The 144179-nt window shown below is 44.9% G+C and overlaps 2 protein-coding genes across 2 annotated transcripts in view; both read left to right on the top strand.

The window, feature by feature from the left end:
• Positions 1-26180: 26180 nt before the first annotated feature.
• IL17RD (interleukin 17 receptor D) lies at positions 26181-109926 on the top strand. The gene is given in 14 exon segments (XM_031952296.1): positions 26181-26645; positions 83186-83243; positions 86549-86674; positions 90970-91088; positions 91919-92039; positions 93898-93942; positions 94054-94205; positions 95271-95336; positions 97084-97138; positions 98853-98963; positions 101101-101285; positions 104149-104325; positions 104327-105047; positions 106097-109926. Coding segments are annotated over 14 exon segments (2175 nt in total). The 5' UTR covers positions 26181-26519; the 3' UTR covers positions 106210-109926.
• An 18672-nt stretch (positions 109927-128598) lies between these two features.
• The window catches only part of ARHGEF3 (Rho guanine nucleotide exchange factor 3), a 240683-nt gene continuing 225102 nt past the window's right edge, over positions 128599-144179 (top strand). Inside the window, exon 1 of the mRNA XM_031952275.1 lies at positions 128599-128651. The gene's annotated coding sequence lies outside the window, so the exon portion shown is untranslated. The remainder of the gene's footprint in view (positions 128652-144179) is intronic.

Genomic DNA, 144179 nt, shown 5'->3' with positions numbered 1-144179 from the left:
CTTGGAAGCCATCATCATTGTCAGACCCAAAACATAACCAACATCCTTGGAAAGCTTCAAGTGGACTTGATAAAGGAAAGGGACCAGTGGTCATTTCTCTGAAATTGTCCCAGCCAGGAAAGCAGAGTGATGGGGACAGCAAATTAAGCTTCCTCCAACTCCCTGGGACTCCCAGGAAGATGTGGCAAAGTAGTACCTGAGCCCCTCCTGCTCACCTGCCCTAATCCACAGCTTAACCCTGCTGTAGGCCATTCCAGACTATTGTGTGCTCTAAGACCCGGGACAAGGTTAACAAGCCCAGCTAATCAGCCTAATGCAGCCCAGAGAGGCTCCCTTACCTGTGAACTGCCTCTAGGCACTTAATTGCCTCCCTTAATGGAACTGGTGGCTCAGGAAGCCAGCCAGACAAAGCCAGTTACTGTACTGGTGGTCACGTCTCAGCTAATCAGTATCAACAACCACCCAGTGGTTCTGCCCCCCACCCTCACAGCCAGATCGAGGCTCCAGCTCCTATGGACACTTGGACACTGACTCAGCACCCTGCCCTTCTCAATGGGCTCCTAGCCCATCCTTGTCTAGAAGAGCTCTGAGTCTCATTCCAGGACCTTGCTACCTGACATGACACTCAAAAGGTATAATAGAAGAGGGCATCAAGACCAGAATTTCTCTTATACAGTGAACTCCCGGATAAGGTGAATCTGGCCCTCTGCTGCTTATCATCCGAGAGAATTGCCTAGAATGTTATTGTTTAGTTATATTCCATTCTTTTTGACCCCATTTGGGGTTTTCTTGGCAAAAATCCTGGAGTGATTCAGTATTTCCATCTCCCGCTCATTTTACAAATGAGGAAACTGAGGCAAACAGGATTAAGTTACTTGCCCTCTGGGCAAGTGTCCAAAGCCAATTTTGAACTAAGATCTTGTGCTCTACCCACTAGCTTCCTGTAATACAGAGAGGTTGCTAGGTTTGCTAAGCTCAGACAATTCTGCTGTGTTAGAAGCAGGTTTTGAACCCTGATCTTTGTGCCTCCGAGGATGGCTTTTTATCCATTATGACATGATGACCTCTGAGAAGAGGGAAGAAGGGAAGGAAGTAGAGGAGAAGGAAGAGGAGGAAGAAGAGAAGGAGGGGAAGAAGGAGGTGAAAAAGGAAGAGAGTTATTATTTCTATAGAGGATTGATATTTGCAAAGTATTTTGTATATATTAACTCATTTGATCTGCACAACAGCCAAAGGAAGTAGATCCTCATTATCCTTATGGTCCTTTTCGAGGACGAATGACAAGATTTTACAAATGAGGAAATTGAGGCTGAGAACCGCTATGTCCCTTGCCTAGAGTCACAAAGCTAGCTGGTGATAATCCAAGATTTGTAGGATTATAAAGGGAGTCTGAAACTCCAGAGAGAGGGTTTTTTTTCCAGCCATAAGAGAGAAAGAATAACAAAAGCATCCCCATCCCTCAGCATGACTGATGCTCTTAAATGTCTGAAGGATCTGAATTCAGGGTTTCTGAGGCACACTAGCCACTAAACCTCCCAGCTTTCTAGATACTAAACAGTTATAACTTTCAAGCCATATGGAAAGAAACGCTTTCCAAATGTATAGATTTCCCCCTTTAGACTATAAGCTCCTTGAGGACAGAGTCTTTTTTTTATGTGCATCCCTAGAGCTTAGCTCAGTGCCCGACACATAGTAGGGATTTAATAAATGTTATCTGAATTTAATTGAATTGAATATAAGATCCGTATTATTTTCATCATTCTGTCTGTTACTGGAGTTATGGATTCGTTCAGTGAGAATTCTGCAGAAATTTGAATATGTTGCAATAAGGGCAGGACAGTGACTTGGCTCAGGAGTATTTTTCTCTGAATCCCATTAAAATGAAGAGAGGGGAGAACAATTTATAAAATAATAATAATGGCAACATTATTGTAAAGACAAATAAATTTGAGATGCAATAATTCTTCTAAACAATGACTAACCACGATTCCGGAAGACTCATGACGAACCATGATGAACTACCATCCTTCAGATAGAGAGACGATGGACTCGGAGTTCAGACTGAGGTATACATTTTCACATATATGTGTGTATAAGGTATCCATGTGTACATATATATGTAGTTGTGTTTCTATATTTATATTTACATAGACATAGTGTGGGAATTAGTTTTGTGTGATTATATATGTGTGTGGTTATGACATATATACATATATATTTGTAATAGGGATTTGTTTGGGGGGGATTTTTGTTGTCTCAAAAAAAAAAAAAAAAGGGGGGGGGTTGAGAGTGGGAAGGAAAGAAGGTAAATCTTTGTAAAAAAAAAAAAAATTATGAGAGCTCCGTGATGGCAACAACAGTGATGATGTTGATGATGATACAGATTGTGTAAAGACATATTAGAAATTATGTACCACATCTAGGCAAATGGCTCAAATTTAACACCAAATAGCTAGCAACACAGGACTTCATAGCTAGAGCTATTTATCAAAACCTTGCTCACTTTAAAAACCCAACAGGTGGAAAGATCTCCCAAATGCAACAAATAACAGTGTTTTGGTCAAAGCATTGAATTGCTGCTCACAATCATGTGGACATTGACTCACTGTAACCTAAGAGCTGTGTTGCTGCTGTAGTTTTTAATGTGTTTTTTTATTTATTTTGTTTAATACTTCCTGATTACATAAACTTTTTAAGACTGATTTTTTTAATGTTGAGTTTATATTCCTAAGTCTGTATCCCAAAGAGATTTTTTTTAAAAAGCAGAGGGGTCTTATCTGCACACAAATTTTTATAGTAGTTCTGTCAATTGGGAAATGGCTGAACAAGTTATGATTGTGATGAAATATTATTTGTAGTATAAGAAATGATGAGCAGACTAATTTCAGAAAAACCTGGAAAGACTTATATGAATGGATGCAAAGTGAAGGGAGCAGAACCAGGAGAATCATTACACAGCAACAGCAATATTGTAAAAATGTGACTGAGTAAGCTATTCTCAATAATTCAACAACCCAAGACAATTCTAAAGAACTCATGGTGAAAAGTGTTGTCCTCTAGAGAAAGAACTGATAAAGTCTGAACCCAGATCAAAATATACCACTTTTCACTTTCTGTATTTTTGTCATGTTTCATCCCCCTCCTTGGGGTCTATGTCTTCTTTTACAACATGACTCATGTAATAATACATTTTGCATAACTGAACATGAATAGCCTATTTCAAATTGCATACTGTCTTAGGGAGTGAGGAAATGAAGGAGGAAGAGAAAAAAATTGGTACTCCAGATTTAAAAGAAATCAACAATTGTCTTTATGTGTAACTGGGAAAAATAAAATATTATTTTAAAATACTGAAAAAGTAAAATAAAATGTTGTTTGAAATTCTGCCCTTCAAAACTAGGGTTTTTAATAGATATTGTCATTTGAAATAGTTTGCAAATTGTGTGGGATAAAAGGCTTTCAAGATATAGAAAATGAACAGAAGATATCAGTCAGAGGATATCCGAAGATCTTTAGGTTATGAACATCAAATGTTGTAGGGAATAAGGGAAGATGGGCAAGTAAATGCACTGTCAGTAAACTGTTATGAAGTTGTTCAGTGATTCTGCCAAACAATTTAGAATTATATTGGAAAAGTCACAAAACTGTATGTGTCCTTTGATCCAGTGATACCCCTACAAACCATGGACCCCAAGAGAATCAAAAATGGAGAGAAGGGCCCTTTATTTAATTTCAGTTGATTTGGACTCTCAGGGACTTGGAGCTTCCCTCCAGCAGTGAAAATCTTAAACTTGCCTATGTTGTCTCAATTTCCTCAAGTGTACAATATAGATAATAATAGAACTTCTTCCTAGTTAGGTTATTCTGAAGATATAATGAGCAATTTGAAAAAACAAATAAAAAAACAAAAACCTAGCACAGTGTTTGGTACATAGTAAGTGAGTACAAATGTTCATTTCCTTCTTTCCATTAAAATTATAAATATTTTGAACAAAACAGGTTTGAGAACAGAGCCATATCGTATTCCACTGGAGACAACTCTCTAGATTGATTAATATTATCTCTCCAATGTTCTAGAGAACTTCCTTGATTTCTGCTGTCAATTAGAGCACTTGAACTTCCTATCTTTCTTCATTTGCCTTGGTCATGCATTCTCTGGATTTTGCTACCATACCCACTCTAGGTACTCCGCCCCCCCCCCCCCCCCCCCAGAATGGAAGCTCCATGAGGGCAAAGTTTCTCTTTCTTTTTTCTCATTTTTCAAACCAGTACATAGTAAATGTTTAATAATAAATACTCACTGATGACATCATTAACTCCTGCTTTCGTTTGAAGCTTTTCAGATGCAAAGAGTCTTACATGTGAATGCTGCATTGTCCTCTATGTATTGTTAATTCTTCAAAGACCACCCACTTTCAAACAGCAATGCCAATAGAAAATTTAGAGAGAGAGAGAGAGAGAGAGAGAGAGAGAGAGAGAGAGATGGATGAGGCTATTGAGGTTAGTGACTTGCCCAAGATCACACAGCCAGGAAGTGTTAAGTGTTTGAGGCCAAATTTGAACTCGGGTTCTCCTGACTTCAGGGTTGGTGCTCTATCCACTACACCAACTAGCAGCCTCAAGTTCATATTTTTTTTAAAAATGGACTTCTGTTTGGGGGGGAAAGTTTGAGGTCATTAAAGGATCCTTGGATTTCCTGAGAGTAAAGGAGCCTACTCAACTCTAGGCCTACTGTCCACATATCCTGCTGTCCAAGTATAAATGCAGATGGACAAACCCTGTGGGATATCCATCCAACTGCACGGCATGATCTGGGCCATAGATTTCTTTTTATTAATTTGGTTTTGTCTGGTGGAAGATTGGGTCAAGCCCTTTGGAGTAATCATGGATCTCTCTAACGGGGCTCTTCAGTGTGCTGGGACTTAATCAAGAAAACACTCAACGATCATTTATTAAACAGCTACTTGGTGCCAGGTGCTAGGGATACAAATACAAAAGCAAGGGGATGACATTCTGCTAAGGGGAGACAACATGTTCACAGATAAATAAAATAAAGAATGATCCCCGCCAATTCCACAGTTATTGCTGGTGCAGGGGAGGAACATGGATGAGGAATCGGCAAAGAAATCTTGATGGCACTTGAGAGCAGCTAGGATAGACCATGGGCCCTGGAGTCAGGAGGACCTAAGTTCAAATGTGCCCTCAGGCACTTACTAGCTGTGTGATCCTGCACAAGTCATTTAACTCCACTTTCCCCCAACAAACAAAGAGATGGCACTTGAGCCTTGAAGGGTGCTAGAATTTCAAAGTAGAGTAGGGAGAGAGATTATTCTAGATATGGTAAAGCACTCTGACACCTTTGCCCATAAAACCCCATGGATAGTACATGGAGTCATGGGGACCCTGAACAGCAACTTAGTGCAGGTCCTTAATAAGTGCTCCTTGATTTGCCTTTACTTGTCAAGTAGGCAAGAGATAGAATGTGGGATGCATGTGGGATCAGCAAGCTGGATAGTTTGACTGGAATTCAGAGCTTGTTCTGATTTTTCTCTTCCAACATGATTCATAAAGAAATGTGTATTAAAAAGTAAAATTAAATTTAAAAAAAGATTGTATCTATACACACCCCAGTTGAAAAAGGCTCTAACCACTCTTCTGCTGCTAAACAACCCAGAGCTTGTGCACCATGGGACCCGGTAGCAGCTTCGTGACTGCTATGACACACATTCCCACCTTCTGTTCTTCACAGTATCACTAAGTAGCCTGATTTGTAAGCTACCTCTAGGGATACCTTCCTTGGACTCTAAACCCCAATATGTGAGGACTATCAGCTACACCAATATGTCTATCATTCCGGTACTTTATCCTATATATCCAAATTCCATTTTTTTCAGCCAGATTTTTACTTTTCAAATCCTTTTCTTTTCTGAATTATTTGTCTTCGGTGATAATTGTGTTGACAACTCTACTTATGATTTGAAGGACATCATTTTTTTTTCTTCCATGATCTCATGCTACTGTATTTTGTGTAATTCAAACTGGTGGTGGTGGTGGTAGACAGACTATGAAGCACTCCTGTCTTCCTTTATTCCTTTCCCTGTCTCTATAAAGGAAGGAGAATGAGGCAGGAAGCCCAATGAGCAGCTAACAGTAGGCCCCACAGGAGATAAGGAGAGTCTGTAGCAGGGTGGAGGCAGGGCCAGAGAAGAGAAGAAGGCAGATTGGAGGGATGCTGGGAAAAAAATTCAGAAACTGATAAAAATTCAGAATTGACAAAACTTGCCAACAGCTTGGGTGTGGGGGTGAGTGAGCAGGGAGGCCACTAAGTGCACAGAGAACCAGGCCTAGAGTCAGGAAGACTTGACGCATGGTAACAAAGGAAGTGGGGTAGGGGGTTTGCTTGATGTTCTTTGAGATTTTGGCATTGAAGGAGCTGGGTGGGGATGGGGACATTGAGGAACGGAACAGGAGAATAGAAAAAATAACTTTGATTGAAAATAATAAAGGTCACACTGACAAATCATGGCATCCCCTCCTAGTTTCTGGGGGGGCAGCTGGATGAGGTAGAACAGAGAGAATCAGACCTGGGGCTAGGAAGACCAAAATTCAAATCCTGCCTCAGCTGTAGGACCCTCAGCGTCAGTTTCCTGATCTAGCAGGCAAGGATGTCTCACATACTTTGTGAGGATCAAATGAGATGATATTTGTAAAGTTCTTTGGAAACCTTAAACCGCAAATAAATGACATCATCCTCATCATTATCAGAATACTGAGATAGAAATATAATGGAGGGGAGGCATATGCTCCATGTCTTGGGGAGGAGGGAGGGAAGGGAAGGAGGAAGAAAAATTTGGAACACAAAGGCTTATAAAAACGAATGCTGAAAATGAGCTCTACATGTATTGGGGAAGACAAAATACTATTGAGAAAAAAAAATATGAAGGCAGGACCTTCTTTATAATTGTCTTTAGATCCTTAGCACCTCACACAGGACCTGGCACAAAGTACATGTTTAAAGCCTCTTAAATGGAAAGCAATGGTGGCTGCAGACCACAAGTTGAGCTCTGTAGCTCTAAATCTCCCTCTCTATCTCTGTGTGTCTGTCTCTCTCTTTTATTCTCTCTGTCTCTCTCCCTCTGTTTCTCTCTGTGTGTCTATCTCTGTCTCTATTTCTGTTTTTCTGTCAGTATCTGTCTCTCTGTTTTTCTGTCGGTCTCTGGCTATCTCTCTGTCTCTGTCTCTTCCTTTTTCTCAAGTTGAAATTCCTGTTTGTCACCTGTCTCTCCAGGAATGGCAGACCATCACCCAGCAGGATTTCTCGGGACAGTACCACCCAAGTAGGGCTTTTAAAAGAGGGGCCTTTGAAAGGCAGGGCTTGAGTTGCTAGGCTTCAAAAATGCAGGTTCTTGTCCTTAAAAGCAGTAGTTGACACTGGATACTGGGTATTTGCCTGAGGAATTAAAAATCACCCCCCAGCAGTCCTTTCTAGGCAAGGCTACCCCGGGGTCCTAGAAGGCCATGGGCCATCTCTGCACATCCTTATTTTCCTCATCTCAAGTGGACACATACTCACAGATATCATCAGTGGCTGACACCTTCGTTTGTCCAGTGGTAATGGTTCTCACTGAAGGCCTCTGGGTCTGTCTCCAGGCAAACTGATAAATTCAGCTCACCCCATTTTTAAGGAAAGCAGTTGTGTTTCTGCCTGAGTTTTCATTTCAGAGGCTCCATTTTCTTATCTGTTGTATACAGGGAGCTCCAAAAATCTTTGTTACCAAAACTTTAAAGTGCACTAAGACTTTTGGGACTCCCTATCCTTGAACCCTGACTTTAGAAAGTCAACAGCATTCCTATGTAAAGCCAAATAAGAAGAGGGTTTCTGTTTTTTAATTCTTTTTTTTTTTATTATAGTAACTTTTTATTGACAGAACCCATGCCAGGGTAAATTTTTTTTTTTTTTACAACATTATCCCTTGCACTCACTTCTGTTCCGATTTTTCCCTTCCTTCCCTCCACCCCTCCCCTAGATGGCAAGCAGTCCTATACATGTTGAATATGTCGCAGTATATCCTAGATACAATGTATGTGTGCAGATCCAAACAGTTTTCTTGTTGCACAGGGAGAATTGGATTCAGAAGGTAAAAATAACCCGGGAAGAAAAACAAAAATGCAAACAATTTACATTCATTTCCCAGTGTTTTTTCTTTGGGTGTAGCTGCTTCTGTTCATCATTGATCAACTGAAACTGAATTAGGTCTCTTTATCAAGGAAATCCACGTCCATCAGAATACATCCTCATACAGTATCATTGTTGATGTATATAATGATCTTTTGGTTCTGCTCATTTCGCTCAGCATCAGTTCATGTAAGTCTCTCCAAGCCTCTCTACATTCATCCTGTTGGTCATTTCTTCCAGAACCATAATATTCCATAACATTCATATACCACAATTTATTCAGCCATTCTCCAATTGATGGGCATCCATTCAGTTTCCAGCTTCTAGCCACTACAAACAGGGCTGCCACAAACATTCGTGCACATACAGGTCCCTTTCCCTTCTTTAGTATCTCCTTAGGGTATAAGCCCAGTAGAAACACTGCTGGATCAAAGGGTATGCACAGTTTGATAACTTTTGGGGCATAATTCCAAACTGCTCTCCAGAATGATTAGATTCGTTCACAGCTCCACCAACAAGGTATCAGTGTCCCAGTTTTCCCGCATCCCCTCCAACAATCATCATTATTTTTTCCTGTCATCTTAGCCAATCTGACAGGTGTGTAGTGGTATCTCAGAGTTGTCTTAATTTGCATTTCTCTGATTAATAGTGATTTGGAATACTCTTTCATATGAGTGGTAATGATTTCAATTTCATCATCTGAAAATTGTTCATATCCTTTGACCATTTGTCAAGTGGAGAATGGCTTTGTTTCTTATAAATTAGAGTCAGTTCTCTATATATTTTGGAAATGAGGCCTTTATCAGAACCTTTATCTGTTTTTTAATTCTCCACTGGATGATGTTTTTATTTTAAAAATTTTATTATCTTTCCCTCTTACTGTCCCTCTAATTGCTCAATAATTTTTATTTTATTTTATTTTTTTTGCTGAGGCAATTGGGGTTAAGTAGCTTGCCAACGGTCACACGGCTAGGAAGTGTTAAGTGTCGGAGACCAGATTTGAACTCAGATCCTCGACTTCAGGACTAGTGATCTATCTACTGCTCCACTTAGCAGAAGAAATACCAGGAAGGAAACTGTGTTAAGAAGTGAGGTAATCTGGTAAGGCTACCTATAAGAGGTGGCAGCTGAGTTTGTGATTCTAAGACCCAGAAATGAGAACCTCGAGGCACAGGGAGCAAGGTAGCCTGTACAGAGACAAGGGATGAGAGATAGTGGGTTGGGTTTTGGAAATGGTTTATCGGAAGTAGGAGAAAGAGTGTTGACCCATGCCTGGATCCTTGCCTCTACACTGTCTACAATCACTGGTGGGGATGAATTCTGTGGAGCCCTTGTGCTTGTGCAAGGACCCCACACATTTTGACCTTGGTGTGTTAGAAAAACTAGGGAAGACTCTGAGGGGGTAACTGAGGATGCAGCTCTCAGGGGCTTGTCATCCCCACCTAGGGAGGCCCTCTGATGTGCTCAGGATACAAAACTTCCAGCACTTTCTTTTTTTATGGCAATACCTTGTGTTTTTTAAAAAGCTTTTTATTTTCAAAACATATGCAGTTTTCAACATTCACTCTTGCCCTTGTGCTCCAAATTGTTTCTGTCTTCTATCCCCCTCACCCATCCCTTAAACAACAAGTAATGTTAATGAGGTAAACATGTGCATTTCTTCTTTACTTATTTCCACAATTATCTTGCCACACAAGAAAAATCAGATCAAAAGGGAAAAATTGAGAAAGAAAAAAAAAAACAAACAAATGACAAAACACAGCGAAAATGCTATGTTGGGATCCACACTCAGTCCACATGGTCTCTCTCTGGGAAGAGATGCTTTCTCCAACACAATCCATTGCAAATAGCCTGAATCCAGTTGGCCACATCCATCAGAACTGATCATCATATAGTCTTGTTGTTGCCGGGTACAATAATCTCCTGGTTCCGCTCGATTCACTCAGCATCAGTTCCTGGAAGTCTCTCTGGGCCTCTCTGAAATCCTCCTGCTGGTCATTTCTTACAGAACAGTAATATTCCATAACATTCGTATACCATAACTCATTCAGCCATTCTCCTACTGATGGGCCGTCACTCAGTCTCCAGTTTCCTATCACTACAAAGGGCTGCACAGACATTTTTGCACATGTGGGTCCCTTCCCCTCCTTTGGGATCTCTCTGGGATACAGGCCCAGTAGAGACACTGCTGGATCAAAGGGGATCCCAGTCTGATGCCCTTTGGGCTCCCAGAATTTCACCTCCAGCACTTTCTAACACAGCCCAAATCCCAGGCTGTTTCTTCTCGGGTCCCGGAGCTGCTCCGCTCAGGCACAAGGTAGATCCTCAATTTTTTGCCCCTTCCTCCTTCTAGCAATATCATGTGCAAGCGCACATGAGGCTCAGTTTAGGAAACCATGGCTTTTTCTTTGCTTCTTCAGACAGGCTTCACTTAAGAGATGCTCACGCCCTCTTGGGGTATGAAAAGCAATCGCCACAAAGTAGGTTTTTCAGTTCAGCTTTCCGGTGACTCCGATACCATGTTACCCTTGGGCTTCTGGGCCCTCAGGAGTCAATTAGAAATTATTAAGAGAATGATTTCAGCTCAAGATAAAGAAAATTGTGCTGTTGTTCACGACTCTATCTAAGGTTTTCTCAGCAAAGATTCCAGAGTCCTTTCCTTCTCTGGCTTGTTTTACAGATGAGGAAACTGAGGCAAGCAGGGTGAAGTGACTTCCTCAGGGTCACACATTTAGTGTGTCTGAGGTTGGATTTGAACTTGGTCTTCTTGACTGCAGATCTAGAGCTCTATTGATTCTACCATCCTAGCAATTAGTTTAAAAATAAATAAATGGGTTCATTTAAAGGAGGAGAAGGATGAGAAGGACAAGTTCTACTTGCCTTGGCTTTGAGCTCTTTGTGATAATAGTAACAGCTAGCAATTATATCAGTGATTTACAAAACACTGTCTATCCTACCTCATTTGGGTTTCATAACAACTTGTGAAGTAGTTACTATTTTTATCCCATTTTTTAAGATGAGGAAATTGAGGCTGGTAGAAAATGAAGCAGGATTCAAATTTGCTTCTTCCTGCTTCAACATTAGTGACCTCTGCTCCCTCCCCTCTGCCAGCTTCTGCGGCTCTGTTCCCTCCTGCTGCTCTGACCAGCCCTTCCTCATTTTCTTCCCTAGTTTGGTGTCTTCCTCTCCTTCTGTCCCTTATCCTTTAAGACTTCACCTTTAGTCTCTTCTGCCTCTGTTGTTTCCGCCTTGGCAAGCCATAACTATGGCTGACATTTATATGACACATGAGGTTTGCAAAGCACTTTACATATGACACTTTCCTGTGACACTCACTTTCCTGTGTCACTGGACACCATGTCAAAATGGGAGGGGGGAGGAGAATGAGGAAATATTATCCAGGGAAGATGAAAGAAAAACCAATTTCCAAATTTTGGAAAACTTTGAATAACAGCTCTGGCATCATCTGGGCAAGAACTTAGGGGAGCATTGAGTCTGACTCTGTAGAGGTGGTTTCCTTAAACCTATAGGGAGATTCAAAAGAGAAGGCAGCAGGGATGGGGGCCTGGCCAGCTCTTTTTGAGACTGTTTCAGTCACCTTGGGAGTCAGGCCTCTTTGGGCCATGATCTCGGCTGCAGCCACTCCTTCAGACTCTTTGGTGGCTCTCTGATCTGCCCTGCTTTGCAACTCCCTCTCTGGCTGAGCGTTAAAGCCCCCAAAGAGAGTCAGAAGTCTTTCTCTGAAGACCTTCAGATCATGCTGAAGGTTTCCTCGGTCTCCAGTGAGAAACTGATTTGCATCTAGACAGTGGGAGGAAAGCTGGGTTAGAATCTGAAGACATGGGTTTGAAACCCAGCTTTGCCCCTTATACTTGTTTGATCTTAACCAAAGGGGTCACGTCCCTGCGCTTTGTCTTCCAAAAACTGAGATTCTTTCCTGTTCCAAATCATGATCCTATGTCAAACCTTTGTCAAGAATAACAATAGCTGGCATTTGTAGAGTCTTTCAAGGTTTGCAAAGTAATTTACATAAGTCATCTTCTTTGATTTTACAACAACCTTGGGAGGTTGGTGTTTTTATTTCTATTTTATAGATGAGGAAACTGAGGACTAGAGTACTTTGCCCAGGGTCACACAGTGTCCAAGGCAGGATTTGGAGTGAGTCCTTTTTGACTCCAAATGCCTAAGATTATTTTCTTATCTCTCTCTTCTTGATTATTACAGCCAGATGTAAGGGTTCTTACCCTTCTCAAGTCCCTGATGTCACTCACCCATCCACCCCCAAGACAGACACACTCACACAGCTCATCCCTTCAAGGTCGCCACAAATCACCTTTTCTCAGTCATCTTCCTTTTGCTTTTTTTCCTGTTTCAACACTAATGACCTCTGCTCCCTCCTGGATCTCCTGCTGATCTGACCAGCCCTTTCTCATTTTCTTCCCTAGTTTGATGTCCTCCTCTCCTTCTGTCCCTTGTCCTTTAAGACTTCACCTTTAGTCTCTTCTGCTTCTGTCGTTTTCCCCTTGGCAAGCCATAACTATGGCTGACATTTATATGACACATGAGTTTTGCAAAGCACTCTACATAAAATTTGCCATTTGATCCTCCCTTAAGCTCACAGAGATTAGCCCCTTCTCTGTGATCACACAGCTAGTGAACTTTTGAGGTGTGATTTGAATACAGGACTTCTTGAATTATTGTATCATTTTGTAAGAGCAGACCGATTCCCATGATCCTCCTGTGACACTTCTTTAAGATCCACATTACAAAATCATATTAAGAGAAGTTTTTTTATTCTTAACTCCTTGGTTCCACCTGACTGAGGAAGTTCATCAGTCTTTCTTTAATTCTCCATTCCAAATAGCCCTGAAATCTTTTTTACATCATTCTTACTGAAGGCCTAATCATTTTCTGAGAAGACACTTGGGTCACAGTTTAAGAAGGATTCTAAGTCCCTGGAAAACGGATTAAGGAGGTAATCGGATCAAGCTGGGAACTGCTTAATTGAATTAAGGTCCTTATCTATCTTCATTCTTGAATGGGTTGATTAGGAGAAAGATTCTCCAGGATTTGTGGATATTTTCCATGACTATTAGTCTGTTAGATGAATCAAAACTGGTAGATAAATTTCCATCTGAGCTCCAGAACTGATAGATTTTACTGTGCAATTTTGTCCCCGGGAACACTGTCGATTATTACACACATACAAAAATGGCTTCTTTTAGCTTTTTCAGGGACAAGGGAACTCTGACCTTTAGAGAGATTTTTTCCTCTCTTTACAGAGATGCTGGAAATGAGGATAATGAAATGAACCTAATCTTTGGCAGACTTGGACCTCAAAGGAAGAATACTAAATATCTTGCATAGCATCACATTTATTTCATTTCTTCCACTCCTATGGTCTCAACCATCATCTCTAGTCAGAGATGCATAATATCCATCCCTTTTGTCTTCCCTGAGCTTCAAACGTGTATTTCTCATTGTCTGGTGGACAACCTACTCTTGTGCATTTGTCTGTTGCCTCAAACTTAGCTTGAACAAAATCAGGTCTCAGATGAGATATTAGCCAGATGATCCCAAAGGCACAAATGGGAATTCTAGGGTTGGAAAATTGGGGGACTTCTGACACCAGAGGGAAGAAGAGGATGGTTTAGAAGTTTTGAGAAAAAGGGCAATAAGGAAGCTTTGGGAGGATGGTCTCCATCTTGGAAAAATTTGAGGTCGAGTTCATCCACTGAAAGAGAAGGGAATGAGATGGAGTTTGGAGGAAAGGATGCGAAATAGCTGGGACCTTGAGGAGTGCGAGAGTAGAACAACCATTTGCAGTGGTGAGACCCATTTGAACTTGGCGTGAATCTGCAGCAGACTGAAGCAATATGGTTCAATATCTTCCTTGAGCAATTTCCAGTGACTTGGGCATTATAATGGGTAGAAGCTAGAAATCTGGGGTCAAGGGTGCTCAGTCATTTGTGCCCATTTCCTATTAATCAAATTGTTATCGGGAAATCTGGATTCTCAAAAGAAAGTGGAGGAATGATCCATTCTTGGCTTAAAATCCCTGATGAGTTTTCATTAATGTTTTGGTTCAACTGCTTCAGGCCTGAGATGAAGGGAGGGTGGGGAGCCAGTCCCCATGTGCTGGCTTCATTTTATCTAAGCCTGTAAAGTATCCTGGAAGCCTACATTAATGTAAAGGCATCCTTCCAGAGAATGTAAACAGAGCATATAAAGAATGGTTCATTCTCAAATCTCTTACACTTTTGAATCCTCTGCTTCCAGGGTGTCTGTCCATTCCCTATGAACAGACAATTCTCAGACAAAGAAATTGAAACTATTTCTAGCCATATGAAAAGATGCTCCAATGATTATTAGTCAGAGAAATGCAAATTAAGACAACTCAGAGAGACCACTGCAGACCTGTCAGATTGGCTAGAATGACAGGGAAAGATAATGCGCAATGTTGGAGGGGATGTGGGAAAACAGGGACACTGATACATTGTTGGTGGAATTGTGAATACATCCAGCCATTCTGGAGAGCAATTTGGATCTATGCTCAAAAATTTATCAAACTGTATGTATACCCTTTGATGCAGCAGTGTTCCTATTGGGCTTATATCCCAAAGAAATCTTAAAGAAGGGAAAGGGACCTGTATGTGCAAAAATGTTTGTGGCAGCCCTTTTTGTAGTGGCCAGAAACTGGAAATTGAGTGGACGCCTATCAATTGGAGATTGGCTGAATAAATTGCGGTATATGAAAATTATGGAATATTATTGTTCTGTAAGAAATGACCAGCAGGATGAATACAGAGAGGCCTGGAGAGACTTACACGAACTGATGCTGAGTGAAATGAGCAGGACCAGAAAATTATTATATACTTCAACAACAATACTATATGATGATCAATTCTGATGGACGTGGCTCTCTTCAGCAATGAGATGAACCAAATCGATTCCAACAGAGCAGTAATGAATAGAACCAGCTAAGCCCAGCTAAAGAACTCTGGGAGATGACTAAGAACCATTACATAGAATTCCCAATCCCTCTCTTTTTGTCCACCTGCATTTTTGATTTCCTTCACAGCTAAGTGTACACTATTTCAAAGTCTGATTCTTTTTATACAGCAAAATAACTGTTTGGATATGTATACCTATATTGTATTCAATTTATACTTGAACATATTTAACATGTATTGGTCAACCCCATCTAGGGGAGGGGTTGGGGGGAAAGGAGGGAAAAAATTGGAACAAAAGGTTTGGCAATTGTCAATGCTGTAAAATTACTCATGTATATAACTTGTAAATAAAAGCCTATAATAATAATAATAATTTTAAAAAACAATTGCCAAATAAAGAAAGAAAGAAAGGATCTTACCGGCTTCCACCAACCACACTGCTTTTGAATTTCTTTGGACTTCTCCACCATCCCCTCCTCTTCTTCTGTTCTCTCCTTCCCCTCTTCAACTTTTTTTGTATGTATGCCATCTTCTCCTTTAGAATATAATACAGAGAAAGGACTTTTTGGGCTTGTATTTATATCCCCAGCATTTAGCACAATGCCTCCCACGTGGTAAGCATTTAAATATTTATTGACTGACTAATTGAGAAGGAGAAGCAGCTGAGGCTCCAGATGAGTTACCAGTAGCAAAGCTGAAGCAATTTCCACGATGAAGAGATTCTCCAATGAACAGGTAATTATAATCACTGTCGGGTTATTGGGATTACAGACGCAAAACAAGGCAGAGTTTATCAGATATGACCAATTCATTGATTTGTTTTGTTTGACCATATTTGTTTGCTGTGATTGAGGAGTCTCTGTTTTTGACTGAGTAGTTTGGGAGTAAGAAAAAAGAGATAAGGATATTTCAAAGAAAGAAAGAAAGAGTGAATAAATGATTTTTAAAAGAAAAGAATCTATGGCAGAAATTTTAAAAAATTACACAAAGTTAGAAGGTAGAATATTCTGGGGAGCAAGATGATGAACAGGTCTTTAAAAGCCATTTTCTGTGAGTGACTCTGCCAGGAGGCTCCCCCCACCCTTGTGGTGGCCCTGGCCCTTTTTGGGCCAGTTTGTTTCCTTCTCTAAGTCGTGCTTCAGGTCTGTTTCCTGCAGGAGGGTTTCTGAGCAGCCAGGAAAAGCAATTTACATTCTTTTCTGTCCCATGTTATGTCTGTCTGCCTCTGCTCTAACAGGGGTCTCCCACTCCTAAAATCCAGCTGTTCAGCTTTTACAGACCTCGATGGAGACACCAGTTCCCTTATAGCCTCTGTTAGGCCAATCCACACGGCATTTTTGTAGTTTGTATTTTAGACAGTGGCAGCTTTCGTCTGCTTTCTAGTTTCTTGGCACATTTTCTGGAGGTGGAAGATTCCCTTCATCACACTTTTCCTTGTTTCCCCAGGCTGAGCCCAAAGACTTTGTTCTGTCAACCTTTTTGTAAGAAATATTTTTTAAAAATGAAATGTCCTCCACTCTTTTCCTTTTGTTCTTTTCCTATTCCTTCCCCTCCCATAGTATACATGAGTCTCAAGGTGAGAAGGGAGTAGACTTGGAAAGATTGATTGATTTAGGATTTTTCAGATGAGAAAGCCTCTTCCACTAATGCAGGTCAGAACCTTCTCCGCAATTTATAGGCTTAGTTGCCTAGAACTGAGGCAGTGACTTACCCAGGGTCATACACATCAGTAGCAAGACTTGAAACCATCTCTTCCCGGGATCGAGGCTGGAAATCTATTTACTACACCAGGAGCGAAAAGGTTGTAATTTTTATTTTTCATTTTTGTTTGGGGAGGGAGGGGGGAAATAGCAAAGGAAGAGATATTAGTCAAATTTATATAATGATTCCCAATTGGAAACCAAAGTCAGGTGAGATATGACTAAGTTCCTTTTTTAGTTTGTACCTGAAGGAGACCAGCAAAGGTTCGAAGGAATATATTGACTGAAGTATACACATATCTGGATTCAGCAGCTTCTTCACACTTCTGACAGAATTTAGGATCTAAATTTGCTCACTCTTAACCTTGATCCTAATTACATGGGAAAGCAGGATGCTCAGTGGTTGGAGCACTGCACATAAGTCAATAAGCCTGGGTTTCAAACCCCACTTTTGCCATTTACTAACTTTTTGATCTAGACAAGTAACTTAAATTTTAAACCTCAGTTTTCTTATCTATAAAATGGGAATGATAATAATAAGTACTACATGATATTTTTTTCTTTTTAAAATATATGCATAGAGTTTTCAACATTCACCCTTGCAAAACCTTGTGTTCCAAATTTTTTCTCCTTCCTTTCCCCCATCCCTTCCCTTAGAAGGCAAGTCATCCAACATATGTTAAAAAACTTATGCAATTCTTCCATACGTATTTCCACAATTTTCATGCTGCACAAGAAAAACTTCGTGATATCATTTTAAAGATGGTTCTCTCTTATATGGATGAGCCAGGTTCCTCAGATAGCTGCTGGCTATTTCTCCTCGGGTTCCTATGAGACTTGGGGTTCTTTAATTCTATTGGCTTGAGCCCCAATTTCAGTGAGTGATGTCCTAGGGAAAATAGGAAAGGAAAGGATCAAGTGCAGGAGGTACATGGGTAACTAGATGGAGAGGAGAGCAGGGGAAAGAATCAAGGTTAAAAATGTAGACTAGTCTGGGGAATATGGGGAGGGATAGAAGGTATCCAGGGTCCAAATATAAGTGTTAGCCTCAGCAAAAAGAATGGCCACAGAATACTTTGATTCTGGAAAAAGATATAGAAGGCACTTTTGGTCCATACCTCTGACCTCTAAAAAACTCACAGAGTTTAAAAAAAAGGGGGGGTCTTGTATCTAGGTTTTCCTAACATAAACGTCAACCCTCAATTCACTCTGCCAGGGATGTTACAAAATCATGATCAAGAAAAGTGTTCATAAAGACCCAGTTCACTGACTGGAGTTAGAAGGATGTGGATTCAAATTCTACCTCGATGAGATCTTCTCAGCTTCTTCATCTGTCACATAAAAGGAGCAGATGTCTGGCTTCCCTTCCAGCTGTACTCCAGGGATCCTATCTTTTTGCATTTTAAGAATTTTCCAAGAGAAGACATCCTGTCTAGTCTTTTTCCTTTCTTCTTCCAGAACTCAGCACCCATGCATTGGGGCACTAGCGCCCTCGTGTGGGGTCATGTGGCCGTAAGAACTGGCTCCCCACAGTGAGATGATTTGCCACTATACAAGATCAGGAGATGGAGTCCATCCTAGCCAGAGGTGAATGGCCAATTTTACTGATGTGATTGTATTTGTAAAGGCCTCGGAAGATAGGTATGTGAGGAAGAAAGCTTTCTCAATGTCCCCAAATGAATGGACATAATAATCCTTCAGTCAATTAATTTGGAAGAAGGCTTTGAAATCTGAGCATTATTGGAGAGACAAGTTTGAGGAGATTATGGAGTACAAGGATCTGGGTGCAAATCTGCCTCTGATATTTACTTCCTATTTGGCTTTGGGGAGGTAATTTCACACCCCCCCCCAAAAAAAAACCCTTGACCTTCAAATTTCTTTTTTTTTCTTTTCTTTTCTTTTTCTTTTTTTTTTTTTTTTTTTTTGCTGAGGCAGTTGGGGTTAAGTGAAACCTTCAAATTTCTTATCTGTAAAATAAAAAGTTGGATAAAGTGATGCTTGAAGGTCTGGGATTCCTGGTTCCTGTCCCTTCAACCACATTCCTCCACACCTAAAACATCCAGAGAACATTAACTTTCTGAGAACTTACAATCCTGGGGTTTAGAGGAGGAAGGGATCTCAGAGGCCATTGAGTCCATCACTTTCCTGGATTGGCCTTACCCCCACGTCTCCCCCAACAAGGTATCATTTCACTTGAGGAGCCCTCCAGAGGCAGCCATTCTGCTTCGGGACGGCCCTTTCCAACAGTAAACACATTTTACTCTTTGCAGTTTCCACCCTTTGCTTCTCATTCTGGCTTCTGAGACTACGTCAAACAATTCCTCGTTCATATAAAGCCTTTTGCGGTCATAATGACATCTCACAAGCCCACTCTGCTTTACACTTATTCTTATAAACTTATTAGACTAAACATCTCCAGTTCTTTTAACCGCTCCTTACAATACTTGTTCTCGAAAGTCTTTTCTTATCTAGGCTGCCTTCTCCAAACCCTGTCCAACTTGGCAACATCTTTGGTCAGCTCCTTATTTATGGACACTCAGCATCTCTCAGTGCAGCCTAACAGCCAATTAATCTTCTTGACTGTCTTGTTATACTCAATTTGTAGTCTACTAAGAACCTCAGATCTTTTTCAGATAAACTGTTGTCTAAACGTGAAGGGTGCTACAGTGATGGCTCAGGAGAGTTGGCTAAAGCATTTATAAGCGCTAGAATAAAATCCTAGCTCTGTCACTTTACTTCCCCTCTCTGAATCTCCTTTTTGTCCCTTGCAAAGTGAGGCACTTGGACTAGCTAACTCCCTTCCTGTTCCAAATCTATGATCCTGTGCCTTTTCTGAACTCATCTAAAAGACTCCAGATCTATCCCCACTAAATTTTGTGGGTGTGACTTGATGATTTGCTTGCTACCTTCATTATCATGAGTTTCATCTAAAATTCTGTATCCTCCTCTTCCTCCCTCCCTCCCTCCCAATTCACTTTGGTCACAATAGAAATAGGACTTATCAAGGACAAGGTGGGGGTAAAGCCAATATTGCACTGCTTTAATGTGACAGCTGAAGGGTGACCTCTGATATTGATGAGACCCTATACTTTGGTGTGACAGAAAGCAAAAATAAACACATCCGGGCCCCTCTCTGGAGTTCACACACAACTCTTTAGGCCCACAGTGGGTCTCAAAGTATGGTCTAGAGAATCTTGGGGATCTCTGAAACAGTTTTAGGTCTACAAATTCAAAAATAGTTTTTATTTCCAATATGGTAAATGTCTATAATTATAACCCAGATAAACAAAAATGCTTTGGAGAGATCCTCAATCATTTTTAATAGGATAAAGATACTGAAAACAAAAGTTTGAGAACCATTGCTTTAGGGATTTCTTTCTCTGGTATAAACACACCTGTCCTGCAGGTGGTGCTCTTGTGCAATCGATTCAATGCCTTGGTGAGAGGCACTCTGCTGGTTATTGGGAGATACAAGGGCCAAAATTCAAAGAGCAAAACTGAGTCTGAGATTATACCCTCAGGTGACTGGAAGCCCGGAAATGCCCTAAACAGAAACAGAGAGTTTGGGGAGAGAGCGGACAGGAGGAAAATACTAAGTTCTGTTTTACTTGAGTTGGGTTTAGGATACCTGGGAGCCATCCAGGGAGTGATAGCACATTTCTAGGCTTGAGGAGAGAGACTAAAATTGGCTGCAGAGCTTTGGGGGGCAAGTGGAGAGATTTAAATTTAGAGAAGCTGATGAGATCTCCAGAGAGAGTTTGTCTAGAGAGAAGCCTCAGGTCAGAAAGACTCGGCAAGAGGGAAAAAGAGCAACTGATGGATAATGAGCTAGGAAAGTGCTGCCCCTCTCCACCTGGATTCCCTAGAGGCACTTTATGTTCAACACATCCAAAATGAAAGTGCTTCTCCTTTCCCTAAACTTGGCCCTCCTCCTCATTCGCCTAGTTCTCTAAAGTGGGGCTTCTTAAACTTTTCCTACCTATGACCCTTTTTGTCCAAGAAATTTTTACTCAGCCTTTGGAATATAGGAATACAAATCAAACATTTGTTGATAATAAATCATAGTTTTGTGACCTGACATTCAGTTACTAAATGCTATTTAGGGTCACAACCCACAGTTTAAGAAGCTGGGCTGGAGAGCATAGGACCCTCCTTCTCAGATACTCCGGCCCACAACTTCTGCACAATTTTTGGATCTTTACAATCCCTCAAGTGCCACCATTTCCTAGAAGTAATCAATTGATAACCATTTATTAAGCCTCTATCATGTTTCAAGCACTGTGTTAAGTGCTGAGGATATAAAAAGAGATAAAAATAGTCCCTGACCTCAAGGAGCTTACAATCTAATGAAGGAGAGAGAATGCAAAGAAATATATACAAAGCAAGATATACAGGATAAATGGGAAATGATTAAGGGAAAGCACTGAAATTAAGAAGGCTTGATTGAAGATGGTTTCCTGGAGAAGGAGGGATTTTAGTTGGGACTTAAAGGAAGCCAGGAAGGTCAGTAGTTGGAAGAGAGAAGGGAATGTGCTCTGAGAATGGGAGGTAGCCAGAGAAAATGCCTTGAGTTGAGAGATGAAGGGTGTTGTATTCATGGAGCAGCCAGGAGACCAGTGTAGTTGAATGGAGGGATATGTTTTGGGGGAAATCTATTAGTAAACTAGAAGGGGAGGAGGAGGAGGCTGATTATGAAGGGCTCACAATGACAAAAATGGGACAGCAGAGCTTATTAAGTATGGGGTATTTATAGATGGGATTTGCATTTTAGGAAATGCCGAATGGAGAATGAATTGGAGTAGGGAGAGACTTGTGACAAGTAAAGGCACTATTGCAATAATCCAGGTAGGAGATGACCAGGGCTGGCACCAGAGTGCTAGTAGTGTCAGAGACGAGAAGGGGCATATCTACAGGAGGGGTCCTCAAACTATGGCCTGTGGGCCAGATACAGCAGCTGAGGACATTTATCTTACTAATAGTATCAAAATTAAATATATTGTGGAGCCAGGCTGGTTCCTAACTGTCCAGACTTCACCATTCCTCAGAAATAATCTGTTTCTGATCCCTCCATTTCTCCAGTTCCCTCCTCCTTCTGGGGAGTTCTTTCTGGAATCACCATTTTGAGGAAATGCTCTGGCCAGTCATTCTCTCCTTTGCTCCTCTTCTGGTTTTGTCCTTGACTTTCTGAACTTCTCTAACATGTGGGAACTTTCTCTTGCAGAGCCTCCAACTATTTTCAGCTCCCTTTTATGCATTGTTTTCCTCCTTTAGAATGCAAGATCCTTGAGGGAGGGGGACTTTTTTTTGCTTGTATTTGTATTGCCAAACACTTAAAAGAATGACTAGACTATAATTAGCATTGGTGCTTAATTAAGCACTTAATAAATGTTCTATACTTATAGTCTCTGTCTGAATGTCACTTTCTTTAGCTGCCACCTTCTCTCTCTAATTCTCTCATACTTTCTGTGTCTCTCTGTTTCTCTCTTTTTCTCTCTCTGTGTCTCTGTCTTTTTGTGTGTCTCTTTCTCTGTGTGTGTGTGTGTGTGTATGTGTGTGTCCGTCTGTCTACCTATCTCCTCTCCCCACGTTTCTTCCTACCCATTTCATAGGATCCTCTACTATCAGGAATCATTAGGACATCTATAGGAGGGAGAGTAACAAAGCAAGAAAAAGAGGCTAGAACCAGACTCGTCAATGAAAATATAAGTGTTGGTCATTCCTACTCAATTTGCTGCTGACAGATCTTGAAAAATGAGTATAAGATCCTATTCTCAGACTTTTGCAAATAAAAGAAACATTTTAAAGTAAAAGACTCAAATCCTTGGAGGATTTTGCTGGCTACATATATATGATAAAGGCAGGAATATGGTTAAGGAACAAGATGGATAATGACCTTACTATTTTTTTCTCAATTTGTTTTTACTTGAATGCATTTGCCTGATAACCCAAAAGATCTTGAGAGAGTGAGGTAAGCCATGGAGTGTAAGTCCCATAAAGACCTTTGTATTTGGGGAGAATTCAGCCTCCTGAAATTGGTGGAGAGGAGCGTATATTAAAGATTAGGAATTAAACAGACTTAAAGAGAATTTTCTAACCTTAAGTCAGATAGAGTTTTAGGACAGGTCCATTGATCCTGTTAACAAGATGAAGTAATTTTTTTAAAAGAAGACTATTTAGAGTCTGGAGAATTTAATTAGCTGACTGGCTAATTAGCTGACTTTGTTTCAAAAGAGCTTTTCCCAAGAGGAGAAAACTCTGGTTGCTGATACTTTTTGAAATAAAGAGAAAGCAATGGAGGTTTTCTTTCCTAGTCAGATGGTTGGGTACGTAGGAGCCAACTAAAGTGTTAAAATCTAGGTTTTGGGCTTTAAGCTAACAGATGTCAAAACCCACCTTTATAAAGAAGTAACACCTCAGTTGAGGATTCTAGCTGAGGCCATTAGGTGGCAACAGAAAGTGGGAGAACCAACCTAGCAGAGACCAGAAAAACAGAATGATGGCTAACAGAAACAACCCCCTCAGCAGAGGGTGGAAGCAGTAGCATGATATCAGCAGAGGACATCAGCAGCCTTGAAACATCAGAAGCATGAGTTGTGCACTGGTTTTGCACGGATCCTGTCTATACATGGTCCCTACTACAAGGTACTTTCCCCAAAGTACTTTAGCCACAAATGTTCCCTTCTGTCCACTTTCGTTGTGTATGCTACCCAAATGGAGTCACTATGGACAGCCACTTTTCTCAGTGAAGGTGTGTATATTTGTGGAAGAGTGTGCCCCCAAGTTTTTAGGAGTTTTGTCTATTACTGCTTTTCTTCTTCTCCTATTTTATTAAATACTGTAGTTTGAACTCTTTTGGAAATTTTTTGGGGGTAATTTTTACTAATTACCCAATTAGTAAAAGTAAACACATTGGAGGGAACTTACGAGTTATGATTTTGAGTATATATGGACCCCAGAATATTTTAGTCCTGGCATAGCTTTTCTGGGAGTCCCATGAAGAAAAGGGAGTTGTCTCAGGTATTAAATGTACAGCATTAATAAACTATATATATATATATATATATATATATATATATATATATAGGCAAAATAACACAAAGTAGGCTTCCTTCTCAACATCTACCATTGTTCATGAACATGGTTCCTCACTGTATTTGGTTTTCCTCAATGCCAAAATCCCTTCTGAGATTTCCCTCTTCATAACGGTAGCTGATTCAAGTTCAGAAAAGAGAGTAAATAGTTATCAGAAAATGAATGCAAAATTAATTGATAATTAGAGAAAGATTATTGACTATTGTCAAACCCTGCCTGTATATGTAAACCATGACTCTATTAGGATTTCTTCATAATACATCTGGATGAATAAACCTTTTGGTTTACTAACATTATGTCAGACTGATCCTTGCAGTTATATTGCTCCACAGTAGAACTCAATCCTTAGAATGAAGATTTCTGTTGTAACAGGGATCTATTATAATTAGAAGGACTGAAAAATAAATTTGCATGTGTCTATATCAACAGATTACTCTATTTCAAGGTAATGAACTGGTAATTGACTAAAATGCCATCTTACCATTTTCTTTTCTCCATATTTTTGTACTTCTTATTCTCCATTCTCTTTCACTGCTATTGACTCTAGTGAAAAGGACACAATCCAGTAAGGAATCTCGGAGAATCATAGAATTTAGAGTGGAAAAGACTCCAGACACCAGTAAATTTTACCTCTGCAGAGGAGGGCACTGAGGCTCAGGGAAGGGGAGTGATTTGCTTCAAATACCGATCCAGTTCTGGAACGTAAGAGCCGGCTGACTCGAAGACATTGATTGAGAATTGAGAGCCATGGAAGGTGACAGGAGAACAGGTGATCAATGTTTGAGGGAGAATGGAAACTCAGGCTTTTCTGACTTTAAGGCTATTTTAGCTTTCTTGTGTTCCAATATCTTAAAAGAGACCAGAATTTTCCAGAAGTGGGAGTGAGGTAGAGCTTGCAGACCCAGGAGTGAGATGGATCATTATTCTAACAGAAAGGAGAAAGCAGCCAGTGTGGCTGGAAGGAACCTGTGCTTAAAGGGAGTAGAGTGTGAGTAGTTTATATGTTTGTATTTATCCTAAGGATGATGGAGAATCAATGAAGCTTCTTAAGCAAAGGAGTGACACAAGGTCAGAACTTTTATGGTAGGCTTCTCCCCCCCCCCCAAGCTAGTGTCATTTTAGGTTGTCTTAGGAAAAGGCACAGTGAGAACCCATCATGAAGGCGTTTTCTATTTGATTCTAGGGGTCTCAAGGATCACAAGGAAGACCCGAATTCTTTCTACTCATGGAAAGTTTGTCCAGCACCTTGAAGGGATCAGGGGCAGGTCCCCTCGTAGAACCTGCCAATCGCACCCAGGTAGCCCCAAGGATGGCTCTTTCACTCTTTAAAGGACAATGGCATCTACATCAAGGGATGAAAAAAAAGGGAAAGGAGTTAAGGAATAAGAGAAAGGGAACAGAGCCGAGGTGTGAGGCTAGATTGAGTTTACCTCAATTCCCTGACAATCCACAAGCATTTACTAAATGACTATTTGCCAGGGATTGTGACCTCAGAGAAACAAGTCAAACGACTCCTGCCTTCGAGGAGCTTCCAATCTTGAGGGGGACAGGAAGCCCCTATGAGGGTACCTACAATCCAGGGAGAAACGTGATTATTTGGAGGTGGCGTCCGGCACGAGAGGCCGGCGCGCTGGAGGTGAGGATGCTGCTTTCGGAACAACGTCCCTTCCCACTGTTTGGTCCTCCTCGAAGGATCAACATCTCTGGGCCGGGTAAGAGCTGGGGCAGGATTTCCTTCCCGGGAACTGGAGGAAATTTGGGTTTCCTTCCCGGACACACTGCTCCAGAGGGCTCCGGGACGAACCCTAAGGCCCTGGCAAGAAGAGGCATTTAGGAGATGGAGGCCAAGGGGAGGCGGAGGCCGTGGAGCCCGGCGGCATCCCAGGGCGTTCGGGCAGCCTCAAGCCCTGCCTCCCTAAGATCCAGCCGCCGAGCCATTTACCGTGCCCCCCGCTGAGCCCCCCGCACATTCCGCGCTTCCCAGGCAGAACAAACCAGCCTAACTTTGGGGAGCACGTGGGGGTGGGGAGACAAGAGCGTCCCGGAGGGCTGGGAAAAGTCCCTTACTTTTTCCTTCTTGGTGCAGCTCAGGGTCCAGGAGGAAGGAGGAGGCTGGTGGAGGAGCCCCCTGGTCGGCGAGCCCGCCCCTCCCTGAAGCGCATGCTCTGAGCGTTCCTCTCCGACCCCACCCCCTTGTTCTCAACCCCTCCTCCTTACCCCCGACCCCTCCTCCTTTTCCCCCCAAACCTCTCCTTCTTTTCCCTCCCGCTGCCTCCGCCCCCGGCCCAGGTTGCCAGAGAAGCTCAGCAGCAGGAGGAGCAGGAGCAGGAGCAGCAGGAGGAGCAGGAGCAGGAGCAGGAGTCGCTGGGGAAAGCAGCCACCACAGCAGCCCCGGCACCGGCACCAGCACCGGCACCAGCACCGGCACCGACGGCGGCTCGGGCTCCGGCTCCGGCAGCGACCAGCAGAGCGCAGCGGCCCCGCAGCTGCAGCGCGCGGCCTGGGGGCCCGGCCCGGCCCGTCCCACCGGGCGGCGGACGCTGCGCTCGCCCGAGCTCTGGTTCTGCCCGCCCGGCTCCCGGGCCCGGCCCGCGCACCATGGCTCCCTGGCTGCAGCTCTGCTCTTTCCTCTTCACCGTCAACGCCTGCCTGAACGGCTCCCGGCTGGCCGTGGCCGCCGGGCCCGGCAGGAGAGGGTCGCCCGGGGACACCTGCGGCTGGAGGGTGAGTCCGCCAGCCGGCCGGGGCACGGCCGGGGAGCCAGGGGGCGGGGACGCAGAAGAGAGGGAAGGGAGGGAGCAAAGGACGGAGGACGCGAGGGACAGGGGAAAGAGGCGAGGGAGAGAGAAAGGAAGCAAAGAAGGGAGGACAGGAGAGGGGAAGGGAAGGAGAGAAAGGAGGTAAAACGGCACGGAAGGAAAGAAAGGAAGAAGGAAGGAAGATTGGAGGAAAGGAAGAAAGGATGGGGGAAATGAAGAAGGACGGACGCAGGGAGAAAGTTAGGAAGGCAGGGGAAAAGGAGAAAAGATGGAGAAGACGAAAAGTTAAGATGGAGGGAGGAAGGAAAGAGGGAGAAGTTAGGAAAGGGAGAAGAGGAAAAGTTAGGGAGGAAGGAGGCAGGGAAGGAGAAAGTTAGAAAGGAAGAAGGGCGAGTGAGAAGGGCCAAAAAGAAGGGAAGGAAACTGAGTGTGAGAGACGGGAAGGGCGCTGAGCTTTCCTGGAGTCCTTTTGTAGCTGGCCTCCTGCCAGGAGACCTGACCGGGGAGAACTGAGGCCGGAGTGGGCGAGGGGGGCGGAAGGGAGGATCGTGCTAGGATAGCGTGTGTGAGTATGTGTAAGTGTGTGTGTAAGTGTGAGTGTGTGTATGTGTGTGTGTGAGTGTGTGTGTGTGTGTGAGTGTGTGTATGTGTGTGAGTGTGTGTATGTGTGTGAGTGTGTGTATGTGTGTGAGTGTGTGTATGTGTGTGAGTGTGTGTATGTGTGTGAGTGTGTGTGTGTGTGTCCGTTTGTCCCTCCATTCTCCCCATCCCACCCTCCCCCCAAGGATCGATCGAGCCTGGCTGAACCGGGACAGGTGTGTGTGTGTGTGTGTGTGTGTGTGTGTGTGTGTGCGTGCACGCATGTGTGCTCCCGGCACACACTCTCCCCAGGTGTGGAGGAAGAGAAGAGGAGAAGGGGGACGAAGGAATGGGGTTTTCCCCGAGTTTCTCCGGCCTGCCCTCCCTCCCGGGCCCAAGCCCTTGCACCCCGGGGGGGGGGGGCGGCCGGGTCTTTGGGGGAGGGGGAGGAGGAAGGGGGGCGTCGGCGTCTGGGCACCTGGGCCAGCCCAGCCTCGGGCTCCCCGGGGGATGAAAGGGGCCGCCGGAAGCCTGAGGCTTTGTGCTGCTAATGAGGCGAGGCGGGCCTGCGGGGCGGGCGGCCGGGTCGGGGCTGGCGCGGAGGGGCGGGGAGGGAGAGGGGCGCCGTTTGCTCCCCGGCTCGGCCCCTTTTGTTTTTGTCCGAAGGGATCTCCCCGGGAAAGCCGCGGAGGCTGCGGGCTCCGGCCGCGCTCTCGTTTGTTTGGGCTCCGCGACCTTTTCTCGGAATGTTTTGGGGGAGCCTGGCTCTCCGACCATTCCCCTCCCTCCTGCCCCTCAGCCTCCCACCCCCCTCCTTCCCCGTTTGTTCCCCCGTCTCTTCTCCCCTCTCCCCCTCTCTTCCCATCTCTGCCGCGGACTTGGTTCCGGTCTGTGGCTCTTTAAAGCTGCGAAGTCTTTGCTCCTGCCCACCTGCAGCTCAGCTGGGGGTAGGGGTGGGGGTGGGAGGGGGGGCGGTCTGGGGCGGAATAATGAAACCCGAGGCTGCCGGAGAGTCTGGACCAGCGTTCTAGGCTTGGGAACCTTCCCCTTCCTCCCCGTCCTCCCCCTTTGTTCCGAACTCTCTCCCCCAGCTGCTTTCCGAGCAGGGTTTGACTCTCCCTGCCTGGACCAGTCATCTGGGGTTTCCCCGGGAGGCTGCCGGGCCTCCCGCTTCTGCCGCCGCCGCCGACCTCCTCCTGGCTCTTGGGACTCCTCCCTCCGGACCCCCCCTCCCTCCTCCCACTTTGCTGTTTTTAATTCTTAGAATCCTAGATTGAAAGCAGGAAGGATCCCCCGAGGCCCTTCAGCCCCAGCCTCTCGTTAGCTAGAGGGGGAAACTGAGGCTTCCAGAGGGTAGTGGATTGCTCAAAGCCACACGGAGAGAGGGTGACACCCGGAGGATTCCCCGGGCTTCTGAGCGTGAAAGCCGCTTTTTCTTTGACTGCCTTTACACGGCTGGATTTCTGTAAATGCCCTTTCTCCACTCGCCACCAGATTCCCCCCAAACAGAGCTTGTGTTCTTCCAAGCTGTCCTTGGTCCCAAGGTTGGGTCCCCCCACTTAGGGAATAAGTAGGGGACACCTTTTTCGTCCTGGGGGCTCACCAAGGGAGGCAGTTGCTGAGTTGGTTGATTTTCCAAGGTGGCTGCCCAGGAGGAGACAGCTTTGCTGGGGCGCAGGGCCCTGGTTTGCTCTCTCAGGGACTCTGAGGTGTGGTTCTTCCTTACTAGACCCTGGGAGAGGGACAGGATGGTTGAGATGATAATATCCCAGCCCTTGTGGGCTGGGGCTGCTGGGATGTGGGGTAGATGCTTTGGAGAGGTCCGAACTGAGTGAGAGGCTGCAGTTATGGAGAGCAGGCTGTGGAGAGGGAGGGTGCCCTTTAAATTAAGCTCCAAAGGTTGAGAAAAGAAGCAACTGCAGCATCCGGGATACTTTTCCTTCCTCATGCACAGGGGTGGGGGGGTGGGGGTGGGGAGTTCCTACTGTCCCTGGCTTCCCCCCTCTTTCTGTACCTTCATATTCTTCAACCTTACATTTCACCTTTAGCTGAAGTGCTCTCATAAATAACCTTTCCAAACTGATATGTCAGCAACATCAAGTGTACCCTCTGCCAAAACAAAAGGCCTATTGCCCAAATTAAAAAACAACCCCAAAGGCTCTTCGGGTAGGAGATGTTAGTGGGTCCCCCTAAAGTCTTCTCAGACTCATCGAGAATTGGCAGCTGGGTGGCGCCGTGGATACCAACTTTGAAGTCAGGAAAACCTGAATTCAAAACTGATCTCAGACACTTAATGAGTCCTAGCTGTGTGACCCTGGGCAAGTCACTTAACCCCAATTGCCTCAAGGGGGAAAAAAGAATTGACTTTCTCGTGACTCACAGTTCCATGATATTTTACAGTTTTTAAAACATTTCTTCGGAAAATGACTCATTTAGTGATGGCAGCACAAATGGTTCCTACTAAATGGTCTTAAATGGTTCTTAGTCACCAATGTGCAGGCCGGGAAATAAGGTGTAGAGGTGAAATCCATTCAGTATCAGTTAAGGACTTGCTAGATGCCAGGCATGTGTTGGGTGCAGGGGATACAAGTACAAAGAATGAAACGGTCCGAAAATCCAAAGAGTTTGTATTCTAATGGAAATGACTCAACCAGTAGCACTCAGCTAGTCCACATTAGAACTGGCACTAGAAGCCAGGTCTTTCTAACTCTTAAGTATAGTGTTATTATCACAGTAGAGGCAGCTGGACTCATCTTGGTGAGTTCAAATCCAGCCTCAGACACTTCTTAGCTTAGGACAAAATCACTTCATCCTGTTTGCCTCAGTTTCCTCATCTGTAAAACAAGCCGAAGAAGGAAATGGCATATCATGCCAGTTTTGCTAAGAAAATCTCAAACAGGGTCACAAAGGGTGCCTGGACAGGCCTGGAAGGAAAAGCCAGCATTTCAGGAGGCAGGGCGGTACAGTGATGGGTGTGGAACTCAGCATCCGCTGGCTCTACCGCTTAGCTAAGTATGTGCTCTTAGGCAAGCCTCTGGCCCTCTAAGGTCCTCCAATATTGAGCCAATATTTCCACATTTATTATGTTTTCCCTGCCAGTTGTCCCAGTCTCTGGTTTTATGGTTCTCTTGGCTTGGGGTCTCTTCCACAGTTCAGGACCTAATGGCTGATGGGTTATGACACCTCCCTGGGCCTCAAAAATCAGCAGAGTAGGGAATTGGAGGGAAGGAGGGACAAGAGAGACACCATCTTAGTAATGGGGTTTGGTGGGGGAAAATCAGGAGCAATCTGAAGTCCATCGGCAGCCTGGCAGACCCCCCAGCACTGAAAAGAGAAGTTTTAGGGGAGAGCCTCTCGCTCAAGGAGAGAACCCAGTGCTTAGCCCTAGGTTTGGCCCATAAAAAGCACTTAATGCTTTTCTTTCACTGGTTTGTTCTTGGACAGAGCAGCTTGGAGATAGGAGTGGGCCCGCCCTCAAGGGGAGATATTCCCAGCTTCTGGCTAAGATTCCCTTCTAGTCAATAGAGCTTATAATCCTTATGTTATAGTCGATATAATCAATAAAGATCACAGTCGGTGACCACTTATTAAGCATGTGTACTGGGCCAGGGACTGTGCTAAGAACTTTATACAACTTTATACATGAAAACAGGGCAGTGGAGGAAATTTCAGAGCTGAGAATGTGGGGATGATGCCTACCTGAACCTCCTATAAAATTGGGGGACTCCCCCGTCACCCCTTGAGTATAAAACCATGGCAAAAGTCTGTGAGCCACCTACATACACCTTTACTAGAAGTGTAAGGAAAGTGAGTAAGGAAACCCTCTAGAAGGTACCCTAACCTCTCCCTTTACTGGTATAAGGAAGGAGCATCAGAGAGGGGAAATGTGACTTATCCAGTGATTACGTATTAGGTACTTCTGGGCAACAATAACACACAAACCCATAAAATCCATACTATTGACATTTTATATCAATATTTCAATTTTATATCAAAATATATCATATTTTATATCAAAAATAATATCTTTTAATAAGATAGGAACAGTATGAATAAAGCAAATCTTATTTGCTCCATCCCTTTCTGATTTCTGCCTTCTGGGCTCTTGGAAGATTTTGTTGCTATTAATAATTGTTTGAATTCCTGCATTCAATAGGAGTATGGAATTTGGAACAAGAAGAACTGGGTTTAAATCCAGTTCTGGAGGCTACCGTGAGCCACATAGACCACCCCCACTTTCTATTCCACCTCAGTTTCCTCATCTGTTAAATGAATCCAATCTCCTTCAGAGCTCAACTCAAGTATGAAGTTCTTCCTGACCTCTTCCAGCTGCTGGTATCGCCCCCTCAGCATAACCCCGATTACCTCTGCTATTTATGTTGGAGATACTTGTAGAGAGGGTCCCAAAAAGTCTTAGTTCAATTTTAAGGGAGCTTAAAATTATTCTAAGACTTTTTGGACACCTTATAGGTGCACATGTTCTTCTTTAATATAATCTCTTTGAGGGTGAGAACTATTTTTATCCTTGTCTCCCCAGCACAGTGCTTGGTATACACTAGGCACTTATTAAATGCTCTTCAATTGCAAGAGAAAAGCTCAAAACAAGCGTTTTAGCACTTACAGTAATTTCCATGGAGGAGATGAGACTGTGTTCTCAAAAATCTCTACCATCAAAAAAAAAATTAAAAAAACAACTCCACCACTTCAATTCTGCTGATCTTAATAAAAGTGGACATGAATATTGTCCCTCAGGTCAGGCCATTTCCTCATTTGAGTGACACAAGAAACCTATGAGGGTGCTAGAATTGACCCTATTTTGCATAGGAAGAAATACAGATTAATAAATGGTGACTCAGTATGTCTCAGGTGAGATTTGCAAGCAGGGCTTTCCGATTCCAAATCCAACATGATCTGCTTCTCCAGGTTGTGTCTGTTATCACATTAAAAAAAAAAAAATCCTCATCAGAGATGATCTGGGCTGGCTTCCTCGCTTCTCTCTGCGTAACTTCTCCTCATTGATTTTCTGGAAAAATAATCCTGTGGGTAATAGCCCTACTAGCTTTATTTGCTAATAAAAGGAAGGTTCCTGTGTTTCTTTCTTGCTTTCTTTTTAAAATAAAGGTATAGTTGTAAAAAGCTTTACAAACAACCAAGTGAGCAGAGGATTTACCCTTGTTAAAAACAAGCGCCTTCCTGTGAAATGGGTTACAGTGGGTGACCTCAGAGGTCCTGCCCTGGTTGGCAATTCTGTGGGCTACATTGAGTTGAATTCTGGTAGGGTCACAAAAGCTGACCTCTCTTCCCCTGATGGTAAAAGCTACTGCCTTGTTTCTCCAGCTGGAGCAGGGGAGAGCTCTGTGAGTGGTCACACCCAGTAACCTTGTTTTGTGAACCAGTTTATTCAGCTCCACAGATATTTGTGGAGATCCTGTGTATGTGGACTGAGAAGAGATACAGAAATTCATATTTGGTTCTTGTCTGTTCTTGAGAAACTTAGCATTTGGATGAAGAGAGATTTATATGTAGATAGAACGTAACTGAGTGCAGAAATGGTTTGGATAGATAATCTAAGGCTTATGGGAAGTCAGAAAGAGAGGAAACTAGCACCGGGTGGCCGCAGCGAAGGGGAGCCAGAATGGGCTAGTGGAAGGAGTCAGAAGTTGGAAGGCAGGCTCTGCTATATATTTCTTGGTGATCTTGGGCAGAAGACTTCCCTTTTCTGGACCTTGATTTCCATATCTGTAAAATGAAGTAGTTGAGCTGCCCTCAGGAGGAAGTAACTTCCTGGTCACTGGAGGTGCCCCGGCTATGGCTGAATGGTCAGCTTGTCCAGGATGTTGTATGTTCAGCTGGAGGTTGGACTCGGCGGTCCCGGAGATCCCTTCCATATGTGGAGCCTGCGGCTTTAAAGCAGAGATGGGATAGATCATACCCAGTCTTCATTGCTCATAGCTTGCTTTCTGGAAAAGGAAGAATCCCACATTGCACATGACTCGTATTCTAGGTCCTTTGTAGGTATCATTAAAGGCAGATAAGTGCATCATAGTGGATAGAGCACTGGGCTTGGAATCAGGACGCCTCATCTTTCTGAGTTCAAATCTGGCCTCAGACACTTACTATCTGAGGGACCCTGGGCAAGTCACTTAAACCCCGTTTTCCTCAGTTTCCTCATCTATAAAATAAGCAGAAGGAAATAGCAAACCACTCCAGTATCTTTGATACAAATGGGCACATAAAGAGTCAGATATGAACAACAAAGGTATCATTATAATTTGTGGAGAGGGGGTAGCTAGGTGGGGCAGTGGGTAGAGCACTAGCCCTGAAGTCAGGAGGACCTGAGTTCAAATCTTACCTTAGACACTTAACACTTCCTAGCTGTGTGACCCTGGGCAAGTCACTTAGCCCCAATTGCCTTAAGGGAGAAAAGTTGTGGAGAGTTCATTAGCTTGCTTCATATTTTGAAATTATGTCTATCCCTTAAGGAGTCCTTCTGAATAAAAAGCAAGGTTCTCAGTGTCATCACTATTAGAGTGTTTCCATTGCCAAAGAATTAACATGAGCATAGAAGCAAATTAGACCTTAGAAGCATGTTTATGTGAACAACACCATAATGAGAAATGCTAGTCATTGTGAAAGCTGAACTTGGTTGGTTGGTTGTCCTTCGTTCCCAAAGAGGACCAGAATGTCATTACTGTGTTACAGCACAGCGTCACCCACTGTGGCTGATCAGACCAAGTGAACTCAAATGCTCTGCCCCAAGTTGGACCCAACTTGGGGGTGGAATTCTTCACTTTGCATCTGGCTACTTCAATTCTGCTTTGTTCTTAGAGCACAGGACTTTCTCTGATGACAGCATGGCATGCTGGGCCGTCCTGGGCCAGTGTCTCTCATGTCGTATAATCGATTCTAAAATTCTGAAGAGGTACCTTGAGAACATCCTTGTACTGCTTTTTCTGACCACCTTGTGAACGCTTGCCCTGTGTGAGTTCTCCATAAAATAATTTTTTGGCAAGTGTACATTTGGCCTTGGAACAATGTGGCCGGCCCAACATATATTTGCCCTTGGCACATGGTCGGCCCAATAGAGTTGCACACTCTGCAGTAAAGTTGGAATCCTTAGCAGTTGAGTTGGAGAAGAGACCTCAGTGGTTGGTGTCTCATCCTGCCAGGTGATCTTCAGAATTGTGTCATGTATCCCATCCCTACCCACTTAAGAAATAAAAATCTATAAAACAATCACTGAGGCATTGCTTAAATTTGTGGCTGATGCTTGCTTTCCCCTTCTATAGAATGTGAACCCTTCAGGGCAGAGACTGTTGAATTTTATTTTTCTTTTATCTTTGTATTGACTTTTCCAAAGTTGTAGAAGTAACTAGGATTTGAACTTGAATCCCATAGTCTTTCCATTATAGCATGTTGCAAATTCAGTGGGAATCAGCTGGAAAGCCTTGGATTATTTTCACTGTCTCCTCATCTACAACAGGTTCAGTCCCTGTCGTTTACAAGCAATGGCCTGTCTCCCAACCCTGAAAACAACCCTCATTTGATTCTTTTATTCCTGCTAACTTTCAGTGCTACATCTCTTCTTCCCTTTGTAGCTAAACTACATGCCTCCATCTTCTATTCTCAGGCTCTTCTTAGTCTGAAAGTTTGACTTCTGACTTTATTCCACCCAAACTGCTCTCTCCAATGTGTCCAACGACCTTTTCTCCATCCTCATTCTTCTCCACCTCTCTGCAGCCTTTGACATTATTGATCACTCTCCTTGCTATTCTCGTCTCTCTAGGTTTTCAGAACATCCCTCTCTGTCCTGGTTCTCCTCCCACCTCTCTCTGCTCCTTCTCTGTCTCCTTTGCTGGATCCTCCTCCAGGTCGTATCTCTAACCCTTGGTGTCTCCGAGAGCCCTGTCCTGGGCTCTTTTCTCTTTTCCCTCCCTCCCTCCCTCCCACTACTTCTCTTGGGGATCTCATAAGCACTCATGAATTTGACTCTCTCTATATTGATGATTCTCAAATCTATCTTTCCTGCCCCAGTCTCTCTACCAGCCTCTCAACCATCTTGAACTGGAAGTCCAGTAGACGTATTCAACTCAGTGTGCCCCAAACTCATGAGCTATCTCCTAAACTCTCTCTTCCTCCTCCCTGTAGAGTTCCCTGTAACTCTAGAGGTCATCGCCATCCTCCCAGTCCCTCAGGTGCACATTCTGGATTCCTCCATCTCACTCATACCCCCATTCATTCTCTTGCTGAAATCTATTATTTTCACGATCATAACATCTCTCAAATACACCCCTTCTCTCCTCCGACACTGCTACAGTGGGTACAGACCTTCATCACCTCAAACCTGGACTATTGCAGTAGCTGCCGGGGAGCTGCCTACCCCAACTCTTCCCCCCTCCACTTTATCCTCCATCCTGCCACTAAAAATGATTTTCCTAAAGTGTGTGCCTGACCATGTCACATCTTCTCCCCCTCATTAAACTTCAGTAGCTCTTTCTTACCTCCAGGATTAAAAAACCAAATGCTGCTTGGTATTCAGAGTCCTTCATATCCCAGCCCTCTCCTACCATTTCAATCACCTTACACTTTACTCCTTGATGGGTACTCTCCGATCCAGTGACCACTGGCCTCCCACAGAGGAGACACTCCATCTCAGCTCCAGGCGATTTCTTTGGCCATCGCCCAAGCCTGCACAGAGTTCCCTCTTCTGATCTGACTAATGACCTTCTTGGCTTCCTTTTAAGTTCCATCTTTAACTGGAAGCCTTCCCCGATTCCCTCTTAATTCGAGTGCCTTCCTTGTTCATTATTTCCTATATGTCCTACATAGAGCTCGCTTCATATGTATTTGTTTGCATATTGTCTCTCCACCCCCCCCCAGTAGATTGGAAACTTATCTTTTGCCTCTTTTTGGATCCTCAGCTCTTAGCACAGGGCTTGGCATATGGACAGTGCTTAATAAATGTTTTTTGATCGATTGGATGATGGAGCTGAAATAGGGCCAAAGATCATCTAATCCAATCCCTCCATTTTACAAATGAAGAAACTGAGTCCGAGTGAGGTTAAGTGGCTTGCCTGGGCTTACAAGGAATAGAATCAGGATTTGAATCCAATTCCTCCCCCACCCACCCTCATTACACTCTTTCCACTTCACCGTCCTAGGAAAAATAATTAAGCTAAAGATAGCCATCTTTTTGGTGAGATCCCAATTTCTCATTTGAAATCAAAAAATGCTTCTTTTTCATAGGTTGGGAACTAAGATGGCACTTTAAACAAAAACCAAGTTCCAGCTGGTTAAACTTTAGGGCACTTGATAAAAGTCTAGCCCAAGAATAGTGTCTTGGCCGGAGGCCCAGAGGAATTTTATTCAATTTTGAATTGGGTTTGTTTTCATTCACTGAAAGCTCATCTCTCTAGAGCAGACATTTGGTGCTTTGAGCCGGGTAAACAAGTGTTTTTGCCATGCTAGCTGCCAGCAGGCTGCCTGGTGTCCCCCCTCCTGGCCGGCTGTGAAAGCTGCCTCGGTGCCTCTGGGCACATTTCCAGGGCATGATTCTGCTCCATGCATTGACACTTTCCTGCTGGTCTTTCCCCTTTCAGCCACCATCCCAGTGGCCTTCTCCCCCTTCACCTTTTCCTAGCAGTCCCACTCTTTTTTCTTTGAAAAGCTCTGCAAAGGAGAGAAATTCCTAAGAGTCAGAATCCTAAAAAGAAGCCATTACTAGAGGCTTAGCCTTCTAGAGCCAGGGAGGGGCCTTGCAGCCCCTCTCTTTCAGCCCCTTTCCCACAGGAGTCCTTTCGGCTCCTTAACGTGAGGAGGTGAAGATTTTTATAGCTAGGAATTTGCCTGCAGATGCTTTTTTTTTTTTAACCTAATTCATTTTATTTAATTTTTAGTGGAATCATAGATCTAAGTCTCTATTGTCTGTCATTTTCCTGTCTCACCCAAACCTTTCCATATTGTATACCCAGGGCCCTGCTGCTGAGGCCAGTTTTATGACTGCTTCCTGGCCTTCCATCTCCCTCCTGCCCCTTGCATTGATGGGCTGATTACTGGCCATTTGGAAACTCTGGCAGTCTTGTTTTCTTTTTCTATTATTATTATTATAGCTTTTTATTTACAAGATATATGCCTGGGTAATTTTTCAGCCTTGATCCTTGCAAAACCTTCTGTTCCAACTTTTCCCCTCCTTCCCCCCACCCCCTTCCCTAGATGACAGGTAGTTCCATATGTTAAATCCACATGTTTAACATGTTAAACATGTTAAAACATGTTAAAATGTTAAAGTATATGTTAAATCCAGTATATCTCTATCTATCTACACACACACACACACACACACACACACAGAGAGAGAGAGAGAGAGAGAGAGAGAGAGAGAGAGAGAGAGAGTGAGAGTGTTATTTTGGCAGTCTTGTTTTTCAAGAACTACTGAGTGGACAGAGTTGCAGAGTCAGAAGGTCCAAAGACCCAGGCCAACAAACTCATCCCTGAGGAAGATCCATTACTGGGACACCAGCCACCTCCTGAGTCTACCCGTTGCGCTTTTGCAGAGTTAGCAAGTTTCCCCCTAATGTCCAGCCTAAGCCTGTGTTTCTGCAATTTCCATTCCTTGTTCCTGATATTGTCTCGGGGGCCAAGCAGAGCCAGTCCCATGACCCTCACAAGGCTGGGTTCTGGCTTTCTCCCCCAAACACCGTTTTAAAAAATCCACCTTAGTGAATCTTTCCGCCCTGAAAGTGTTGTCCTGAATTCCCTAAGGTTTAGCCTCGTGCTGTCAGCCTCTCTTTTTGCTAACCACAGATGGCTGAAGATCTTTTCAGTTTTAAGTCTCTCGTAAACTTTTAAGGGTCTCCTTTCCTAAACAAACAGTTGGGAGCAGTTGATCTGTTTCCGATGGGCCAGCTTTTCCATTTCTAGGGAGCTTAACTCGCCTGACCCGTTCGGATATTGTCTTCCTTGTGTTGTATTTATCTTGGCTTCCGTGTAAGTTTTGAATAGACTTGACATATTATTAAGTGACTGATGGCCCCTGTAACACATTGTCTCCTCTGGGGCAGGGTTGTCTTTGAAGTCCTACCCTGTAGGAAGTAAAGAGACTATTTGCTCTATTAAAATTCCTTGGTATTTCCTCTGTTTAACCACAGGCCACTTCCCCTCTGCCACTCTAAACACTGCAGGGACACTAACTGATTGAAAAGACACAAGCTCTGGAGTAGTCATAGCCTATTTAAAGAGAGCTTCTTTAGTGCAGTTTAAAGTTAGAGCGAGGGGACAAGTTAAAGTGAAGTGTCAATGTTTGGATGGGACTTGGGATCCTCCTCAAAATTCCCCTGCTGGACCATTGCACGTTGGAAATATAAAATATGGGCATGAAGATGTGTTTTTGTGGTAAAGGGATATGTAACCAAGCCAGTGCAATTTTTTTGTTTGGTGTTTTTTTCCCTCCTAACTATTTCTTTGAGCTCATTGAATTTCTATGAATAAAAACTTTCCCAAATGAGATTTTCTCACTTGGTTAGGAAGGGCTGAAATGTCATTTTCATAGAGTCAGCTTTGTTTACTTGTAAAATTCATCTGAAATTCAAGCTTCTTTCATTTCATGGAGTTCTGAGGTCTGTTTACTTGGACATTTCATCTGCTTATTATTACCTCTAGGATCCAGTTAGGAGAGCAGGTCTTTCTTACTTAAAGATTACTAAGAAAATCACAGACCAGATGATACTCTTTATCCTTCCCCAGGGTATGTTTTTTTAAATGCCCACAGATCAGAACACCAGGCAAGAAACTTCAAAAACATAATAACTAGGCTGAAACTGTAACCTCCAAACCCTTGCTTTGCTATTTTCTGGTGGGGGCCTGAACGAGTTAATGACTATAATTTCTTAAGGAGAAAGATTTTTTTAATGTTTTTGGACTACTGATGCGATGGATTAAAAAAAAAACAACAACGAAACTTGAATTTTAAAAAGTGGCTTCTTTTTTCTTAGCAATGCCAATTAATCTCATTCCTTGGTAAAGTTGGGGAAATGCAAAATTTAGCTAATTAAAGGTGCAACTTTTAAAGGGGGTACTTAATAGGTACCAGCTGTCTCTTCTAATAAATCATTTGAAAGATGGTAAAAAGAAAGGTTTGATGTAAATGCTTAATTCGCCTCTAAACCTGAAATTTCCTGGTACCTTTTTTTTCCCTGATTCATTAGACTAAATTAAAACTACATTTGCTGCTTATATCTCAGAAACCCAGTTTAATTTGAAATAATCTCAAGAGTTCAGAAATAGCCCTTCTATTTAACAGTTTAACAGCTGCTTTAAAACTCCCTTAAAAGTCTGAAGGAAAGGAGTCTAAGTGTTTTCAGTGAAGTTAGACAAAGTGTAACTTTTCTTTTTCCTTTTTTTTTTTTTTTTTTTTTTTTTTTTTTGTGCAGTGGCAGATAGTGTAGCAGAGAAGCCAAACCTCCTGCTGTTTCCCCTTAAAATTATAACATTGTTGATAAACTAATTAGAACTCACAGAACAATGTAATACTGGTGTATATGTGTTTAAGGGGACTCAAAAATTCTTCGCTTTAATTAAAATGTTTTGATTGATATTTACCTTTCATACTTAAAATGAATACCTGAAATGAATTCTTTTGAAACCACCCAGGATTAGAATTTAAATATAACCCCTTAAAAGTGAAAATGCATTTTACCCTTTCCCCCACCCCCAATCAGGCTTAAGCCTTTCTCCAGGTGTTGGGTGTTTGCACTTTATTTCTCCTTTGCATTAAAATTTTTTTAAAGGTGTAGCTCATTTCCATTAAGTTTCCAATCTGAAATGATGGGCCCCCTTTCCATTTTCAGTTTGTGAGAGTTTATTAGAATAAAAAGAGGATTTCCTTGAATGCTTCTGGAATGGAGAGTGGTATTTTATTTAAAAGGACCATATGGACTAGAAAGCATTTCCCCATGACTTTAATCTGTCCAGGTGATTCCTGGTCTCCTCCCCTGAACAATCCTCCCTTTATCCGAGGAAAATATTGTGCAATCAAGACCAAATGTTTAAACCAAAACAACCCAAAAGTCCAAACTAGATTTTCCTTTGCATTATGGCCAGATGCACTTCCTAGGCAGCATCCTCGTGGGACTGCCTGAAACTTTTCTCCGCCTCCTTTGAGGACAATGGGACGGAGGTCTTGAGAATCAGTGACACGTCTCCAAAGTGTGTTTCTCTAATAAACCAACATGTTTGCTTTAGGCTGAGGGAAGCCAGAGGCCCGGAAGTAAAGAACAACAACTGGCTTTTGTTTAGCAATTTAATGTTTGCAAAGGGCTTTTATCGTCACACAGATAAGCCCACCACAGCAGGGAGGTCGGAGCTATAGGGATTACCCCTCTCTGGACAGATGAGGAAATTTTGACTCTGAATAGATGGGTCACTTAGACAGAGAGTGAGGTTCAGAGGCTGCATCTGAAACCAGGTCTTCCTGCCTCAGTGGGTCATAGATGTAAGGAACCTAAGAAGACATTTAGTGGAAGAGATTAGAAAACAAAGGCACCTGGGATGACATGAATGAAGTAGGATTTGACCTCATATCTTCCGAACTCCAAATCCAACGTGCTCTCTACCATGCTGTTTCTCCAAATTTAAACTTATTCGTAGTATTTAGAAAACACCATGTTTTGGGCACCGAACTAATCACTAGGGATACAAAGAAAAGTAAAGCTTACCTTCCCTGCCCTCCAAGAGCTCTCATTCTCATGGGAGAGATAATGTGCAGTGGGCATATAAGATAGACAGAGTAGGGGAAAGGAAATCTCAGAAAGAAGGCCCTGGCGTTAAGAGGGAACAGAAAAGGCAAGGTGAAATTTTATCTGAGGTGAAAGAAGCACATTCTGGGTATGGGGTGGGGGAAAGTCATTCAGGGAAAAAAAAAATAAAAGACCTGATCCCTTGAGGGTTGTGTGCTCTCCGGCTGGAAGGGGGGCCCCATGAGGCCCTCTAGATGGACCCCCTCACTTCTAAGAGGCCCAAACCCAGACAGTAGGTAAGCATCAGTGGGAATCTGAACTGAAGTCTCTCTTTCTGCTGGGCCATGCCCAGGGGTCTTGTTTCAGCAAGGTCGCATGGACCACACATGGTATCATAGTTTATGCTAGAAGTCCCCAAGGATAAAAACAAACAAAACCCCAAACGGCCTTCCGAGCCTGGAGCCCCAGCCCTCTAGAAAGATCCAAGGCATCCATATTGAAAAATGCTATTGCCAGAGAGGCCCTGATCACTCATGAGTTTACAATTCATTTCAATAAACTTTTTTCCAAGTTATCCTGAAGTCTGGGGGAGACAGAAAGTTTGCTCAGACCCAGTGCTTGCTTCATGGCATTTACAAGTCAAGTGGGGGATGGGTTGGGTGGTGACACAAGACACAAAAAGCTTGACAAGCCTTGTCTTAAAGACCTCCCCGGAGAGGGAAGCTCCCCCCTCCCGAGGAGGGCAGTCCATCTCACTCTCTGGGCAGCTGGAATTGTTAGGAAGTTGTTTCCTGACATAAAACCCTAGCTTGCTGCTTGTCCTGCCCTCTGGGGCCAAATTGATCGACCCTAATCCCTTTTCCTTGAGAAGACGCTTCACATACTTCTAACCAGCTATGGGGGACACCCTTGAAACTTCTTTACTCCAGCTTCAACTCCCTCAGTTTCTTCAACCCATTCAAATGTGGTTTAGACTCAAGGTCCTTGGCTCACCCAACTTTTTGTTTGCTCCCAGCCCATCCAAGACCTTCCTAAAATAAGGCATCCTGAACTGAATGAAGAGCCTGCTTGAGTTCCAAGGATTGGAGGACTGTAGGTTGTGATAAACAGTTATACTTTATGTGACAGGCAATGGAGAGGGGCTGAAAAGTGTTGGAGTAGAGGAGTAAGTCAGTCCTTGCTTGTGTATTAGGAAGATTATGGGGTGATGTTAAAGAATAGACAACCTGGAACTGGGAAGTTAAAAATGGAAGGGACCTCGAAGGTCTGCCTAGTCCAACTTTGTCATGTTAATAATAAGGAAATCATAGCACAGAGAAATAGAGCCATTTAACCAAGATCTTGTAGCCAGTAAGTGTCGATTCAAATGCAAATTTTTTCATTTCAAATTTTGTTTCAAATCCCATGATCATTCCAAAGTCTTCTGTATGTTTTGAGTGGCTCTCCCCCAGAGAGTTAATGAACTTCTTTATTTTCAGTGGTAGGTCTCTTCTTTCTCCTGGTTTTTGTTAATAACAGAAAATGCTGTTTGTTGATTTTCATGAATTTATTCGGCATCCTGCTGTTGGAGTTAATTATTGACTAATTAGCAAAGAAGAGAGTAAAGATGAAAAAGATTGTAGACTTCATATTCTACCTTAGTTGTGTGACTTTGGACAGGTCACTTCTCTGTATGCCTCAGTTTATTCATCCATAAAATTAATACAGTGGCATCTATCTGACAAGGTTTCTGTGAAGATCAAATGAGATCATATATGGAAAGTGTGACATAAATATTAGGTGGAATATAAATTATTCATGGTGAAATGGGATAGTGATGAGATGCTGGGAGCCTAGATATTTGAGAGAGGGGGGAAAAAAGTTGACTCTAGGACTGTAGCCACACTGGGAATATGTTGTGGTCGTTAACGAAATGAAAGAAGTGGAAAGGAAGGGGAAATGATAAGGAAGGAAGGGGAGATGTTTGGGATGTGTTGAATTTTGAGGAGCTCTGACTCTCCAATGGAGATAGTCAGCAAACAGGTGGAAAGGAGTGGCTGGGATAAGTGATAGTTGTAGGTATAGGATTGGGGAGAAGACTATGGACAGAACTGGGGGGAAGGGGATGGGAGGAGAATCAATCATCATGGATTCATTAAATAGATGAATTCATGCACAGACTATATGCCAGGCACTGGGGAACATGAAATTCTCAAATAAAATAGCTTTTGTCCTTAAAGAACCTACTGGGAAAATTCAGTGGTTAGAAGGTAATAGGTAGAATGTAGGGGCACTGAAGGAACCTTCGGGAAGTTCTTCCCTCAACTATCCCTATTTCCTCCATTTTTATGCAGTCCACATCTCTGCCTCCCAAAGCCTCATTCTTCAAGAGGCCCATTCTCAGGAACTTGTAGCTGAGAGTAATCCATATTGTGCCTCAATTTCCCCATACCAAAGATCTGTTCTTCTCTTTATTTAGGATTCCTCCGTCCTCCACAATACCTTCCTCCCCGTCCCCTCTGTCCCCTCCCCAGCCTTCCACTGACAAGTGCTCTTCTTTCCTTCATCTCAATTTATCTTGTATGTACTTTTGTCTTTTCTTATGTTATCTCCCCTAATAGAATAGGAGCTTTTTGAAGGCAGGAACTAGTTCATTTGATCTTTGAATTCAGATCAGGGTCTGTAAATAATAAGTGCATAATAAATGCTTGCTGATTCGCTTGCAAGTTATTCTCTCAGCATCCCCAAGAGAATAAATTCCTTGAAGGCAGAGAATAAGTCATTTTTACCTCTTTATATCAGTGCCTTGAATGATACCTGGCCCAGAGGACCCTAATAAATGCTTATTGATTAATTAACTCATTCTGCTGCATATTATAATTATCCATGAAATATAATGCTGATACATTTCTCTCTTTTAGACCTTTAGCTCCTTGAGAGCAGCTTATATTTTATTTTCTCTTTCAATTTCAGGGCCTTGCATAGCGTAGTCCTTTAAATGTACGTTTCCATTGTTTCAAATTAATGACTAGGTTACAATCAGTGAAACTAGAATAATGACTTTGGCCTTATTCTGAAATCAGGAGCCCCTGGCCTGGAGATTTAGTGGCAGAGGGAGGGATGTGATGATGAAGATAGGAGAAGGTATTTTAAAAAATATTTAATATTTAACAATTCATTTAATATTATTTTGTTATTATATTTTTAATATTATTTAATATTAAATTTAATAATGATAATGCAAGAAAACAGCAAACAACTCCAGCTGCCTCTTAAAATATTAGAGTTATTGCTTAGATTTCTGAAAGTTAATACTCTGTGTGTGTGTATATGTGGGGGTGGGTGAAGGACTTGATGTTCCTCCAGGTCTCTGTTCTAATGGTTTCTGAGGGGTGTCATTGCTTCTTGGACTTCTCCACAGTGTACTTACAATGGAAAGAACGATGACTCTGAAGTGAGAGGACCTTATCTGTAGGACCTTTGAGGTACCTCAGTTTCCTTCTCTGTAAAGTGAGAGGCTTGGATCAGAGGGTGGCTGGGATCTCTTCCCAGCTCGGTTCTGTGATCCTGTAATCCTTACATTATATTTACTGCCAAGATCTATGAATATCAAGATGTAGACGGGTTCTGGGCAGTTTGCTGCTGTAACTAGGGATTCCTGACCCCGGGGAAATCCACTTATTGTTGTTTGAATAGAAATCAAGCAGCAGCTATTGGCGTTTCCTAATCACTAAAGTGGAAAGAGGACTATTGGAGACAACAGGGGTACGCAGAAAATCCTCAGCTAATTGAATATCTGAAATGAGTAAGATATGTGCATGTACCTTACCAGGGCACAGACTCCCCTCCCTTCCAGTGGGAATCCTTTGATTGGAAGGAAATGTGCCCCCATGTCTGTTGGCACCCTGATCCAAAGGTGCAGTCACCCTCCCCTGGTTACAGCTCGGTTATAGGTGACTGGTCTTTAAGTAGGAAACATAATTTTCGAAGGTAGACTGTGTTCCTTGAGCATCGATGTTCTTGATACTGATTTGTCAGATGGAAAAATAGTAGAACCATTGCCATGATTCACCTGAAAACAATTCGATCATTTTGGCCCAAGACTCATCTATTTTTTTTTTTTTTTTTTGAAGCAGCCAGGAGGTACAATGGATAAAGAACCAGATCTGGAGGCAGGAAGGCTCATTGTCCCAAGTTCAAATCTGGCCTCAGACACTTACTACCTATGGGACCCTGGGCCAGTCACCGCTCCCTGTTTGCCTCAGTTTCCTCATCTGTAAAATGAGCTGAAGAAGGAAACCTCAAACCATTCTATATCTTTGATAAGAGACCCCAAATGGGGTCACGAAGAGTTGGACGCTGCTGAAAAATGACTGAACGACAGCGTCATCTATTTCAGACATACAAACCAAGGATGGCCCCTAGCTTTGTTTCCTAGCCTGGGATTTGCCGGGGTGTGGGCCACGCAGGCATCCAGGCATCCGTTTGCTCAGCCAGCCTTGCTTGGACAACTTTGATTTTTAATTTCTCACCTCCCTGTGGGAGGAAGGAGATATTTCTGATCTGACTTGTGATCATATTCAGGTCCAACCAAGCAATCAGTGACTTCTCTGACTTTTTTGTAGAAGACTGTGGGAAAGGTCCTGGTTGGCTGACTATGAATTAATGAAAATCCTTAGAAGCTTCACTAAAGATAGCTCCTGTGGCTTAAAAAAAAACCCACAACAACAACAAAACTCTGACACACAAAAAAACCTGGTATTGCTTTTTTAATTGGAGAAGGGAGGTCATGGAGTTTTACAGAAATTAAGCAAAGAAAATGTAACATCTGGTTATGGTCTGCTGGTTTGTGCCTTTGTATAGAGGCAGGCTTTGGCGGTTCCCAGCCTCCAACATGCCCCAGGTGATCCAGGGTGCAAATCCCTTGTAAGGCTCTGTTCTGGCCTAGTATTAGACAGGCCAGATTTGGGGAGGTTGGGGGGCCAACTCCCATCGATTTTCCCTTAAGTAACTTTCTTTTTTATTCCTTTTTTAATAGCTCTGCATTTAAAAATTCATCCTCTCCCCCATCCTTTTTCCAGGTTTCTCAAAATTTACATTAAAAATTTGAAGTTTTTCAAGAGGAAGGAGAAGGGAATGGGGTTGAGGAAGGATGCTATTTTAAAGGTAATTTTAAAAAGATTGATATGGTAGCAGCCACCTGATCTTAGATCTTCAACACAGTCTCACTCCAGCTTTTTAAATACGGTATTTCTGCTGCAAGGGATTGTTCAGTGCATTTCTGTTGTAGAAGTCTCCATCCTAGGTAACAAACATCAGAGCAGTCTTTGTATTCATTAAAAGATGGCTTTTGTGCTTATTATTAACATGGAGCCCATCTAATCTTTCAGCATTATTTAGAGCCAGGCAATTTGTCCATTTAGTGTGTGTGTGTGTGTGTGTGTGTGTGTGTGTTGCTATTAATGGGCATTTTTTTTTTATTAAACCTTTTCTTTTTTTCTTATTGAAAGGCTTCAGAAAGTACAGCCTTGCATTAGAGCTGCCCTGCTGATCCCTAATCTCCTCTTTTAAAGATTATTCCAAAGTCCTTGGTACCTTCTAGAAATTAGGAGGAAATCAAGAATGCAGGGTTGTTCCAAACAGTTGTCAACTTTTCACCCTCTGGGGCTTGGAATGCAGTTCTGCCTGAACTCTTTATTGAACAGTGCCTTGTGTCTGTCCTCTGCCAGTGCTATGGCTGTAATCAAACATTTCTTTCCGATGAGCAAAAGTTTTTAGGACAGTAAAAGTCCTTCCCCTTGAATTAAAACAGGTCCACCCCCACCTTTCTGCTTCCTTGGCTCTGTCATTATTTATGAAATTAGTTGATTTTCCAGGAGCCTTTTCTAGTAGCCCTTTTATTAACTGAAGTGAGGTTGCTCTAGATTTCTGTCCTCTCTATCTTTTTTTTTTTTTTTTTGCAGGATTTAAATGCCTAGAAATAAAGTAAAATTAATGCTACTGATGGGGATGGGGGGAGGCGAAGGAGAGTAAGTTAAAATGTCAACAAGTGACAAGTTGTTATTCTTACACCACACCAGGCAAACCCGGGGAAACAAAGCCTCTTATCTTTTATTCATAAGTTAAGGGAAAATGCAAGTCCTTGGGGCTTAGGCTAGGGCAAGAGCTGCATTTGTAAAAAATAATTCCGGGACTGTGCCATTCACTCTTCAGTTCCTTTTTTGATCCGGGACCACTGGCCGTGAAATCTCACGCAGAGATTTCCTAGGGGGACTTTGAGCACCCCGAGAATGAACTGCAAAGACTCGACTTTTCTTTTTTCTTTTCTGGCACCAAATATATCGAGATTTTGATCCGCAGCCAGATAAGATGAGACCAGAAAGCATCTTCTATACTTCAGTCTTCTTCTAGTTTTGTGTGGATTTTGCTTCCTTGCAAGAATGCCGAATTGTCATTGTATGCAAATTTGACAGTGGCCACAGTGCCTGGAGACTTTCTGAGAAAGTGATAACTGGGCTGGAAGGTTTTGTTTGTTGATTCTCTTAAGGTGACCCTGTTTGAGTCACAGCAGAAAAAAAATAATCATTTCTATTAAGATCAGAGAGATGCCTGTTTTAGCAGCAGCTTTTATTTGAGGGGAAGGGGAAGAACTCTGACACTCCCTCCACAAGTATACACACTCTGCAGATTTCCACTAAGAGGGAGGTTCTCAAAGATGTGGTATGAATAGACTATATCTTTTGTTCAGTATTGGAGGATTAATTTGGGGCTTTTGCGTTTTGGTTGTAATTAAAGGAAGTCAAGCAGGGTTAGCTAAAGAAGCATGGAATTTGGTTTAGACTTCTAATCTTAACATTTGAATTTTGAAGGTCCCCCAGGCTTGCCACAATCCCAGCTTCCTGTATGTTTAACCAAACTTCCCATGAGCAGAAAAACCTGTGCTTGAGAAGGAGTCAAAGAAGTTTTTCCTTGGGACAAAAAAATCAAGCTCTTGGAGACAAATGATGAAACTTCTGTAGTGTTCTCTGGGAGGAAAAGTGCCTTGATTGCAAGGACTATTTTAAAGCAAAAGATGGTTTTGTTTTTTTCTCTTTTGCTATGATTTGATCAAAGCCCCCTAACCTGTGCCTCTGTTTTTGTTGCCCGTTGATGGTCTGTGGATAACATTACATTTTTTCAGCATGAAACTGAACACTCCAAATCCCTAAAGCAGTCTCAAATTTATGGTTAATAAAAGAATTTATTGTACTGGATGTCATCTGTTAGATCACTCTGGGAACAGAAACTGGCAGCGAGGGGACAGGAAATATTTTCATTTCAAATCACTTCAATCTTCTGGTCTGGGGCAAAAGTGTCTGATTTCAGGAAAGTCGCTGTGAGTAGCAAGGGGAACTCCTGAATGCATTTTTACCACATGAAGTGGCCATCTTAAATCAGTGAGTGAACTGATAGGGCCGAAGGGTCGTGATCTGTAAAGGACAAGCTTCGCCTGTCGATGTTGACCTCTCAGAGTTGGTTTTTCCCCAGAAATGTCAATGGGGCAGAAGTGGGGAACGATGGTGTGATATAGCCAAGGAAGTCTTGGACCAAACTCATCATCCTTCCTTACTTTCCAGGCAGCCCAGACTCTCCGAGATGACGTCCTCCTGAGTTCTGCCTTATTCTGAATTCCATTTTCAAAATGGAATTTGGGATGTTGCCCTAGGAAGGTATGAACCATGGGGGAAAAACATTACAAGCTTCTTTTTTTTTTAAGCTTCCAAAGCCTATTGTGAGAAATCTTCAAGTTCTAGCCAAAAGTCCCGAAAGTGGTGTGTCCTTTTTTAAAAAACCGAGATTAATAGTTGGTGTTTGTACAGAGCAGCTTAGTCGCTCAGTGCCCTTTGCATGTGTTACCTAGATTATCTTCATGACATGTCTTAAAGGGAAGGTATTATTTCTGCTGGGGTTATTTTTTCCCCCCCCAGATGAAGATACCATGGCTGAGGAGAGTCAGGGAAGATTAGAATACGCCACATGACTCAGAAGTGACTCTAGCTGCAAGAGTTCCCAGTCCTCTCTTTCTCTACTGGGATGCAACTTAAAGGGGACAATGTTGATGTGCGATAAAACAAAATGAAATGGAAAGACAAAAGAGAGCATAAGCACTGGAGGATTCCACTTGCCTTTCTAATTTGGGGGATGCACTGAAAGAAATCAAAGTGGTATATTTGCCTTGGCTTTTAAAAGGTGGGTCAGAATGGAACAGACCAAGAATAGGAGAGGTAGAGCCTTCTAGGTATGGGAAATGACACATAAGCATTAGCGTGCAGACTGGTCCAGTTTGGAAAAGAGAGTAACATGCAATCTAGCTGGAAGGATAGAGGAGTTCCAGATTGTAGGGGTTCCCGCTGCCAGATTTGGGGCTCCCAGTGCCAGATATAGGGGCTCCCAGTGCTAGATTTGGGGCTCCCAGTGCCAGATGTAGGGGTTCCCTCTGCCAGATTGTAGGGGTTCCCAGTGCCAGATGTAGGGGTTCCCAGTGCCAGATGTAGGGGCTCCCAGTGCCAGATTGTAGGGGTTCCCAGTGCCAGATTTGGGGCTCCCGGTGCCAGATGTAGGGGCTCCCAATGCCAGGCAAAGGACTTTGTACATCTGTCCCTAGGCAGGGAGGAATCCTAGATGATTTTCGAGTTGAAGTATGATGAGCCCGGATTATTGGGAAGGTTATTCATCACTTGAGGTGAGTGATAAGAGCAGATGACAGATCGTGCAGGGGTCTTTGAGGAGTGAGGAAGAGGGGAGGTATCCGGATGCTACAAGAGTGGCAGCTGCTTCTGAGTTCATCATTGAAAGGAAGGAGAGACAGAATGATTGAGGGGATGGTAGGGCAAGGGAGGGTTTGTGAGGATGGAAAAGACAGGTGTGTCTACAGTCGGCGTGGAATGAAGGATCCAGGACATTGGGAAAGATCAGAGTGATGGGTCGGGGTGGCGTCAGTCTGCCTGCAGTGATGAGAAAGGCTCAGGCACCCAAGCAGAGGGCAGGAGGTCTTTTGGATCCTTAATGAAGCGGTAACTACCGTGAAGGCAAGGACCAAGGCTTCTTTGTATCTCTGCCTGTAGCAGAGCTGAACAAATCACAGAGAATGTCCTGGCTAGATGTGGTTTGTCCTTCGTTCTGGAAGAGGATCTTGACATCAGGGAGGTGATGCTATGACCTGCAACTGAGTTGGGTTTGAGGGAGGGAAGGCTGGACAAGATCACCTCCCTCACTCTCTTCTCCAGAGTCATCTGGGTCCAGTGGCAAAATACATGATTCTGTGGCTCAGTGTGGAAAGAGCCCTGAATGTAGGGCCAGAAGCCAGTGTTCAGATCCCACCGAGCTCCTACTCGCTACCTGGATGACAGTACCTGGATGGCCCGAGTCTCCATCTTTGCACTCACTTTCCTCAGCTGTAATGTGGACCTCTCTGAGGTCTCTCCCACCATCACGAGTCTGGGAATTTGGCTGATGAGGTGCAAGGAGTATGCTTTAGTATAGACAGAATGAGAGTTTAAGGAACTCTCAGCTACCTTCCTTGAGTAGGTCTTAAAACCATGGTAGGAGTTGTGTTTGGTGAGGGTCATCTTGGCCATCCAGTTCAGAAGCATCCATATTCTTTCTCCTCACCTAGAGCATATAACAGATGATTGGGTCAAGAATTTAGAGCCAGAAGAAATCTAAAAGAGCATTGGATCTCATCTTTTTTTATTTGACAGAACAGGAAACCGAGGCAGACAAAGAAGCGAAATTGCCTGGTGTCACATAGCTGATCAGTCACTGAGGCTGGATTTGAACTCCAGGCCCAGTGTGGGTGATCCCATATTGCTGCTGCTAGCTTTACTTGCCAAGGCTGAGCCCCAGAAGTTCCCACCAGTCGGCTAGCAACGCTGTTTAATAGCTGTGCCGGATGCCAGGATGGACAGATCGTTTGTATGCTAGGCTAAGCCTGGAAAGGTCAGGTGATCAGTTTGGTGAAGCAGCCGGGGGATGGGGTAGAAGGAGAGGGGATTGTGGTACTCGGCTCTACCACCTTGGGCAGATCCTTCTTCATGTGATAAAAGAAGCTGGCTGGGACTGTTTCTCTAGGATTTTTTTTTTTGGTAACTCTATAGTAGAAAAACAACAATTAAGCCCCCATGTCTCATGTTATACATTGGACACATGACCTTTGTCTTGGCCCCATTTCAGATGTACTTAAACTTGTTTTTCCCAAGGATTTATATTCTCCTAAATGGCTTTGCTTTTCCACATGTATTATAAGTGTGAGCTCTAAGGGAAGAGAGCAGCATTTTATTGATGGAAGCCAAGTGGGGTTAGCCCCAGAGTGTGGGATGTGGATCTGGAGCTCGTGAGTACTTCTTCTCTAACATGTTTGCTAAATGGCCAACAGAGAAGAGTCTGCAGCAGGGGGCAGTCTGGGGGGGGGGGGCGTTCAGCTTCCCAGCCAAAGTTCTGGATGGAGAGAGCATCTGCATCCAGGACTATGAGGACTGAAAGTAGATCACAGAGTCTTTTCACCTTTGTTGTTATTGTTTCCTTAATTGTTTTTTCTTTCCTATTTTCCCCCTTTTTGATCTGACTTTTCTTGTGTAGAATGATAAATGTGGAAATACATTGGGAAGAATTGTATGTTGAACCTATAACTTGCTGGGGGGGTGCAAGGCGTGGAGGGGAGGGAGAAAAATTTGAAACACAAGGTTTTGCAAAGGTGAATGTTGAAAATTATCTTTGCATGTGTTTGGAAAATAAAAAAGCTATTGTTGTTCTTTTTTTAAATCAAGTTAATGGCTAGCCTTTGAAGAGGATGAGACTGTGGATCTTACCAGCAAAGGGAGTACCTCCCCTAGTACAAATAGCCACCTCTCTTTTTCTTCTCCTCTTGGACCACTCTTGACTATGCTTACCCATAATGATCCACAGCGGGGATACCTTGTACTGGGTGTAGTAGAAGAAAAACCTCATTAATATGTGGCAAGAGGAGAAAGCTCATCCTTATGTAGGCTTTTAAAAGACAGGCCGTCATCATTTTGGATTAAGGTCACTTTTTTTATTTTTATTTTTTGCTGAGGCAATTGGGGTTAAGTGACTTGCCCAGGGTCACACAGCTAGGAGGTGTTAAGTATCTGAGGCCAGATTTGAACTTGGGTCCTCCTGACTTCAGGGCTGATGCTCCATCCACTGCGCCCTGTTAGGTAACTTTTAAAGAAAAAATAATGTGAATTGTGAATTCTAAGCTGTTTATATTAATAGCAATCAGGGTAGAAACTGAGAGGCTATCTCATCTAAGCGACTCGGTTTACAAATAAGGAAACTGAGGCCTGCTGAGGTCAAGGGATCTGCTCAAAGTCTACACATGGCAAATGATGGAAATAAGATGGGACTTCAAGTGTTCTTAGAGTTGGGTTCAGTTGATTTAACAGACATTTACAAAGTAGCTCCTGTTAAGTGTAACAAAGGCAATGATCCTCTGTGTGTTGTCTCCCCGTATCAGAATGGAAGCTCCCTGAGGACGGGCACTGGGCCTGCTTTGTTTCTTTGTATCTCCGGCACAGCATAAATAAGGCTTGGCCCACAGTGAGTGCTTAGCAAGGGCTTTTTCATTCCTTCCAGAATCTTAGATTCTTTTGGAGGAAGGTCACACTCTACTGAGGGCAAAGTACCAGATAGGAAGTGATGGGGCTTGAGGGAGAGGCCATTTATGGCTCTTTGGAAAAGATGCTTTCAGAGAAATGTGGGAAGATTTGTATGAACGGGTGTGGAGGGAAGTGAGCAGAACAAGGGGAATGATTTGGTCGATAACAACAGTAATGTAAAAACCAGAAACGACTCTGAAAGACCCAGGACTTTGAGAACACAGTGACCGGCCACAATTCCAGAGGACTTCTAATGAAACCCGCTGTCTGCTCCCAGGTAGAAAGAGATGCACTCTGAGGACAGGTGGGGGCCTATTTTGTGGAGTCTGACCAATGCGAGCAATTGTTTTAAGAAGGTTTTGGTTTTCTTGCTTTTTCACTGGGGCAGGAGAGGAGGGGGAAGAGAGAGAAAATGGGTCTTATGAATGACCAATATGAGAAACTGTTTTCCTTGCTTATGTTTAGAAGATGGTTTTATTTTTCTCATTGGGGCAGGAAGGAGAGAAAATGGATCTTCATGAAAATAAAATTTAATATAAAACTTGTTCTCGGGAATTATTTGACAAAAGAGAGAACACTCTCACCTGGAAGAATCTGGAAAGGTTGCACATAGGAAATGCCATCTGAGCAGAGCCTGGGAAGAAAGGCAACTTTATAGGGAAATGGGCAGTCTGTACAAATGCATGGAGAGGAGAAACAATCTGCAGAGTCCAGTAGATCATCAATAGGCAACAGACATTATATATAGGGTGACTACTGTGTGCCTGGGGTTGTGCCTGAGTGTGGAGATAAAAAGAACAAGATAGTTTCTTCTCTAGGCCATTTTGGCTGGAATATAGGGCTCATGATACAATTCAGGAACTGTTCTGAAGGGACTAAGGATGCAAATTCAAAAGGGAATCAATACTTATCCTGAAAAGCTTACATCCTCCCCATAGACTCTTGGCAATTTGGGATAAGAGTTCAGGAGAGGGACAAGAACTGGATGGTACCATTTGGGAGCTTTCTAATGTAGAGGATCCCCAGAAGAAGGTAAATTTCCCAAGGGAGAGAGCAGAAGAAAAGAGACCCCAGTACAGAACTTTCAGCAGCACCATCTTTCATTGGATTGTGTTTTTTTCTCTTCTAATTTTCTATTCCCCCAATGAATTAACTATTTATGTGCTGGGTGTACAAATTTAAAAGTAAGGCAGTCCCTCTCTCTTTTTCTGTCTCTTTTGCTGAACATAGTTTCTGGCACAGAGTAGGTGCTTAATACATGTCTATTGATTGATTGCCTTCAAGGAGTTTACATCCTAATTGTAGCAATAATAACCCACCGAGGAGAAACCAAGTCAGGGAAGGAAATTTTAGTCTGTAGGGTCACAAGGATGGTGACTTGGTCCATGAGCAATTGATGGATGTGACTTTCTAGAACTGTCGTGCTCAAAGAAGAAGATGGAAAGGAGAGGGGCATATGTGGTAGGGCAGGATTGCCATTGTAGCTTTGTAGGGTTGGGGACTGGTTAAATAGAATGGGCTACGTGGGTTTTTCACCCACTGAGTCACCAATCACCGGTGGTCCAGAGTAAAGTTAGTTAATCCCCCCTGAGTTCAGAACATGCTTTCTGGAGTTCCATATCTTGACATAGTCCAAACTCAGACTAATCATTTTTTCCCCTTAAACTCCAAGGCATTCCTTTGGGCTAATCCACCAGAGTCTGTCCCGCCATTCTGGACTGGACTGTTGGGTCGGTTCCAACTTTTGTGCTGTGGCAAACAGAGCTGCTTTGTACATGCTGCATTGTGGGGAGTGTTATTTCCTCGGGGTGCATTCAGTGGAATTAACTGGAGCAAAGGGGATGCACACTGGGCAGCTCTCGTTACATGTGGACAAACTGCCCTCCAGAAAGATACCACCGGCACTGAGCAAATGGCGCGGCTTCCGCACGGCCCCGCCAGCTTGGGAATGTCTCATTCTTTTCTTAATTCAGTGGCTGGAGATATTCATGGGGGGTGGGGGGGAACCTGAAAGTTTTAATCTGCATTCACCGGATGGTTAGAGTGAGACTGGTAAGTTTTTTTCTACTTAACAGCATTTCTCTGAAAACACTCACATGAATAGATTTGTGACTTGTAATTGGCTCTGCAGCTGTACAGCTGCCTCCTTCTCAAGTGTCTGAGCGTGTTTTCAAAGCAGTTCTCCTAAATATTCTTCCCGTAATCCTATTTATGCCATGAGTGTGACTAGCAGGGCTTTTGTTCGGAGCCGGTGTAAAGGTAAACGTGGCTATCACCGAGGGTCTGCATGAAAAAGGCTTTGTTCTCCTGTATTTCCCAAGAGCCAAGATTTTATCCTCGTTATCAAAGAGGGAGGAGTACCCTCAGAGGTCACGTAGGATTCTGGAAGGGATCATTTAATAATCCAACTACTTTACAGATGAGGAAACTGAGGCTGGGGGAGCTTGATTGAGTTTGTCACACAAGTGGGATTTGAACTCATATGTTCCCATTACAGAGCCAGTAAGAGTGTTCTGTTCTCTGTATTATGCTTCCTCCCAGTATGTGATTATCCCTCTTCTCCCCCTCTAGTAATTATAATTATATTATATTGTATTAAATTTATAATTATTATTCACAGTAATAATAATGATGATAACAATAACAATAATAATAACTGAAATTTAATGGGCAGCTAGGGGATGCAGTAGATAGAAGAAGACTAGCCCTGGAATCAGGAGGATCTGAGTTCAAATACGACTTCAGACACATGACACTTATTAGCTGTGTGACCCTGGGCAAGTTTTTGATTTTGATTTCCTCACTAATACAAAAAAAGCAATAATAAAAGATGGGATTTAGATTTATAAAGAGTTTTCAACACTGTGTCTCAGTGGATTGTGGAAACCCCAGACATTTTAAGAAGGCTCCCTGAGCTTTATTCCCCTTGGCGGCCACTCTTCTTTTTCTTCTTCTTCTTCCTTCTTCCTTACCTTCTTCCTCCTTTCTTTTTACTTGCTTTTTATTTTCAAAATACATGCAAAGATACATTTTTTCTTTTTTGACCTTGTTTTCTTTTTCTTTTTTCATGATTATAACTTTTTACTTTCAAAATACATACAAAGATGATTTTCAACATTCACTCTTGCAAAACCTTGTTTTTAAATTTTTCTCCCTCCCTTCCCTCCGCCCTCTCTCCTAGACAGCAAGTAATTCAATGTAGATTAAATGTGCATTTCTTCCATACATCTTTCCACAATTATCATAATGTACAAGAAAAATCAGATCAAGGAGGGGAAAAAATGAGAGATTAAAAAAAAGCAAACAAATAACAACAAAAAGATGAATATACTATGTTGTGATCCACATTCAGTCCCCACGGCCTTCTTTCTGATTGCAGATGGCTCTCTCCATCATGTCTCTTGGAACTGGTGGCCATCCCTTTGGGAACTGACTTCTCTCTATTTAGCTGGAACTGGTCATAGCACATGACGTATCATTGGTGCTGATTCCAAGAAGTGTGGGCTAATAGGTAAAGTCATGGGCTTGGGGTTCAGGTGGACAAGTCACTGTATTCCCTGAACCTCAGTTTCCTTTTTCTATAAAATGAAGAGCTTGGGCTTGATGCCTTCTAAGGTTTCTTCCAGGTCTAAGGCTCTGATCCCATGATTAGAGCTTAGGAATCTTCCTGTTGGTCCCTCTGAGAGCAACATTTACAAAACATATGAAACGTGGGGCATCAGATAGGCTTTCTGGGAGTATCTCAAGGGCCTTTGTTTCTGCTGAAATGTTTTCAAAGTGGAAATAATTGGGACAAATTGAATTTGGGGGTAATTTAGTCTTTCAACCTTCTCCTCCCCCTTAAGCCAGTGCCACCCGAGAGTGGGGAAAGGGCTAATTCGGGTATCTCCAACCTTTATGTCATATTTATTTGGTACAAGGGCCCCATCCCGGTAGCCGTTGAGACACAATTGGAGAATTGTCATGTCCTTTTTCTGTCCACCCTCTCCCCACCTCCCACTGCTACCAGAGCTAGGGGAGATCTGGATGCTGCTCTTTCAACTCTAAGATTGTTGGTGAAAGAGGAGGAGGATGTGTTAGCTGGGTCGAGCCAATAACCTTTCTCCATTTTTAATAAAATGTTTCTCCCCTGTTATTCCCCAGTCCTCATATAAAAAATTCAGTCCGGGCTGAATTTCTAGCACATCTGGACACTCTTTTGCAGAGCTCTTATTCTGAATTCCCAGAAGAAGAGAGTTGTTGGCTCTTATCTTTAGGTAAAACATCTGAAATGATTGTTTCTGGCTTTAAGTGGTGCTTTTAAAAAAAAAGACATTTTAAGTAAAGTTTTCAAGGCATAATTCTGTGTTTTGTGTCACTCAGAGAAGACTAGTTGCTTTTCCTCATAGTCTTTTTTCGAAATTGTATTTCATTTTTAAAAGAGGTTTATTGTAGTGAATGTCATTCTACGTGTATTGCCACCCACCTACTAAATGTGCACTCTCCCCTTTTACCCCACAAAGGAAAACCACTCTGGGAAGCTAACCAATATGGCAGCTATCCATGCATGCACCATTCTGTAACGGTAGGCCCCCACATCTGAGCTGCCTTTCAGGTTGGCGGGACAACCCAATGCTTTGTGTGCTTATGATCGTTCATTTCTTACTTAATAGAGATCATGGGAGGGATTGCAGGATTGCAGAGTGCCCTGAATCGGTCTCCTTAGTGATTGTCTTTCCTTTTGAATTCAGGGAAGGTGGGAGGTGGAAGTTCAGGTTAGGTATCATCATGATGTTAGCCTGACTGGGTAGAATTGGCACTCATTAGAATTTAAGATGGACAGCTAGATAACACAGTGGATAGACTCGAGAAGGCTCTTCCTCCTGAGCTCACATCCAGCCTCAGACACTTACTAGTTTGGTTATCCTGGGCAAGTCGCTTCTCCCAATTTGCCTCAGTCACTCCATCTGTAAAATGAGCCAGAGAAGGAAATGGAAAACGATTTCACCATCTCTGCCAAGAAAAGGCCAGATTGGGCCCCAAAGACTTAGACGCAGCTAAAACAAATGGACGAGTACATGGGATGGTTTTTCATTGGGAGATTTGGGGATTTTAGATTATAGGATAAAAGGGTCTGATGAGCTGTAACCTCATCACCGGCAAACAGAACTCATTAAATGCCCACCTTAAAACATCTCTTTCAGACTTAGATTGTATGTCACATATGGCACCCATGGCATTTTCCACCAGGATTATTTATGGAGGAGAAGTCTCTTATGAAAGGGGCGGGAGGGTGAGTTTTGTAAGGGAATCAGGAGGGGGAGGCAGAGTGGAAGAGGGACTCTTGCTCCAAGTGCCCCTAGGGATAAAATGGGGGGTCACACTTCCTGAGGTCTTTACAGTTTGCTCTTCTTCTATTCTTTGCTCTTCATAACTCCAGGAGACAGGTTATCCCCCATTTTACACATAACTGCTAACTTGCCCAGGCCCTCCCAACTAAAAAGCATCCGAGACTGGATTTGAAGCAGCTATTCCTATTGCCGCATCCTTGGAGCCGTGCTCATTTTGTTGATTTTGACATTCCCTTCAACCTGGATTCAAATCTTGAAATTTGAACCCAGCTTTCATCCCTGTGTGTCCAGCTCTTTCCCCCATGTCCTGTTGCCTCTCACTTGATAACGGATTAATTCTGGGTCATCGTCCTTCCTCAGGAAACAAGATAAGATATTCAGAAACCATCTTTTAACCTTTCTGAACTTGGAGGCTGTTGTCTCGCTCTGTTTCCTTGCAGGCAGGACTTATATTCTGAGCTCTCAGGAAATCATCAAGAGTGGGGCTGGGTCCTTGGAGTGGCTGATTTGATAGGAATCAGGAGCAAATCCTTAAATTACAAAAAAGCAGCCACTCTTTGGTGTCCACCCCGGTTCTCCCTGCGCTATCTAGCAATAATTAGTTACTAAGCACTTTTTGTGGGCCAGTGACTGTACTAAGCATCCAGGATACAGGAAAAGCACAATTAGGGCCTTCCGGCAAGAGGCTTTCTTTCTAATGAGAGGGAACACCCGTACAGCTGTAGTGATGTGTGGAACTCAGAGAGTAGATATAATCTGAGGGAGGAAGGCACTGGTGGGTGTATGTGGGAGGGAGGGGCTGTTGGGGATATCTTAGAGGAAGCCAGAGGTGTGGAGTTAAGCATTCTAGACACAAGGGACATCCAGGGTGCGGATAAAGGACATTGTATGCCCTTTGATCCAGCAGTGTTACTACTGGGATTATATCCCAAAGAGATTATAAAGAAGGGAAAGGGACCTGTATGTGCACGAATGTTTGTGGCAGCCCTTTTTGTAGTGGCTAGAAACTGGAAACTGAATGGATGTCCATCAGTTGGAGAATGGCTGAATAAATTGTGGTATATGAAAATTATGGAATATTACTGTTCTGTAAGAAATGACCAACAGGATGATTTCAGAAAGGCCTGGAGAGACTTAAACGAACTGATGCTAAGTGAAATGAGCAGGACCAGGAGATCATTATATACTTCAACAACAATACTAGATGATGACTAGTCCTGATGGATCAGGCCATCCTCAGCAACAAGATCAACCAAATCATTTCTAATGGAGCAGTAATGAACTGAACTAACTATACCCAGAAAAAGAACTCTGGGAGATGACTAAAAACCATTACATTGAATTCCCAGTCCCTATATTTATGCACACCTGCATCTTTGATTTCCTTCACAAGCTAATTGTACAATAATTCAGAGTCTGATTCTTTTTGTACAGCAAAATAATGTTTTGGTCATGTATACTTATTGTGTATCTAAGTTATATTTTAATATATTTAACATCTACTGCATCCTGCCATTTAGGGGAGGGGGTGGGGGGGGTAAGAGGTGAAAAATTGGAACAAGAGGTTTGGCAATTGTTAATGCTGTAAAGTTACCCATGTATATATCCTGTAAATTAAAGGCTATTAAATAAAAAAAAAAAAAAAAAAAAAGGACATTGTATGCAATACAGTAAGAAGAGCAGAGTAACTGGAAATAAGCAGGGAGCAATAGGGTGACAGGGCCCGACGCACAGCTTCCCACCTTCCGGATGTCACATCGCTAGCTGTGGAGCTGGGAGTGGGGAGAGAGGAGGCTGTCAGAGCTGGTGATTGGAGCTACACTCAATAGTAACAGAGAAGTGCGGAAGAAGGTGGATTTGGGATTAAGGCTTTGGACAGACTGAGTTTGAGTTGCCAAGTTGGAAATGTCTGTCAGGACTGGGGCTCAAAAGAGAAAACAGGGTTACAAGTAGAGATTTAAAAGGCATTGGTAAAGAGATAATAATTAAACTCATAGGAAATGAGAATGTTTAGAGTAGAGGGATCAGAAAAGAATCTTGGGAAACCTCTTTAGGTGATTGGGTGATCAATCAATAAAGGAGATTTAGGAGAGATCAGACAGGTGATAGGAGAGAAAGAGAGAGCAAAGAGACAGGCAGAAAATGGGAGTAGACACACACACACACACACACACACACACAGACATACTATAGAGACGGAGAAAAAGAAAACCAGAGAAGGGGGAGGAGGAGAGAGAGATGCCATCCATTTAGTAAAGGCGTAACCATGAAGAAAGCTGCAGGAGCTTCCAAAGGTACATGTCATAAATGTCTAGGGCATTTGTGATTTTATAGTCATGTCGATTAGCCAAACTACTTTTTAATTCAAAAAGGGAAAAAGTCCAAGTTTTTTTTGGCACAGTCGGAATACCTTAATTTGTGGACTTGGGATTCAAATGGAAATCCTCTGGGTCTGAAATGTTCTTTCTATTGTATTATAGAAATCATTTAATATAAAAATATATTTATTATGGAAACTACATAATAGAAAAATGGAAAAATAGAAAGAGTAAATACTTCTCTAGAACAGGTTGATTTCAGAAAAGCCTGAAAAGACTTACATGAACTAATGCTGAGCGAAGTGGGCAAAACCAGAACACGGTAACAACAAAATTATGTGATGATCGACTGTGATGGACTTGGCTCTTGTCAACAATGTGGTGATTCAAGGCAATTGTAATAGACTCTGGATGAAAAATGCCATCTGCATCCAGAAGAGAAAACGGTGGAAACTGAATGGGGATCAAAGCATAGTGTTTTCACCTTTTTGTTGTTGTTTTTCTTGTGCTTTTTCCCTTTGGTTCTGATTTTTCTTTCCCAACATGACTCATATAAAAATAGGTTTAAAAGTGATTGTACATGTATAACCTAATCAGTTGGCTTGCTGTCTTGGGGAGAGGGGGAGAGGTAAGGGAGAGAGAGGGGAGGAATGGAACTCAAAATCTTACAAAATGAGCATTGAAAACCATGTTTCCTTGTAACTGGAAAAATAATGTATTGTTAAAATTAAAAAATTAAGAAATGCCCACCTAATCCAATTTAAACCTTGTGATTAAACCTTTACCTTTACCACATTCACTGTCCAAGGACTTGACTGGAGTCAGGAAATTAGCTTTCCCAGGAATCAAAGCTCCTAGGTTAAGGTCCAATTGGCTGCCTGTGTGATGTTGGGCCGAGCCTCTGAACCGATTGATCGGCTGCCTGAATAAGGACAGAGTTGGCCCAGATCACCTTGGATCCCAGTCTTGCCAAATCCCATGCTCCTAATTTGTCACCGGACTTCTCTCTGGACCTCTGAGAAGGGAGGAGCTTTGTCCGCATGCGCCTCCACGGCCCTAAGTCCCTTTTCCTTTTCTGCTGCTCCCATTGTAACTGGACGCCCGGTTCTCCCTTCCCCTTCTCTTCTCTGCCACGCTCCAGATGGGTTTTCTTATTCACAAGACTAACAAGAGGGTACAAGTTCAGAAATACTTGATGAGGGGAAGGTAATTAGGCAGGTTTATTTATTGGATACAAACAAAACAAAACAGAATGACTCAGCCTCTGCCCAACGGCATTAGGAGATTTACCTCATTCTGGTTTTCCAGTTGGCCCACAAAGGAGACCGTGCCTCAGGATCCCGAGATCTCCAAAGGGTATTGAGCCCAAATGAAGCCGGGTTTTCAAGGATCTACTTTGTGCCGAACCCTGGGGAGGTGGAGACAAAAAGGAAACACTCCTGCCTCCAAGGAGTTTACAGTTGAAGGAGGAAAAATATCCCTCATGTGAAGTAAAAGCCTGTACCCCCCCATACCTGGGGCACAGGAGGCTCCTGGTCCCTCGGCAAGACTATACAGAGTCATCTGGGGAGGGCAGCTGGAGGTTGGAGAGATGAAGCGGGGAAAACCAGAGGAGGATGTTGGGATAGGCCGGCTGCTGAGTGGCGAGGCTCAAACTGGGGACAGCCAAACGAGTAGAGGGCCGAGACAGGCAGAATGCAGGGGGTTGGGGAAGGGCCCTGGAGCCAATGGGGCATTTGAGCCATGGAGAGGAAGGGATTTTCAGAAGCAGAGATAAGGAATGTGTGGCTCAGTAAATACAAAATATATGCGGGGAAATACCAGATGGGCTCAGGAGGCACCAGCTGTGGGGAGGATGTGGAAAGGCTCCACCTATAAAATGATGACTTCCAGAGGAAGCCGGGGAGTTCTCTAACTCAGAGGTTAGGAGGAAGCCCATGGGCGGGAGGGGGCCGGGAGGGCTACAGAGCCTGGGCCAAGACATGCAGGTAGGAGGCATATGGGGAACAACAGGCACAAAAATCTAGCTAGAACTGGCTCATCCAAGTGTGTGTGCCTTGAAATCAGCCTGAAAAGATAGAGGGGCTGATTTGTGACAGGCTTTAAATGCCAGAGATATCAGTATTTGATTCAGGTGATGGCCAGCCAATGAGGCTCCTTCTTCAGTACAGGGCCAAGATTTATGTCCAGACTCCTTGTGAGCAGGGGGTCTGCTACCTACTTTCCAGGAATCCTTTCAGCTTTTCTCTTGTCTTTTCAGCACCTTTTCAAAGTATGAGTTTAACAAATCTGTTTCTCTTTCTCTCCCCCTTGCCTCTCTCTCTATCTCTCATATTCTCTCTTCTCCTATCCTTTCCCTCCCCATACTTTCAGTGTTTCTCTATGTGTGTGTGTGTCTCTGTCTCTGTCTGTGTGTGTGTCTTTTCCGTTCTCTCTCTCTCTCTCTCTCTCTTTCCCTCTCTCTCTCTCTTCCCCCCTTTCTATTTTCCTCTCTGTCCCTCCCTCTTTTTTCCCTCTCTCTCTGTCTCTGGGTGTGAGTGTCTTCCTCTCTCTCTCTCTCTCTCTCTCTCTGTCTCTTCCCCCCCTTTCAATCTTTTCCTCTCTGTCCCTCTTTTCTCTCTCTCTCTCTCTCTCTCTCTCTCTCTCTCTCTCTCTCTCCCCTTTCTCTTTTCCTGTCTCTCTTTTTTCCTCTCTGTCCCTCCCTCTTTTTTCCCTCTGTCTCTGGGTGTGTGTGTCTTTTCCTCTCTCTCTCTCTGTCCTCTCTCTTTCTGCCTCTTCCCCCTTTCTCTTTTCCTCTCTCTCTTTTTTCCCTCTCTGTCCCTCCCTTTTTTCCCTCTCTCTCCCCCTCTTTCTCCCTTCTTCTTTGCCCTTCTTTCCACACATACATGCCCATATGTATTTCAGTAAAGAGATAGAGTAAGATATGAATCCATACCTCCTTTCTGGGAAGCCTATGTTAGCTGTCCCACAGGGAACTATGGGAACTATATTACAAGATCTGAATTGATTTCCACCATTGTCTGCTTATTGTAAACCTTCATCCCCAGGAAGCCCGATAGCAGAGCAGGAGATATTTAATCTCTCTTGATGAGGCTGGGCTGGTGGCTCCCCTTGGCCCCCTTAAAACCTCCCTCAGCATCCCTCTTAATTAGAGAATGAAACTTGCTCTCACATCCCTCGGGTCATGCTGTGTGTCTCTTTGTGTACCTCTCGCCATGGCCTGAGCCTCTCATTTAGCGCTTTGCCCCCAGTCTGTGCCAGAAATTCGGGGGAGAACAAGGGCTCCCTCCAGCCCTGGGAACCCGGAGCATTGGAGCTCAAGTGTTAAGGCAGTGAAATTAGCCAGGACATTGGCATTTGTCTGGGCTCCTCCCCCCTCCCCGGCCCCGTTCCCCCTCCTCAACCTTCAGAATAACATTTTAGTTCTTCTAAGAAAGTAAAATACAACACAATACTTCCTGGCAAACATAGTATTTCCTGTTCTTTTTATGGACCCTAATTGGTGTGGCCATGTCCAAGGGAAAAAAAAAAGTCGATTCAACATGACATCACGGGAAATTTAGGAAAGAGGTCCTCTTAGATTTATTACTTAGCGTTTCAAGGGCAGGTTCTTGGCTTCCATCCAAGAGCCAGGAGACTCAAAAAAAAAATCTCAAATCTCGGGAGCATAAATGTTTGAGCAGATCCTTCTAATTGGGTAGTGTCATAAATGAAGCTGGGGGGGAAAATCCCCACTTTCGGAATGCTTCCAGCCCCAGATTTCCAATGGTCAGAAAAGGTTTTGGAGTTGGAAATAGTAAAAAGAGCTCTTTCCCCTTGTCTCGTCTTAGCTGCCCAAACTTTAGTGCAGCAGTGATTTCCAGGGTGGGGTACTTTTGGCTTGTTTTGGTTTCAGTGGTAATGGTTGATTGGTGAGTTATGGTGGGAGATGAACAGATTGTTCTGCTTTTTGTCCATTATTCAAGTATTTTTAAGCCCCTACTGTGGAACCCAGTTCAGTGCTTGGGGCTAGAGATACTTACTATATACCAAATGAATGCAATGACCTTGATGTTCTTAAGAACTTTCTTTGTACCAGAAAGTGGACAGAGAAGCTACATGGAGCCAAGTGCAGGAATTACCGCATTTTGGCCACAGATGTTTTTGTTTTCTTTTTTTAAAAAAATTAACCATTTTTTGGATGCCTTTTTCTGTTACCCTAGTTTGTGAATTCTCTTTCCACCCATCTCTTACCCAGCAAAGGTAAGGTACAGGGCCACTGAGCTATCATACGTAAGGATCCCTGACTATCCATACTGACCAAATGACGTTATCTACGTTCCATGCTGTTTTTATTTGTTTGGTTAATATTTCCCAAGTTTGGTCTGTGTGCTGGGTCTCATGTTTGACCCCTATGGTATAGAGAACTCCTAGAAGAGGAGGAGTCTCTACCAGCTGCAGTTGATCCCTCCCCTACAATATACAGTCTAGGGCTTTGAGAAGTTTAGTGTTTTAACCTGTCAACCATTATGAATCAGTGGCAGGACATGACTTGAAGGCAGGCTCGGTATCCATTATTCTTTTTTTTTTTTTAAATAGAGAAGTAATTTTATTTTTTTATTATATTGTAGCTTTTTATTTACAAGACATATGCATGGGTAATTTTTCAGCATTGACAATTGCAAAACCTTTTGTTCCAACTTTTCCCCTCCTTCCCCCATCCCCTCCCCGAGATGGCAGGTTGACCAATACATGTTAAATATGTTGAAGTATAAGTTAAAGTATCCATTATTCTACAAAACCTTTTTCAAAGTCAAGTGGGAAAGGGAAGTCAGGTAAGCAAAATCAACCAAGACACCAGCCTTATATATTGGGGTGTATAAGAATCCCCAAACATAGACACCCCCCCACTACCTTCGTAATGTAGGAAGATACATTTTCTTAGCTCCCCTTCAGGGCCAAGTTTCACTGTAATTTCCAGAGGACAGTTTCATTGAATTCTTTCCACATATGTTACTGAAGCTATTATGTATGCTATATAATTTTCCTGGTTCTGTCAACTTTCCTTTATATCAGTTCATCGAGATTTCCCCATACTTTTCTGCAGTCTGTATAATCATCATTTCTCATGGGACATCCATGGTCCACAGACAAATTTTAATTTGGGGATTCAAATGGAATGACTTTTTAAAACTTCAAATTATTTTATAAAAAAGTTCATTGACCATAATTGAGTTATTTTGCAACTCTTTACATTTAAATTAATTCACTTTGACTATTGAGCATCTTTTTTAGTCCATTCCTCCAAGTCTCCGTCACCATTTTGTGCATTCCTTCTCATTCACATTTCCCTTTGAGTGACCACAGTGAATGTGTTCCTTAGTTTATGGGTTTGCTCTTTGCAGATTTATTTGTATTTCTCAAAGTTGTTGGTCTTAATGGAATTATAGCATCCCATTATATTAATGTATTGTAATTTATTTAATTATAGCTAGATGGTTAAACTTTTATTAAATATTCACTGTATACCAGACACCTTGCAAGTACATACTGGGAATATAAATATAAGCAAAAACCAAATGATTATTAGCCATTTAGGTCATTTTCTGCCTCCCCCCCCCCCCCCCAGTTACCTATATCACCGATAGGAAAATCTTTGAACGGATCTTTTTTCGGTCTTGATAATGTTTTCAGTTATATTTTCAACTGTAGAATTGTTTTCATTCATTTTTCATTCATGTCTGACTCTTCATGATCCCATTTGGGGTCTTCTTGGCAAAGAGACTAAGTACTCTGATATTCCTTCCCAGCTCACAGATAATAAAAGTCAAATTCAGGAAAACGAGTCTTTCTGACTCCAGTCCCAGCTCTATCCTCTGTCTGATGGAACTGATGGAATCAAAGGCTATGATTGATTATTCTTACTGTTTTTATCTTGTGCCAGGAATTCTTCCAAGAAAGTCTCCACGCTTGCAATTCCACCAACAATGACTGAGTAGATCTACGTTGAGTGGCTTGTGATTTATTCTTTTTTTCAAATGATTAAATAGAGCAGGAACAGAAAAATGAACTTTCAATAATATTCATATTTATGCTGTGCCTAGTATGTGTCAGGCTCTTTGTGCACTTTGTTAATTAAGCACTTTGTACAAATATTATCTATTTGATCCTCAAGGCAATCCTGGGTGGTGGTTGCTATTATTAGCCCCATTTTACAGAGGAGGAGATTAAGGCAAATGAGGTGCCCATAGTGTTTGAGGCTGTATTTGAGCTGGTCCTGATTCCCAGCTGGGCACTTTCTTTTTTTCCTTCTCTCCTTTTCATTTCACTGCTTTCTCACATATACTGTCAGGGCCCCCGAGGCTCCTGAGTGTTCTAGTCTGCAGCTGACCACCCCTGGTGTCTGCCGAGAGCCATTCTGTGCAGGCAGGAGTGTCTCCCTCCCGGTGAAACAGCCTGGACCTGCTGACTTTCCACCTTATTCCCGATCAGCGCAGGAAGCGCGTCTGTCCCGGGTTTGGGTCGGGGAGGGAGAGGGGCCCTGGGCATCTCCTTGTGCCTGTGAACGTTCGAGGCCCCGAGACAAAAGGAAGTCCGGTGACCCGGCCGGGTCAGCAATCCGCTTACCCCCTGGTCAGACCTTATTGTGCTCAGGAAGTCAAACTGTTAGTGATGTTAGCGGGGCCACAAAGGCTTCCCGGGCTGGAGGAAGGGCCTAATTGACATGTCCGGCCTCCCAGACAAGCTGATACACGAGCTGGGGAGGGAGGCCGTGGGGGGCTGGGAACGCTAGGGGGGGGGGCGTCTGCCCTGGGAAGTGACACAGGTCACAGTTGGGACTCCCGCTGCCACCAAGGGCAAGGCCACAAGGCCAGATCCATCTTTCCAGAGCCCCGGGTTTTTGGTGAGCACGATGTCCAGCTCAGCTTGGCCACTAACCCGGAACTTTGGGGAGGGAAAGGCAGGGAAGCAGGAACCTTCCAGTCCTGCCTCCAGGATAGAGTCCCTTCTCTTGCCCAGCCTCAATTTCCCCTTGTGTAAGAATAACAGAAGTGCCCCACATCTAATGGAGGCACTTTGCAAACCTTACAAGGACCTGAGGTCCGGAGAGGTCTGAGGAGAACCAGGGATAGAAGTGGGGAAAGAGCCCTTCAGTCCCACCCTGCCATTTAACAGCTGAGGAAACTGAGTTCCAAAGGGCCCAAAGGAGCTAGAAGGTGTTCGGGGCCTCCCTTTTAGGGAGCAAGCTGCTGAGTCCCAGGGGCCAGTAGCAAACAACGGAGCTGGGATTTGAGCCCGATCCCCATGCTTACCGCACTGTTATCACCGGTCATATGTTCACTGCTTAGAGGACACCCCCATTCCCCCCAATTCTGTGCAGAAGTGGATGTGAAGGCTTCGAACCCTGTTGAGAAAGGGATGGGCAGAGGCTTGAATTTACACCTATCATGTTTAACATTTATTGGGTTACTTGCCATCTAGGGAGGGGATGGAGGGAAGGGGAGGAAGTTGGAGCACAAGGTTCCACAAGGGTCAGTGGTGAAAAATGATCCCTGCTTAGGTTTTGAAAAATAAAAAGCTTCAATTAAAGAAAAGGTCATGGCTACAAGTGACACAATCTCTGGGGAAACTGAGGCAGGGAAGGTTGTGGTCGTTAATGCTCTCCCGAGATGGCTGACCTGGCCCCAGCACAGGGACTGAGGGGCTGCCTGGAAATGAGAAGACTGGAACCCAGGGTCTCCAGGATCCCATGTGAAGCCGTTGCTGCATGGAGGGCTCTCCCAGGTGCTCCTGGAAAAGGAGACATTGTCCCAGCCCGAGCATCTAGAGCGCAGATGGCGTCAGAGGGAGAGGGATGGCCAGCCTCGGGCCCGTTCTCATTTCTGTCCTGGAACCACAGACCATCAAGACAGGAGGGGCCGGTGGTTAGTGGGGAAACTGAGGCTCAGGGAAGAGAGAGAGGCTTGTTCTCTAGCGCCAGAGTCGGCACCTCGTACTGCGCTAATAAACTTTTATACGTGACTTACATTATAAGTATAAAACTCTAATAAACTTTTAGATGCAACTTATGGAACACACACACACACACATAACTCTAAACCACACACACACACAGGTTAACAGCTAAGAAGGGAATTGTAGAAAGCATCTAGCCTAGCCCTGGCATTTTACAGGTGGGGAAACTGAGACCAAACAGCACTAAGTCACTTGTCCAGGCCCCGTGATGTGTCACAGAGCTGGAATCTGACCCAGCGGCTCACACTGGAAATGTGGGGCTAACTTTCTATTGGATTGTTTCTCTGGAGGGTCTCGAGTGTCTCTCCCTGTCTCGGTCTAGATTTGCCACAGGAGATAATTGACCTTCTAGCAATCTTAAGGGATTAGAGCAGAAACTCCTTGAGGGGAGGGGAAGCTTTCCCTTTTTGTCTTTGGCTCTCTCTGCCTAGCACATAGTAGGCACCTAATAAATGCTCGTCGTCCCAGATGGAGGTGCCTCTGTCTCCTGAAGGACGCCAGTGCTTTGGAGAGAAGGTCTAATGTTGGGCTAATTCTCCCCTGGATATTTTGGAGCACCGTGGAGCGGGGATCCTCGGACTGCGCCGTCCAGTGGGGGTCTGCTACCAGCGTCCATTTTGGTAACTCAGATTCATAAAATGCGCCCCTTTCACCTGCAGGATAGCTTTTGTGGGGGTGAGTTGGGTTGCCATGGTGACCTGGACCCCCCTTTCTCCTTCCCCCTCCCCCTCCCCCTGCACTTTTTCAGAGGCAGTTTGTGCTGTAAGGGCAGGATTCCAGATGTGATGCAGTCTCTGGATATCCTGTTCCGGGCCCTGCTTCACTGTGTTGGGAGTCAGAACAATCGGGCTCACCCTTCCCTGTGTGGTCTGGAGGCTTTTTATTAGCGCTCACGTTTGATCCGAACATTTCCTCCCAGCTTAAGCCTAACGATGGGGTTTACAACCTTCCAGTTCCTCTCCTGTCTAATCATTATTTTGCTCTCTGTGAGGGACCCCCAGCAAGGCTCCTCGTCTGTGGGGTGCTGTCTCACCTGGGCCCCCCCAAGGCCCAGGTCCGCCACTGAAGCCCTCTTGGCTTTCCTCTTGGGGGCTTTTTATCTGGCTTCTGCTGTTTTTCCTTTTCTCTTCTATTTACTGAACTGGGTCCTTTTGTGCCTGAATAGCTCTGTGCCTTTAAAAAAAAGCAGCCGGAGGAGGCTCTTAGGGAACCACTGCGCGTCCGGCTCACATACGTTTCTCATTAACGTGGATGGAGGCTGCGTGAGTGTGTCAGGGAGCACAACTTGGCTCTGGTTCTTGAGGCCCATTTCAAAGCTCCCTCTGAAAGCCTGAGACTGAGACAATCCCTCCTCGGTACAGTACGGTTCTCGTGGCCAGCACTGGGTGCTGGTGTTTAAATCCCTGCTGGAGAGAGCATCAGGATCCAGCTGGTCTCGGGATGGGGCTGGGGGACCGAGGATGCCGGGGTGACTGGAGGGAGATTTCAGGGGAGGGAAGGGGCTGTTCATGGAGGGCTGCGTCTGGTTGTGGCAGATGCCTCCACCGGATGGGGAGGCTGGAGCAGCATCAGGAGCCCAAAGCCGCTGGACCGGGGGCCTAGAAGACACGAGTTTTCATCTGGACTCCATAGCCCTGAACGGGCCGTTCATTAGCCACAAGCCTCTTTTTCTCCATATGGTGCCATGGAAAATTCTTATATAGTTCTCTTTCTTCCCCTTCTTTCCCTTTATATATTGGAAATGGCTGTGTTTGCTGATGATTGGTAAATTCATAATAAAGAAAATGGCAGATTTGGAGCCAGATGACCTTTACCACTCATCACGTGTCATCTTGAACAAATCAGCTTGACTTTCTCGGAGTTAGAGCTCGCTTCTTGAGAACAAAACAAAAGGGTTGGAATAGATAGTCCCTGGGATCCTTGACAGCCATCCCCATTCCATGAACCGTAGGGGCCTTCAGCGAGCCACTGTGGCTAAGCTATCCGGCAAACTCCAAATCCCTATCCGCTATCAGTTGCTACTGCTGTTACTTAAAGGGCCTGGTCCGGGATAAGTGTTTGAAAAATTGTGAATTGGAAAAAACAATTTTTTTTTACAATGCCAGCACATATTGAACATGTTCATGTCCTCTGGGAAATAATCCCTTCGCATAAATCCAACCTATATCAGTATCTCCATTTGGATCACGAGCTAGAGCTAGTTTAACTATTAAGTTTTATTTGAGCTGGGAAAGTAGGGACCAGAGGCCAAATGTCACATAGAAAGCCCCGGAGTCAATAAGAACGGCATGGTCAATAAGGCGTCCTTCTCCTGGATGGTAGAAATCCCAAACAATCGTCCCTTCAGCTTTCCTTTGGGGACCATGAAATCGGTACCATGTGTGCGCTGATTAGCAACACATGAGAGATGAATTGTGATTACAGATTTGGTCAGATGCACAAGGCTGAGCTCTGGGGGCAGCGATTTCCTACCTCCCTGACCAGATCTCTCTAATTAGGGAAAGATCCTTAGGGCCCGGGGACAGATGCAGAAATCGCCAGATGGGTCCTGCTCCCTCTCCTCCATAAAAGTGACCATGCAGCCTTAGCCTAAGCTGGTATTCTCGTAAAGTCGCACTTTTAATGACCAAAATGTCAAAGGGATAGCTGAAATTGGCTGGAGCCGGCGCTTGGCTGTGTGCCTCACTTAACCTGAGGATTCAGAGGGAGAGGCAGTGTTCCCTTCTTGTGTACGTGGGCTGGTTTCCTCTGCTCGTAGGGTGGATTTCTGCTCGGCTGAGGGTTTGGACTGAAATAAGTTTAATTTGATTTTTTTTTTAAGAGGAGAGCCCCAGAGTAAAAAAAAAAAAAAAATGACTTCCATGCTGTCAGCAAAACTGTGTTATTTCCCTGCCTCAGTTTATCTCCTAATGATAATAACAACAGCAACTTACATATCTGTGATTCCTTAAGTTTGAGGGTGAGATGGGAAAAAGCTCTCATTGAAATCTTAAGGTACATTATCGATAAGACCTGTGATTGCTCTGGGAAGCCCAGCAGGAGTAGTGATTGCCTTCTCTCTTAAAAATGGAGATCAGGCAGACAGTGAATAAGGCTTTTATGAAGCACCTACTATGTGCTGTGTTCTGTGCTAATGGTGATAATAGAAACTTTCTCATAGATCTGTTCTGAGGATCAAGGAAGGATCTCAAACCGGCTTTACAAGCCTTAAAGCAGGGAATAAATGAGCTATAATTACCACCTTCACATTAGAGAGGAGGAAACGGATGCTTTGGAAGAGAAACAATTTGCCAAGTTCGCCACTGGTGTCAGAGGCTCTGCTCTCCTGGCTCAATTTGGCTGCTATTTTGCTATATCTGACACGCTTCTCCATGCTGCTTGTTTTGTGCAGTCCCTCTGCAAGTGTGGATTGGTACACCCCCCCCCATCCCATCCCCATAGTGTATTAGAAATTCTGCCTCGTTCCACCCCCCATAGTGTATTAGAAACTCTGTCTTTGGTAACTTGGACTCCCCTTTGAACAAACCACTTTAAATTTGTTTTCTGGTACATGCGTTTTGTTTTTCCCATTAGAATATAAACTCCTTGAAGGACCATTCTGGTTTTTTGTTGATATTTCCCCCCCTCCCCAGGCAATTGGGGTTAAGTGACTTGCCCCAAATCACACAGTTTATGTGTCTAAGGATGTATTTGAACCCAGATCCTCCTGACTCCAGGGCTGGAGCTCTATCCATTCAGCTGCTCTTGCTTTTTCTTTGTATCCTTAGCATTTAGTACAATACCTGTACAATTTATGCTGAATAAATATTTGTTTATTTCTTTCCTTTTTTTAAAAGCTTTTTATTTTTCAAAACATATGTATGGATAATTCTTTGACATTAACCCTTTCAAAACCTTGTGTTCCAATCCCCGGCCCCCCCCCCCCCCCCAAGATGGCAAATAGTCCAATATATGTTAAACATGGTGGGAAGTCTATGTTAAATTCAATATATACATTTGTCCATGTATTAATCCAGTGAGCCAATGGCTTCCTTTTGTAATCTCTGCAGTTCTGCGTCTCGCGATACAAATAAAAAAATTTTACCTGGAGAATATAAATGGAAGCCCTTTGAACCAGAGTTTCTATGACTAAAATTAGTAAAATTGGACTAGGGAGCTCCCTCTAGTGAAGGGAATTGCAATTAAACAAAATGGAAGTGACTCATTTTGTCTCTTAGTTTACCTTCCACTTAAAAAGCAGGTTATAATATAATTGTTTCAGTACTCAACAATACAAACCGGAGTTACTCGAAATTACAGGTGCTAGCCACAGAGTCGGTTAAGTCAAGTCAGCAGCAGGACCATTAAAGTACTTTAATGGTGAAATCAGTTCCTTCAAATGTCTTAGAACTCTTAAGGGCTCCTTAGGCAAACATCAATTTTCCCCTTTTTCCAGTTTCCTCTTCTGCTGCCCCTGGAGGGTCAGGGGCTTCTGGGGCCCTTTTGTGGAGTAATTTCATAGCTTGGCTTTCATTTCTTGCTCAAGGCTCTTACTTTTCCCCATCTGGTCGGAAGACCAGAAAATGGTGTATTGTGTTTTTTTACTTTGAATTTTGTTACTTTAGAACACTTAAAGTTGATCTTTTTTTCTTTCCCAGTAAAAGATGTTTTCTCCATTATGTTTCCTCATTCACTGTTTCCGTCTCTGTTCCTAGGAGTGTGCAGACCAAAGGCATTTTATAGGAAAGCTCCAGGCAGCAGAGGCTTGCCGCTTAGTCGGGCTTGGAACAAATTAAAAGCGGCCTGTTCAGCAGATGTTCGGGATCAATTAAGTAAGAATGCGGGACCCGGAGGCCATGGCGCTCATATTTAACGTTCTTAAGTTAGACATGACAAACAAGGCTGCTTAATTGTTGGCTAATTAAATATCAGAGCTGCTCAGTTGCTAAAAGCTTGGGAATGTTTCCTGAAAAGGGAATTTTATTAGGCTGCGTCCTGTTTGTGAGCATTGTTGACTAGGTTTGGTAAATAGTCCGATCTCGGCCTCCGCAGGCTCGGTTACTGAGCCAGCAAATCTCCACGGAGGCCGAGCTGGTCTTTCAGGTTCTTAATGGGGGCCTTGTGAAAATGAAACCTGGCCTCGGCCTATGGTTTATAGGTCGTTACACGGGCTGAGCATTGGGGTGTTTTATGAGAACTGGATGACCTTGATCCCATCTCCTACTCCGGCCCCTGATTTTGGGAACTTGAAATAAATAAACCCGGAATCCTTCCATCTGGAGCCTCGTTGGCCAAGTGGGGAGAAGAATCCCTGTCCCCATTACAAAAGTGACTTATATCTACTTGTTCCCGGGGTGGATTTCCATCCTAATGGGATAACGGGGTCCAACAGAGAGTTAATGGTGTGATTCCTAGAATGAGGTAAACAGAAAAGATGATGTGAGTAAAAAGCCCAAAACTGAGCAGTTATATCGGCCGTTCTTACTCCTGGAGCGGTTGTGTCAGCCGTTCTTACTCCTGGAGCGGTTGTGTCGGCCGTTCTTACTCCTGGAGCGGTTGTGTCGGCCGTTCTTACTCCTGGAGCGGTTATATCGGCTGTTCTTACTCCTGGAGTAGTTGTGTCGACCATTCTTACTCCTGGAGAGGAGAGGAGAGTATCTGTCTTTTTGGTAGAAGAGTGAGGGACTACGGTTCTAGAGTGGTACATACACTGTTAGTCATTGTTCTGATTGTTCTGGGATTGTTAGTGATTGTTCTGGGATCATTCTGAGAGATGGGGCCATAGTTCACCCCATCTTCCTCCTCTCAGTATAGACAGGGATGAGATGTTTATGCTGTCAGTCAGTTTTGCTTAGCTGGTTTCTCTCTTACAAAGGGGACTTGAGTGGGGTGAGAATACGCTATTTCAAATGCTGAGTAAGGAAACAGGCCTTCGGATTCCTTGACTAGGAGCTCCTAGCAAGCAGGCCCCTCTCCCAGCGCCTCTAACTTGTGATCACGGATGGCCAGCTGAGGCCAGAGGGGGGCCTCGAACCCAGATTTTTCAGGATTCGTTGCCAAGCTTCTCTCTGCTGTGCCCGCTGCCCCTCACAGACGATTTAGGTAAAAGAACCCAACCCACCAAAAGCCACCCTGAAAGTTTAACAAATAAAGTCAGTTCCAGGCTCAGGTGCAACCCTGTTTTAGCATAATTGTTATGGAATATTAGTTTGGGAGAAGACAGGTAGAGTTGGAAGATATCCTAGAGCCAAAAAGGGCTAGTTTAACGAACTCTTCTGGTTTGCAGATAAGGAAACTGAGTCCTTACAGGCAACCACTTGCCACCACAAATGAGTGATGAGAGAGATGTTGCCCAAGAGCCTCTGCAAGAGGGTTTTACGGGTTAGGAATTGGGTGCAAATGCCTCGATAGCCTGGAATGAGGAGGACACGGTTACCTGGGACGGCCGGTGAGCCCCATTCTAACATCAATGAGTCTCTTCCATCTCATCTCTGCCTCCTGTTCCCATCGTCTGCAAAAAGCCTTTTGTCGTCCTTAATTTTGTGACTTCCCTGGAGCCCCAGCACTTAGCCCAGGGCCTTAGCAGCACATGGAAGGTGCTTAATAAGTGCTTGCTGTTGACTCACTGACCTTTCTTTCCTAGAGCAAGAATTCTTGGGGATCTCCCAGCTTGACAGGTGGGCTTGGATTTTCCCTCTGCTTCTTCCAAGTTCTTTGATTTTAATTTGGGATTATTTCCCCCCACCCCCCTGCCAAATGGCCCAGTGGTCAGATATCCAGAGACTGAGGCTTCTAGGAAGAAGAACGATTCACTTTGTGGTTTGGTGAAAAAAATACTGGATTTAGAGTTTCTGGGTTCTAGGTTTGGACCCGGGTTCCCACACTTCTTTCTGGACTGCAGCTTCAGCCTCTGAAATGAGGGGGTCCAAGTATGTGGCTTTAGGGACATCGATTTTCTCAGGATAGGAACATTCCTCAGGGTTTCAGTGGGAGGAGGAAACTTAGGGATGCTTTAAGGATTGGTATTTTCACCCTGTCTAGCTGTGTGAACCTAGGCAAGTCACTTTACCCTATTTGCCTCAGTTTCCTTATCTGTAAAATAAGCTGGAAAAGGAATTGGCCAACCACTCTGGTATCTTTGCAGAGAAAACTCCAAATGGATCAGACAGGACTCAAGAAAACTTTATAAAAGCAATCGCTAATCCCTCTCTGACTTAGCCCCTCTCAAGGTTTATGATGGCAAATAATAACATCTAACATTTATATAGTGTTTCAATGTTTGCAAAGAGTTTAACAAATATTATGTCATTTGATTCTTACAGCAACCCTGGAAAGTGTTATTAATAGGCCCATTTTACAGATGAGGGAATTGAAATGACTTGCCTGAGGTCACACATTCATCTGTTTCCTCCTGACTTGGCCATGTCCAAGAGCCCATTTTTCAAAGGGAGGATCTTAAAGCTAAACCTTTTTCAATGTACTGGAAAAAGTTCCACAATTTGAGAATGTCAAGTGCAGTGCAGGAAAGGATGGGACGGGACCTAGATTCCCATAGGGGACCTTCTGGAAGCAAAAGACATTGTGGAGGAGGTGGGCGAAAACTGATGCTGGAGCTGGACAGAGTCCGGGGAGACTTCGGACTCTACCTGGATTATTCAGATGTAGGATGTGGGACCAGGCCTGATTCCACTATCCACCTTCTTCTGTCCTGTAGGAGGATTGTGTTATTTCAGTTCCTCATTTTGGCCCCGCCCTGCATTTCTTAGTAATCAGTCAATTAAGTGATAAGCATCTATTAAACACCTACTATGTTCTAGGCACCAATTATGCAAGTATTAAAAAAAAACATAGAAGGGTCGCTGCTCCCGAGCAGCTCTTGTGCCCTGTGATGGAAGAAATGCTGGACTTGGGGTCAAGAAGTATGAGCTGGAACTAAATAGCTATGTGATCATGAGCAGCTCATGTCCTTTCTTTGACTCTCAGTTTCTTGATCTGTAAAAAGGGAATAATGGTGTCCCTAGGACCTGCCTCGTAAGCTTTTATGAGACCCAAGTCGGACAGCAGGATCGTAGATCCAGAGGCCACCCCCTCATTTTACAGATGGGGAAACTGAGGCCGAGTGAGAGAGTGTCAAGAACTTGCCACACCTTTTAAATGTCTCTATAAACTTAGTTATGGCATATGGTCTTGCCTCAATTCAGTTACAAGGTCCTTGGGGTCTAGGACCTGTGGCTCATTTTCTTTTGTAACACCCAAGGGCCTAGAACTGAGTTATTTGTTCTTTATTCTAGGCCCATGACATCAGGGTCCTATGACGTACAAGTGAACGGGTGGAAGTGAGGGGGGATGTGCAAGGTCATCAGCTTCATGCTCTCCTCCAGAGCCGTCTGAGTCCAGTGGCCAATGCAGCTCTGGACAGTTGGAGATGGCCCTGGACGCGGGGGAGGGGGGAGGCTAAGGGCTTTAACAGGTCTCAGTTTGACTGAAGTAACACTCAACCGCTGATTCAGGCTGGGTAAGAAATGAGGCAGTAAAAAAACCCGTTCAATCTGGGTAAGTTTCTGGCTAAAACGGGAACATTTGCTATTTATGTTCACTCTGAGCCAGTCGGGGCTCAGACCACGACCAAGTGGCTCTTGTCCTGAGAACTATTGTTGGCCAGTCCGTGGGAGCTTGAGAGATTTGGGTTTAAGGTATGGTCCTGAAGAAAGAAATCTAGGTCGTGAACCCCAAGATATCTTGGAAGGTTTCAGTGATCAAAATTACTTTCCTTTGGGCAGAGCACCAAGGTAAAGATATAATACTCTATGTGTAGAGATGGAAGAGAAGAGAAGAGAAGAGAGAGAGAGAAAGAGAGAAAGAAAAGAGAAAGAGAGAAAGGAAGAGAGAAAGAAATGAGAAAGAGAGAAAGAAGAGAGAAAGAGAGAAAGGAAGAAAGAAGAGAGAGAGAGAAAAGAGAGAGAGAAAGGAAGAAAGAAAAGAGAGAGAGAAAGAAAAGAGAAAGAGAGAAAGGAAGAGAGAAAGAAAGAAAAGAGAAAGAGAAAGGAAGAGAGAAAGAAAGAAAAGAGAAAGAGAAAGGAAGAGAGAAAGAAAGAAAAGAGAAAGAGAGAAAGGAAGAGAGAAAGAAAGAAAAGAGAAAGAGAAAGGAAGAGAGAAAGAAAGAAAAGAGAAAGAGAAAGGAAGAGAGAAAGAAAGAAAAGAGAAAGAGAAAGGAAGAGAGAAAGAAAGAAAAGAGAAAGAAAGAAGAGAGAGAGGGGGCGGGGGAGGAAAGGCTGTGTGGCCCAAGTGGCCGGTTCCAGTTGGGTCTCCAGGGGGCGTCTCCTCTGACTGCTCCCAGAGGTTGTTTGTCCTTCATTCTCGCAAGGACCATAATCTCAGGGAGGGGATGCTGTGACATGTCTGGAGCTGCATTCCCATTTGGTGTAGGAGGATGTTTGAGTCATGGAAGGAAGTTGGGAAAGTGGCTGTCAATTATTTGGGCCAGACCTGTGATTACTCTGGGGATGGGGAAATTCTTTCTGCCCAGAAGATGGAGTCTCCCTGAGGGAGGGACCTTGAGAGGCGTTCTGCCACCTCCCAGCCGGATAGAAATCCCTCCCATCACCTTCTTCATGGATGACAGGGGGCCAGCTTCCGTTTGAGCATCCCCAGCGATGGGGAGCTCACTATTCTGGAAGGCAGCGGGTCTTATTTCTGGGCAAGTCTAAAAGAGATGTCTAGCTGTGAGCCAGTTTCTGGATGTCATTCTCTCTAGAGGAGAGCAAGGGTTAAGAGGTTCAGCTTTCTGTGAGCAATTTTCTGTTTGCCCCAAGCATCGGACCAGCTCTTGCTCCCCTTCTAATTCTAAATGTCGTTTTTAAAGCCCTTTTTGTTTCCTTAGCATTTTTCCCACAAGTCTTAGCTTATTCTGGGTGTGAGCCTTCCTAACACTATTCTTTTAAAGAGAAAAAATTCACATTAATGCTTTTTAAATTGTTCTTGGTGTCTCTCTCCCCCAGAGCACCCTCCGTTACAACAAAGAGCTCCATTGAAAGAAAGTGAACCTTCCTGTTGGCCACGTCTGATGATACCGCCCGCTCATTCTGCACCCATAGGCCATCACTCTCTGCCAAGAGCAGGGAGAAGGCAGCTTTCATTACCCGGTATTGTTTGTACAAGTTGGTGCCGCTCTTCGGGTTGCCCTTGCTTGTGGGGTTTTCTTCCTGCTTTCATTTGGATTGTTTTCAGAGGCAGTCGAGGTTACATGACTTGTCCAGGGTCACACATCCAGTAAGTGTCCGAAGCTGGATCCAAACTCGGGTTCTCCTGAATCTGGAGCTGGGGCTCCAGTACTGCACCACCTACCTGTGCTTTCTTCCTACTTTTAAAAAGAACATCCAGCTAAAATCAGAGCTTCTCTGAGAGGTCTCTCGGGAGCCACATTGGTTTCTCATGAGCTTTTCCCTTCCTTCCTCATCGACATCATTCCCAATTACATTGTTGGTGTCTCTACCGAACTTCTTGAATTTGGTGCTTTTTGAGCGCCCCTGGCCATGGGGCCATTCTCACTGTTCTCCAAGCCTTTTCCCCCTGCTACAACCTCACAATCCACTGAGATTCATTTCAGGCTTCCTTTAGGAGCTTCATTCCTTCCCAAGTCGGTGGGGTCGGGATGACGGCTTTGGTGATCTTGAGAACGGTCTGACCATGTTTCAGACGCCATGATCACAGAAGGCAGTGCCGCTCTTCACTGACCAGATTTCTGCCCCTTCTCCCTTGGACCAGAAGCCATCAGTCATTGGAGTCCAGCCCCAACTCTGCCTCTTCTTCCTTGAACCAGAAGCCATCAACCGTGGTGGTCCAGCCCAATCTCTGCCCCTTCTCCCTCAGACCAGAAGCCATCGGCGGCCACGGCCCATCCCCATTATAGGGTCTCCAGACCAGCCTGGGAACAGAGCTTCATTCCCATAGGGAAAATACATCCCAAGTTTAAAATAACAGATCTAAAAGGAAATAACGTTGCAGAGTCGGAAGCCGCCTACTCTTGGGGAGCCCTGAAGCTTGAGTCACTCACTGGCCATGATCCTGGCCAAGTTACCTAACTCTGACTCGGTTTTCTCACCTATAAACTGAGGTTCAGTGGGCTCTAAGGTCCCTGCCAGCTCAAAGGTAGTGTCCCAGGACATGAAAGGAGGAATGCAAAGTCTGCTGGCTCAGAAAGGCCTTCAATCCCACATCCTCCACCTTCTGCCTGTGAGCGTGTGAACCTCTAGGCCTCCAGGCACTTTCTAAGACTATAACAGAGGAAGGAGCACTATCCCCCGGGCAGACCCAGCCCCCCCCCCCCAATCTTCTCCTAAGATCTCCCTACCATCAGTGGAGCATTTTAAGTTCCCAAAACTCATCTTGTGCCCTCTGCTTGCTTGAAGGATGAGGTTAGGTGACTCATGCAGGGACTATATGCGTTATCTTATTTGCATCTTGAAACAGTCCCAGGAGACAGGCTGTAGAAATGCTACTACTCCCATTTTACAGAGAAGAAAACGGAGGTTCCCAGAAGTACGTCACCCATGGTCATAGTGACAATGGTTTCAGGGTCTCCTTTGCCCAGTGCCCAGGCCCTGCTCCTTCCCCTCATCCCCTTTCTCCCAGCCCCGATTCAGGCCTTTTTCGACTTTGTCTCAGTGGGTCACCCTGATGCCTACTTTACCCTCCAGATCCAAACCGGGGGCTAAACCCCGGGACTTCCCTTTTTGGGAGGAGACCAGGTAGGACCCGGCTCTCCCTTCCTCCATGACCAGTGCTCCCGGTGGGAGGAGGTTATCGGCTGCCCTTAGGGTCTGTCACCCCCGGCACCAGAATTGTTCCCTCAGCGACGACCAGGTGGACATGCAGCCTCTGGGGAGCCACTGGGCAGGCGATGCTGAGCCCTCAATTCTGCCGGACTGTCCCCAGGAAGTCACGACTCTAAGAACCTTTGGCCCTTGGGACTTCCGCCCGGTGGCCATTTTTCTGTTGAAGCCTGTCCCCCATCCAGGGCCTGAGGAATGGGAAAAGGAATCTCGCAGCCAGTTTGGACGTGAACCTGTTGAGACTAAGATCTGAACTCAGGCGGGTCTGGCCGGCTGCCCGTCGTCAGGACCTGGCTGCGCTCCAGGCCTTGCCACAGAGAAAATTTTGGTCTTGTAAAGAAGGCCTTTGGGGTTGAGTTCTAAGACCTGGATGTGACCTTTTCCCCCGATTCCAAAAGGAGGGGCTGCAAACAACAGCCCCTTCATTGCTCTCCCAGAGAAGGCGATGTCTTTGTCCTAAGCCCCGGCCTGGCACGACTGATCTTCCTGCGCTTTCTGTCTGACACAAACCAAGATGTCCTGACCATTTTGGGGGTTGTTCAGTCGTTTCAGTCATTTCTCATTCTTTGGCATCCGTTGGGGTTTTCTTGGCAAAGCTATCGGAGTACTTGCCATCTCCTTCTCCAGCCCATTTTACAGATGAGATAGATGGGGTTGAGTGGCTTGACCGGGGTCTCCCAGCTGGGAAGTGTCTGAGGTGAGACTCGAATCCAGCTCTTCCTCACTTCCAAGTCCAGTGCTCTGTCCACTACATCACAACCCAAGGGTTGTTTCTGGTGCGCCGTGTTGCCTCTGAGACCCTGTGTGAGATGATGGGTGTGAGCTTTTGCCAACCCGATGCCCTCTCGGTGAGAGCTCTGATGATGATGGTGATGGTGATGATGATGATGATAGTGATGATAGTGATGATGATGGTGATGGTGATGGTGATGATGATGGTGATGATGATGATGATGGTGATGATGGTGATGATGATGATGATGGTGATGGTGATGATGATGGTGATGGTGATGATGATGGTGATGATGATGATGATGATGATGATGGTGATGGTGATGGTGAAGGTGAAGGCCATCTCTCCCTTGCTGGAGCCTCATGTTTTCTTCCTCTACAGCTGGACCATCCAGATGTCCGTGATGAGCTTCTGAGCTCCAGGATACAATTTCACTACGAGCCGCTTGCATCAGGATGACTCCAGTTTCTTGGCCCACCTTCCTGGGGATGAGGGCGGGGGCTGGGAAACCGGCCAGTGATTGGTGCCCGTGGTAGGGACGTGTGTATGTGTTCCCTCCCCTGGCCAGTCGCACATTAAACGTCCAGCTCTTGCCAGCCTGGAGGCTTCTTCCAGCCCTTCCCAGTGGGGTAGAAATGGGCCCTGCCTCTTCCTCCCTTTCCTGAGGGCCCCACCCCAGGGAGGGGGCCGGCAGATAAATACCCTCCGAAGCATTTATAATCCTTAGGGGAAGTGAGAATTTCTAGATGCCATCCCTTGCAGGGGGATTACCGGGAATATGGCTCAAGTATATTGGGGAAAAGGCTATTCCACAGGAGGCTTAAGGCCCCTCCATTGTGGGGCAGACTGTATAATTAAAAGGGAAATCTGCTGGAGTTGTTGTCCCTATTAAAACAGAAGTACGGAACGGGTGCGTTGCCCGGAGGCCCGAGCGCGGCCTGGAAAGCCTTTATTTTAGGACTCATTGCGTGTAGCCTAAGCAAGGGGAGGCTGGGGAAGCAATGAAACCTTTTCTCATTAAACCTCCTCTCCGTCGTTATCCTTTGGAATGAGAAACCTGTATTTTTGGCTTTGGGGAACCTCCTCTCAGTTAGGGCTTTGATGGCTTCTTTATGAACCAGGTTGTCTGGGGAAAAAATTTCCTAGCAGAGCAGGATGTGAAGTTTGTTCCAGCTGGAACCGCTCCCCGCCGCTATTCCCCAAGTGTCTGGGATAGATTGTTGTTTTAACTGGCAGACCCAGAAGGAGGGGCCGCTCCCAGACCGCTGGAGAGCCAGCCAGGTTCTGTAACCTGGCCGAAAGACGGCTCCTTCCCCGGGGCGTCCGTGAAGTTTGGGAGGGCCGGGGGCCAGGCTCCCTAGCTCCTTTCTGGGACAGCTCCAAGAAGAGTGGCCTTCTGTGCCCTGGATGGCCCGGGATCCCCCCCAGAAGGACTCCCAAGGGATCTCTGGCTGCTCAGGAGCTTGGGAGGGCGGCCGAGAATGGTACCTTCATCTTACCTGACCGCTGACAGATATGTAGCATCTCCTTCGAGTGTCTGCAAACCTTCTGGAAAGGACTCCAGGAGTCCCACAGAAGGCTGAGCGCTGGGGGCTACATCAAGCTTTTGCTGGTCCCCAAATCCCTTTGTATTCATTTGTGTGTATATGCTTCATGTATGTATATACAGTCTCCTTGACAGACTCTGAGGTTTGTGATGGCAGGGATGGTTCACTTTCCGGCTTTGCTGCCCGTGGGAGACACACACGGTGTCCGGCACACGGGAGATAATCGTTTGGGCAAAGGCCGGAAAAAAATGGAGATGTTTAGCCTGGAAGTGGAGGGAATTAGAGAAGGAAAAATATGCAAGTTGTCTTCAAGTAGTGATTAGAGAGACTGTCTTGAGTTGAAAATGATGAGATTTTGGGCTATTTGGGATGAGATTTGGCCCTGGAGTCAGGTGGGCCAGAGTTCAGATTCTGCACTTTCTAGCTGTGTGGCCCTAGGTAGGTCACTTAACTCCAATTACGTTGCCAAAAAAAAAGAAGAAAAAGAAAATGATGAGACTTGCTCCCTTGGTCCCATGGGACAGAACAGGGAGCATTAGGGGAAGCTTCAAAGTGGCGTATTTAGGCTAGATGTCAGGGGACTGCTTCTGAGTGCTGAGGTATCTGTCTGTGAGGGGGCTGATGAGGAGGGGCCTCTGTAAGATCTTCCAGCCAAGGCTGCTTGCCCCCCTCTGGGTGTGGTGTGGGAGGACGTTCTGGGTGGGATATGAGATGATGGCTCAGAAGCCCTTTCTAGCCCCCCCAGGTCTAAGGGAGAAACTGCATCTCAGAAGCTCCTTATTTCTACCCAGTGTCATATTCTTTTTCCTTTTTTCCTTCCATAGGGAGTGGTACCTGTCAGCAGGAACAGCGGACTGCCTAATGTCACCTTTAAATATGACAGTAAGTAACCAACTTTGACTTTAAAAAAATAATAATAGCTTTTTATTTATCCCAATACATGCAAAGATAGTTTTCAACATTCACCTTTGCAAAACCTGTGTTCCAAATTTTCCTCCTTCTCTTCCTTCCCCAAGACAGCAAACAATCCTATGTAGGTTAAACACATGAAATTCCTCTAAACATATTTCCACATTAGTCAGACTGTGCAAGAAAAATCAGATCAAAAACACAAGAAAGAAAAAAAATCAAGCAAACAACAACAAAAAAAAAAAAAGATGAAAAAACTATGTTGTGATCCACATTTAGTCCCCACAGTCCTCTTTCTGGATGCTGATAGCTCTCTCCATCCTAAGTCTATTGGAATTGTCTTGGATCACCCCATTGTTGAAAAGAGCCACGTTCATCATTGTTGATCATCATATAATCTTACTATATTGTCTACAATGTTCTTTTGGTTCTGCTCACTTCACTTAGCATCAGTTCATATAGGTCTTTCCAGGCTTTTCAGAAATCAGCCTGCTCCTCATTTCTTAGGGAATAATAATATTCCATTACATTCATCTACCATAACTTATTCAGCCATTCTCCAACTGAAGGGCATCCACTCAGTTTCCAATTCCTTGCCACTGCAAAAAGGGCTGCTACAAATAATTTTTGTAGGTGGGTCCTTTTCCCTTTTTTTAAAGATCTATTTGGGGTATAAACCCACTAGAGACACTGCTGGATCAGAGTATGCACAGTTTGCTAGTCCTTTGGGCATAATTCCAAATTGTTCTCCAGAATGGTCGGATTAATTCGCAACTCCATCAACAATGCATCAGTGTCCCAGTTTTCTCACATCCCTTCCAATATTTGTCATCTTTTCCTGTCATCTTAGCCAATCTGAGAGATATGAAGTTGTACCTCAGAGTTGTCTTAATTTGCATTTCTCTAATAAATAGGGATTTAGATCACCTTTTCATGTGTCTAGAAATGGTTTTAATTTCATCATCTGAAAATTGTTCATATTTGACCACTTATTAATTGGGAAATGGCTTGTATTCTTATAAATTTGAGCCAATTCTCTATATATTTTAGAAATGAGGCCTTTATCAGAATCATTGGATGTAAACATTTCCCCCCAGCTTTCTGCTTCCCTTCTAATCTTTGCTGCATTGGTTTTGTTTGTACAAAAACTTTTAATTTAATATAATCAAAATTATCCACTTTGCATTTCATAATGTTCTCTAGTTCTTTTTTGGCCATAAATCCCTCCCTTCTTCACAGATCTGAGAGGTAAAATCCCTTATTCTCCTAATTTGCTTATAATATCACCCTTTATGTCTAAATCCTGAGCCCATTTTGACCTTATCTTGGTATAGGGTATTCAATCCAACTTTGACTTCTAAAACATGAAGTGCCGTGAATTCCAAAAATCTTGTTGTTGAGTCACTTTTCAGTCATGTCTGATTCTTTGTGACCCATTCTGGAATTTTCTTGGCAAAGATACCGGAGTGGTCTGCCATTTCCTTCTCTGGCTCATTTAACAGATGAGGAAACTGAGGCGAACAAGGTAAACTGCTTTGCCAAGACATGGAGCTAGCAAATGTTTGAGGCTTGACTTGAATTTATTGTCCTAATAACTTCTGTGCCCAGAATATTTTCTGGCCATAGACATTAATTAACAGTGGTTCTGTCAGATGCTTTGAAGAGTCCATGGAAATATAACAAAAGTAAAGTATAAAAGATCGCTAGAGTCTCAGGAGAACACATCTGAGCTCCAGGATTCCAAATACTCAACTAGAGTAGGAAGCTTAGCTGAATCCCTGTGCCTCAGTTTCTCCTTATAGATGGTTTTTTAAAATATGACGTCAATGAGAGTCTAAAGAGCTTGATTGTGTATATATAGAATAGACAGTGGGTTAATAATAACCCCATCAGGCCACAGGAGCCAAAAATGTTGCTTTCAGGGTGTAGTGAAAAGACTGAGTCTTGAAGGGAAGAATCTGAGTTTAAATCAGATTTAATTAATTTTATTAATTAATATAATATTTGTTTATTGATTTAATTAGTTAAATTTGCCATTTTCTGCCTACATGTTCTTGCCTCAGTTTCCTTGTCATGGTTTCCAGTCATGAAGCTCTCCAGCAGAGCAAAGCTAACTTGGACTGGAAGCTTTCTCTAGTTTCCCTAGTTCTGTACCAGCAGCTGCTCTCAGTATGTGATCCAGGTTTTAGCCACGTAGGTGAGGGTTTCATTAGCTCCGTGATCCCAGACAAGCCACTTAACTGCTCTCTGCCTCCGTTTCTCCATCTGTCAAAAGGGGATATCACCCACTTTATAGAATTATTGTGAGTTCATTGAGTTAATAAATGTGAAGTATTTTGCAATTCCCAAAGGGATAATTAAATGTTAGCTATTATTGTTACTAGTTAACAGTTTCCCAGAATATTCCCCTTTTGCAAACAGCTCATGGAGTCATATCTTCTTAAGACTTGGTAGCTTTAGCCCCTGGCTTCCCATGCTCACTTACTTGGCTCAGTCCCCAAATTTCTTCCCCGAAATAAAGCCCATGAACGGCAGCTGGTTTTGTCCACTCTGTGATATAGAAAACTAGGGGGAATCGGTGTGAATAATTACTACTCGAGTAAAGCATTAGTCATAAAAACTTAATACTCTACCCCAAGATCCCAGACTGAGCACGTGAGAGCCGGTCGGCCCTGGCGCTCTTACCAGCTGCCCCGCCTGGTCCTCCCCACCCCCCATCCTCAGGGGTGGTAATGTAAACCCTACCGAGGCAGTAACAGTAAAGCCCCCGTATACGGTTTCCCTCCGTGTTATCCCCATGATGTCATAGCTGGGCATTGGAAACACATGTTTTTCAGTCTGGCAGAGTTGCCCACCTCAGAGATGCCCTTCCCTGGCTGTGGTTTTGTAAGGTTGGAGTAAAATGAATCCGGGGATTTTTTAAAATTTTAATTGTTCTCCCTAGTATAGATGAGGACCACAATAATGTAAATGAAAACAGCAGCAAGAGGAAATGGAACCCAGAATAACTCTAACGACCGGTCTCGGTACTGGAAAAATGATCATAAAACACTGCCCCTTCCTCTCTGTAAAGAGGAGGGGTCCGCAGGTACAGGGTGCTGAATACACTTTTCCAGGCAGCCATTATTACGTCCTTTGCTTCCGCTTAATTTTGATTGTGATTTTTCCACGTCCACATGTAGGTGGTGATCAGTCCAAATTACATTAATAAAAGCAAATGGTGTCCACAAAATGCTGTGGAAAAAAATTCATTATTCTCATTCTTCACTTTTTTTTAGACTGTACAACTTACTTGAATCCAGTGGGGAAACACGTGATTGCCGACGTGCAGAACATCACCATCAGCCAGTACGCCTGCTACGACCAGGTGGCTGTCACAGTGCTTTGGACCGCGGGCGCGCTGGGTAAGCGGAGGAAGAAGTCATCGGGGACTTCGGTGGGGGACATCCAGCTGGTGAGCCCAAGAGATGGGGAGGTCAGGAGCAGAAACGTGTCCATGAGTCTATCGTCCCCTGGTATTAGTATCCAGTTTCTTGGCCATTTGGGGAGATTCGTAGAAGGAAGTCTTTCTCTGGCAGTTAAGGCCAATTAGGGGACGTCTTGAGTCTTATTAGGAAGAAGAGTGATGGGGCTCTCTGCTTGGGGCTGTTGTCCCCATTGTTTCCCTGAAAGGAATCATAGAACCTCAGCTGTTGACTTATCCACCGGAACCTTAGAGAGGAATCTCATAATACACTAGATCCAAGTGGTGATCCAGCCTTGACTTAGATGCCCGTTGGAAGCAGAAGAAGTGGGAGGGGAGGGAAAGATTGGAACCCAAGGTTTTGCAAGGGTTAATGTCGAAGAATTATCCATGCATATGCTCTGAAAAATAAAAAGCTTTAATAAAAAAAGTAGAAGCCCCCCAATCATCTTTCAAGACCACCCGCCCCTTCCCCTTCTGAAGAGTTCTAGTTATTAAGATGATTTCTTTTATCAAGTCAACCAGTAGGCATTTATGAAGTACCTACTATGTGCTAAGCATTAAGGCCGAATTTGTTTTTTTGCCACTTCTCCCCACAGCTTTTAGTTTTATTAACTCCTTTTCCTGCCCTTCACATGCCCAAAGACAGTTATCTGTTCCAGGTCTTCTTCTTTGCTCAGTAGAACTTAACAAAGTCTAAAGTATAATGCCCTGTCTTTTTATTTTATTTTTTTATTTCTTTATTTTTTTGTTTGCTGAGGCAATTGTGGTTAAGTGACTTGCCCAGGATCATACAACTAGGAAGTGTTAAGTGATCAGATTTGAACTCAGGTCCTCCTGACTTCAGGGCCAGTGCTTTGCCCTGAGTTTTTAAACTGTAATATTGTTAGTTTTTTATTTTATTCTAAATTTACTTCTGTGAGTACACATTACCTCTTCCAACAAACTGGGACTGTCATTTCTCTTCCCAACACAGTCAACAAGTTTAATTAAGCGACTGATTGGCTTGCACTCAAGATCCACCACCCTCCCGTCGCTCTCATTTTAAACATTTCCCGGTTTATTAGTGTCCCTCCCCCAGCTCGGCACCCAGGACTGAGGTGAGATCTGTCCAGGGAACGGGCTGCCGGCCCCCTTGATCCTGGAAGCTGGGCCTTGACTCTGGGCTCCCACATCACAGTGCTGACTGTCTCCCAGCCCAGTTGCCCAAGTGTTAGACATTAGTTTGGTACTAAAACCCAAAGCAAAAGGAAGTGACTTATTGGTATCGGTCCAGGTTCCTAAATGGTTCCTATGGTGCATTTCCTTGCGAGTTGGCTCATTGCACTTGTGGGGAATAGCACAAGACCTGGTGAATTTTGTCGAGTAAATGCTGGGGAGCAAAGGCCACACGTTATTTTGAAATGTCGGCCATCGATTTGACCGACATTGCTCAGAAAGGCCTCTGGCGGGTGATGGATCCGTGCACAGACCAGATGGTCTCTTAAGAGCAACACAAGAAAATGACATGGAACTTTTAGGGATATTTACAGGGCACGAGCAGAGGATGCTCTGGCGGCAGCTTGGCTCACCATTAGCCTCTTGACTATGGAGTTGAGCTCGAGTGTGTATGAAATTGTTATCTATGTAATTCCCAGGCTATTGTTTAATTAGCACAGAATCTCAGAGCTGCACCAGACCTTTGGGGTCCTTGAATCCAACTCACCAGAGGGAAAATCTCTCTAGAATTCCCAACAAGTGCTCATCCGGCTTTATTGAAAACCACTGAGTGGGAATCTCATTCTACTCTGGGAAAGCTAATTACAAAAGGTTTTTGAGTCTCTTTCTTTAGATATAGTTGAAAATATAGTTTTGTTCTAAATAATAAGAGCTTAAGTTTTTCCAGCACTCAGAGGTTTGCGGATTGTTTTCTATCCACCACCTCTGTGAGGTTGCTGGTACTCATGATGTTATTCCCATTTTACGGATGAGAAAACTGAGGCTGCAAGGGCTAGAATGACTGTGGCCATCGAACTTGGGGTACACAGTGGGATCTCCTGACTCCAAGCCCAGCGCTTTGTCCATTCTGCAGGGGGATATAGCCAGAGCTCTCCCACCAGTGGTGTTGCCAGACAAGGAGCCATTTATGTCACTCACTGATATTTTTTCTGACCCATATAAATTCAAGATACGTGTACATATAAATAGAAAGAGTTGTAGAACAGGGGATCTGTTTTTGATGGCATAGAGCTCTTTGGCTGGTGAAGCCTCCTCAGAATATATTAAAATGGCTACTAGGAGGCTCCATAGATAAGGTCTGGAATTGGGAAGACCTGAATTCAGATCCCCCTCAGACCCTCTGTAGCTTTGTGAGTCTGGGGTGAGTTATTCGTTGTCTCAGCCTCAGGTTCCTTGCTGGACCCTCCCTTCTGAGGTCGCTTCCCTCTCCAGATCTGTGACCCCATGACTAACCACCACAAAAGCTTTAAATATGGCGCCTTCCCCTCCTTGACCTAGGAACTGTGTGTTGTGGCCCAATGGGAAATAAGAGTGGGAGCTGGAGTTAGAGGATCTGGCTTGAAATCCCCCTCTGTATGTTCCTCCCTGCATGGTCCTGGCCAAGCTACTTTCTTTCTCCAGGTCTCAGTTTCCTCATGTGTAAAATGAGCCCCTGCAGTTAAAGAACTCCAAGGGAGCCGTGTCTGAGCCCCTTCATGTCGGTCATCACCGGCTGGGAGAACTTGATGGGACATGAGGAGGGGAAGGAAGGGGCCTTCCTTCCACATTCCCACCTCAGTTAATTATATGTTGTGCGGTACTTGTGCAGCCCCAAGAGGCACACACACAGGCTCAGCTGGTTTGTTTCCTGGGGGCGGGGACGATGTGAGCCCCTTGCTTCCCTTCTTATGGATGGAGGAGCCATGATTTCAGCCACATAGGCTTCCTTCCCCCCAGTGGAAATCCCGAGGGGCTTCTTGACTTACTGTGTTCCCCTTCTCCAAGAAGATGCCCCAGTGACCCCCTTTCTGGGGCTGGGGCTCCCTGAGCGGGGCCAGGACGATCCTCGAGCTCCGGGATCACCCGTGTCTTTGAGCCAATTGAACACCAAGCCCACACGATGATCCCCTGGGAACAGTATCAGTGAAATGAATGGATGGGCGGACCTGCCATTAACACTCTGATGCCTTAGTCCTGGAGGGCTCAGGATCTCCTGTCCCTCCAGAGCCTGAGGAGCAGAGTGAAAAGACATGGGACTATTGCTCCAAGATCAGGCGGCAGAGCTTGTTTGGCCGGAACACAAAGCCTGGTGTGTCTTTTCACCTGGTGGGGACCTCAGTTTAATCCTTGGGGAAGCAGGTAATGAAGTACTCCACAAAAACTTGGGGGATGACGAGGAGGCGGACACTCACATCCCACCCTTGGGTTCCTCTGAGTGGGCTGGTAAAAATGGGTATCTATCTGTTGACTTCTGAATGTCTTTTTCATATAGAATTTTACTTTTTTCTTTTCTTTCTTTTCTTTTTCTTTTCATTTCTCTTATTTCTTTTATTTAAAAAATGTATTAAAATTTTTTTTCAAAGATAATTTTCAACATCACTCCTGCAAAACCTTATGCTCCATATTTTTCTTCTTCTCTTCCTCCTCCTCCCCTAGACAGCAAGCAATCTGATATAGGTTAAACATGTGCAATTCTTCTAAATATATTTCCACATTTGTCATGTTGCACAAGAAAAGTCAGATCAAAAGGGAAAATATGAGAAAAGGAAAAAAAGCAAACAAACCAACAAACAAAGGTGAAAACACTATGTTTTGATCCCCACTCAGTTCCCACAATCCTTCTCGGGGGGCAGATGGCTCTCTCCATCCCAAGTCTGTTGGAATTGTCTTGGATCACCTTATCGTTGAAAAGAGCCACTTCCGTCAGAATGGATCATCACATCATCTTGTTGCTGCTGCGTACCATGTCATGAAGAATTTTAGGGGGGAAAAATCATCTTGTAAAAATCCCATAGGCAGCCAGATAGAGCTGGAGAGATCTAGAGTCAGGGAGATCTGGATTTAAGTCTACCCTCAGTCATTTACTGACTGTGTGACCTTGAGCAAGGCACTTAACCTCCTTGTGCCTCAGTTTCCTCATCTATAAAGTGGCAATATTATCACCTATCTCCTGGTTGTTGTGAGGGTCAAAGGAGGTGATCTACGCAAATGCTTTGTAGTCAGTTTTGCTTTTAACGGGAGCCTTTGCTTTTCCCCCAGGCATCGAATTCCTAAAAGGATTTCGGGTGATCCTGGAGGAGCTGAAATCCGAGGGTCGCCAGTGCCAGCAGATGCTCCTGAAGGACCCCAAGCAGCTCAACAGTAGTTTCAAAAGAACCGTAAGTCACGTGTGAGAGACAGCATGGCCTTAGGAAGGAGGGTCCTGTCCAGGAGGAAGGGATTAAGAGGGCCCAGCAAGCTGTCTCTGTACTCCTGGGCACACTCCTCCACACCTGTTCTCCTGTGACGGTGACCGCAAAGGTGGAACGAGCCTGGGGCAACTGAGGCTTTGCACCCAAGTGCTGATTTTGGAGGAGTCTTGGAATGAGCAGAAAAATTTGAGATTAATCCCTAGATAGCAAGAATAATAAGTTAAGTGGGGGAGGGAGTGGGGGGGGAGGAGGGGGAAAGTTGGAACAGAAGGTTTTACAAGGGTCAGTGCTGAAAAATTACCCATGCATATGTCTTGTAAACAAAAAGCTATTTAAAAAAAGAATAATAAGTTAAAGGAGAAACTACCTGATGCTGGGCAAGGGTAAGGTCCTCCCCACTGCCCAAGAAGTGAGCTTGGTCTGATGTCCTGTGGCCACTTCTCCCCCTCCCCCCCCCCAAGTAATTTGTATCTGTCCCAGGTGCAGAAATGCTTATTGTTCTTATCCCAAAGGGTCTTTCCAGAAGGCGGGGGGGGGGGGGGGGGGGGGGGGAGTGGTGGGCCTGTTTGTGATCATTTGAACTACAGTTAGTCAGTGGTGCATCTTATTGCCCTCAAATTAATTGGCGTCTGCCTTGATTAGTTAAGAGATGTTTAGGATGGAGAAGGAGTCTTCCTCCTCTCACTGAGCGCTTGGAATGGGCTGGAAGGATGAGACTGGGGGACAGATCTCCAGCATCTGCTGGTGGTCCCTGTGATGGGTCCAAGGCCCTCACTGCAACCTCTGCCTTCTTCCAGAGCATGGAATCGCAGCCTTTTCTGAATATGAAGTTTGAAACCGATTACTTTGTCAAGATCGTCCCCTTTCCTTCCATTAAAAATGAAAGTAATTACCATCCCTTCTTCTTCCGGACGCGACGTAAGTACCACTCGGATCCGCCGTCCACAGAGGGTCCTTTCTGGGGTGGCGGCTGGTGTCCCCCTGCTCCTGTGAAGGACTCTGGGAGCAAGCTTATATCTGGGACTGATCCCCAAGGGAAGGATGGAGAGGGGGTGTCCACAGAGGGTCCTTTCTGGGGTGGCAGCTAGTGTCCCCCCGCTCCTGTGAAGGACTCTGGGAGCAAGCTTATATCTGGGGCTGATCCCCAAGGGGGAGGATGGAGATGGGGGTCTCCATGCCAAGGCAAAGGGCAGGAGCCAGCGAGCTAATGAAGGAACTCCCCACCATTCAATCCTGGGTGGTCAACTGGGCTGTTGTTACTGGGATATTGCTTCCTCCTAACAGTGTGAACAAGGACAGGTTGGGGGGCATCCAAGGTAGCTTTCAGGCTCTAATTTGTAGATTTTGGGGTATTATAGTTTTATCGATTCTTAGGGTGAGTTTCCTCATGGGATCTCTTGACACCATTTAAATGTCCCATCCAAATCACGCCCTGCCCTCCACCTAAATGAATGAATGGATGAATTGGAGGCATCTGAGGGAGGACAGAGAGAAAGCGGGGTTCGGAAAGCCTTGGGCCCCAGAAGTCTGGCCCCTGGCGCAGCTGGGTGGGACAGCAGATAGAGCTCTGATCCTGGAGTCACAAAGACCCGAGTTCAAATTCAGACCTCAGGGAAAACTTCCCCTCCCAGTGCAGAAAGCAGTTCTAAGGCTTGGATGGGCACCTACCTTGACCGTATGAAGGAATATTTGGTAGAGATACATATTATCATCTTCTGCTACATAATCGTGTTGAGATTGTTGCTCTTCTAAGACATAATAAACCCCTGGTACTGTGTTCAGTCCTGTGGAATTGTAAAATGTCTGTCATTGATACCTAATATTCACATTATTATGAGGGGTAAATAAATATTGCTCCAATTAAACAAACAAAAAAGAAGGGAGGATACTAGGTTTGGGGTCAGGAAAATCTGACTTTAAATTCTACCTTGCTGGCATGGTGATCCTGGGTCAGGTACTTAACCTCTGAGCCTCAGTTTTCTGATCTGAAAAATGGGAAGAATAATACGCCACGAAAGTGCTGTGAAAACCAAGAGAGAAAATGCCTGTAGAGCCATTAGCAACCTCGGAGCCCAGCATAATAATTTTGTTGTTGTCAGTCAGTCATTTTTGAGTCATATCTGACTTTTCATTATCCTGTTTCGGGTTTTCTTGGCAAATACTGGAGTAGTCTGCCATTTCCTTCTCCAGTTCATTTTACAGATGAGGAAACTGAGGCACAACAGGGTGTAATGACTTGCCCAGTTAATAAGTGACTTGCCCCACACAACGAGTAAGTACCCGGTACTCCCTGAGCCATGGTGCTACCTCCTGAGGCCATGTAATTATTATTATTTATTATTATAAGCTACAAGGAGCAAGTGAAATCACAGTTCCAGGCCCTAATTCTATTGTACGAATACACAGCAGAATTGCGACTTTTGTCGTTGTGAGGAACTCCCGATGGAGAAGTCCCTCTTCCAACACAGATTGCAGCTCAGGTTACGCTCCTAAGGATATGCAGAAGCTCCCAGAGCCCAGGCGGGCTTATTGACATTTTTACCATGTGCTCCTCCATGCTTCCTCCCTGTATCTTTTACTCTTACCAGGCTAATTATTCCATGAGCCTTCCCCTAAAGGTGATCAGATCTTTCCGTGGAGAAATATCCCTAATGCGTCTTCCACAAAGCCCCAGTGCTCAAATGTTTGTTGAATGAATAAATGGGACTTGACTTGGTTTGCTCCATGGGGGAGCGGGTGACTGATTGATTGATTGGACTTTTTTTTCACTTGCCAGCGTGTGAACTGTTGCTCCAGCCGGACAACCTGGCCTGCAAACCCTGTAAGTAAAAGGCTGCCCGCCGGGGGCTGACCACGCGCACAAACTCCCCGCTCCCTAAGGCCTGGTGGCCCGGTGGCCCGATGGCTCATTCTCCCTCCTCCCCCTTTGCAGTTTGGAAGCCCCGGAACCTCAACATCACCCAGCAGGGGCTCAATATGCAGGTGTCCTTCGACCACGCCCCCCACAATTTTGGGTTCCGCTTCTACTACCTCCACTACAAGCTCAAGCACCAAGGGCCCTTCAAGCGCAAGACGTGCAGGCAGGTAAGCCAAGGGAGGGACAGACAGCCATCCAGTTGTTGACTGGGCATTTATTAGGGCTGCTACGGGGTGCCGTGATGGAGAGAGCCCGAGACACAGCCAGCCTCAAACATTCCCAGCCGTATGGCTCTGGACGAGTCATTCTTCCTGCTATGTCTCAATTTCTGAATTTTAGTTTCAAATTCTGAGGAATTCCTCAATTTCTGTAAATTGACTGGAAAAAAATAACAAATCACTCCAATATCTGTTCCCCCACACACATACATACAAGGGGTCATAAATAGTTAAATGGGGGGGGGGCAGCTAAGTGGCTCAGTGGATAGAGCCCAGCCCTGAAGTCAGGAGGACTTGAGTTCAAATCTGATCTCAGACACTTAACACTTCCTAACTGTGTGACCCTGGGCAAGTCAGTTAACCCCAAGTGCCTCAGTAAAAAATAAAATAAAGGAGTTAAATATGACTGAATAACAGCAAAAGCTTTTATTGAGCATCTACTATGTGCTTTGAGGATACAAGAATTAAACAGTCCCAGAAGCTTACATTCTGGGGAAGGGGACAAAGCCGTGTCACGTATACAGCTGGCTATGTTCTCGGACATCTATAAAACTACACGGAAGAACTTCAGGATGCACATAGCACTAACTAGGGGAGGCCTCCCAGAGGCAGCTCTGGAGGAACTCCGAGAGGCTGTGTCTCCTGCCTGGTTTTCATCTTCCAAGCAGATGGGCCTGAAGGAAAGCCTCATTAAGTGATAAAACTCCAATATGGCACCCAAAGGGCCCCCCAAGGCCTACTTATTGCTCAGTGGTCTTCCCTTGGCTTCAAATAAGAACATTCCTTAAAGCTGACTGTTTCCAGACATCGGACCCAGAGGTGGCCAGGTGTGGCAACTGAGCCAAAGCGAACAGACTCGTTTGGGTCCTGACCAAATCAACCTTTCCCAAAGAGAGATCTGGAGGCCCCGCCAATAGTGTTTGCTGTGGGATGGGTGTTATGGGGCTGGAGGCGTCTTAAATACTCTTTTCAAGAAGGTGAACTTTAAAAGTACTTATTTTTATTATATTTCAGGAACAAAATACGGAGATAACCAGCTGCACTCTTCAGAATGTCTCTCCAGGGGATTATATAATTGAGGTACAATTGCTGAAACTGTTAGTTGGAGTCCAGGAAGACTAATGGGTTTAATCTTTTAAAAGAAATCTTCATTGCTCTTTCCCTTTCCCACTGTACTCTTGTCCCTTCCCATATTACCTCCCAGAGAGCCATCCCTTATAAAAAGAATTTTTTTTGTAAATGAAGATGAAAAAATTGAAGTTTTCTAAAAAGTTGATGGAAGCCATTTTTCTCAGCCATCCACTCCCACTTCTACCTAGAACAATTACAAGGGGTTTTCTCAGATCTCTTTGGGGTAAAATCTGATCCTTTAATTTTGCAATTCTAAGTGAATAAAATGAGCTGGAAAAAGAAATGGCAAGCTGCTCCATTCTCTTTCCAGAGAAAACCCCAGGAGGGGTCACAATGTGTGACTCAATTGAAAATAACTGAATAGCCACAACAGTTTTGCAAGGGGGCGTTGGAGCAGAGTGTAAGAGTCAGATTGGCCAAAAACCTCCGTTCCCTTTCTGGCTTTGCTCTTTACTGTCTATTACTCTGGGTCTTAAATAAGAGGGGTGTGACCTCAATGAGCCTTAAAAATGTGAGATTTGGGACGCTATTACGAACTGTTCCGTGGATCAGGGATTTCTCGACTTGGTGAAGTCAGTGTGGTTTTTTGATTTGGACTTTCTCCTCCACACAATATTGGACCCCAAGTGATGTATGTTTCCAGCCAGAGAAAACTGAAAAGCATCTACTACTTAATTTAGAGAAGGGTCATGGATCATGGAGAAAGAAGGAAGGTCTCACATGGATGAGAATCATGTTCTTGGAGGCTTGCAACCGCATTCTGATTTAATACGCCAAAGCTAGACCTGCTTGGGCTGTTCCACCTTCCCCATCTTTCTCATGATGCAGTTTGGGTTAATCAGGTGTCCTGCACTCAGCAAAACTCACAGAATGCGGCCTTAACTGGATGAAAATAGAATGGGAAATGTTAAACAAAATAAGTAGAAATGCACTAGAGGATAGGTAACATTAATTTGTGATTTTCTAAGTCAGCAGCAAGGATATCATTTGTAAAGCGGGGCTCTTTTCTCCCTCTTCTCTCCACTGGTCTCTATAAATCTATCCAAGACTTCAACTCATTGTTAAAAGAAAGAAAAATACTTAGTCTTTTTTTATGTTAAAGGAATTTTTTTTATTGAAGCTTTTTATTTTCAAATCATGTACAAGGAAGATTTTCTACCAATGACCCTTGAAGAACCTTGTGTTCCAATTTCCCTCTCCCTTCCCCCCACATCCTCCCCTAGATGGCAGTTACTTAAAGTCTTAAAAATGAATGTTAAAAGAATACAATTTTTAAAAAGAAAAATATTTTATACAACTTTGCATGTATAATTGATAGCATGTTGCTTTTCTTAGTGGGTGAGGAAGGGACTCTAAGGAGGGAGAGAATTTGGAAGTCAGTTTTTTAAAATGAATGTTGAAAATAAATAACATTGAAAATTTTTTTTTAAAAGACTTCAACTCAATCCCTGAATGACTTCTAAACACTTATCAACCATCAGTCCTAGTGTTTTCCTATCTCAAAAGCCCACAATCTTCTCCTTCCTTTACCTGCCCTCAATAGCAGGTAAAGGAGAGGAGATGGACATTTTCTTCCTATGTAGAATATTTATTTTAAGGTTATCAATTCACACAGGCTCAAGTTGAGAGGGAGAAATGATGGTTTTCAGAATTGAAGATTTGGAGTTTATTAAGATGAGTCTTATCTCCTTTCTAGCTTGTGGATGACACGAATACAACCAGAAAAATGATGCATTATGCCTTAAAGCCAGGTGAGCAGCCTCTTCTCGGGGAGGAATCATGTTTGAGGGCCCTGGAAAAGCATCTAAGGTTTTTAAAGCCCTCCACCCCCACCCCTTGGATCATCCTTGAGAAGCCCCCACCAACTCCAATTGATTTTTTAAAATGCTTCCTATATGCCTGTCATTGGAGAAAACACATCTCCCCTGTAAACACAGGACTGGGTGGTGGTTGCCGTGTCTGATTTAGTTTCCGTTCTATCTCCGAACTTCTAGGACAAGTTCCCCAAAGTTACCTATTGTCTTGGCAGATTCTCCTGGGCCTGTTTTGGTTCTTGTATCAAAAATTTGAAGGGTCTCTGTAAATCCTCGTGCATAAGCTGCACCCATCATGGCACAGTAGAAAGGACAATGGGTTTGGAGTCAGGGACCTGAATTCAAATCCTGATTCTGCTGCTTACTAGCTGTGTTCTTGGACTCTTCACCCTTTGTCTTCATTTGTAAGCTGATGGAGTGAATTGGATGATCCCTTAGGTCCTGTTCGTCTCTAGAGCTAAGCGCCAATAGATGAATGTTGTCAACTGGTTTTTCCGGGAGTTGGGGGTAATAATAACATTAATAATGGTGGTGATGTCTGAACAAAGATTTCTGCAAAGTAATCTTTCTCATATTAAAATCCCCACGTTATTATCACAGTTATCTCATTTGACCCTCACAAGAACCCTGTTCCACTTTTAAAATAAGGAAACTGAGGCTTTAAAAGTCTTTCCCAGGGTCATTCATAGCTAGCAATTATCTTGGAGGAGACTCTGAACTCATGTTTTGGAATTCTCTGCCATCTGGTGGCCTCAAATGGGATAGCAGAGTACCTCTAATTGAGTTAGTTTAATTAACACTATTATTTAGCACCCAGAGATACATTTTCCTCATCCACAAAAGTGGAATCATGATGATGATGATAATTATGATTATGATGATCTCGATGGTAATAATTGCAATGGTAATTATAATAATGATAGTTATGATGATTATGGTAATAATGTTAATAATTATTGTAATGATGATATAATTACAATAGTCATCATTATCGTGACAGTGATAACTATTGTGATAATAATAATAATGATGATGATGATATGATTATAGTGGTAATGATTATAATGTTGATAATTATGTGATTATGATCATTATACTGTGATCATTATGATGGTGATATTGATGATGATAAACACAATGATGATTATGATAATGATGACAAAAATTATTATAATGGTGATACTATTATAATGGTAATTATCATCACAATGATAATAGTTATAACAATTGCAATGATAATCATAATCATTGATAATTGTGACATAATTACAATTGTAATTATTATAATAATGATTACAATGATGATGATCATGTCGATAGTATAATAATGATAGTTATTGTGGTGATTATGATTATTATAATGATGATAATAACGGTAATGATAATTTTTAAAATGACTATTATAATGATAATTTTTACCATGGTGATTATTATAACCATGAAAATTATAATAACGATGGTGGTGATGATATGGTAGTAGTGATAATAATAATAGCACCTCATTCCTCCCTGGTTTGTGAGGAGCTTTGGGGTCTGAAACCCTCCAGCGAAGTGGGCAGACTTGGCGGTGGGCAGCAAGACTGATCTCAAGCGCCATCTCCTTGGCCATGTGTCCGATATCTGAGAGCTCTCTTTTCTTTCTGAACCCTAGTGCATTCTCCCTGGGCCGGGCCCATCCGGGCCATCGCTATCACGGTCCCGTTGGTCGTTATCTCTGCCTTTGCAACGCTCTTCACCGTGATGTGTCGCAAGAAGCAGCAAGGTACCTGTTGGGTTGGTGTTGCCCTTCAGGGAGGGATGGAGTGGGGGCCCTGGGGAGATCGCTGAGCCCCTTGCCTGTAAGGTCAGCTTGCCCTGGGAAGTCACAGCTATCACTCAGTTCCTCTCTCGAGCAGAGAGAGCCCGATAGTGAGCCAGTCTTAGAGCCCAGTTGACCTTGGCTTGAGTCCTGCCCTGACACACACCTGCTCTGTGACTGTGGGCAGCTCTCTTAAACTCTCGGTGCCATGGGGAGCCCTTTAAGACTTCAGTTGCTGAGCTTTAATGGGGGAGAAAGTTTTCATACCTGAGATTTTCCATCACTGGTCCAAACAAAATTCAAAATTGTGCATCATCTGTCTCCTATGAGGAAAGGGCTTTGGACTTGATGGAATGGGAAGTGATCACCATCATCGATTTTAAAAGTAGAATCCCAGTGTGGGAGGTAGAAGGCTGTGGTGTGAAGTGGTCCATACAGACTTGCCATTTGGTTAATTTGGAGGCAGGAGGGCTCACTAGCCCAGCAAAAGACTGATGTTTAAAAAAAATACACCATGAACTTTTAAAAAACAGAAATGCATTTGAAAATGAGAACTCTGTATATACTCTGAGGCTGATTTTATATTTAGCACAGAATTAATTGTTCCCAAGGATTATTAGCACACTTGGGGATGTTTCCCTCTGTACTGATTTTGCTAGCATTAATCCTTATGAAGTAGATGCTGTGATTTTCCCCATTTTACAAAAGAAGAAACTGAGGTAAACAAATCAAGTGAATGCTTAATGTCATACAGCTAGTGTCTGAGGCCATATTCAGACTCAGGTCTTCCTGATTCCAGTCCCAGCACTCAATCCACAATAATATAACTTCCTGTAGACGTAAAAATCATGTCTGCTGATAAGGAAATATAAAATTATTTAAGAAGGGAAAGAATATGAAAATGAAGAAGCAATGGGAGCATCAAGTTGGCTCCCTAGAGGAGGTGGCCCCTGTACTGAATTTTGAAGAAAGTTATGAATTTTAAGAGGCTGAGATGAGGAGGTAGAGAATGTAATGTTCCCCACACTTGAGAGGGTGGACCTTTTCATTTTTGTCTTTATAAGCCTAGTGGCTGGCTTGCATACAGAAGGTGTTTAATAATTGCTTTTTGGGCATTAAATGGAAGTATGGCTGGATGGGACAGCAGAAAAATAGTATCTGACAATTAAAATGTGGTCCAGAGATCCTGCTTCCTATCCAGATAAATGCTGCTCATTCGGCTTCTTGAGGGCATGGTCCTTTTCATTTATGTCTTTATAAGCCCAGTGGCTTGCATACAGTAGGGGTTTAATAACTGCATTTTTGCATTAACTGGAAGTACAGTTGGATGGGACAACAGAGAAGTGGTAGTTGACATAATGTGGTCCAAAGCTCCTGCTTCCTAGCTGCATAGATGCTGCTCATTCTGACATGGGGGAAGCCTGGTTTTAGTGAGTATGGGAACCATGGCCCACTTGTGACTGACTTTCAGAAAGAAAGGATGTCGGACTCAAAAGTTCTCAGCCAGAAGTAGTTCCATGTTCCATCATAAAGTTCTTCAGAAAGTGGTGGGCACCAGCGCCCTCTGGTGGCCAGTGGCAGTCTTTGCACTCTTCTGCTGCCACTTTTGGTCTCTCTTACTCACTCATTACCAATTAATCATGGGGGAATCATGTGAAACTTGTGGGGTTTGGGTGGAGGGATGGGAGGAAACTTGAGCTATCTGCTCTTTTATATTTAAATAAATTTATTTTTATTTAATTTTAATAAATTTATATTTGTTTATATATTATATATAAAAGTTATATATTAAAAAGAAATTAATAAATTCAACAAATTTTAAATAAATTTAAATAAATTTTGGTGTTTTCCTTTTTCTCATCCCCATCACTTATCACTTTCCTTCCTCCCCCCACCCCAGACATTATATAGCATTCACAAATAGCATGTTTAGAGATTTACAAACATTTTTGGGAAAAAAATCAGCCTAAGTGATCACTCCAGGGAGAAAGGCTGAAAATCCGTGCAATATTCCACGGCACGGACAAGCTCGTGTTGTTAGTCCTAGCGGAAGGAGAAGTGTTGCTTTTGGGTGCCAACTGTATCTTCTTTTTCAATTTAGAAAATATATATTCACATTTAGATGAGGAGAGCTCGGAGTCCTCCACGTACACGACCGCGGCCCCGGGGGAGAGGCTCCATCCTCGGCCCAAAGTGTTCATCTGCTACTCCAGCAAGGACTGCCAGAAGCACATGACCGTCATCCAGTGCTTTGCCTACTTCCTCCAGGACTTCTGTGGCTGCGAGGTAAGGGACAGCAGGGATTGGGGCAGGGGTGGCCTTCTTGGGGGGTCTGAGTCCGGCCCTGTCCTTCCTGAAATGACCGCTGCTGTATCCCCTTCTCGGAAAGTGGCATCTGCGGGTGCGATCCAGAGTCAGCCCGGCGACCTCTGCGATTGCCCCGGTGCTGTATAAAAATCAGTTGTCCGTTGCTAGTCGGACGGTGGTGTGGCTTTTATCAACAAGAGGCAGACAGGGATCAGGGGACAGAGCTGGCTTTCAGAGCCTGTGAGAGCTGGTCCAAGTCCCGCCTACACAACAGCTGTGTGACTCTGGATAAGTCACATACTCTTTGCACCTTTCTGAGACTCAGGTTGTGGAGGTGGTACCCATGCTGCCTCGGCCCCCTGACGGTCCCACGGATGCTCCCATCTGGCCACACTGCCGTGGATCTCAGAGTAGGGCTTCTCACACAGTCTGCGACTCTATTTTAAACAACTGTGTCACTGTAGTTGGCTTCCCTTTTGATACTTTAGGCATTTTATAACCATTATTCTAGAGGGGTCCATAGGCTGTAGCGATTGCCAAAAGGGCCCATGTCACAAAGGAGTCTGGGAGCCAGCCTCGGGGCCCTTTCCGAGGACCACTCCAAGCTAGCTGCCATTCCCAACCCCACCCTTCAGCCCAGATTTTCCAGGAATTGTATGACTCAGGAAGAATTTCAAAGCCCTGAGTCAACACTGCTGTTTTCCTCTTAAAACTGCACGTCATCAAACTGCCCCCTCGTGTTCAGATAACTCACCCACAAGTCTCCCCCATTTGTTTATTTTTGAATTGTTAATTTTGAATTAGGGGTCATTTATTTTCTCTCCCCCGTTCCCCTCCTGGGTTTGGTTTATTGGGCCAAGTCTGCAGCAGGACTGGGTTCCTGCAGTCCCCTTCCAACAAACACTCCTTCCTCTCCCTCACCTCATCTGGCCACCAAACACACACGGCCTCCTGACCTCCGAGACTCGCACCATCGGGGCCTTGCAGCCCGGCCAGCTGTTTGACAGATGTGGCGGGGAGGTCACTGAGGGAGCCAGCCAGGGATGGCCGGATCCACTCCAGGAGAAACAGAAAGTCGCTTTCCCCCTCTGTGGGTTTTTAATGACTTGTATGACAAAGACAAGAGAGAAAAATATCCCCCGAGGCTTCTTCTGTATGTGGCAGGATGTGGTGCATTTGGGCTGTTAATGGCCTGTCTCTGGTCACAGTCTATTGTGGACGGAGACCAGGATTGGATCTTCTTCTCCTGCTGGAAAAGCAAACACCAGTGACTTCCGGTCATGCTTCCTTTTTCTTAAATCCACACCATGAAATACTAAGTTGCTGCATTTTCTGTATCCTGAGAGATACAAGGGCATGTTTTAGTGGCGTTCTCCATGAAGAATTGAGTTCAAATCCTGCCTCTGAAACATCCTTGCTCTGTGACCCTGGGCTAGTTGTAGAGTGAGCGAGAGTTTCCTTGTGGGGAGTTTCTCGAAGTTTAAAAAAAGTTGTCATCGTTAAATAAACGTTTTACATGTCAGTATGGGGGACTCCCTCCGCTGGCTCAGACTGCGACCCCTCTCTCACTCATGCATCAGTCTGAGACTGGGTGAGGGTCCTCCACGGTAGCGTGCTCTGGGCCGGATCTCGGACATGACACCCTAGATTTGGGCTGGGAGACCCCAGAGGGACGTCGACTCATTTTTCACACGCCGGGGAAATGGCTCCACCTCGCTGTATAGGAAGGGGGTATGAGGCAGGATTCGAATCCAGGACCTCTTCCCACCACATGACAGTTAGGACTTCAGGGTGGGGAAAGGGGAGGCAGCAGCATCGGGGGGTTTCTCCAAAGGGAGGTCAGAGCAGAGGCTGGATGAGCAGCCGGCGCTCCTAGCACAGGGATGCACCGGCCACCGTTCCAAAGGGCATTGAAGCCCCTGCCACTTCAGGGAGTGACCCCTTGTCTCCTCCTATTAGAATATAGGCTCCTTGCCCGCAGGGCCTTTCTGCCCCTTCTGTGTGGATTATCCCATCACTCAGCACAGTTCTTGGCACAAAGCAAGCCCTTGGGTTGGGGCTTTTTGCTTTTTAATTAGCGGCCGTTTATTTTCTCTCCCCTTTTCCCCAACAAAACAACCGAGAAGTGCAGTTCATCCAAACAAACCCCAGTGACCATGTCAACAAATACGCTAGAGAGCTCCCTCCCTGGCTTTATGGCCTACGTCTGGCTGGATTATCAAGGGTCCAGGTCCAAACAGATATTGATACACAGATATGGCTCCCACAGCCTGGGTGGAACGCCTTTGTTTTTATTTTTTCCCCACTGGACAGTTTGTTTTTTAACTAATTAGGTTTTAATATCCAAGTTCAAGGTTGGCTTTTTTGGAAACATTCCGTAGTTTTGTCTCCAATTGTCTAAAGTCTGAGCCAGCCTGGGAGAGTCCCGCCGGCACCGGCCTCCTTCCATCCATGTTTCCTTCCCCTGCCCTTTATTCCCTTCCTCTTCCTCCTTTCCCCTCTTTTCCTTCCTCTCTTTCTCTTCTTCTTTTCCCTTTCCTCCCTCTTCTTCCCTTTCCCCCCTTTTCTTCCTCTTTCCTCTTTTTCTCTTCCTGTTCCCCCTCTTCTTCTTCCCCTTCCCCCTTTTTTCCCTTCCTCTTTTTCTCCTCCCTTTTATTCTTCGGCTTTCCCCCTCTCTCCCTTCCTCCTTTCCCCTCTCTTCTCCCCTTCTTCCTCTTCCCTTTCCCTTTGTTCTCTTCCTCTCTCCTCTCCCCCATCCTCCGTCCCCTCCCCGCCCCGCGCGGTGCATTCTGGGCCCCCCGGAAGTGGCTCCGGGCCCACCGAGGCTGCCTTTGTCCCGCAGGTGGCCCTGGACCTCTGGGAGGACTTCCGGCCGGGCCGCGAGGGCCACAAGGAGTGGGCGGCGCAGAAGCTCCGCGAGGCGCACTTCGTCATCGTCGTGTGCTCCAAGGGCATGAAGTACTTCGTGGAGAAGTGGGGCTGCCGGCCGCGGGCGGGGCGGCGCGGGGAGGCCGAAGGGCGGCGAGCCCTTCGTGGCGGCCGTGGCGGCCGTGGCGGCGCGCCTGCGCCAGGCCCGCCAGAGCCCGGCCGAGCGGGCCAAGTACATCGCCGTCTACTTCGACTACTCGTGCGAGGGCGACGTGCCGGCCGTGCTGGACCTGAGCGCCAAGTACAAGCTCATGGACCAGCTGCCCCAGCTCTGCTCCCACCTGCACTCGCGGCAAGGGGGCGCCCCGGAGGCCGGCGCGCCCAGCAAGAGGAATTACTTCCGGAGCAAGGCCGGCCGCGCCCTCTACGTGGCCATCTGCAACATGCACCAGCTCATCGCGCGGGAGCCCGACTGGTTCGAGAAGCAGCTGCTGCCCTTCCCGCCCCCCGCGCCGCACTTCCCCGAGCCCGCCACGGCCGAGTTCGACTCGGGCCTGGCGCTCCACGAGGCGGCGGGCAGGCCGGCGGCCGAGGGCGCCCCCTACCCGAAGGCGGAGGGCGCCGAGTCCCTGCCCCGGCTGAGCCTGGAGGAAGACGCGGACGCCCGGGGCGGCCCCGACGGCAGCTGCGTCCTGCGGCCCCTGCTGCACGCCGCCAAGGCGGCCGCGCCCCCCGACGTGCCCCGGGACTCGGGCATCTACGACTCCTCCGGGCCGTCCTCGGAGCTCTCCCTGCCCCTCATGGAAGGGCTCCTGCTAGACCCGACGGAGACCTCGTCCCTCGCCGGGAGCCTCTCCTCCTCCTCGGGCTTAGGTAAGGTCCGCTGGGCCGCACTGAGGGGGCGGGGCCGGGGGGGGGGCGGGGAGACCTCGGTCCCCCGCGAGGGGGCGTCACGTGTGCGGGCGCCTCGGCCTGTGGTTGGAGGGGACTTCCGCACCGGGAGCTCTCGGGGGCCCGGGAAGAACACGGAGCAGCCGCCGCCCCTAAGGCCCGCGGAGTCTGCGAGGAGGGAGATGAGGCGCAGAATTAATCTCCAGGGTTCGTTCAGCCCTTTCAGTGGTGTCCTGTTCTTTGTGAGGTTCCTCGATAGAGACACCAGAGGGGGCTGCTGTTTCCTCCTCCAGACACCAGAGGGGGCTGCTGTTTCCTCCTCCAGACACCAGAGGGGGCTGCTGTTTCCTCCTCCAGACACCAGAGGGGGCTGCTCTTTCCTCCTCCAGCCCGTTTTACAGATGAGGAAACTGAGGCAAACGGGAGGGGGGGGGAAAGGACTTGTCCGCAATCGCTTCAGTTCAGATATTAGGGGAGACGGTGACGCAAAGATGGAAGCTGGGACGTCAGACCCGGAGGGGGAAGAATCCGAGCCTATTTTGGCCTATACTGGAAACCTTCTTTCAACGACATCCCGGGCCAGAACTTACTCCGCACTTATCCCCCCCAGGCCTGAGCGAGGCTCCTCAGACAGTGCCCCATCTGCCAGTCACTCAGGGAGCATTTAGTAGCTCGCACTATGTTCCAGGCCCCCTGCCGAGCCCTGCCCTGCCCTTAAAGAGCTTACGTTCTACTGGGAAGAAAGTAGCGCGGGCGCCCCCCCCCCCCCCTACGGATTGTGTCTATGCGCACAAAGTAGATGCATGGATATAGCAAGTAATTGGAAGGGTCGGGAGGGAAACGACAGTCATTCAGATATTTTTGAGATTAATAATATAATTTAAAATAAGATGAATTCATTGTGTCAGATACTTCCCTCGGTATTGGCAGTCCAGAGACAGAACAGCTACACTCTCAGGAACAAGAAAATACCCACAAGTCATTTCAGCGCGGCTCACTGTGCCCCTCCTCGTTTTTTCTTTTCTTTGCAGGTGAAGAGGAGCCCCCCATCCTCCCTTCCAAGTGCCTCGATTCCGGAGCGTGTAAAGCTGGACTCAGTGGGCACAGCTTCACCGATGAACTCCCGGTGGTTGGCCCGTTATAACCCTCCCGAGGTTTCTAATGCATTTGCCACTTTAGCGACGACGGACAGCGCCTGTATGTCAGCCCCCTGCCCCGCTCCCTGCCCCCTCGCCTACTTGAAGGAACGAAAACCCCAAGTCGGGATGTGTCGAGGGAGCCGTTGGCCAGTGCTAGTCCCCCTCCTTCCACCCTTGGGTTCGGTAAGACCCCTCATCCACAGACTCTACCGAGAGCTTCGCCGGGGAACCCAGAAGCGCAGGATGCCCCTTCCCCACTTTAACTCTCCTTTGTCCACGTTCACACATCCCCACCATTTTATGCTTATCACCCATCCTTGCGTCTCCAACGCGGCATAAGGAAGGAGGTGTTGGAAAAGAAACGGCATTCAGGGAGGGAGAGAAATCGGGCTCCGAATTCTTTACGCTTCTAGAGCCATTGGGCTGGATTTAGCAAAAACAGAAAGATGTGGATTTTCACTTGAAATGACTGATGCGAGAAAAACTTTAATGGAATTATAGACACGGGTTTTTTCTGTGTCTAGCATGATTACTCAGTCTCTGGAAAATGTTTATTTGAAGAAAGGTACGGGAGTCTTCACTTATGTAATCACAGACACACACACACACATAAACACACAATCTTGTAAAAATGTAATCTGGAAAGGGAATACAGTTTAGCAGAATTTATTCTTGAGTGTGGAGTCTGGGGGCCTGGATTCACGGTCACTAACTGCCCGTGTGACCCATAGTCCCTACTCTGCACTTCAGTCCTTGTATGTGAGTTAGATTAGATGGCTCCTGAAACCTCTCCCCCAGTCATAGATCTGTGACTTTATGAGATTGAGAAGCACTCAGAAATGTGTGTCAGGAACTTGTACGTGACCATCCTCTAAGTTTCCCTTCAATCCGTGATTCATTTGTGATTCCACTAAGTGAAAGGTCATGTGGACATGTGTTTGTTTTATTGAGATGGCAGTCTCGAAGTTGGAAGGGCCTCAGAGGTCCCATAATGCAACCCTTTATGGACCCAAGTTTAGTTCTACTGTTTTCTCAACAAGACCTCATCCATCTGGTCTTCCTGCAGACCACTAGTGAGAGGGAGCCCACCACCTCCCACAGCAGCCTACCCCACGTTAGGTCAGCTCTAGATCTCAGCAAACTTTTCTTGGCTTCAAACCCAAGTCCTCCTCTCTACTAGGGGGCAAAGCTAATCCCTCTTCTCCAGGACGACCCTTCCTGTGCTCAGACAGCCTGGATTTCCTTCTCTCTGGATTTAGCCTCTTCATTTCCTCTGACCCATCCTTGTATGGCGTGATCTCGGGCCTTCTCATCTCTGGGCTGCCCCCTTGTGTCTGCCGGTCCATGTCCTTCCTCGGAAGGGAACCCTTAAGAGCGGGTATTCTCTCAGCAGAGCACAGGAGGCACTAGCCTCCTTCACACAGTCCGGGAGAGCATTTGCTTGTCTTGTTCCGATGTCATGTTGTTAACTCATGCTCCCTGGATCTCTTTCACCAAAACCATTTCTTGTCTCATCTTAGCTCATTATCTTGGGCTCAGGAAGCTGTTTTTTTCAGTTACTATCCAACTTTATCTCTAATCATTTTTCACTTATTTGGATCAGCCCATCCGTTGTTCCAGCATATTGAGGTTTTGTTGAATCCCATCATCCAGTGCAATAGCTGTCTGTCTCAGTCTTGCACCATCCGCCAGTCTGCCGAGGGTGCTTTCTATACCTTCCTCTGATTAAAAAAGTATCCGCCAGTCACAAAAGGGCCATGGGTATATTCCCATGGCCTTCCACCTTCCCCATTCTCTAAGCCCTCATAACTCATCCGGGCCCAGATCTGTCCAATTATACCTCCATCCAGCCCACACGGCTGAGCTGGAGAGCGTAACTCATTTAATGCTCTGCTGGCACCTAAACACTCCATTTCTTTGGCATTCCTATGGCATAAACTGGGTACTGGTGCCAAAAAAAAGTAAATGAGACGAGTCCGGCATGACCTGCTTATAGTGAAGCCCTGGTTCACAAGCCGTCTCTAGGATTGTATTACAGAGTGTTGCCGGGAAGGCCCTTCTTCTTCTGCTTCTTTTAAAAGATTTATTTAATATTTTTTTCCATCCATCTCCTCTCCCCCTTCCAGCCGTGAAGGCATAAAAAGATAAAAAAAAACCCTCCTAACAAACATACATAGTTCAGTAAAACAGATTCCTACTTCAACCATGTCTAAAAATTAAAGGTCTCATTCCTCCCCAAGTCCATCACCTCTTTGTCAGGCAGTGGGCAGCGTCAGCCCTCCAGAATCATGGGGGATCATTGTGTGGGTGAGTTTTTAAGTTTGTCTGCGCCTGACTATTTTGTGCCTTCAGCGTCCAGCGTCAGATTTTGGTATTCCCGGGCCTTCGGTTCACCCCGTCACGACCACACCAACATAATCGTGCCAAAAGCAGCATTGGTCTGTAGTCAGGTTTTAAAACTGTTGACCCTCCAATATTCAGAGTGGAAATTCCACAGAATATGCCAGGATGTCTTGTTATTACTGAGTTAGCTGATGAATGGATGTGCTTGAACTGAGTCGATTTTTTTTTAAGTGAGGTTAAGTGAGTTGCCCAGGGTCACACAGCTAGGAAGTATTAAGTGTCAGATCAAATTTGAACTCAGGACCTCCAGACTTCAGGGCTGGTGCTGTTATCTACTGCGCCACCGAGCTGCCCCAGACAATTGTTTTTAAGGATAGTGTAAATGATTCTCTTTCTCCATCTTTTTCCGCCTTCTCCCTTGCTGTTGCTAAAGAAAGCAACACACTTAGATTCAGTGACTTTTAAGAATTTTAAAACCAATAACCTTCCCACAAAGATGTTTTTGGGCCAGTTAGAACATTTTTCTCCCTGATTCATGGAAAGACTCCATTTGCATGTTCTACCCTGCAAAATGGGGCTTTGAGCCATGAAGGCAAGAACCAGCTTTGGAAGGGTCAGGTTATAGGCAAGATCTTTAGCTTTGAAAGAACTTGATATAATTTATATTTTCCAGACCACAATTTATTTTTAGTATTTGTCACTGAATCATATATACGCTGCAGTATCTCGGGAGAAGCTCAGATAGACATTGACTCCCCGGCGATAGCGTTGTTGCGATCACTGATAATATTGAATTATTGCCATCTTGGGAAGCAGGACTGGGTGTTTCCATTCTTCATGACAGTGTTAGGTGGGAAAACCAGCAGAAAAGAGAAAGATCCAGAGTAATAAGAGAACCGTCTTTCCTCCCCTGGGACTGGCCCCGAACAAGAGAGAAGAAGAAGAGGAGACAGACTTTCTCGTCTCCCATGTGCAAGGAATACAGCTGTTTAAGTCGTAAACTCCTGGGGAGAAGAGTCTGTGTCCAAGTGCTCCCTAATGTAAACGATCATCCCAGGCTTTGTGCAGGCAGCTGGTAGCCTCCAGTTACAGGAACGTGCTTATCTCTTCTCCAGCATCCAATCTGGGACCGTGTGCAGCTGCTAGGATAGGCTCAAGTTGCCTGATGAAAAGCAACAGGTTTCCTCTGTAAAGAGCTATATTTGATTGAAAGAGATCCACTCCCTCCCCCTCCTGCTGGCCTCCAGAATCAGTTTTGCTGCCCTGCTTGTCTGCAAGATGGAATATCTTCTGTCTTCTCCAAATCCAAGGATGCTTCATGAAACACACACTGACAAAGGGACAGTTCCTATCAAAGTTTCACACAAAGCAAACGACTGCAGCGTGCCATGTTAGCAGAGACCATTTCTGTATCCCTGGCACTCCGCTACGTCCCAGGGAGCTAGTAACTGCTTACTAACTGACCGAATGGGGGTTTTGTATCCAAATGTTTCTGACCAAAATCTTACATCCAAGATTTCTAGAAATTGGATATGAATGTAGAAGAGCAGGAATCATCCCCCAGGACGTGAGTGGCCAAAATATATGAAATCTCCAAAAGAAATGCCACAGTCAGTAAGCATATTTCTAGAAAGTGTCTTGAATCACCAGTGAGAAAAAGGCAAATTTAAACACCTTCAGTCAGGATAGATTTGCTGAAGATTTGATAGGTTTGCAAACCCAAATTCAGCACGATAAAACCATGCCTTTTTTGCCCTTGTTAGGTAATTTCTTACCTGTGCTAAACAAACATTGAAGACCTAAAGATGGGGACAGGGACTGACTCTGGGTTCAAGAGGACATGGAGGCAGCTTAAGCAAAAGCTATTTATAGAAGACAGCGATATATTATGTGGGTTTTCAAATCACCCGAGACATGCGGCTCATTGGCGCAGTATCTTGTAGAGTCGGTTAATGTGCCAGTGAAGACCCTCAGTATTTTATTGAGAAGAGCAGATCGTTTTAAAAGGTTCCCTTTGGTTTGGGAATGGGTCTTGATGCTTTATGTGAAACATGGATGTTTCTGATGCTCTGGGAATTCAATTTGATTTGGTCCACACCTGTGATTTTAATTTAGGGGGGAACTCCTGCTGCTTATTCATGTTGGCAGCATCCTTTTTGTAACACATCTGTGTTGCTTTAACATGAACAAAATTTCATTATGGAAGTCTAATTTCAAACGGAACTGAAAAAAAAATTCCAGTTATCCAATTTCCTTTTTTTTCTTTTTTCTGAGGCAATTGGGGTTAAGTGACTTGCCCAGGGTCACACAGCTAGGACATATTTAAAGTGTCTGAAGTCGGATTTGAACTCAGGTCCTCCTGACTTCAGGGCTGCCACTCTATCCACTGTACCATCTAGCTGCCCTCCAATTTCCCAATCTTAACTCTTTTTGTTTTCATTTTTTATATTCTCTAAGACTTGTCTGAGTCTTGGGGAAGTGTCTGTTTTCTCAGATTTAAAACCAGAGCTGCCTTTGGGTCAACACATCCCCTGGGAGGAAATAATGATGGAGCGATGGGATCAGAGGATCACATTCTTGGGGGCCGTAGACTTCATATTTACTCTTACTCTCCCCTCCCTAACAGAAAGTTACTATCACTGAAAGGAGTTCACTAGTAGGTTAAATCAATATGAAAACAAGATTGCTGGTGTGGATAAGCTACTGACCTGAACTGGTCCTGCTGCCTGCCTCAGAAGCTGGTTATTTAGGAGGACATGTAGAAAAGGAAGTTTTGTGGACAAGCTGGGGTCACAGAGAGAGACAGACTCTGTGTGTGTGTGTGTGTGTGTGTGTGTGTGTGTGTGTGTGTGTGTGTGTGTGTGTAGAAAGAAAAAGAGTCCTAGAGTGTTGCTCTTAATTCACTGTATATATTTGTGGACCCCCTGTGGAAGATTTAGAGGAGGAGTCAATAGGGGAATTACAATTTCTGTCACTTGAAAGGGAACTCACTTGAATAATATCAGAGCTGTAACTAAGCTGAGACAATCAGAACTTTGCCCTAGGGGGCTATATCCAGGGGGTGCTGGTAGTACTTCTTTTTTCCGAAGAGTTTTGCTTAAGAAGAATTGGTAAAAGAGAACATTGATTCTTAGTATTAACTTGCTGTGGGTATTTTCGTTCTTCTCTCGAGGATTTTGAAATGATCCCGACTGAGTCATTGAAAAATGTTCAAAGGTGCCATTTCTTCGGGTCTTTTTTTATTCACAGTATCCAAGCAATCTGTTGGAAAGCAAGTCACTTTAGTCTTGTTATTTTGTAGTCTCACCTTTCTCGAATGGAGCTTGGTCTCTTTGAAGACTGAGCTCCCGGGGGCAGGGGTGGGATGGCGTTCCCCAGGCCATGGGTGCTAAAGCTTGGCTCTTGAGTGAGCCTTAGGATTGCAACACGGTGCCTGTATGATGGTCCTGGCGTGGAACCAAACCCACACTGGCATCTCCTCATAGAAGTACCGGCGGCTCCAGTCCCCAGGTCTCTGTGTTTAGGCAAGTAAACCTACAGCCTAGTTTTCATCATGGATCAACTCGACCCCTCCCCCCATGTTTTACCATGTTGTGGAACTCCATTGGCCCAATGGGTAATGGTTGGGAATATCTGACACCAGCCGGCCATACACAATTAACGACCCATGCACTCCTGTGCCCAATGCGCTTCTGGATGATCTCCCAGAATGCCCTGTGTTTATGCAGATAAGGAGCTCTCAATTTCTCAATCTGACACAACATAATGTGATATAAACATCTCACGGTGCTTTCTCTGATAGCACATGCAAAATAGCTTTGTAAGCCAAATTGGGAATTACGATGAGGTGTTAGGTTATTAATGCCATATTATCTCCCTTCTCCCGACAGATGGAAACAGGGAGCAGCCTCACTGTAAGTAAATCCCTTTGCCTCAGATTTCAGAACTGTGGGGTTAGGAGAGGGGTCTACACTCACCTTCAGAAAGGGCAGCACCTGGATTTTTGCAGACGTGGCTGGGCACCCTCATGTAGCTTTTCAGAGAAGGACGGTCTACAACTGGTAGAACCAATAACCACGGCTCTTCTCTGAGCCACCCTTCCAGCCCGGAACGACTTTGTTCAGAAGGGCTCCTTAGAGAAAATGAAACTGGCTTCCTTTTGTTTTCGGCTGTGGAAAAATAGCAGCTGGGTCCTTTCCTCCTGGAAAAGAGCCACCACTGATCCTGCCTTTCTTATTTCAGAGATGACTAAATCCAGCAACTTGAACTCTTGTTACCTGTGTCTTTCCCTCAGGATTTTTTTGACTCTTCCTGCTATTCCCTTCTCACTCTTTTTTTTTTTTCCCTTTTCACTCTTAAGTCCAACATCCCAAATTGTGCCTTATTTGGCTAAGTTTCCGATGTGGAGCATGCTGGGAGGAGTACTAAAGAAATCAGAATCTCAGGCTTGGAAAGCTCCTCGGTGGCCATCTAGACCAACCCTTCACTGGGAAATATTCCCTAAGACAGCAACCCGGCATCCAGGGTTGCCTAGAAGACCTCAAATGAGGGACAACTCAACTATTTTTCAATTCTGAAATACTCTCAACTTTTCTTTTTCTTGCTCTCAAGCCTAAATCATCCTCCATGCAATTTCCAAATTTTGGTCCTGGTTCTGACTCCTGGGCCCAAGGAGAACCACTCTAAAGCCTTTCAAGTACTTGAAAACAGCTCTCAGGTCCTTCCTCAATCTGCTGTCCTTCAGGCTAACTTCCTTCAAGTAGCCCTGTGGTGTAATCACAGAATATCTCTCTGGGCACTCGCCTTGGAATGGTTCGAGGCTTGTCGATATTCTTGCAAAAATGTGATATCCAGAAATAATGACTCCTGACATCATTAGTCCAGGACAGAGTGCAGAGAGACTATTAACTCCTAGTTTATGACATAAACATCTACATAGATCCATGTGTCTCAATGTCATCTAAATTCTCACCACCTTCCATATTACACTGTTAACCCATATTGAACCTGTGGTCTACTAAGAACCCCTCCACCATCTTTGTTAGATAAACCATGGTCTGGCCTTTCTTTCCCCGCCACCCAACATACGACAGTTTTCTGGGGCTCCACAAATTCCGTTAAAATTTTCTTCTGAGACCAGCAATCAGTAAAAGCTCTTGTTAAAGAAAAAAACCAAATATGTTAATATGCATTTTAGAGAGTAGCCAACTACTATTTTCTTTATATTAGTAAAAAAAAAAAAAAAAAAAAAAAAAAAAAAAGGAATTTTTCAAAGGTTAAAAGCGTGTTTGTGTTAAACTCTAGGGGGGGAAAACCCTGTGGATGAATACTGTTCTCATCCTGATATTTCTGTTCTCTACAGAAGAAAAACAGTGAGATCGGACTGAGAAATATGCTATATTTTTACATTGAAAAAAATTAGTCATTTTTTCATTTGTATATAATAATTATGTCCATGTTTGACAATAGGCAGTGACCGATGTTTGTAAGAAATACTTTTTTGTACCTTAGAAAGTTTGTATCAAATAAAGTTACATTTTAATATTTTGGCTGTCTAGTATTTCAAGTAATTCTTTCCCTGGCCGTGATGCTCTCCGAGGGTTGTCTGGGAAGGGGGAAAATCCATCCAACCTGGTTCTCCTTAAGAGAGCCCTTTCCTCTGAACACAGGAGACCTACCTGCCCCAGAGGGAAATGGGCTAATTTTTTGTGACCTGTGATATAGAGTGATCTAAGGTGCAATGACCTGGCCCTTGGGGCTCCTTGCCTCTTGGGCAAAGTTCCCTTCTGCCAGGGGACTTATACCTAATCAATATGCACTTATTAAGCACCAGATATACCAGGTATATGGTAGATACTGAGGCTACAAAATATAAAAATTAAATAGTATCTCCCCTCAAGGAGTTTCTATTCGAATGTGAGAAACTTATCCTAAGGAAATCATAAAGGAGGGAAAAGGATCCACATGTGCAAAAATGTTTGTAGCGGCTCATTTTGTGGGAACAGAATTGGAAGATGACTAGATGCTCATCAATTGGGGAATAGCTGAACAAGTTGTGGTATATGAAGTAATGGAATATTATTCTATAAAAATGATGAACAAGCGGATTATAGAAAGGCCTGGCAAGATTTCCATGAACTGATGCTGAGAGAAACAAGTAGAACCAGGAATACATTATACACAATAACAGCAAGAAAGTGGGATGATCAACTATGAAAGGTTTGGTTCTTCTCAGTGGTTCAGTGTCAAACCCAATAAACTTTGGATATATGATGCCATCTGCATCCAGAAAAAGAATTGTAGAGATTGAATGTAAATCAACATATGCTATATTCACTTCTTTTTTGCTTTTTGTTTTTTCTCTCCCATGGTTTTTCCTTTTTATTCTGATTTTTCTCTGCCAACATGACTTCATAAAGCAACGTATATTTAAAATAAATAATTCTCACCCCAAAGAAAAAGCATTTATACATAAGCTTTGATCACTTTTCGATTTGAGGAATTACTTTTGGTCTTTGACATTTTGTTTTAATTCCATAGAGATTCCAAATATCAGATCCTTATCAGATATATTTAGTGCAAAGATTTTTTTTTCTCCATGTCAGATAAGGGTCTGATATTCAGAATATGTGTGTGTATATATATATATATACACACACATATATTATTATATGTTTATGCATATACATAGATTACACATATACCCATATATATGATATATATATGATTACACCATACATATATGATTTAAAATTTTTTAAATTATAGCTTTTTATGTACAAAACATATGCAGGGGTAATTTTTCAGCATTGACCCTTGCAAAACCTTGCAAAATCCAACTTTTCCCCTCATTCCCTCCACCCCCTCCCCTAGCTGGCAGGCAGTCCCATATATGTTAAATATGTTAAAGTATATGTTCAATGCAATATATGTATACATATTTATACAGTTATCTTGTGCACAAGAAAAATCAAATTTAGAAAGGTTAAAAAATAACCTGGGAAGGAAAATAAAAATGCAAGCAAACAACAACAGAGTGAAAATACTATGTTGTGGGATGATTTAAATTATAAACAAATGCTTCTTAAAGATAGAAATGTATACCATTAAGGACCATAAGAAAAAGAATTTAAAACCCCAAAATGAGAATCTACATGTAAATAGATATCATATATCTCCCTGCCATTCTCCTCCCTCCCCCTTCCCCCTGCATAGATATTGATTTTCATATACTATATTGATTATATACATATATATATACGTATATATGTAGATGATGAAACAGGCACAAGTTAAGAGCAAATAAGGGCAACCTATCTTATGACATGTCAGTCACAGTCAATGATAGTGGATGATAATAGTTATTTTCTAACACTTTTTATGTGGCAGGCACTGTGCTAAGTACTTTACAGATATGACCTCATTCGATCCTGGAAGGTAAGTGCTATTATTATTTTACAATTCGGGAAACTGAGATAGACGGGTGCAGTGATCTGACCAGGGTCACACGGCTAACGAGAGTCAGGTGACATTTGCACTTGGGTCTTCTTAACCTGCAGCTTTCTCACTCTCGCCGCGGCCTCTCCGATATGTGTGTTCAGTGACCAGTAAGAACTTTAAAAGAATACAGGGACCGACTTGGTGGTTCAGATATTCAAAAGTACTTAGCACTGCGCCTGGCGCACAGTAGGTGCTTTAAAAATGTTTATTGATTAGTGACTAAATATTTGCATTGGGAACCAGGTTTGGCCAGACACAATGCTGCTTCTGAAACTAATGGTCCTGTTGGTTATTCCTGAATTTCACTGCATCTTCCTGGATCATCTGGTTATGTTACTTTATTTCTTGGTTCCATTCTCTCCCTTCCTTTAGAGTGATGACAGTGTAGGACTGTGGAAAGAGCTGACTAGAGTCAGCTACCTGGGTCCAAACCTGGCCTTAGTGGGATGGCCTTGAGCAAACCCCCTCCCTCCCTCCTACAGGTTCCCGTTTTCTCATCTGCAAAATGAGGGAGGTTGAATTAGGTGGGATCTGCAGCCCTCCCAGCCCTGAATCTGAGGTCTGAGAGTCGGCAATCCAAGTCACCTGAGAACAAACAAGCTGAGTCCTGAAGGTCTCAGACTGTGTGACTGACTCTGGAGTGGCCTGGCTCTGCCTTAGTGACCTCAGGGTGTCACTGGGACCTGGGTTCCTGTGTTATCTCTGACTTTGTGAGTTGTGTGACCGCTACAGGTGGCTTGACCTCTCTGAGCCTCAGGCAATCTATTCCCTTAACCATGGATCTGAAATAATTGGTCCTTGGAGCACAGATGTGACTTTCTGTGGCTGTGACTGGGATGTGTCTTGGGCTGGGAGAACGCTGGAGTCAAGATGCATGTGTCCAGGTCCTTTCCTTGGCTGTAGACTCTCCGGGCTGTTCCTGGGCCATTTTTCCTGTTAGATTTGGTGACATTTGATTGTGGGTCGGTTTACAGGAACCTGACTCTTCCCTCCCTCTGCATGTTGAGCTTTCCTGCCCCAGGCTGCAGGAGTCTCTCCAACTTCCCTTTTCTGTTTCCTCTTTGGGAAACTCCTCCCCGCCCCCATCCTCAATGGGAAGACCTGAAACTAGAATTAGAGCCCACCTGGCCAGCTTTCCCTCTTGAGGCTGCCTCCAGGGAGGCCAGGGCTATCTGCCATTGGAGGCCTCCAGGCAGGAACTGGGAGACGGCTTGTACGCTGTTGTGGGGTTTCCTTTGCGGTACAGATTAGATTCCACAGCACCGATTGTGTGATCAAAGCCTGGAGAAGAAGGAGAACTTCGAGGTCACTGTCCCCCCATTTTATAGATGAGATAATTGAGACCAGGAGGAAAGGCCTTGCCTGTAGTTACCTAGAAACTAGAAGGCAGGACTCAGAAGATGGGAGGATTCTAGAACTAGATGGGACATAGATGTCATCAGTTTACCCCTCTCCCCTCCTTTTGCTGAGGAAGAAACTGGGATCCTGAAAGGGTTAGTGATTGCCTGTAATGATACAAACATAGTTGTTGTAGTTCAGCCATGACCCCATTGGGGGTTTTCTTGGCAGAGATCCTGGAATGGTTGGCCATTTTCTTCTTCAGCTCATTTTACAGATGAGGAAACTGAGGCAGACAGGGTGAAGTGACTGGCCCAAGTCTTATATGTCTGAGACTGGATTTGAACTCTGGTCCCAGACCTGGTGCTGCTTTAGACTCATACAAATACAAATTTAAAAATCATCTGGGACGATGGGAGTCAATGTCTCCATTTTTACTGTCTTAGAGCACTGGCCTACAATCAGCGAAGGCCTGAGTTCAGAGCCCCCCTTCTTCCACAGAGAACGGCTGATACTTGCCAAGCATTTCGAGGTGACAGAGGATCTCACAGGTAGGATGGGGGTGATCCAGGGCATCCTAAGCCGTGGGAAGCTCCACAGAAGGCACCTCAGTCCAACAGATCGGGGGGATTCCAACCAGCCCAAATCCTTCATCTCAGCTCCTTTGAACCTCAGTGGGAGGTGACTGTCATGAAGGAAGGCAGCAGTGAGGGGGAAGTATTCCAGGCATGGAGGACAGATAGGAAAAGGCAGGAGGATGGAAGCCGGAGCATAGGGCGGCCAGCCCAGAGCAGGGCTGCTTACGAGCATGGGGGGAGGAATGTGGAAGAGAGCCGGGAACGTAGGAAAGGACTATCAGTGTTCCCAGGAAGCTTTCTATTTGATTCTGGAGGTAATAGGGAGCCACTGGAGTTTACTGAGTGGAAGCGAGGGGAGGCTGATGAAACCAGACTTAATCTTTGAAAAATAACTTTGGCAGCTGAGTGGAGGACTGGCTGGCGTGAGGAGACAGTTGAGACTGGGAGACCATTTAGAAGATTATTGAATAATCCAGATGAGAGGAGACAAAAGCTGGACGAGGTGTGGTGTGGATGGCGAGAAAGGCCCCTAGATGATAAGGTCAAAATGACAAGATCGCACAACAGATTGGCTTGGGGGAATGTTAACATCAAAGCTTGTTGACCTGGCCTCTAATCAGGGCTGAGATCCAGATTAGCAAAGACAAAGCAAAGATATGAGAAGACACTTGCCCAGTCCTTTGACCAACTGGGGATTCCACAGATGTGGAACAGTGTCTATAAACTCACAGATCAGATTTTCTAAGAATTAATTGATTTTCCTGAATTTTTTCTTTTTCCTTATTGTATTATTATTTTTTAAGTTTTTTTTTTTTAAATTATAGCTTTTTATTGACAAAACAGATGCATGGATAATTTCTCAACATTGACCCTTGCAAAAAGCTTCTGTTCCAATTTTTCCCCTCCTTCCCCCCACCTCCTCCCCTAGATGGCAGGTAGACCAATACATGTTAAACTTGTATTATTATTATTATTATTATTATTACTACTATTTACTCCCTCTGGGAGAGGGAGGATGAGAAAGAAATAAAACCAAAGATATCAATGGAAGGGTTTTTTTTTTTTTTAATAGCAGGTGTTTTTAAAATGGAAGAAAATAACAAGATAGAATAAAATTGAAACAATTGAAATAATTAAAAATCAAAAATAGGAAAATAACAATAAAAATAACATCAACAGAAGTTTAACTGATATAAATTGTCAGCGCAGGAAGCCCAAAAGAGCTCAGAGAGTGCCTCAGAATGCAAATATTTGTCTTGAAGAGGAGAGACAGACATTGCTGCTAAAGGCAACACTGGCTTAGAATGTAGTCTTGTTTGTAAATCCTACAGAGAAGGATGGCTTTTGAACGGTGTTGTCATTAATCAAAGAGAAGTAAAATAAAACCAGAACAAAGAAAGTTTGGCAATTATTCATCAATCAAAAAAACATTAAGCACCTACTATGTGCTAAGAAAGTCTGCCCAAGACTGAATATAGAATCAGAACAACAAAATAAAAGATGGAAAACATTTGCAAAAATCGTTATGACAAAGGTCCGTGGGCTGGATGTGAGCAGATTGAGACATAGAACATAGGAGGGATTCTAAAGAACAAGAGGAAAGGACTTATATGATAGGAAGAGTCACCCTACTCCATTGGTTCATTCTGATGTCAAGAGAAAACAAGGAAGGCTTCTGGTACTTTGGGTCGACTTCCCATGGGGAACTCCTGGGAGGACACAGGATGGACAAGCAAGAAGGTCCCCATGGTTGGAGGGCATTTCTGAACTGAGGAGACCATAGATTCTTCAGAGAGTTTCAGTTTGCTTCCCTTGGTCTTCACAATGGCCCTGGAGGCAGTGCTACTATCAGATCCAGATGAGGAGAGGCAGTCTGGCCGGTTGGGTAGAGCCAGGGAGCCCTCTGCTATATGAGTTGTGTGACCATGGGCAAATCTCTTAACCTCAGAGATGATTCAGAGATAAGGGCCTCCAAAAGGAGGCATTTGGACTAGCTGACTTCTAAGGTATCCTCCAGCTCATCTATGACTTATAGCCTTTTTTTTTTTTACATGAGGCAATTGGGTTAAGTGACTTGCCCAGGATCACACAGCTAAAAAGTGCTAATAAGTGACCTGTCAGAGGTCAGCTTTGAACCCAGGTCCTCCTGACTTCAGGGCTGGTGCTCTGCACCATCTAGCTGCTTCCCTAACCACTAAAGTGCTCCCAAGTAATGTCTGGGACAAAAATTTCAAAGAAATTGCTCATTTTCAAGGGACGAAGTTTCCATACTGGGCTTTCCCCACACCTATGAAATCTAAGATCCATCCCTTTCCAAAAAGGAAAAAAAAAATAAAGTGAAATAATTTTCCAATTCTATAAATATGTTTTAAGTATCAGATAATGTATCAGGCACTGTGCTAAATGCTGGGGATTAAAAAGAGGCAAAAGACCATCCCTGTTTGCTAATTATAATTCATCCAGCCTGGTATTCTGCATGATGTACTCTCTAAGTTAAATAAATAAGGTGACAATGTATAGATGTGTCATACTCCTTAAACCAATCGGTTGTTACATGTTTGGGTCTGTTCATTTTTGGCCAGTATACAGATTCCTCGGGAGCCAAGTTCAATAATCTGGTGTTCTTCTCTCTTTGAGGTCTTGCCACATTTTGTTGGGATCCACAGAGTCAAACACTTCAGTGTAGTCAGTGAAGCCAGGAAAGATATTTTTCTCGAGCCCCTTTGCTTTCTCCATGATCTAGAGCAGTGCTTCTCAAACTTTTGTTTTCAGTATCTTTATCCTATTAAAAATGATTGAGGATCTCTCCAAAGAGTTTTTGTTTATCTGGATTATATTTATAGACATTTACCGTATTGGAAATAAAAACTATTTTTGAATTTGAGACCCTCTAAAAGGGTTTCAGAGATCCCCAGGATTCTCTAGACCATACCTTGAGAACCACTGATCTAGAGAATGTTGGCAATTTGGTCTCTACTTCCTCTGCTTCTTCTGAAACTAGCCTGCTCTTCTGGTCATTTTCAATAGGCTTGATAAAGCTTAGTTTACAGGATCTGAAGTATAATCTCGCTGGCATATGAACCAGGGCAATTTATCATTTCTTAACGTTGCCCTTCTTCAGGATCAGGACATAACCTGGTCTTTTCCATTTTAGTGGATCCTACTGCATTTTTCAAATTTGTTGATATATTGAGTGCAACACTTTTAGAGCATCATCTTTTAGGGTTTCAAATAACTCAGCTGGAATGCCATCATCTCCACTAGTCTTATTGTTAGCCCCCTTGATGTCATTCTTCAGGAGGCCTGGCTCTAGATCAGTAATTACACCATTGTTGCATGATATTAATATCTTTCTTCTATAGTTCTTTTTAAAAATATATATTGTGTAAACATATTTATACAATTCTCTTGCTGCACAAGAAAAATTAGATCAAAAAGAAAAAAAAAATGAGTAAAAAAACGAAATGCAAGCGAACAACAACCAAAAGAATGAGAATGTTGTGTTGTGATCCGCACTCAGTCCTCACAGTCTCTCTGGGTGTAGATGGCTCTCTTCATCACAAGATCATTGGAACTGGCATCAATCATCTCATCATCTCACTGTTGGAAAGAATATTTGCTTCTGTTAAGTAGCTACCACTTTAGTCTTTTAGCGTGTCCATTTTTACATAAAACTTTCCCTTGATATCTTTGATTTTCTTGAAGAGATAGATCCCATTCCCTTATTTCATTTCTTTTCATTGCTTATTTAAGAAAACCTTTGCATCTGTCCTTGCTCTTCTCTGGAATTCTTCCTAAGTGGATCTTTCTCTTCTCTCTTCCCTTTCCTTCTTTCCTCAGCTTTTCCTAAGTCTCCATCAGACAGTCATTTTGCTTTTTTTTTTTCCTTTTAGGATTTGTTGTTGTTGTTGCTTCTTTCTGCACGGGATTGTAAACCTCTGTCCATAGTCCTCCAGGCACTCTGTCTAAGCCCTTAAATCCATCCATCATCTCTCCTTCAGAGGGGTACTAGAGCTTGGTATTGGGAATAGGGAGGCAGAAGTTGCATATGCGTGGTTGTCCGCGATAGGTGTGTCTGGTGGAATGGGTAGAGGCAAGACGTTTTAAGGTGAAGACACAGCTGTGGGCAGAGGGATTTTTCTATTTAAAAACTCAAAGGAAAGCAAGGTCTGTGTTAGTCATTCAGCTGAAGGCGCCTCACCCAGCCCTGGCCCTTCCTTATTGTAAGCAGCATTCTAAGGTGTGGCAAAGGTATTGGCTTCCAAGTAAATCTCAGTATTTTACCAAACCAGGAGAAAACATGGAGAACAGAGCCTTAGGAGGCTATTTATTTGATACTTAAAAGAATATATTTTCCATATGGAAAGGAAAAACCCAACCCATCCAGATGTAGTAGAAATAATGAGAGAATCTAACCCCTAGGCTTTGGGGTCTATTCCTGGCTCCCACATTTACTAGCTGTGTAACTTAGGCCAGTCACTGGATGTCTTGGAGATTCAGTTTTCCTCATCTGGAAAGGGAAGGGAAGGGGGTTGGGGCTTGTGTGATCCCATAGAATCCTGCACGCCCTGACGTTACAAGGCTTTTCTTCTTCATTCGGTCTCCATCAGCCCTGCCCTGGCTTCCCCTCCACACTCTGAAAGGTAATCCCTGTGACTGATTGGTGTTTGCAAAATGACTTCGCCCTTCAGCCTTGGAAAAGCTTCAGGGGGTGGGTGGGACTCTGGCCCCGAATCTACATCTGCTGGAGAATCGGGATATCCAGGGTTCCTCTAGGTCTTTCCCCATCCCTCCCTGAGATGTCCGGAGTGGCTAATGGGTGAGTATGCGTTGGGGTTCCCATTGGAACAGGGCTGAGGGCAAGTCAGCGCCCACTGCCTAAACCTCTGATTCATAGAAGAAAAAATGAGTTGAGATTCCTGAGCCTCCCCTACGGGCTTGGATTATAACCAGCTTCTGGAGAATATCTGGGCAAAGCACTTTACTAATATTTACTAATATTATCTCAAGTGACCCTAACCACCCTCCTATGTTAATTAGAATAATTTCCCATTTTCTAAAGCAGGAAACTGAGGCTGGGAGAGGTTAGGGTTAGGGTAGTATGATTGACCCAGGGTCACCCAGCTATGAATTATTTGAGTCTGGATTTGAACTCGGGTCTTTCTGGCTCTGGCTACTGCCCCATCCAGCTGCCTCAAGGATTAGATCATTTTTCAATTGTGTATTAATAAGAATCCCTTCTTTTCATGTCTATTTATCTGGCAAACTTTAAAAAAAATGTTTATGACTTTTGAGTTTTTTGGAGCACAGTGATTTCCCATCATGCTCTCAACCCCTCAAAGAACTGTTCCTCTTATTACAAAGAGAACAGTTCATCCCAAGCACGCACAGCAGGGCCACGTCTGAGAGCACAGGAGACGGGATCCATTCCCCACTAGCTCCTCTGCCTTTGGACTTCTCTGGATGTTCCCGCCTTCCTTTCCCAGGAAACTCCTTGGGAACTTTCATCTGCCCCATACTCCTGAGTTTTCAGAGCCCTCAGCAGCTCTGATTGCACCTCTGCCCGGAGGGCAGGGCTGGGGGCTCAAATCTGAAGTCCTCTCCCCATTTCACACCCCACAGTCTGCTTTGAAACCGCCCCCTCCCCACCCCTGTTAAGCTTTCCGTTAGATAGTAAGCTCTCAGCACTTTGCATAGTGCCTGGAACATAGTAAGCATTTAATAAATGTTTATTGCCTGGCATTCAGTGCTCCTCCCAGGTGCCTCTTCTCTGTAACAGAATCTGTCCTCTGGAATCAGTACTGATGAGCATAATTAACCAGAGCTGGTTGGAGCCTCCCCCTCTCTGGCCCTGCTAAAGGACAAGAAAGAACTATCCCAGATTTCTGGTTGGCGCCACGTGTTCCTGTAACTGAGGGCTGAGCCAGAAGAGATTAGGGATTGAGGCAGGAGGAGCCGCCCACTCTGTGGGCCAGCAGGAACCAGGAAAGCCAGTCGGGTCTCTGTATTAGATAGATAGATGATAGATAGATAGATAGACAGACAGATGGATGTGAAGATAGACAGACAGACAGACAGATAGACAGATAAGTATGTGCATATATGTACAGAAAGAGAATGAGAGACAAAGACAGAGATGGGGGGAGAGGAAAGGGGAAAAAGAGAGAGAAAGAGAAAGACAGAGACAGAGAGAGACAGAGAGTTCCTATCACCAATTCCCTGCTGGATATTTTAAAGTGGATATCTTGAATTCATCTCAAACTCACCATGTCCAAACCCGAACTCATTATCTTTCCCCCAAATCCTCCCTTCTTCCAAACTTCCTGCTGCTTTTAAAGGCATCAATCCCTTATATTCTCCCAGATTATTGTGGAGTCAGGGGAGGATCTGAGTTCAAATCCAGCTTCAGACACTTATTAGCTACATGACTCCGAGCAGGTCCCTTCACCATGTTTATCACAGTTTTCCCATCTGTAAAATTAGCTGGAGAAGGAAATGGTGAACCACTGCGGTATCTCCGCCAAGAAACCAGAAGAGTCAGACAGGACACAATACTTGCCCTACCCTCACTCTCTTTCCATCGCACATATTCAATCAGTTGCCAAATCTTGGTAACCCAACCTTCTCTGTGTCTCGCCTCTGAAGCCAGTGGCTTTTAGTCAGTTATAAATCCCTATATTCATATGAATAAAATCCACATATACATGTATATGTCTATGATTCATTAGCTTTAAAATCTCCCCATAACTTTGTCCCAAGCTGCCTTTTCCACTTCCTTGTCCACTACTCTCAATCCCAGTCAGACGGACCTCTCTTGTCCTTCTGGTTCCTACTTTCCTTGATGCTGGGAATGTTCTTTCTTCCTCCCTTCCCTTGTAAAATGCCCCTCATCCTTCGAGACACAGCTCAAGCCTCATTTCTCCATGGAGCCAGAGCCTGTCCCCTCCCTCCAAACTCCCTCATGGTTATTTATATTGATTTACCACAGAATCAATGCTTTCAAATTGTGCCAGAGAAGACTTTTGAGAGTCCTTGGACAGCAAGGAGATTAAATCAGTGATACTTAAAGAAAATAATTCAGGGTGTTGACTGGAAGCTCAAGAACTTGTTTAAACTTAAAGACTATGTTCACATAATAAGATGGGACGAATCGGAAAGAACCTGATGTTGGGAAAGATCAAAGGCAAAAGGAGAAGGGGATGGCAGAGAACGAGATGGAGAAGGAGGGTCGTGGAGGCAACGGAACATAAACCTGGACAGACTAGGCCAGGTCCATGGGATCCAAAGAGTTGGACGCTACTGGATGAGGGAACAATTATGTTATTCTGTATGTGTGAGCTTTACCCACTACAATAAAAGGTTCTTGAGAATAGGGATCCTTTCCTTGAGTTCCTGGCACAGAATGGGCATGTCAGAAATGCTTGTTGACGGTTCCAAAGAGGAAATGTGAGTAGAACCTCTTCCTACTCCGTTGCAGAGTTCAGAAGTCAGCAGGTGTGGAAAGCAGCATGTAGTTGAGATTTGGCTGGGGAGGGGGAGGGGGGAGAGGGGATAATGGCTCTTTTTCTTAAAAACTCTTCTGTTTTGTGGGATGGTTCTCAGGGAGGAAAGGGATGCATGGAGAAATCTGGGAAAGGTAATGATAAACATTTAAAAAATATATTCAGTTCCCAATTCTCTCCTCCCTTGGCCTTCCCCCAACTTTGAAAAGACACAGAACCCATCATACATGCAAAATCACATGAAACTTGTTTCCATAATAGCCATTAAACATTTATTTACTTATTTTTTAAGTTTATCATTGGGATGGTTGCTGGATAAGATCTTCTCCGACTCCAAATCGATGATCCTCTAGGGTCTTGGATTGTGGGCAGCCTTCTCAGAGGGGGGGGAGGGGAACAATCCCGGAGAAGCCACATCTAGGCGGGGGTCCCCCCTCCCAACTGGCACCCTGGACTCAAGTCTCGCACCAAATGGCCTGGGCTCAGAAAAATAGAAACGCCTAGAAGGGAGATGGCTTTCGTTCAGTCCATCTCAAAGAGATGGCTCCAACTGGGCCCGATAGCTAGTCCCTCTTGGCTGAGACTCTAGTATTCATGTTACAAATGGGTCTGCGGCAGCAGGCCAGCGTGTCCATCCACCCCCTGCACAGGGAGGACCGTGGAGTCAGCGTCCCAAACCAAGTTTTCTCCCCGAGTCAGCTCATCAAATTGATCATCTATAAAGCCTCTGCTATGGTCCCGAGCCGGCTTTCGGGGACTCATGTGGACTCTGAGTCTGGGGGAACAAGCTGCTCTAGTACCGCCCTCATTCCCCCCTCAATAGGGAACGATTGTTCTAGGTCCTCGAGGAAGTGGACATGAGTTACTGGGCCTTCTGATAACGGGAGGATTGGTCACATGACAATAATTTAAAATCGCTTTTAAAAAACTTTTCGGTTTTTTGCCATTTGAGGGAGACGTGGTCTTCTGATTTTTGTCTGTATGCTTGGTACTTGTCCACGGTGGGTAAAATAACCCCCTCTCCCCTCCTTGAAGGCGAGTCACGCTAATGGCTACCGATTGGCTTTGGGAGCGGCTTGGGTAGAAGTCATGTTTGAGAAGCTCCCTTAGGGAAGGGTCAGCTTCTTGTTACCGAGCCCAGCCTGCATGAGGAGCTGGTTTGGGGGTGGGCGAGCCAGCGCCGGCGGATGCAGTGAAAGAGGAGCCGGGGCAGCTGGTGGCCCGGGGTCCAACTGGCTGAAAGATGGCGGGATCACGCCGGCAGTCTTCGGCTGGAGAGGTGGGTCGGGGCCAGGGTGGCCCCCCCCAGAACTGATGAGTGGTCTTGGACTGGGGATATCAGGGCCAGAGGAGTTTCTGTAACCGGGAGGGAGCCCCGTGGCCAAATGGAACTGCGGGTCATGGTAACTATCACTCTCCCCCCCAACATCCTCCCTCCCTGTGGCCCTGCCCATCTTTCCCTCCCAGTGCTCTGGACTCCTGCCAGCTCCGGTGCCTTCCTCAAAGGAGACCGAGCTGTATGGGATCTCCCCTCCTGACTTTAGGGGGGAGAAATTTCCAAACGTGGTGCTCCCGCTAGCCCCCTGAGGCACCTCCTCCCCAAGGCAAGGCCTCCCCTCCCTCCAGCCTCGGGCTTCTTCAGGACCGAGCAGGCAGTCAGGGTACACCTGGCGCCGCTGCCCGAGGCTTTGCCAGGCTTCTGGAATAGGGAAGAAGTGGATCCATGCTCCCGGGCCATCTCCATGTTCCCTATGTTCCTTGACCATTTCCACGTTCCCTGGCCAGTGTTCCTTGGCCATCTCCACGTTCCCTATATTCCCTGGCCAATGTTCCCTGGCCAATGTTCCCTGGCCAATGTTCCCTGGCCAATGTTCCCTGGCCATCTCTGCGTTCCCTGGCCAATGTCCCCTGGCCATCTCCGCGTTCCCTGGCCAATGTCCCCTGGCCAATGTCCCCTGGCCTATGTCCCCTGGCCATCTCCAGGTTCCCGGGCCAGTTTAGCTGTTTGTTTTGGCCCAGAGGTTCCTCCTAAGTCACACTGGATCCGTCTTTAATCTTCTGCCGGGAGATGCTTGATAAAAGCTCATGGCAGCAACGTTGCAGATTTCCCTTAAAGGATCCCGATAAATGTCCCCATGAGCGCTCAAGCTCACGGTCACGCTCACGCTCCCTTCAGTTCCCCGAACCTTCTGCTTAATGACCAATAATCCCGGGTAAACACTTGCTCCGTGCCGGGCCCTGTGCTAAGGGCTGGGTGCAGAGAGGAAATCAAGGCCCTGCCCACAAGGATCTTGCAGCCTATTTGGGGGGTGCGGGCGCAGGGGGGTGGGAGGAAGCTAACATGTCCCTCTGGGACCCGGATCAAGGAGTGGGAGGCTCAGAGCCGCGCGCTGCCCCTCATCCCTCTCGCTTCACAGAGGAGGAAGCCGAGTCCGGGGAGGGGTCTCCCCCGGAGTCACCCCGGCACTAAGGGGCAGCCGCGGGATCTGAACCCGGGACCTTGGCTGCCAGATCGGGGAGGCAATAATCCTTTATTGAGCACTTGCCTCGGGCAAGCGGTCTCTGCCTTGGGTGGGGGGGAGGTAAAGGGGGGCAGAGCAGGGGGGGCTGGGCCGTGAGTTCAGGGGGCCCCGGGTTAGATCCTGTCTCATCTCTTTGCCTCGGTTTCTGCTTCTGTCAGACGGGGCACTGTCAGCCCCCACCGCCCCAAGTGGCTGCGAGACCAAAGGAGACTCTTTGTAAGGGGCGACCCCGGCCCGGGAGCAGGAGGAGCAGGAGGAGGAGGAGGAAGAGGAGGAGGAGGAGGGAAAGGCGGGCCGAGGCCCGGGGTCGGCACCGGGGAGAACCACGGAGCGGAGCTGGGACTCGGGGGCGGCGGGGGGGGGAGCCCGGAGAAGAGGCCGCCTGCGGGATCAGGGGCAGGGGCAGGGACAAGGTCAAGGCCGGCCCTCCGCAAACTTTCCCGAGCTCCGGCGGCTCAGGAGGGGGAGGCTTTGGGGCTGGGGCGCTGCGCAGCGGGGGCCCGAGGGGAGAGCGGGCGGCCCCGCCCCCGCGCCGGGGGAGGGGAGGTGGGGAAGCGGGCCGGCCGAGCCTGCCCCTCCCTCGGGCCCCGCCCCCACCCCGCCCCCGCCTCTCCCCTCCCAGCCGCCCTGCCCGAGTCCCGGCCGGGAGCCCCAGGCCCGCGAGGTAAGTGCGCGCAGGAGGGGGCCCCCCTCCGCCCCGGTTGTCCCCCCTCCCCGATCTGCGCCTCGGGGGGGTCGGGGGCGCAGGAAGGGGGTCCCCGCTCCCGCTTTGTGCGCGCCGTCCCGAGGGGAGGAGGGTTCTCGGGAGGGGGGGGGCTTCCCACGTTCCGGAGAGGGGGGCGGAGAGCGGGCAGAGACGCCCCCTCCGCGCTCCCACCGCCCCAGTTGTGCCCGTGCTTTGCCCCGCGGCGGGCGCCGGGAGCCTCAGGTAGTATCGGGTTGTGCCGCGCGGCTCCTGCGAGTCCCGGGACCGGCCTGGGCGGCGGGCTTGCGGGGGGGGGGGGGGGGGGGGGGGGGGGGGGGGGGGGGGGAAGGGGGAGCAGCCCCCGATGCCTGAGCCCCCCCCGCCGCGCAGGCCCTCCCGCGGTTGCCCCAGAGCCCCCTCCCCCCCAACAGCTCCGGGACTTCCACGCTGCGCTCCCCTCCTCTGCAGCCCCTCCCGAGGGGCCCGCGGGAGCTGCAAGGGGAGGGGGTGATCCAGGCAGGCACGGTCCCCTCCCCCCCAGTCCCGGACTCCCAGGCCGGTCCCTCCCAGGCGGTCACACACCTGTCACCCAGGGGACGCCCCCCCCCTCCCGGCAGTCCCAGACGGGGACAGCTCCGCTGCGCTCCCCTAGGGGGGCTCCCGGGGACCGGGCAGACTCCGCCCCTAGGAGTTCCGCCGCTGCCCGGCTCGGTGTGCAGTGGCCGGCGCCCACAGGCCGCTCTCTCTGCCCTCTCTGTGTGCAGGGGGGACCCTCGCGCTTGTGTGGCGCCCCCTCCCCCAAGACACCGGGTGAGCCCCAGAGCCCCGCAAACCCCCGCATTCCCCAGTGTTGCTGATTAGCTACCTGCACACATTAGGCACCACCGACTTGGTCAAGAGGTCTTTCTCTAAATGTATGAACCCCGTTCCTGGAACCATAGGGGGGACCCTCTGGCCCAGGCCTCTGCAGGCATGGGAGCTGTGGAGAGGGGGCCAGAGGGCCAGCCTGTGGAGCCGCCCGAGTTTGACCTGAGCCGGGATAAAATGCTAATCGCTTTTGCCTCAGTTTCCTCATCTGGAAAATGGGAGAGAATAATAGCTTCTACCTCATGGGATCAGATGAATTACTGTGAAGTGTTTTACAAACCTATAAAGCCTTTTTCAGATTAAGGTTTTTAACTTCATAAAATAAACATGTAGGGTGACAAAGACACCTATGTGGGAGAATTTTCTATCATCCTATCCATTTGTCTGCCTCTGTCCATCTCTGTCTTTCTGTGTAGCTTTCTATCCATCGATCAATTCATTAGTCTGTTTATCTGCCCAGCTCTCTGTCTTTCTGTCTATATTTAAAAAAAAAAAAAAAAGACACCAAATTCATAGGCTTCCACTTGCCCCCTGATTCTGGTCCACTCTCATCGTGTCATAGAGTAAACGGAGGCACTGGTTCTCTCCATCAGAAGTGTCGAAGTTAAAAATAAACAGAGGTTGGACTCTTACAGGAGGAGCCTATTTCACTAAGTCCCAGTGATGGTAAACACTGGAGTTATCCTTGTACCATTTACACAATGCCAGAGGTCACGGCGTCCAAACCTCATTTTCCAGTTCAAGAATCCGAGGCCCCTGAGTAACGTCTCACAACTAGTAACCGAGCTCGTTTCTAGAGCGTCTCCTCCGGGCACATACTTCTGAGCTGTGGCCCAACTACAGGGAAGTTTTATATGGATTTTGTACAAAAGTTGTGGAAAGAGATGTATTTGTATGCCCTGTGCCTAGCATAGTGTCACTTATGTCCCAATTTTTGTGACCCTAATGGGGGTTTTTGGAGAAATTGGAGTGGTTTGCCATTTCCTTCTTCAGCTCATTTTACAGTTCATTTACTGAGGCAAACAAGGTGAAGTGACTTGGCCAGGTTCACAGCTAGCTAATAAGTGTCTGAAATCAAATTTGAACTCTGATCTTTCTTCTTCCTGACTTTAGCCACATCCACTGTGCTGTCTGGCTCTCCCCAAAATGACCACTTCTTGATTGTGAAATGGTCCTTGTGTGACAGCTTTTTAACAGCTAAATCCATCAGACAGTGCCTTTACCTGGTGACCTCATGTCTTAGATGATGTGTCATTTCAAAATCAAAGAGGGAATCGGGTAAAATATGGCAAAGGTGATGTGGGTGAAGGCAGAGGATGATGAGGGGGTTGGAAGGAAGACAGCTTATTTCTAAGGAAATTCATTTCACTTTGTAAATAATAGGGAAGATCACGTGACATTGAAAGCGCCTTCCTCCAGGTTTTCTGCTTTTGCAAAATGGATGTGAGCTTCACATGCTCCAAAGTGTGGGAGTCTTGAACCCCCACTTCCTAAAAACCGAGAGGAAACTTTCCCATGACTCATCTTTGTCCTGAATGTGTTGGACTCAGGGAAGATGTGTCGGTCTTTGTGCACGTGATCAGGCATGTGTGTGTGTATTTGCAAGAAGATTAGCTAAGGTTATTTAATTTGTACCTTGCTAATGGGCCATTTTAGAAAAGGGGAAAATTTGTGAGCTAGTATACTATGGATCACAAGTAGCATATTATACTATAGTATAGTAGATCACAAATAGTATTCTATACTATAGTAGATCACAAATAGTATTCTATACTATAGTAGATCACAAATAGTATTCTATACTATAGTATAGTAGATCACAGGTAGCATAGTATAGTATAGTAGATCACAGGTAGCATGCTATAGTATAGTATAGTAGATCACAAATAGTACTCTATACCATAATAGATCACAAATAGTATTCTATACTATAATAGATCAAAAATAGTATTCTATACTATAGTAGATCACAAATCACAAATAGTATAGTAGATCACAAGTACCATAGTATAATATAGTATAGTACTATATATACTAGAGTAAAAATGCCCCAAACCTTGTCTCTGGTTCACAGAGACACCTGAAATCCTTTTATAAGACTGGGTGTACAAAAAATGGTGGAGGGACGGAGGATATCTTTGGAGAACATGTCGAGAGCATGTTGTATAGTACTGGGCATCCGTCCTGGTGCACTCAGGGTCCTCCATCACCCCAGATCAATCACAGCCTGCCAGGATGCCTTGGATGAAGATGAGGTTGCTAGGATATTCCCTCCCCCAAATAAGGGGTGTGAATTTTTATTTATCCCTTAATAGAAGTCAGCAGTTCAGACTGCTTTCGATTTGAGCTGGATTTGAATTTCTGTTCGCCCGTGTGATTTTGTCTGGGTCGCCCAACTTTTCGGGGTCTGTTTCCGGCCAGGCCTTGTGTTGAGTGCTCTGGGATGCAGGGCCAAGCAGTGCAGCTCACACCCCAGGGGCTCACGTTAATGGGGGGACACCGTGCAAATGGCCATGTCCACACAGGATTGGGGCAAATGAAAGGCAGTCTGGGAGGCCCGAGTTCGCACTGGGGCTAACATGGAAGTCGCCTTCCAGGGTGGAGCTGAGTTCCTACTTGCACTAGAGCCCCTGGAGGGGCAGAATGTCGACACTCCTGCGGGTGGGTGCTGGTGTATGTGAGGCTGCTAGGTGCTCTTCTCAAGCACTGGTTGACCTGCGTATGTAATGGAAAGAGTCAACTTATTATTGTTAATTATATTAAAATTAACCGCTACTATTACTGCTATTACAACCACTACTATTACTATTATAACCAGCACTGCTGCTACTGCTCCTACTGTTGCTGCTGCTATTACTACTGTTATCACAGGCATATGGATGGCATCGGGCCCGGAATCAGGAAGATGAGAGTTCAAATCCACTCTTAGATATGAGCTGGTGACTCTAAGAAAGGCATTTTACCTGTTTGTCTCAGTTTCTTGATCCATAAAATGGGGAGAATTGTAGTATCTACCTCAGGGGGCTGTGAACCTCGAAAGAGACAAATTTTGTAAAGGGCCATGAGAAAATGCAGAAAATGGGCCATAGAGGGTCCCTGAGGCTGGAACCCGGTTTGGAGGGATCTGATGAGGGGCTGCATGGGGCATTGTCTGAGCAGTGGAGGTGATTAGTGACGTATCTGATCCTGGATCCTGTGAGAATCTCTGATGCGGCCGAGCGGGCCCTGCTTTGTGGGTTTGCTTTGTGGCTTGTGTATGTGGAAGTGCCCGGGATATTGAGTCTCGGACCATCATGACTTATCTCGGGGTCCAGCCGTGGCACGGACAGTTTCTGAACAAGGGGGTGATCACCTATTTTTCCCTGAAAGCTCCCCTTCCCCACCCTGCCCCCACAACTAACAGAGCTGGAAAGTCACAGAGTGGGAAGTTTCAGTGAAAAAAAAAATTTTTTTTAAAGAAAATAAAAAGCTAGAAGGGAAAGACTTTCCAGCAAGTTTCCAGAATAAAAAGGGAACACCTGGGACATCCTCCTGGCCTTTCCCAATGACCTCACTGCATGAAGTCCTTGACCCCCTCACTTAATAAAGCCTTGGCCCATCCTCACCTCTGGCTCAGAAGGGGGGCACCCTCCAGCCACAAGCCTGTGGATTGTTCACAGAGCATCAGGCAGGGCTGCCGGGGGTCCGGGCGGCCCCCTTTGGGATGCCAGCAGCCCCTCTTCTGATAAGAATTTGCTATTTTTTCTCTCAGCCAAGGAGACTGTGTTCTTGTCTGTTCCCCAGACCCAGAGGGGTCATGACAGCCCATCTAAGTCTGGGGTTCCTCTGGGGTGTAGTGAGCGGTAGGAAATTGAATCTGGAGGGAGAGGGCCTGCGTTCAGCTCTGCTCCCTTGTTATCTTGGCTGAGAGCCCCCCTTTCTGAGCCCTCGGGTGCCTGGCTTGCCAAATGAGAGAGCCGGGGGCCAGGTGACCCCCAGAGCTCTCCCCAGCTCCGGACCCTCTGACCCCGGCCTTAGCCTTCTTTATTTGTCTTTAGTATAAACAAGGTTGACTCTAAAGTGATCCAGCTGACTTCCTTCTGTTCTGGAACCTGCCGGCCCTACCCCTTCATGAAGCAGCTTGTCAGCCTCTGGTGCGATCTCTGGATCTGCTGGGGGCCTGGCGGGGCGCCCGGCTTCTCCCAGGGGGAGCTTCGTGTTTGAAAATCAGGAGAAGCGGGGTCTGGGGGATGAGGCAGGCTGTTTGGCTCGGCCTGGGAAAAAGGCGGATTTCTTCCTGTGGCCATGACGCGTGTGTACATGTGTGTGTGCGCGTGTTTACACATGATATACATGTGTGTGTCCAGATCTAAGGTCTTAGAAGGCAGAGCTTGTTTCATTTGACCTTTTTGTCCCCAGCACCTCGGGCAATAATGAATCCCTGCTGAATCGAACCCAAAGCAGTTCCCATAGGAGAGTTAATTTCACGTATGTTCTGAGCATGAGCGGGCTTAGAACCACGTGGAGCTTGCCAGGGCAGACACTCCCTTGAAAGGCAGCATTTGTTCTATGTTTAAAAAAAAAAATAAAAAGTGATTTCCTTATAGTGAATATTTATATAATACTTGAAGGTTTATAAGGCACTCTGTACATATTATCTCATCAGATCTTCTCAAGAGGGAGGCTGGGGGCTATTATTTTCCCCATTTCACAGATGAGGAAACTGAGGCGAACAGAGTTAAGTGACCTGGCCAAATCACACAGTTAATAAAGGGCTGAGTTTGAATTTGAACTTTGAACCTGGGTCTTCCCGACTTAAATAAAATACCACCACTGAATGTTATTAGATTTGACATTATTTGGGGGGAAAAAAAGGTTTAATGATACTTTCTTTTCCCCCTTATAATCTTATTTATTTATTTTATAATAATATTTATTTATTTTAATAATAATAGCTTTTTCTTTTTCCAAATACATGCAAAGTTCGTTTTCAATCTTCACTTTTGTAAAACCTTGTATTCCAATTTTTTCTCCTCCCCTTCCCTTAGACAGCAAGCGATCTGATATAGATTAAATGCGTCCAATCCACCGTCTTTCCACTTTGAATGATACCTTCTTCATCCCACTGTTATTTCCCCAGACGTCTCCTAGAATCACCAAATGCTTCCAATCGGACAAAAATATCTTTTGCTGGAGGAGTCCCAGAGGCCCGGGGTGGAGGTTGCTCCGGTTACAGCTCACTGACCTTGAACAAAACCTTCAACTTCTCCCTGTATTTCATATTTGGAAAAGTGAGCAGCCCTGGAGGGGGATGGGCGTGGCAGGGACTATTGGGCTTCCCCCTCCAGCTCCCTGTAGAGTTCCTGTAAAATACCTCCCTCCTTCCACATCTGAGGTGCAAAGAGAGGGAGTGTGGTGCAGTGGTTAGCAAGCCGGGCCCACTGGGCTCTGTCCCAAGGGATCCCATAGAACCTTGTCTAAAGTGTCCCGGAAGTCTTAGTTCGAGACCTTTGACATTAAGCTATTAATCTATATAATATTACTATTAAGCTATTAAACACCGAGAGTTTTGGGACCCCTGATGTTTAACACTGTGTGTGGATCTGCTTATCAGCTTTATACTCATGCTGTGATTTTTATACCCGTGAAAATGTGACCTCCCTGTGAGTAGGCAGTCGATTTATTTTCTGCTCTTCTACCCGCAGTGTCTAGCATGGTCTGGTACATGATAAATGCTTAATTAAGGACTTATTTGTGGATCAGGGGTGCCATCCTTGTCAAGGAACGAAGGCAATGCACACTTATTTAGCACCAACTGTATGCCAGACACAATGCTGAACAAATATTCCCACGATAGCTATTTTAAAGGGCCTTATTTCACAGTTGAGGAAAGTGAATCAACCTCAGTGTTCTTGAGCTGCTCTCTTAACACGTGCTTCCCTTCACTTTCTTAACCCTTCTCAAAATAATATGTTGTTTAAAAATTCAAAATTAAAAGGAAAAGTGAAATTTCAGTTAGAACTTTTCTTCGTCCAGGTAATAATACAGTGGGTAGAGCACCAGATTTGGAGTCAGGAAAACCCGAATTCAAATCCTTCCTCGGTGACACTGGGCAAGTCATTTAATTGCTGCCTACCTCAGTTTTTCCATCTGTAAAATAGGGATAGTAATAGTCCCTACTTCCCAGAGTTGTTGTGCAGATCACAGAAGGCAAGAATTGCAAAGTACCTAACACGGTGCCTGGCACACAGTAGGCACTATATAAATATTAGCTAGTGTGGTTATCTGAATTTAGGGATCCCCTGAAATCTGTCTGGGTCCCCAGGTTGCTCCAATACTGGGACATATCTAAGGGTTACAGAACACGGGCGGTTCCCCATATCAGAGAAATTAATATCCCCTGTCCTTTAGTTTCCCAGACAAAACAAAAGAAGTAATAAAAATTCAGTTAAAGTCAGTGGAGAGACTGCATGTAGAGTCTAGAGATCTGGATTCAAATCCACCCCAATTCTCTGATGGTCATTTTCCTCATCTGTAGAATGGGGTAGTTGGCTCAGAAGATACGTCTCAGGCTCCTTGAAGCTATAGGGCTGGGGTCCTGGGGTCAACAGAGTGAGGGGGATCAGGTGCCCTCCGGCACCAAGTTCTACTGTCCTGAGAGAAGGGGAGAAGAGTCTGTGGCATAGAGAGGTGAATGACATGGGCATCTTATCAACATTACTGGCTTATCATAAGGCTCCTTGTGGGATTTTTGTTGTGATATTTGTTTTCCTTCTCTCACTGGGGTATTTTTGTTTTGTGGAAAGTTAGGGAAAGACCACAGTGAGAATCCCAGAACAAGGAAGTGGTTCTTGGAGACAGGGGCCTGCCTAGTTTGAGTTTTCTCAGAAAAGGGATGACTGCTCCTTGTGGGGAGAGGGCAGGGAGTTGGCCCCTCCCCCTTCATGCCTTTCTGAAATCGGGCCCTCAATCAAAGCAGCACCCATCCTCCCGTTCTGTGATCAGTCCTGCTGCATATGTTCAGAGTTGGAAAGCCTGTCTGATCTGCCCTGCATTGTCCCTGAATGTGCCAAGAATGGTCCCGAGCCTTTTGACCAGGACAGAGTACGTTGGGAAGCAATCTGACACAATGAATAGAGCTATTTACTGTATGTGAGGCTCCATCTCTGTCCACACTGGGACACACACTGTCCTGCTCTGTGACCCAAGCTGGACACCTTCAGCCCCTTGGATGCTTCCCTGTCTCTTACTTCCCTGACCTCTTATCTGTTATCACCTCCACAGAACTGGTCCCATTTACTACCTTTTCTCTATTTGCATTCCTCACTCCTTGTTTTGGGGCCTTTTTCATTTGTAATAGTAAGAATAGTGGTGGAAGAGGTGGTGATAGTAGTAGTTATAGCAGTAATAGAGGTGGTGATGGTGGCAATAATATTATTCCCCTTCCCACTTCCTGCCTTTGCAGGATGAAACAGGATCTTTTCTTTTACAGAGATGTCCCTTCCGGAGTAGGTCTTCTGAGTTATTCTGAGATTTCATAAGGTGTCAGATTTACTTTTTGCTTGATAGTATATTATATTTGTGTATATATACCCACAAATTATGAATGATCAGGAAAGTTTTGAAAACTGCATTATGAAAACAAAGATTTTAATATGTTACTAATTTTGTTGCCATTTTCCAGTTAGACCGAGACTTGACAAACCTTAAATAGTTACAGATTTGGAGATTTACTATCCATGCAGAAAAGGGTGCCAAGTTCTCTATCTTTTTGAGAAATAGGATCTTTTCTTCAACAATGCAATGTCATGTGTAGCTGGGTGGTACAATTAAGAGAGATTGATCTTAAAGTCAAGCAGTTCAAATTCTACCACAGACATTACGACTAGTAGTGTGACTCTTGAAAAATCACTTAAACTCTTTGGACCTCAGTTTCCTCGTCTGTGAAGTTAGGTAGTAGTAGATTATTCTCTTGCTGCATATTCTGTTGGAGCTAGACAAAAACAAAAATGTCAGTGCTTGGTAATAATCTATCCATCCATATATTTATCTATTCTGTCTATCTATCTATCTACCTATCTTTTCTATCTACCTACCTATCTATCTATTTATCTATCTTTTCTGTCTGTCTATCTATCTGTCTTTTCTGCCTATCTATCTGTTCTTTCTGTCTGTCTATCTATCCATCCATCCATCCATCTATTATGCCTATCTGCCTATCTATCTATCTATCTATTAATCCTGTCTATCTATCTAGCTAGCTATATTTTCTTTCTTTCTATATATCTTTTTATCTACCTACTTATCTATTTCTCTATCTTTTCTGCCTTTCTATCTAGTCTGTCTGTCTATCTGTCTATCCATCTATCCATCCATCCATCCATCCATCTATCTATTCTGCCTATCTGCCTATCTATCTATCAATCCTGTCTGTCTATCTATCTATCTTTTCTGCCTATCTATCTATTGTATCTATCTATCTATCATGATAGATCCATCCATCCATCCATCTATTCTGCCTATCTGCCTATCTATCTATCAATCCTGTCTGTCTGTCTATCTATCTATATTTTCTTTCTTTCTATATATCTTTCTATCTAACTACCTATTTCTCTATCTTTTCTGTCTATCTATCTATCTATTCTGCCTATCTATCTATCTAATCTGTCTGTCTAGATACAGATATAGATATATAATGTATGTGTGTATTATATACACACTCCTATAAATATACACACATGTGTATAGGGATAGAGAAAGCCACTTGTGTATTTTTTAGAACTTTTTTTTTTAAAAATAAAAAGAGCTCTTGTTCTCTCTGGGCTTCCACATCTCTGCTTTTTAGTGACAGCTGCCTTGGTGTTATTGTTGACCGTTTGTGGCCCTGAGAAGCCTGGGGATGAGTGTTCTGTGAGGAGCCCTTGTTTCTGCTGAGTTTGAGAGCTGGGTTTGTGGCTCTTCAGAGAAAAGAGACAACGGGATGATTGATGACACCCTGGCCCTTGGTTATGATGTCATGAACCATTTGGAGCCCCCGAGCAGACATTTCCGAGGGGGGTCCTCTATTTTAAAGTGATCTTCTAGGTTCTTGGGGCCGGGAGTCATCATTACGCCAGTATAGCTTTGTGGAGGCCTTTGATTAATATTCAATCCAAAGAGTTATTGGGGTTTTATGCAGGGAGGAATCTCCCTATGCATAGAGCAGGAAGTTCTTAACTTGGGTCCATTATCTTTTTTGAAAAACCTATTTTGATTGTTATATTTTAATGTAATCTGCTTCCTCTGCAATCCTGCAAATTATCGATTACATATTTAAACATATTCTTCCAAAATGGCTCAGAGGCATCTCTGGGTAGCCCAAAGGGGCCCATGACACCGAAGAGGTTAAAAAACCTTAAAAAAAAAAAAAAAAACCTCTGATTTAACTGGTTTAGTTGACAGGGTTTTAATCTGTGGGGTCTTAAGGTGTCTCAGATGACACTCTGCATACACTTCTTAGCAGATCACCTGATCCGTGAATGGGTAGTGGGCTTCTTACTGGACCGTGGTCCATTGATGGTGACTTCTGACTTGGTTTCTCTTTTTTTTTTTTTTTTAATTTTTTTATTTAATAGCCTTTTATTTACAGGATATATACATAGGTAACTTTACAGCATTAACAATTGCCAAACCTCTTGTTCCAACTTTTCACCTCTTACCCCCCCACCCCCTCCCCTAAATGTCAGGATGACCAGTAGATGTTAAAATATATTAAAATATAACTTAGATACACAATAAGTATACATGACCAAAACATTATTTTGCTGTACAAAAAGAATCAGACTCTGAAATATTGTACAATTAGCTTGTGAAGGAAATCAAAAATGCAGGTGTGCATAAATATAGGGATTGGGAATTCAATGTAATGGTTTTTAGTCATCTCCCAGAGTTCTTTTTCTGGGTATAGCTAGTTCAGTTCATTACTGCTTCATTAGAAATGATTTGGTTGATCTCGTTGCTGAGGATGGCCTGATCCATCAGAACTGGTCATCATCTAGTATTGTTGTTGAAGTATATAATGATCTCCTGGTCCTGCTCATTTCACTCAGCATCAGTTCGTGTAAGTCTCTCCAGGCCTTTCTGAAATCATCCTGTTGGTCATTTCTTACAGAACAGTAATATTCCATAATTTTCATATACCACAATTTATTCAGCCATTCTCCAACTGATGGACATCCATTCAGTTTCCAGTTTCTAGCCACTACAAAAAGGGCTGCCACAAACATTCGTGCACATACAGGTCCCTTTCCCTTCTTTATAATCTCTTTGGGATATAATCCCAGTAGTAACACTGCTGGATCAAAGGGTATGCACAGTTTGATAACTTTTTGAGCATAGATCCAAACTACTCTCCAAAATGGTTGGATTCGTTCACAACTCCACCAACAATGAATCAATGTCCCAGTTTTCCCACATCCCCTCCAACAATCATCATTATTTTTTCCTGTCATCTTAGCCAATCTGACAGGTGTGTAGTGGTATCTTAGAGTTGTCTGACTTGGTTTCTCACCGAGGTTCTTTTTGTTTGTAGCGCTACTTATATATGGGAAAGCTTTCTCTATGGGCTGTTCAAGGAAATATTTTTCTAGGCTAGAAAATTTCAAGCACCCAACACAGACAGTCGCCATTATTGGGACTCGAGCCATAATCCAGAGAGAAATCTTTCACTGAGGGTGCTTTTAAAAAGGGAAGAACAGTTCAAAACTCTGTGGCTTTTTGAGTTACTGTTTCAGTTCAGCAAGTCAAGTGGGAAAATCCCAGACGAGACAAACTAGATCACTGTAAAGACGACCCATAATGGCCTCTGATTTTTCTGGCTTTCTAGCAAGTAACCACCGTTTGTAGGTAGCTGATCCTGCCCTCTGTGAACCATAAACGCTTTCTGATGTCAGCCAGGCTTCCCAAGAGCCAAACCCAGTGAACAGGTGAGGCCCACCCAGGGCAGGGCCGGAGCTCGAGGTGGTTGGTTTTGGGACCTAGGTCACTCAGTGAGTCACAAGCCCTGCCCCCAGGAGAACACATGAATGGAATTATGGGAGGGGCCTGGAGAGAGAACCTAGAAACTGGGAGCCTGTGGAGTCCAGAGGGAATTGAGGAGGAAGGGACCAGAAGAGTCATCTCTGGTAGGGGAAAGGGAGGCCAGCTCAGGAAGTTTTCATTTTTAAATATACATTTTATATCATCTAGAATTCTCTGTGTATCTCTCTCTCTTCGCCCTCCAAGAGGGCTTTCCCCTGCAACAAAGAATTTCTCTCTCTCTCTTTTTAAAAAAAATTATGAAAGCTTTTTATTTTCAAAACATATGTACAGATAATTTTTCAACTCTGACCTTTGCATAGACTTGTGTTCCACTTAGATGGCAAGTAATCCAATATCTGTTATACATGTTAAAACATATGTTAGCTCCAATATATGTAAACATATTTGTACAATTCTCTTGCTGCACAAGAAAGATCAGATCAAAAAGAAAAGTAAATGAGTAAGAAAACAAAATGCAAACGAACAACAACAGAGAGTGAGAATGGTCTGTTATGATCCACACTCAGTTCCCACAGTCCTCTCTTTGGGTATAGATGGCTTTCTTCGTCGTAAGACCATTGGAACTGCTCTGAATCAGCTCATAAATAAAGAATTTCAAAAGAGAGAGAGAGAGAGAAGGAAGGGAGTGAGGGAAGGAGGAAGGAAGGAAAGAAATGAAAGAAAGAAAGAGAAAGAAAGGAAGGAAGGAAGGGAGGAAAGAAAGAAAGAAAAAAGAAAAAGAAAAGGAAAGGAAGGAAGATAGAAAGGGAGAGAGAGAGGAAGAGAAAGAAAAGAAAATCAATAAAAGTAACTAACATATTGAAAAAAGTCAGGAAGTTTCCTGGTAACCTTGTGTTGTGATATAATTGTCCAGTCATGTCTGATTCTTTGTGATCCCAATTGGGGGCAAAAATTAGAGTGATTTGTCATTTCCTTTTCCAGCTCATTTGACAGATGAGGAAGTTGAGGCAAAGCAGGAAAATGACCCTCCAGAGTCACTCTAGTTGTGTCTGAAGCTAGATTTGAATTCAGAAAGGTGAGGCTTCCTGATTCCAAACCCAAGGCACTACCCACTGCACCTCCCAGCTGTTCCATAAGATCCTTATGACTTCAGTTTAAGAGCCTACTATGTGCAAGGATCTCTGTTAAGCTTGAGTATTATAGAAAGGCAGAGCCGGACACTGGCCTTTTGTCCAGGAGTTTGTGTCTTGTGGGGGGCAGACAAACGCAGGGTGTCCCAGAAGTCTTAGGGACGGAGCTGCTCCAGGGCTCTGGGGACACTCTCTCTCTGCTCCGATGCCCAGTCCCTTTGGCCAGACAGGGCAAGGCAAGAACCCGACTGTGACGTTATATACAGAACCCTCTGAGTGGTCATTTCTTGGCTGTTTCTAACCAGTCCCATTTTATGTGGTTCCTCTTGGAGAGGGCTCCTCATTGTGTCCCAGAAGGCTGGGGTGCAAGTGTAAAGCGCTTCCTATGTGCCCCCGGGAGAGCTTACCTTCTGCTGCAAGATATATAGCCCCCACCCAGATGGAGCATTAGGAAAAGGAAGCAGTCAGAAGACCTGGGTTTGAGCCCTGGGTAGGTAGATGGACCAGAAGCCTGGAGTTCGAATCCAGCCATTAGTCATTTTACTGCTGCCTCAGTTTCCTCCTCTGTAACATGGAGATAATAATTACATCCACCTCCCAAGATCAAAGGAAAATAATTGTAATGTCCCAAGCACAAGACCTGGTACATAGTAAGAACTATAAAAATGTTAGCTGTAAACTGTATATTCTAAAGCAAAGTCACTTCATTTGTCCTGGCCTCAGTTTCCTCACTTGTAACAGTAGGGTTTGATGGAATGGTCCATCTTTGAATTTCTAGTCCTAAAATCCTATTCCTCTTTGAATCCCTGAGAGAGCTGGGCACTGTGCCACTTGTATCAACATTACTAAATGTGAATTAAAACCCTCCAGCTGAATGCCCTGAGATGGTGAGACTGAGCCTCCCAGCACTGATACGTGGGATGCTCCAGGAGCCGGGACTTCCTTCCTCTGACCTTGGCTTCTGCTGATGGAGCAAAGCCCAGTCTTGTTTCCTTAAGGGGGCTTGAAATCCGTCTGAGCCGTGACTGCACCCTAACCATTGACTGGGCCCGCCTCCACCACAACAGCTTCATGGGGAAGTGGGTCCCTTTGTTTCACATTCACTCCTAATTTAGAAAGTTCAGTCCCGAAATGAGGGCATTTTTAGGAACTGCTGATGAGAACAAACATACTTGAAACAACTCCCGGCAAACAGGGTGATGTTGGGAGCCCGGCCTTGCCGTGAGCAGCCCCTGATTCTCTTTTCTTAAATTGTTTTTTAAATTACAAACTCAATCAACAGCCCAAACCCAAAGAACAAGAGAAAGAATTGTTGGTGAAACTGTGAAGTCCGTCATGTACCATTTGTTTATTTATTTGTTTGTTTATTTATTTATTTTTGTTGAGGCAATTGGGGTTAAGTGACTTGCCCAAGATCACACAGCTAGAAAGTGTTAAGTGTCTGAGACCAGATTTGAACTCAGGTCCTCCTGATTTCAGGGCTTGTGTTCTATCCATTGCACCACTTAGCTACCCCATGTACCATTTATTAAAAAGGGAGGGGGAGGGGGCTCATAGCAAAACTGTTCAGTTTTTTGGTGACCCTTCCTCCCCAGCTTCTTTTTGTTCCATGATTCTCCTTTCCAAAATGCGATTCTTTTTTCAGTCATCAGCCAGTGAGCATTTATTAAGCCCTAACTGTTTTCTGGGTATAATTCTAAGTATGGGAGATAAATAAAAAGGGCAAAACCCCCCACAATTCTTGTCTTTTGGGAATTTATACTCTAATGGGGTGGATAACATGCAAATCATAGTAGAGGCAGGGGAATCCAAAGAGAGTTTCTTATAATATTGGTGAATGAGTGGTCATGTGAAGAGAGAAAAGATATTTGTAAGGCAACAAGCATTTATTAAGCCCTTGCTGTGTACCATGTACTATTGCACTAAGCCCTGGGGATACAAATATAGTAAGAAGTCCTTTCTGCCCTCCGGAAGCTTCCATTCTAATGGGGAAAGCCAACACAGTGAATGGAACTGAAGGAGACGGGGAAAAGATCCGTGAGACACTCTGTGGAATTAGAATCGGTGACACTGGGAAATCAAGTTCATCTGGAGGGGGAGAGAGGAAGCGTGGTTGGGATGCTGGTCCCTGGCAGGATGGTGGCGTCTGGCGGGACAGAGAGGTTAGGAGGGGGCTTGGGAGAAGGTGAGCCTGGGGCTAACCCGCTGACTTGTGGGACATGTCCAGAAGGCTTTGCGGTGTCTAAATTGAGGGCTGGGGAGCCCACTGCAGGGGGGTAAAGGAGAGGGAGGTCCACGGCTTCCACCTTGTTGGGTTTTCTCCAGCCTAGGACGGGCGGCCCCTCGCTCCGGCTCCTCCTCTTTGGATCCCCGAGGTGCTGCAAGCAGGGACCCGCCTCTTATCCCCCCGTGGGAGCAGAAGCCTGCACTCAGCAGCATGGCCCCTGATGTCGCTGCCACTTCTAGGTGTGATGAGCTCCCTCCCGGAGCTGAGCTGGCATGCCCGTGCCCA

The sequence above is a fragment of the Sarcophilus harrisii genome, chromosome 1 (genome assembly GCF_902635505.1).
Source record: "Sarcophilus harrisii chromosome 1, mSarHar1.11, whole genome shotgun sequence".
Lineage (NCBI taxonomy): Eukaryota > Metazoa > Chordata > Mammalia > Dasyuromorphia > Dasyuridae > Sarcophilus > Sarcophilus harrisii.
The sequence above is the reverse complement of the archived record's forward strand: the minus strand, read 5'-3'. Positions and strand labels throughout refer to the sequence as shown.